This window comes from Macaca fascicularis, chromosome X (assembly GCF_037993035.2).
Source record: "Macaca fascicularis isolate 582-1 chromosome X, T2T-MFA8v1.1".
NCBI classification, from domain to species: domain Eukaryota; kingdom Metazoa; phylum Chordata; class Mammalia; order Primates; family Cercopithecidae; genus Macaca; species Macaca fascicularis.
This window is the reverse complement of record NC_088395.1, coordinates 160,078,978-160,210,997: the sequence shown is the minus strand read 5'-3', so window position 1 is coordinate 160,210,997 and position 132,020 is coordinate 160,078,978. Positions and strand designations below refer to the sequence as shown.

The 132,020-nt window shown below is 47.3% G+C and overlaps 2 protein-coding genes across 19 annotated transcripts; both read left to right on the top strand.

Annotated features, from left to right (window-relative positions):
* The first annotated feature begins 42,649 nt into the window (after positions 1 to 42,649).
* On the top strand, positions 42,650 to 119,250 carry MECP2 (methyl-CpG binding protein 2). 13 transcript variants are annotated; one of them, XM_065537830.2, is made up of 8 exons: positions 42,650 to 42,744; positions 45,849 to 45,959; positions 48,046 to 48,169; positions 82,714 to 82,837; positions 83,394 to 83,493; positions 83,987 to 84,295; positions 108,727 to 109,077; positions 109,621 to 119,250. In XM_065537830.2, exons 7-8 carry the CDS (start codon positions 108,980 to 108,982, stop codon positions 110,702 to 110,704), a joined length of 1,182 nt encoding a protein of 393 aa, XP_065393902.1. In that variant the 5' UTR covers positions 42,650 to 42,744; positions 45,849 to 45,959; positions 48,046 to 48,169; positions 82,714 to 82,837; positions 83,394 to 83,493; positions 83,987 to 84,295; positions 108,727 to 108,979; the 3' UTR covers positions 110,705 to 119,250. The 13 variants fall into 13 exon arrangements, with proteins under 13 accessions (XP_065393902.1, XP_045239697.1, XP_065393903.1 ...); XM_045383762.3 differs by having other exon boundaries at positions 83,982 to 84,295; XM_065537831.2 differs by lacking the exon at positions 45,849 to 45,959 and having other exon boundaries at positions 84,057 to 84,295.
* Positions 119,251 to 121,137: 1,887 nt separating this feature from the next.
* On the top strand, positions 121,138 to 131,357 carry IRAK1 (interleukin 1 receptor associated kinase 1). Of its 6 annotated transcripts, XM_045383759.2 has the most exons (14): positions 121,138 to 121,375; positions 121,468 to 121,635; positions 121,738 to 121,869; positions 121,988 to 122,091; positions 122,279 to 122,467; positions 122,712 to 122,776; positions 122,947 to 123,061; positions 124,014 to 124,132; positions 124,434 to 124,641; positions 124,981 to 125,046; positions 127,654 to 127,878; positions 128,463 to 128,853; positions 129,219 to 129,368; positions 129,968 to 131,357. In XM_045383759.2, exons 1-14 carry the CDS (start codon positions 121,240 to 121,242, stop codon positions 130,024 to 130,026), a joined length of 2,127 nt encoding a protein of 708 aa, XP_045239694.1. In that variant the 5' UTR covers positions 121,138 to 121,239; the 3' UTR covers positions 130,027 to 131,357. The 6 variants fall into 6 exon arrangements, 2 of the variants coding, with proteins under 2 accessions (XP_045239694.1, XP_073885757.1); XR_012430053.1 differs by lacking the exon at positions 124,434 to 124,641; XM_074029656.1 differs by lacking the exon at positions 129,219 to 129,368.
* Positions 131,358 to 132,020: the final 663 nt, after the last annotated feature.

Here is a 132,020-nt window from a genome sequence, read left to right as displayed (position 1 = left end):
AAATAAACATTTAAAGTTCATCCTAAGAAGTTATGAATTACCAAAATATATTGTGTTTTTGTTGTTGTTTGAGACAGAGTCTCACTCTGTTGCCCAGGGTGGAGTGCAGTGGCGCGATCTCCAATCACTGCAGCCTCTGCCTCCTGGTCTCAGGCGACCCACGACAGCCTCCCAAGTAGCTGGGACTACAGATGTATGCCACCATACATGGCTAATTTTTTGTGTATTTTTTTGTAGAGATGGGGGTTTCGCCATGTTGGCCAGGCCGGTCTCGAACTCCTGGGCTCAAATGATACTCCTGCCTTGGCCTCCCAAAGTGCTGGGGTTATAGTTGTGAACCACCATGCCTGGCTAATATTGTAGTTAGTGCATTTACTTAGTGACATTTAGTGCATTTACTAATGCACGTTGTGCCACCATCACCACTATGTTCTTTCAGAATATTTCATCATCCCATACAGAAACCCCGTATCCATTACATGGCCACTCCCCATGCCCTAATCCCTCAGCCCCTGACAACCCCTAATCTGCTGTCTGTATCTATGAATTCTTCTATTCTGGATATTTCACATAAAGTGAATCATCTGATATGTGACTTTTTGTGTGTGGCTTCTTTCACTGAGCATAATGTTTTTGAGATCGATCTCAGTTTTAGCATGTATCAGGACTTCATTCCTTTTTACTGAAACACATTGAAATTAGTGACATTTTTGTACATTTACAGGATACTTTTTTTTTTTTCCGAGACAGGATCTTGTTCTGTGACCCAGGCTGCAGTAGTAGCACGATCACAACTCACTGCAGTCTCGACCTCCTGGGCTCAAGTGATCCTCCTGCCTCAGCCTTTCGAGGTACCTGGGACTATAGTAGCCACACACCACCATGCCCAGCTAATTTTTGTATTTTTTTCTGCAGAGACAGGGTCTCGTTATATAGCCCAGGCTGGTCTCCAACTCCTAGCTTCAAGCGACTCTCCTGCCTTGGCCTCCCAAAGCACTGGGATTACAGGTGTGAACCACTGCTCCCAGCCTGCAGGGTAGATTTTATAATCCAATTGAGTCACTTTTCATAACTACAAGCCTCATTCTTCTCGGCATCGGCCTTTATTCGTGTGCACCATACAGTGGGTTACCCAAGCCAGGCAAAGGGGCAAACCTGGATGGTCCCAAGCAGCCGGCTACCAAACACGGTGGTCCGAAGCCCATTGTCAGTGTTGTTATTAATTTGAGGACTGATCTTGGAGAAGGCGGTACCAAAGAGAGTTGCCCGGGGAGATGGGTCAGTTGCTTAAGAGAGGAGCACAGCTGCCCTAGAACAAGAAAGGCCCATGGCCTCGGCAGTGTAACCAGAGTCCCAATATTTGATAACAACACACAGGAGAAAGTAACGTGAGAAGCAGTGGGAATTTTAGCTCTTCCACAAGGGAAGAGCCTTTGCTGTCTGTTCTGTTTGATTGCTTATTCTCTTACAATTGGCTGCAGTTATGAAATAACCATGCCAAGGGGCAGCATGAAAGCACCTCTGTTAACAGATTTGCAGTGCTGTGAGCTCCTAGTAGGGTGAGAAAAAAAACCTCTGGCTCTAGATAGGATACTTGAGGTTGAAAATATATTGATTACTTAAAGACTCTTTTCTCCCTTGCGCCCAGGCCTCTGCACTCCATTATACAGAAACTTTTAAAAACATTCATGGATGTAATACACCTCTATGTATGTCTATGTAAACATACACTTACATGCAGTCACATTAAAAGATGTTCAGGGCCAGGCGTAGTGGCTCATGCCTATAATCCCAGCACTTTGGGAGGCTGAGGCGGGCAGATCACCTGAGGTCAGAAGTTCAAGGCCAGCCTGGTCAACATGGTGAAACCCCATCTCTACTAAAAATACAGAAATTAGCCAGGCATGGTGGTGCATGCCTGTAATCCCAGCTACTCGGGAGGCTGAAGCAGAAGAATTGCTTGAACCTGGGAGACGGAGGTTGCAGGGAGCCGAGATCGCACCGCTGCACTCCAGCCTGGGCAACAGAGTGAGACTCCATCACACACACACACACACACACACACACACACACACACACACACACATAGAGATGTTCAGGTAGTGGTATTATTTATTGCTTTAAGAGTTTACGTTTTATAGCAAAAATTTAAAAATCAGGCATAGGTTGGGCGCAGTGGCTCATGCCTGTAATCCCAGCACTTTGGGAGGCCAAGGTGGAAGGATTGCTTGGAGGCCAGGTGTTCAAGACTAGCCCGGGCAACACAGCAAGGCCCCATCTCTACAAAAAGTAAAAATACAAGAATTAGCCAGGCGTAGTGGCACCCGCATGTGATCCCAGCTGCTTGGGAGGCTGAGATGGGAGGATCACTTGAGCTCAGGAGTTTGAGGCCACAGTGAGCTAGGATTGCACCAGTACACTCCAGCCTGGGTGACAGAGTGAGACTCTGTCTCTAAAAAAATAAATAAGTAAGTAAAAATCCAGGCATAGCACAAAATAATGTTTAGACTACAGTGATTTTCTGATTTATGAGTGTTGTGTGGCACCATTGTGTTTATACATAGACTAGAATACACATATGTCAGAAATAACTGTGTGCATTTGCATTTTGTCTTCATGAATTTTCATTCCTTTGGAGATTATCCAGGTAAACATACTTGCTAATTACCTCAATTTATTGTCCACTCCAGGTCTCAAAGTCAGTAGATGAGGGAGTCTTAGAAATTGTAGTAGAATGGCCGGGCGTGGTGGCTCACACCTGTAATCCCAGCACTTTGGGACCCCGAGGTGGACGGATCATGAGGTCAGGAGTTCGAGACCAGCCTGGCCAACATGGTGAAACCCCGTCTCTACTAAAAATACAAAAATTATCTGGGCGTGGTGGTGAATGCCTGTAATCTCACCTACTCAGCAGGCTGAGGCAGGAGAATCGCTTGAACCTGGGAGGCGGAGGTTGCAGTGGAGCAAGATTGTGCCACTGCACTGCAGCCTGGCAACAAAGCGAGACTCTGTCTTAAAAAAAAAAAAAAAAAAGAAAAGAAAAGAAAACAAAAAGAAAGAAATTATAGTAGGGTGACATTGAAGCACAATATGATCACACTTGATGAATAAAATTTGACAAATATGACACTAAAATTTATTCCGTTTACAAGGTGGAGTAACTTTGTAGGGCTACAAAATTACAGCTATTGTTGGAAGTTTAAAAGGTTGATTAAAAAAATACAGATATTCATTATTATAACTCAGTTTAGCTCAGCTCATGTTTACATTTACAAAACCTTAGATATTTAGTGTAAGAAATGCTGACGTACGTGATCTGCAAGGTAAGTATTACGGGTTTAGAAAGGTCAACATAATACAATTTCTCAAGAGAAAATCATAATGGATACATCTCAAATCTTGCAAAAAACTAAAGCGCAGTGTTCCTATTGTCACTTTTACATACCTCATACTGTGATAAAACTGGAGAGAAGACATTGAGCTATTTTTTTTTTTTTTTTTTTTTTTGAGACGGAGTCTCACGCTGTTGCCCAGGCTGGAGTGCAGTGGCGCGATCTCGGCTCACTGCAAGCTCCGCCTCCCGGGTTCACGCCATTCTCCTGCCTCAGCCTCCTGAGTAGCTGGGACTACAGGCGCCCGCCACCGCGCCCGGCTAATTTTTTGTATTTTTAGTAGAGACGGGGTTTCACTGTGGTCTCGATCTCCTGACCTTGTGATCCGCCCGCCTCGGCCTCCCAAAGTGCTGGGATTACAGGCTTGAGCCACCGCGCCCGGCCGAGCTATCTTTTAAATGAAGAATAAAACTATGTAATCTATTCAAGGATTTTTCTTATAAAGAAATATTGAGGAAATCTGGAGTTTTAGATTATTTTCTTGGCTTTATTTGTTTTTTCTCAACACATTGTAATCATGCATATTTATGGTGGCACAATTTGATGTCAATTCATATCATGTTGCACAATGATCCAATCACGGTAGTGTATCTATCACCTCATGCAAGTATCATTTCTTTACAGTGCGAACCTGCAAATACCTATCTTCTAGCTATTTTATTTTTTATTTTATTTCTTTGAGATGGAGACTTGCTCTGTTGCCCCCAGGCTGGAGTGCAGTGGTGCGATCTTGGCTCACCGCAACCTCCGTCTCCCAGGTTCAAGTGATTCTCCTGCCTCAGCCTCCCGAGTAGCTGGGACTACAGGCATGCGCCACCACACCCGGCTAATTTTGTATTTTTAGTAGAGACGGGGTTTCACCATGTTTGCCAGGCTGGTCTTGAACTCCTGACCTCAGGTGATCTGCCCACCTCAGCCTCCCAAAGTGCTAGGATGACAAGCCTCTTCTAGCTATTTTAACGGTAATGTGCAATATCTTACTGTTAACCATCATCATCATCCCACTGTGCACAGAACACCAGAACTTATTCCTCCCATCTAATTGTTATTTTGTACTGTTGACAAACCTCTCCCCGTGCTCCCTTCCCCAGTCTGTTCTACTCTGTGCTTCTACAATATCAGCTTTTTTTGTTTTGTATACAGACAGGGTCTCACTCTGTCACTCAGGCTGGAGGGCAGTGGCATGATCCTAGCTCACTGCAGCCTTGAACTCCTGAGCTCAAATGATTCTCCCACCTCAGCCTCCTGAGTAGCTGGGACTACAGGTTCACACCACCATGCCCGGCTAATTAAAAAAAAAAAAAAAAAAAAAATTTGTAGAGACAGGGTCTCGCTAGGTTACCCAGGCTGGTTTCAAACTCCAGGCCTCAAGGGAGCTTCCTGCCTTGGCCTCCTAAAGCACTGGGATTACACTTGTGAGACACTGCACCTACCCTCACCTCTTTTAAAAAAAATTCCACATGTAAGATCACACAGTATTTGTCTTTCTGTGTCTGGCTTATTTCACTTAACATGATGTCTTCCAGATTTATTCGTGTTGTCGCAAATGACAGGATTTCATTCTTTTTATGGTTGAATGGGATTCCGTTGTGTATAGATACTACATTTTCTTTATCCATTCATCCATTAATGGACACTTGGGTTAATTCCATACTTGGCTACTGTGAATAATGCTGCAATAAGCATGAGGGGGCAAATCTCCTTGACACACCATTTCATTTCCTGTGGATATATACCCAGCAATGTGATTGCTAGATCAGATGGTAGTTAGCTCTATTTTTGATTTGTTTTTTCTTTTCTTTTCTTTTTTTTTTTTTTTTGAGACAGGGTCTCACTGTATCACCCAGGCTGGAGTGCGGTGGCACTGTCACGGCTCATGCAGCCTCAACCTTCTGGGCTCAAGCAATCTCCCACCTCAGCCTCCTGAGTAGTTGGGACTATATGTGTGCACCACCAAGCCTGGCTAAATTTTATTATGATTATGATTATTATTTTTTTGAGACGGAGTTTCACTCTTGTTGCCCATGCTGGAGTGAAATGGCATGATCTCAGCCCACCGCAACCTCCGCCTCCCGGGTTCTAGCGATTATCCTGCCTCAGCCTCCCTAGTAATTGGGATTACAGGCATGTGCCACCACACTCGGCTAATTTTGTATTTTTGGTAGAGACGGGGTTTCTCCATGTTGATCAGGCTGGTCTCGAACTCCCAACTTAAGGTGATTCGCCCACCTTGGCCTCCCAAAGTGCTGAGATTACAGGCATGAGCCACCGCGCCCGGCCTTAATTTTTTTTTTAATGTTTTGTAGAGATCGAGTCTTGTTATGTTGCCCAGGCTACTCTCAAACTCCTGGGCTCGAGTGATCCTCCTGCCTGGCCTCCCAAAGTGCTGGGATCACAGGTGTGAGCCACCGTACCTGGCCGATTATAAATTTCTTGAGCCTCCTATTGTTTTCCACCCACACCAACTGTTCCCTTTTCTCCACATCCTCATCAACACTTGTTTTCTTTTGTCTTTTGAAAAATAGCAGTTCTAATTAGAGTAAAATGGTTATCTCACGGTGGTTTTAATGTGCATTTTCCTGATGATTAGTGATGTTGAACATTTTTTCATATATCTGTTGTCCATTTCTGTGCCTTCTTTTAAGAAATGTCTACTAAGGTCTTTTGCTTTTTTTTTTTTTTCTTTTTTTTGAGACAAAGTCTCATTCTTGTCGCCCAGGCTGGAGTGCAGTGATGCGATCTTGGTTCACTACAACCTTGGCCTCCTGGGTTCAAGCAATTCTCTTGCCTCAGCCTCCAGAGCAGCTGGGATTACAGGTGTTTGCCACCACGCCCGGCTGATGTTTGCATTTTTAGTAGAGATGGGGTTTCGCCATGTTGGTCAGGCTGGTCTTGAACTCCTGACTTCAGATGATCCTCCTGACTCGGCCTCCCAAAGTGCTGGGATTACAGGTGTGAACCACCTCGCCAGGCCCCATTTTGTTCTGTTTTGTTTTTGAGACAGGATCTCATTCCATCACCCAAGCCGGAGCACAGGGGTACAAACATGGCTTACTGCAGCCTCAAACTCTTGGGCTCGACTGATCCTCCCACTTCAGCCTCCCAAGTAGCTGGGACTTTACATGCCGTAGTTACAGTGTTATAGTGTTTTGTGTTTTTCTGTGTACTTACTATTACCACTTAATTTTATACCTTCAAGTGATTTCTTATTGCTCATTAACATCCTTTTCTTTTAGATTGAACTGCTCCCATTAGCATTTAGTGTAGGACAGGTTTGGGACTCATGAAATCCATCAGCTTTTGTTTGTCTGGGAAAGTCTTTATTTCTCTTTTGTGTTTGAATAATATTTTTGCCAGTTATACTATTCTAGGGTAAGCTTTTTTTCCTTCAGCACTTTAAATATGTTATGCCACTCTCTCCTGGCCTGTCAGATTTCCACTGGGAAGTCAGCTGCCTCCATTGCATGTTATTTGTTTCTTTTCTCTTGCTGCTTTTGGGATCCTTTCTCTATCCTTGACCTTTGGGATCTAAGATACACTGCAGCTGTATCTGCTTTAGGGGGCACCCCAAGCTCAGTAACCCTGTGGTTCTTGCAGGTGGCAAAGTCGGCCCCGCCAGTGTCCTCCCCTCCAGGGTGACGAGTTCCCCCTAGTCCTGGGCGGATCCAGAGATACCATTTGGGAGCCAGTGCCTGGAGTTGAGAGCCTTAGGAATCTAGTTGGTGCTCTATTCTACTGCAGCTGAACTGGCACCCAAGCTGTGAGACACAGGCCTTCCCACTCTTCCCTCCCTTTTCCACAGGCAGAGAACCCTCACCCCACAGCCACCACCGCCCCAGGCCCACGGGGAGTACTGCCAGGCTCGTGTTCACTTGAGGACCAAGGGCCCTCAGTCAGCTTGTGGTGGTGCTGCCAGGCCTGAGCCTCCCCCTTCAGGGCAGTGGGATCCCCTCTGGCCGTAGGGCAGGTCCAGAAATGCTGCCCAGGAGCCCAGGCCTGAAACTGGGGATCCCAGGAGCCCACTCGGTGCCCTACTCTGCCGTGGTCGAGCTGGTACCCAAGCTGCGAGACAAAGTCCCCTTTACTCTTCCCTCTCCTTTCCTCAAACAGAAGGGGCCTCTGCCTGTGGCCACCGCAGCTGGGAGTGTGCTGGGCCCGCACAGCTCTGAGTGTCAGCCGAGGCCTGCAGCAAGCACGGCCTGGGTATTGCTGCTGGTTCCTCAGCGTCCAAGAGCCCTTCAGTCAGCAGGTGATGAGTCCCGCTAGGACTGGGTCCTTCTCTTCAAGGAACAGGGTTCCCTTCTGGCCCAGGGTGTATCTAGAAACGTCGTCTAGGAGCTGGGGCCTGGAATGGAGGTCTCACAACTCTGCCCTGTCTTACTGTGGCTGAGCTGGTATCCAAGACACAAGACAATGTCTTCCCCACTTTTCCCTCTCCTCTCCTCAAGCAGGAGGAAGGAGGGGCTCCTGGAGCTTTGAGCGGCACTGCCTGGCCTTGGGGGAGGGAGGTGTAAACATGGCCTGAGCCACTCCGGCTGCTAGCTCACTAAGTCACTTGTGCCCCAAGTCCACTGGTACCGAGCCCAGTCCAGCATCAGGACTTGCCCAGGAATTGCTGTCCTTGTGGCCTAGATTGCCTTTCAAGTTTATTTCGGGCCTCTGAATACTTTAGGCCGCAGTGGTGAGATTTTGCTGGAACTCAGACTCCGTCCGCTGAAGATGGACGATTCCTCTCTGGCTAGGCCTGGTCTAAATCCTCCCTCCGTGGGTGACCGCTGACTTCTGCCCCTTGTTGCTTTCTGCTGGGACAGGGCAGCAGCGCTGAGTTCCGACGCAAAACCCCACAGTCACTGTGCCCTCCCTTCCTCAAGCGTACAGCTTCTCTCTCTGCACCATGAGGCTGCTGCGGGGCAGGGGCTAGGGGCGGGGGCGGGTGTTGGGGGGTGGGGGCGCTGATTCAAGACTGTCCTTCCTACCCTTGTGAGGGCCTCTTTCGGTGATGTGAAGTTCAGCCAGGTCCTGTGATGGCTCACCTGATTTTTGGATCTTAAGAAAGTGCTTTTTTGTGTGGCTAGTTGTTCAATTTGGTGTTTCCGCAGTGGGGATGATCACTGGAGGCTTCTATTTGGCTGTGCTGTTCTGCCTCTCTATCTTCTATGTTGTTAAAGCCCTTTCAATATGAGTAAGTGTATTTAACACAGTAGAGATTCCTGAAGCTTCTTCATGACTGTTCAATTTGAGCCTGATAGCAATATGCATTTCCTTGTTTCTTATCCTGTGACTGAGCAAGCAGGACATTGTAACAGTGGAAGAAAAAATCCCCAGTTTTCCATGTTCTCTCATTCAAAAATTTTTTGAGAGAAAGAGTATATTTAGGAAGCAGGACGACCATTTAGATTTTTACTAGTAGCCCGGTTTAATATGATTGGTTTTATATGGTTATTTATACATGTTTTAATTTAACTTGTTAAAGTGTAATATCCCGAAATTCTATGATTTATTTTTCTCTTTTCCCATTTCAATATTTATTTGTTTATTTTGAGAAAGAGTCTCGCTCTGTCGCCCAGGCTGGAGTTCAGTGGCACCATCGCGGCTCACTGCAACCTTCGCCTCCCAGGTTCAAGCGATTCTCTTGCCTCAGCCTCCTGAGTAGCTGGGTCTACAGATGCACCCCACCACGCCCAGCTAACTTTTGTATCTTTGATAGAGACCCGGTTTTGCCACGTTGGCCAGGCTAGCCTCGAACTCCCAACCTCAGATGATCCACCTGCCTCGGCCTCCCAAAGTGCTGGGGTTACAGGCGTGAGGTACCATGCCTTGCCCCATTTCAGTATTTAAAAACTACTTTTGTGCACAGAAAAGAAATAACATGATTTGTTCCACACAACTTCAACTTTGTAATTTAATTAAAATTTCTAAACAGGTTACCATGTATATAGGAGGGAAAACCCACATTGTATAGAGACCAAAATTTATATAATTTAGGGTTCCTCTTCAAGAATACTAAATCACTTGCAAATGTGTCCATTTATTTAGAAAAAGATAAGAAATCACTACAAATTACAAATTTTAAAAAGCTGACAAATACAACAAAAGGCAGCAAAATACAATTTTTTGGTTCCTATTATTATACGTTGTACTGAAGCTACCTGTGTTATCTTTTTTCCCCACATTTTGGCTGCATAGTGTTCGATCGCATCTTCATCTGACAATGCTATTGTGACATAATTCTCGCTAGAGAGAACAGAAAGATAAAGCAGTCTCCTTCCACTCAGCTTGACTGAATGTTTTCTGATTGCTATCGCAGTCTCCGTTTGTTTCCTTATCAGTAAAGCTGCACCAGAAACTTCCTCTGTCATTTCCGCTCAGAGGCGCTCCCTGCCCCAGGACTAGCTCTTTGGGTGTGGCCTGTGGTGTGGCCTGTGGTGTGGCCCATCAGTCTGCCCAGGGGTCACTCGCCCTCTGTGTGGCCCTCTGTGTGTCCAGTTGCTGAGTTGCTGTTCCTGCAGCAGCTGTCCTACCCTGGCCAGGCCCTTACTGTCCCTGGTTCTCTCCATCCCAGGACCATCCTAATAACCGTTTTATCTTTTTTCTTTTCTTTCTTTCTTTTTTTTTTTTTTTTGAAACAGAGCCTCTCTCTGTCACCCAGGCTGGAGTGCAGTGGCGTGATCTCAGCTCACTGCAACCTCCACTTCCCAGGTTCAAGCGATTGTCTTGCCTCAGCCTCCTCAGCCTCCCAAGTAGCTGGGATTACAGGTGCTCACCACTATGCCCAGCTAATTTTTGTATTTTTAGTAGAGAAGCAGTTTCACCATGTTGGCCGGGCTCGTCTAGAACTCCCGACCTTAAGTGATCCATCCACCATGGCCTCCCAAAGTGCTGGGATAACAGGCGTGAGCCACCGCGCCCGGCCCATCCTAACGACCTTGAAGCCTGATTGTAGCCTCCCCTCTCCCACCTGTCCTCATCCGTGCAGGGAGTGGAGCAGTGCCTCACGGGGTTCCTCTTCCTGGAAGTCAAAGAAAAGTCAAGCTTTGGACGAGGTCCGCCAGCGCCTGTGCTACCACTGACCAGGGTGTGACGGTGACCTGGGCCTCTAGTGCCCAACTGGGGTAGCTGCCCGGTCCCCAACTGTGTGGAGAATTTCTCACTGTGGAGAAACTCTAACTTTGAGAGTTTCTCTTAAAAGGCCAGTACTTTTATAGTACCCGAAGTATGGCCTTACATTTTAAAATGTTTTTCTCTGGTGAGTCTTTGAAGTCAATCAATCAGAATAGTTGTTCCATCAGGTGAGAGAGCCTCAGCATCTTCATTCGTTCATTTCCTTTGCAAATGGGCAAAAGTATCCTTCGGGGGAAACTCCTCCCCTTTACTCTTGTTCTAGCTGTACAGAAAAAAAGCCACCATCACCCAGGAGCACCGTCTTTTTTGTTTTAATTAGAAAAAAAAATTTAAGGACAAGGTCTTGCTCTGTCACCCAGGCTGGAGTGTAGTGGCATGATTGTAGCTGACTCCAACCTCGAACTCCTGGGCTCAAGTGATCCTCCCACTTCAGCCTCCCAAAGGGTTGGAGTTTGCAGACATGAGCCACCACGCCCAGCCACCCAGCAGAAGAATCTTATCAAACCCTCCAGCATGCTGGAGAGTGTCAAGGAGGCCTACCCTGAGGACATGAGTCCTTCCCCTGTGACTGTGCCTGGACTGAGGGTCTTTGATGGCTACAGAGTTTCAGGGTGTCTCTACAGAGTTGGTCAGCTCAGGAACCCCCAGGTAAGTACTGGCAGGCAGAGGGGCTGCTCCCTACTGTGCACAGCACTACATAAACTGTGGATGGTGGGCTGAGGTTCCAAGATGGCCGAATAGGAACCGCTCCAGTCTACAGCTCCCAGCGTGAGTGACGCAGAAGATGGGTGATTTCTGCATTTCCAACTGAGGTACCGGGTTCATCTCACTGGGGCTTGTTGGACAGTAGGTGCAGGAGAGTGGGTGCAGCCCACTGCGTGTGAGCTGAAGCAGGGTGAGGCATCGCCTCACCCGGGAAGTGCAAGGGGTCAGGGAATTCCCTTTCCTAGCCAAGAAAAGCTGTGACACATGGCACCTGGAAAATCGGGTCACTCCCACCCTAATACTGCGCTTTTCCAACAGTATTAGCAAACGGCACACTAGGAGATTATATCCCACGCCTGGCTCAGAGGGTCCCATGCCCACGGAGCCTCCCTCATTGCTAGCACAGCAGTCTGAGATCAAACTGCAAGGCAGCAGTGAGGCTGGGAGAGGGGCACCCACCATTACTGAGGCTTGAGTAGGTAAACAAAGCGGCCTGGAATCTCGAACTGGGTGGAGCCCACCACAGCTCAAGGAGGCCTGCCTGCCTTTGTAGACTCCACCTCTGGGGGCAGGACATAGCCAAACAAAAGACAGCAGAAACCTCTGCAGACTTAAATGTCCCTGTCTGACAGCTTTGAAGAGAGTAGTGGTTCTCCCAGCACAGAGTTTGAGATATGAGAATGGACAGACTGCCTCCTCAAGTGGGTCCCTGACCCCCCAGTAGCCTAACTGGGAGGTACCCCCAAGTAGGGGCAGATGGACACAACACACCTCACATGGCCAGATACCCCTCTGAGACAAAGCTTCCAGAGGAATGATCAGGCAGCAACATTTGCTGTTCAGTAATATTCGCTGTTCTGCAGTCTCCACTGCTGATACCCAGGCAAACAGGGTCTGGAGTGGACCTCCCAGCAAACTCCAACAGACCTGCAGCGGAGAGTCCTGACTGTTAGAAGGAAAACTAACAAACAGAAAGGACATCCACACCAAAACCCCATCTGTACATCACCATCATCAAAGACCAAAGGTAGATAAAACCACAAAGATGGGGAAAAAACAGACCAGAAAAGCTGAAAATTCTGAAAGTCAGAGCACCTCTCCCCCTCCAAAGGAATGCAGCTCCTCACCAGCAACGGAACAAAGCTGGATGGAGAATGACTTTGACGAGTTGAGACAAGAAGGCTTCAGACAATCAAACTTCTCTGAGCTAAAGGAGGAAGTTCAAGCCCATCGCAAAAAAGCTAAAAACCTTGGAAAAAGATTAGACGAATGGTTAACTAGAATAACCAGTGTAGATCGAACTGCACTTAAATGACCTTAAATGACCTGATGAAGCTGAAAACCATGGCACGAAAACTACGTGATGAATGCACAAGCTTCAGTAGCTGATTCAATCAACTGGAAGAAAGGGTATCAGTGATTGAAGATCAAATGCATGAAATGAAGCGAGAAGAGAAGTTTGGAGAAAAAAGAGTAAAAAGAACAAACAAAGCCTCCAAGAAATATGGGACTATGTGAAAAGACCAAATCTACATCTGATTGGTATACCTGAAAGTGACGGGGAGAATGGAACCAAGTTGGAAAACACTCTGCAGGATATTATCCAGGAGACCTTCCCCAACCTAGCAAGGCAGGCCAACATTCAAATTCAGGAAATACAGAGAATGCTGCAAAGACACTCCTCGAGAAGAGCAACTCCAAGACACATAATTGTCAGATTCACCAAAGTTGAAATGAAGGAAAAAATGTTAAGGGCAGCCAGAGAGAAAGCCAGAGAGAAAGAGTTCACAGCCGAATTCTACCAGAGGTACAAGGAGGAGCTGGTACCATTCCTTCTGAAACTATTCCAATCAATAGAAAAAAAGGGAATCCTCCCTAACTGATTTTATGAGACCAGCATCATCCTGATACCAAAGCCTGGCAGAGACACAACAAAAAAATAGAATTTTAGACCAATATCCCTGATGAACATCGATGCAAAAATCCTCAATAAAATACTGGCAAACCAAATCCAGCAGCACATCAAAAAGCTTATCCACCATGACCAAGTGGGCTTCATCCCTGGGATGCAAGGCTGGTTCAACATATGCAAATCAATAAAAGTAATCCAGCATATAAACAGAACCAAAGACAAAAACCACATGATTATCTCAACAGATGCAGAAAAGTCCTTCGACAAAATTCAACATCCCTTCATGCTAAAAACTCTCAATAAATTCAGTGTTGATGGAACGTATCTCAAAATAATAAGAGCTATTTATGTCAAACCCACAGCCAATATCATACTGAATGGGCAAAGACTGGAAGCATTCCCTTTGAAAACTGGCACAAGACAGGGATGCCCTCTCTCACCACTCCTATTCAACATAGTGTTGGAAGTTCTGGCCAGGGCAATTAGGCAGGAGAAAGAAATAAAGGGTATTCAGTTAGGAAAAGAGGAAGTCAAATTGTCCCTGTTTGCAGATGACATGATTGTATATTTAGAAAACCCCATCATCTCAGCCCAAAGTCTCCTTAAGCTGATAAGCAACTTCAGCAAAGTCTCAGGATACAAAATCAATGTGCAAAAATCACAAGCATTCTTATACACCAATAACAGACAAACAGCCAAATCATAAATGAACTCCCATTCACAACTGCTCCAAAGAGAATAAAATATCTGGGACTCCAACTTACAAGGGATATGAAGGACCTCTTTAAGGAGAACTAGAAACCACTGCTCAATGAAATAAAAGAGGACACAAACAAATGGAAGAACATTCCATGCTCATGGATAGGAAGAATCAATATCGTGAAAATGGCCATACTGCCCAAGGTAATTTATAGATTCAATGCCATCCCCATCAAGCTACCAATGACTTTCTTCACAGAATTGGAAAAAACTACTTTAAAGTTAATATGGAACCAAAAAAGAGCCCGCATTGCCAAGACAATCCTAAGCCAAAAGAACAAAGCTGGAGGCATCACACTACCTGACTTCAAACTATACTACAAGGCTATGGTAACCAAAACAGCATGGTACTGGTACCAAAACAGAGATATAGACCAATGGAACAGAACAGAGCCCTCAGAAATAATACCACACATCTACAGCCATCTGATCTTTGACAAACCTGACAAAAACAAGAAATGGGGAAAGGATTCCCTATTTAATAAAATGGTGCTGGGAAAACTGACTAGCCATATGTAGAAAGCTGAAACTGGATCCCTTCCTTACACCTTATACAAAAATTAATTCAAGATGGATTAAAGACTTAAATGTTAAACCTAAAACCATAAAAACCTTAGAAGAAAACCTAGGCAATACCATTTATGACATAGACATGGGCAAGGACTTCATGTCTAAAACACCAAAAGCAATGGCAACAAAAGCCAAAATTGACAAATGGGATCTAATTAAACTAAAGAGCTTCTGCACAGCAAAAGAAACTACCATCAGAGTGAACAGGCAACCTACAGAATGGGAGAATATTTTTGCAATCTACTCATCTGACAAAGGGCTAATATCCAGAATCTACAGAGAACTCAAACAAACTTACAAGAAAAAAACAACCCCATCAAAAAGTGGGTGAAGGATATGAACAGACAATTCTCAAAAGAAGACATTTATGCAGCCAACAGACACACGAAAAACTGCTCATCATCACTGGCCATCAGAGAAATGCAAATCAAAACTACAATGAGATACCATCTCACCCCAGTTAGAATGGCGATCATTAAAAAGTCAGGAAACAACAAGTGCTAGAGAGGATGTGGAGAAATAGGAATATTTTTACACTGTTGGTGGGACTGTAAACTAATTCAACCATTGTGGAAGACAGTGTGGCAATTCCTCAAGGATTTAGAACTAGAAATACCATTTGACCCAGTCATCCCATCACTGGGTATATAGCCAAAGGATTATAAATCATACTGCTATAAAGACACATGCACACGTATGTTTATTGTGGCACTATTCACAATAGCAAAGACTTGGAACCAACCCGCATGTCCATCAATGATAGACTGGATTAAGAAAATGTGGCACAGGCCGGGTGCAGTGGCTCAAGCCTGTAATCCCAGCACTTTGGGAGGCCGAGACGGGCAGATCACGAGGTCAGGAGATCAAGACCATCCTGGCTAACATGGTGAAACCCCATCTCTACTAAAAAATACAAAAAACTAGCCGGGCGAAGTGGCAGGTGCCTGTAGTCCCAGCTACTCGGGAGGCTGAGGCAGGAGAATGGCGTGAACCCGAGAGGAGGAGCTTGCAGTGAGCTGAGATCTGGCCACTGCACTCCAGCCTGGGTGACAGAGCAAGACTCCGTCTCAAAAAAAAAAAAAAGAAAAAAAAAGAAAATGTGGCACATATACACCATGGACTACTACACAGCCATAAAAAAAGGATGAGTTCATGTCCTTTGTAGGGACATGGATGAAGCTGGAAACCATCCTTCTCAGCAAACGATTGCAAGGACAAAAAACCAAACACCACATGTTCTCACTCATAGGTGGGAATTGAACAATGAGAACACCTGGATACAGGATGGGGAACATCACACACCGGGGCCTGTCGTGGGGTGAGGGGAGGGGGGAGGGATAGCATTAGGAGATATACTTAATGTAAATGACGAGTTAATGGGTGCAGCACACCAACATGGCACATGTATACATATGTAACAAACCTGCACGTTGTGCACATGTACCCTAGAACTTAAAGTATAATAATAATAAAAAAGAAAGTGTGGATGGAGGATGAGCTGCTATTCAGTGCTGAAGCTTGAACCTCACACTAGCTCCCACAGCTTCTCCTGCCATGCTGTCACTTTATTCTACGCAATCCAATGTGTGTTATTTTCCTGGGATTTCTCTGGTTATTCGGAGCAGAAGGACCAGCCTCAAGGAGTTCAAGTAGAGGTCAGTCTCATGGGGGCCAGACAGGCTGAGCTGGCCTCCACTCACTCACTTCCCTCCCGGTACAAGACTCAGACCCCCATGACCATGACTGAGCTGTCTCGGGTGCCCTCGAGCCACCCCCAGGAGCCAAATTCTTGCCGAGAGTCCATTATCCCAGGGACAGCTGTCTTGTGATCCTGTTCCCTGGAGAACACAGGCACGGAACAAGCCCTGATCCCTTTTGGTGACAGCTCAGTAGTGTGCACAGCCAGGAAACCACAGAAGACAGGCAGAACCAGTTCTCCAGCCGTAGCTACAAGTTAACTATAAAAAGACCCCTGGGTCCACAGGGCAGGGCTACTCAGCTGGCTTTGGCCCAGGCTCTTCGGCACAATTCTGGCCACAGACGGGAAGCACAGAAAAGATAACCAGTGGTGTCACAAACAGGTTTTCCAAGATTTCAATCTGGGAGACAGGACACTTCATCCAGGCTTCCGTTTTCAAAATTAGAAAACAAATGTCCTAAGGGGTCTTGTCAGTTTTGTATGCTGGCACACAGCCATGATTTACAGAAACAGGACTTTTGGTCTCTCACCCTGGAAGACAAGAGGAACTAATCAAAACAGGCCAAAGGACCAGAAACTTCCAGTGGACATCGCACTTGGACAGATGAGAGCTAGGAAAGCAGCTCAATTGCTGTGACCAAAGTTCGGCTTCCCCCTCAGTGACAGTCCTCCTGGGAAGGAAGGTAAGAGGCTCAAGGAGACTCTGGGGTCCTGCTGGTACTTCCCAGGCCAGGGCTGTGCTCCAGTGGCAGCTATCCTGAGGCCAGGGACATTCGGGGGAACCTCTAAACAATGGCAACAGCCAAGGAGATGATGAGCGTAGGTCCAAGTGCAGCGAGGCAGCCCGAAAAGAGGAAGGGAAGGTGGAGTTCTCAGGGACGGGCTTCAGAGGAAGAAGAGGGTTTAGATGAGTCTCTTCAGTAGGGCCAAAGCAAGTTAATTTCCCAAGGGCTAAAAGTCTGCCATGTTTTTATGAGTTGTTTGGGTTAAACCTGGGTCATGTTGACCTAGATACATCTCCAAGAAACACCAGATATGGGAATCTTAATAAGAAAGAATGAGCAACATGGTTGTGATCTTCCAACAGAAATACAGTGCAAGAGGCCGGGTGCGGTGGCTCACGCCTGTAATCCCAGCACTTTGGGAGGCCGAGGCGGGTGGATCATGAGGTCAGGAGTTCAAGACCAGGTTGGCCAACATGGTGAAACCCTGTCTCTACTAAAAATACAAAAATTAGCCAGGCGTGATGGTGGGTGCCTGTAATCCCAGCTACTTGGGAGGCTGAGGCAGAGAACTGCTCAAACCCAGGAGGCGGAGGTTGCAGTGAGCCAAGATCGTGCTACTGCTCTCCAACCTGGGTGACAGAGCAAGACTCCATCCCTCCCTCTTCCCCCCCAAAAAAGAAATACATTGCAAGAAAGTCCAGTTTTTTCTGATAACAATGTTCTGCTTAAGTTTGGAGAAAATATGCTTTTTCTTAAGCTTGAAATAAAGTTTATCTACTTGTGGATGGGGTCTTTGTGCCATTTCCATGTCAGACGCCAATCTATACTACTGCCAGGAGGATGGCGACATGATTGATGGGAAAAGGAAAAACTTCACACAGATGACTCCTTAGAGCAGGGAGCAAAGCACTGATGCCTGTCAGAGGCAGAAGCTTCCCGGGCAGGACTAATGACATTTATAGTCCTCATTGAGAGAAACAAGAGAAAAGGCACATGGACACTATACTATGAATGGAAAATGGCATATAACCACGGATGCAGACAGGATTTTAAAGTAATGGCTATTGTGAATAACTTTATGCCAATACATTTGAAAATACAGTTGAAATGAACAAAGTCCTAGAAAAAGAAATTACCAGTATTGACTCAAGAAAAAGCAGAGACTCTAAATAGTCATATAATTATAAATTGTTTGTTAGTAATAAAATATCTTCCCTTCAAACCAAACTCTAGGCCTAGATGACTTCATCAGCAAGATCTATCAAATATTCTAGAAGCAATAGTTCTAATTTTATACAAACTCTTTCAGAGAATTAAGAAAAAGAGGCTCCACTCTTGTTAGAAGGCAAACATAACCTTGAAACCAAAACCTGTCAAGGACATTATGAGAAAGAAAATTATAAGCCAACTTCACTTGTAGGCAGAGATTCAGAAATCCCAAACAAAATACTAGCAATATATAAAAATGATAATACATGGTGACTGGACTGGGCACGATGGCTCACGCCTATAGTCCCAGCTTTTTGGGAGGCTGAGGCGGATGGATCACCTGAGGTCAGGAGTTCAAGACCAGCCTGGCCAACATGGTGAAACCCAGTCTCCACTGAAAATACAAAAAATTAGCTGGGCCTGGTGGCGTGTGCCTATAATCCCAGCTACTCGGGAGACTCAGGCAGAAGAATCGTTTGAACCCGGGAGGCAGAGGTTGCAGTGAGCCGAGATTGTGCCACTGCACTCCAGCCTGGGTGACAGAGCGAGACGCTGTCTCGAAAAAAACAAAAGCAAAGAAAAAAGCAAAGATAATACATGGTGACCAAGTTGTGTTTATCTCAGGAGTGCAAAGTTAGTTTAATAATGTAATATCATTTATTGTAATTAACCATAATAATGTTAAAGAAGAAAAATTACATGATCAGCAGGGCATGGTGGCTCATGCCCGTAAGCCTAGCACTTTGGGAGGCTAAGGCAGGCAGATCGCTTGAGCTCAGGAGTTTGAGACCAGCCTGGTAAACATGGTGAAACCTCATCTCTACAAATAATACACACACACACACACACACACACACACATACACATACACACAAATTGCCAGTGGTGGCACATGCCTGTCATCCCAGCTACTTGGGGGGCTGAGGCAAGAGGATCGCTTGAGCCCAGAAGGTTGAGGCTACAGTGAGCTGAGATCATGCCACTGCACTCCAGCCTGGGTGATAAAGCAAGACTCTGTCTCGAAAACATAAAAAATAAAATAAAAATTACATGATCACCACAATAAGCACAGAAAAAACACTGGATAAAATTCAATATCCATTCATGATTAAAAAGAAAAGTCAGAAACCTAGGAATTAAAATAAACTTCCTTAGCAAAGGATTTATTAAAATAGTTATAGCATCATCATATTTAATGACAAAAAGTTGAAAGCATCCCCTTGAGATCATAAACAAGAAAACGCTGGCACGGTGGCTCACGCCTGTAATCCCAGCACTTTGGGAGGCCGAGGTGGGTGGATCACTTGAGGCCAGGACTTTGAGACCAGCCTGGCCAACATGGTGAAACCCCGGCTCTACTAAAAATACAAAAATTAGCCAGACGTGGTGGCAGGCGCCTGTAATCCCAGCAACTTGGGAGGCTGAGGCAGGAGAATCACTTGAACCCCAGGGGTGGAGGTTGCAGTGAGCCGAGATCTCGCCACTGCACTCCATGCACTCCAGCCTAGGTGACAGATTGAGACTCTGAAAAAAAGAAAAGCAAGAAAAAGAAACTGTAAAAAAAGGAAAAGGAAGGAAGCTGTATCTCTACTTCATACCATCACAAAAATCAATTTTGCAGAGATTGAAAACCTAAATATGAAGGGCAAAATGATAAATCTTTAAGAATAAAATGAGAATCACTCCATTACTAGGAGTAAGCAAATGGTTGCATGGGCGTTCGATTTAGAATTGTTCTTTAAACTATACAATATATTTGATGCACTCTATTTCAACAGCCTTATCAAGGTATAGCCTACATAAAACAAAGTGTGTGTTGCTTAAAGTATACAGAGGCTGGGTGTGGTGGCTCACACCTGCAATCTCAGCACTTTGGGAGACCGAAGCAGGATGATTGCTTGAGGCCAGGAATTTGAGACCAGCCTGGGCAACGAACACAGTGAAGCCTAGTTGCTACAAAAAAATTTAAAAACTAGCCAGGCATTGTGGCATGCACCTGTGGTTCCAGCAACTTGGAAGGTCAAGGCAGGAGGGTCACTTGAGCCCAGGAGTTTGAGGTTATGGTAAACTATGATTGCCACTGTACTCCAGCCTGGGAAACAGAGTGAGACCTGTCTCTAAAATAATGATAATAATAAAGTATATAATTTTGCTGGGCACCATGGCATGTGCCTGTAGTCCCAGCTCCTCAGGAGGCTGAGGCAGGAGGATTGCTTGAGCCCAGGAGTTTGAGACCAGCCTGGGCAACATAGTGAGACCCCCATCTCTAATTTTCTCTAATTTAAAAAAATAAATAACATAAAATAAAAATAAAACATAAATAACATAAAGTATACCATTTGGTCCATTCTGACACAGGTATACACCCTTAAAACCACCACAATCAAGGTAATGAACACAGCCATCACCCCTAAAAGCTTCCTCCTGCATCTCTAAATCCTTCCTCCCAACACACCCCATATCCCAATCTCTGGGTAACCCCTGATCAGCTTTCTGTCACTATAGATCAGTTTGCATGTTCTAGAATTCCATATGATCATACAGTATATCCTCTCAATGTGGCCTCTTTCAGTGTAATTATTTTCACATGTGTTTAGGTCATTGCTTGAATATCGTATTCCTTTTGGTTGCTGAATAGTATTCCTTTGCATGGATGTACCACAATTTATCATTCACTCTCTCAAGGACATTTGAGTCGTTTCCAGTCAGAACTACTACAAATAAAGCTGCTATGAACATAAAAATTCACAAAGAGGTTAATTCCAGGTCAAGAATGCAGATTGAACATCTGCATCTCATTCCACACTCCAGTAAAGCTACAGTAAAGCAACTTTTGGGAGAGGAAAAGGGGCATAAATCGACATGAATGGGGAGGGCAGGGGATGACACAACAGGAACAAGGTTTGGGGAGCCGGACAAACAGCTCTCAGTACATCAGAGGGCAAGCTGCAGAGAGGGAGCCCAGGGCCCAGGAACTGGAGCTGGGGGCGAAGGGAGCACTAAAATAAAGAGGACTGGGTAAAGGTTGGCCTCAGTGACTCCCGCCTGTAATCTCAGCACTTTGGGAAGCTGAGGCAGGTGGATCACTTGACCCCAGGAGTTCCAGACCAGCTTGGGCAACATGGCAAAACCCCATCTCTACCAAAAATACAAAAATTAGCCAGGCGTGGTGGCTCATGCCTATAATCTCAGCTACTTCGGAGACTGAGGCAGAAGAATTGCTTGAACTGGGGAGGCGGAGGTTGCAATGAGCTGAGATCGCGCCACTGCACTCCAGCCTGGGAGACAGAGCAAGACCCTGGTTCGAAAAAAAAAAAAAGGAAAAGAAAAGAAAAAAGGACTGGGTGAAAGCTGGTTACTAATGGTTACTAAGCACTCTGAGCTCCGGGTGCTAGGGTAACCTATTGTTCCAGACACTTCCAGCACTGCCAGTCCTATGTCCTTTGAATGCCCTCAATCCCAGGCCAACCTCTCTGCCTGTGTGCCCCTGGGCAACTGTGCCTCCTCCATCCTGACAGAAATGGGGGACTTTATTCTCTGGAGAGGGCAAAGGAGTCAGTGAACTGTGGGACACCAGGTCCGATTGAAGGCAGTGAAATTCTACCCAGAGCAGAGTGACGCTGTGAGCCGGCGCTGCCTGCATGCGCAGAGCGACATCCCCTCCCCTGCTCTGCTCCCAGAACTCTGCAGCCAGGCCCCGGCCCTCCAGGCAGCTTGTTACAAGTGTCTTCTCTGGGGAATCTGATGTCCCCAGACCTTCTTGTCATTCTCCCAGACTGAAAGGCAGGAGCTGCCAAATGGAAAATGCCCACAGTATGCCCTGTGTGTGGCTGACAGCAGAGCCTCTCCCAGGCACATCACCATGACATCTCAGAGCACCAAGGATACGAGGAAGGTTCAGCGAGCTTCCAAGGAGAGTTTGGTGTAGAGGCAGGAAGCAGAATGGCGGGCCAGTCAAGTGAGCCACAGTACAGGCTCAGGAAAAAACAGTTGATTGTTCTCACGGGTCCTAGACGTGGGAGACACGGCCGGGCACACGAGGCCCCACAGGGAAGCACCAGGGGGTCGGGAGGTGGAATACAGGGGCGACAGGAAGACTGAGGCTAGAGCCTTTATTGGGGTTTCCACAGCAAAGGCAAGGCTGGGCAAGGCCAGCAGTTTAGGGAGCTTAAGGGCACAGGGCTGGTCCCTGGTTGCCTGGTGCCTGCCTCTGGGATGATGAAGGCAGAGCCATCTGGCCTCCGGGGGTGTACTGGCCAGAAGGAGGAGGAAAGGGCCTGGGCTGCTCAGTCTGCACACCAAAGGCCTGTTCAGGGCAGGGCCCTTCCTTCTCTCTAAGAATTGGCTGGCCCTTGGTAGACAGTCTCCCCAACCAGAAAGAGTTTTTTTGTTTTCGTTTTTTGGAGTTTTTAGAAAAGATGTCAAAACATCATAATGTACAGGTAATGTATGTGCACAGACACAGACACACACACACACACACACACACACACACACACACACACACACTGCAGTGGCAACACCTGGAGCTAATGGAGCAATTCCCTCCAAATGCTGGAGGAAAATAATTTCTAATCTAGAATTCCACATGTAGCCACATCATCAACGGCATCAGTGGACAGAAGTTTGTCAGACATGCACGCTCTCAAACATTTGTCTCCCATACACTCTTTCTCAGCGCACCAAACTCAGGGGGTAGACAAGAACAAGACGACAAGGGCTACAGGGACACTGGCACCAATAGACGTGAGATGCAAAGGAGACCCCGGGAGGAAGGTTCAGCCTGACCAGCTCCCAGGCTTGAGGGCAGCCAGCCTGGAAGGGTAAAATGTGACTTAGAGACAGGTGTGCAGTCTCTGGTTCCCATCCCAGCCCTGTCAGGTGCACGACTGCAGACCCCTGTTTCCCAGGAGTCGCTAACAACCTTGCCCACGGGCTTTCCCAGAAATGAACTGTCAGGGAAGCCAAGGCCAGACCACGACCCAGAAACTCTGTCCGGCTTCCTTCTCCTGGGAGCCTTCGCCTAGAGAAAGGGCAAGCAGGTTGCTCTTTCCTTACTCACCACTTGGTTTTCTATGCATCACCTTTCTTGTACATTTCTACAAAGAGAGACTTCCCTGTCACTCTGTCTAAATTCACAACCCTCCCACTGCCTGTCATGCTAGACTCTGGGGGTAGAACACTGAAGAAATCCGCAAAGATGTCATTTCCTCCTTGACACCAATAACAAAGGCAAGAGAGGTGCGAGTGTGTTTGCAGAAGTTATCCATTCAGTGAACTGGCATGTGGTGCCGATGCTGGGCCAGGCACTTCCAGACGCTTGAGCCCTGTTCCTGGGGCACACTCCTTTGAGCAGTGAAGACCAAAGTGAACATACCTCTAGAATCTGGAACATTCAGTAGCGATAGGTGCTTGGAAGGAGGGCAGAGCCAAGGCAGAGAGCAGGACCAGGTAGCAGTGGCAGTGGCAGCTCCTGTTCCAGATGTGCTGGGTGGAGAGGGTTTCTCAGCGGCTAACGCCATTTGAGTAATTGATTCTGATTTCCTTTGCAGCATGATATATTATCATCCTTTGTAAATTTGTCCTTGGAACTACATAGTGCACATTCTCTGTAGTGTGCACAGTTTGACACATAGTTTTAGCCAGCTTGTTTCCTTCTCTTGGTTTTGCCCCAAGAAAAAGACTGTGTCATACTTCTGCCCATTTCTTCTTCACCTACTTCCAGCAAACTGTGCTTTCTCTAATAAATGCTGCCTGGTTCATAAAGATTGATTACAGTTACCTCTTTATGGCAAAGTGGTCTCCTTATTGACATAAAATTATACTTTTTTGATACCATTTAATGTTCTTTGAGTTCTGCTTTGCCAGACACTATTACTACTTTTTTCAGTAATTTACATTTATTCACCCAAACTGAAAGAGGTTGCTGAGAGCAGATGGGTCTCTGAAGAGTTCAGACAGTTGTTCAATTAACTGGTACTTCTGAGGGACAAACAAGTGACCCTTTTCTTGGAATGGCAGGGCCATAGGGCCTAAGTAAGTCAGGAGCTGGTTCACAGGGAATCATCCCCATTTTTGAAATAAGTGGTTATCTGGAAGGAAACATTCTGGAACCAAGTCTAGCAAACTCAGATGCATGGAGCAACAGTGGTTTGAACAGTGGCGGCGAGCAGGAAACCCACGTAGATGGAGAACTGTGAGAAAGCCAAGCAGCTCAAGTGCTGCTATTCCAAAACAGCACGTAAAAGTCTAAAGCTGGTGGGTAACAACAAGTGAAAAGCTGAACAAATCAAAAAATCAACAGCTTTTCTTAGACCTATAAGAAAAGCTCACTTCCACTGCCCTGGAAGTTGGAGAGACACAGGTGGATACAGAGAATCACGACTGGGCAGAAACATCCATGGGAACCACTGCTGGAGGGGAGACCTGAACTGTAATTGATGAATTGCTGGAGGCTAGGTATGGACAAATTTCAGAGCTAAAAACTTCAGGGGTGGCCAGTGATGGGGTGAGCACGATATTATGAGTTTTACCTCCAGGAACTTGACCAGGTTCTCACAGTAAATACCAGAGAATAACTTCCTCATGCTTTTGGCAGGGGGAGGGAAAAGGAACCATTTTGAAATCATTACCTCCAACTTCTCAGAAACCCTGGAAGCAAGGAAGGAGCAGACTGAAATGTTTCCAGTGTTGAGAAACTCCACTGACCTAGAATTCTGTACTCCTGGAAGTTATTCTTCGAGAATAATGGAGAATAAAGACTTTCTCAGACAATAAATATTGAGAAAATGTGTTGCCAGTAGACCTGCATTGCAGGAAATGGTAAAAGAAGTCCTTTAGAGAGAAGGACGATGACATAGGGTAGAAACTTGGATCTATGTAAGGAAAGGACAGCATCAGAAAAGGAATAAATGAAAGTAAAAGGAAAACGTTTATTTTTCTTATTCCTAATTGATCTAACAGCTAACAGTTTCTTCAAAATAATAGTAGCAACAATGTATTTGATTATGTAGCCTAATACACAGGTGAAATGAATGACAGCATTGTCACAGGGATGAGAGGGAAGCATTAGGATTATTGTGTTATTATAAGGTACTCACACTACCTGGGAAGTGGTGCAGTGCTATTTGAAAGTGGGCTTGGATTAGTTGTAAATGTATATGGCAAACTCTAGGGCATCTGCTAAAAAAGGTATTAAAAAAGAAGTATAACTGATATGCTAAGAAAGAAGAGAAAATAGAATCATATGAAATGCTCATTTAAAACCACAAAAGGAAGAAAAAGAGCAGAAAACAAAAATAGAAACAAAAGCAAAAATCAGAAAACAGCACCAAATATCATTAAATGACAATAGTTTAAGTACACCAATTAAAAGACAGAGATTGGCTGGGCGTGGTTGCTCAGGCCTGTAATCCCAGCACTTTGGGAGGCCGAGGCGGGTGCATCACCTGAGATCAGGAGTTCAAGAGCAGCCTGGCAAAAATGCGGAAACCCCATCTCTACTAAAAATACAAAAATTAGCCAGGCGTGGCGGCAGGCACGTGTAATCCCAGCTACTTGGGAGGCTGAGGCAGGAGAATCACTTGAACACAGGAGGCAGAGGTTGCAGTGAGTGGAGACTGGGCCATTGCACTCCAGCCTGGGTGACAGAGTGAGACTCCATCTCAAGAAAGAAAGAAAGAAAGAAAGAAAGAAAGAAAGAAAGAAAGAAAGAAAGAAAGAAAGAAAGAAAGAAAGAAAGAAAGAAAGAAAGGAAGGAAGGAAGGAAGGAAGGAAGGAAGGAAGGAAGGAAGGAAGGAAGGAAGGAAGGAAGGAAGGAAGGAAGGAAGGAAGGAAGGAGAAAGAAAGAAAGAAAGAGAGAAAGAAGGGAGGGAGGGAGGGAAGGAATGAAGGAAGGAAGGAAGGAAGGAAGGAAGAATAAAAGACAGAGATTGTCAGAGTAAGTCGCAAAACATGACCCAATTGTATGTTGTCTACAGAAACCCGTTTGAAGTGTAGACACCTGTAGATTAAAGGTAAGTGGATGGAGAAAGATATATCATGCTAACAACTAATCAAAAGAAACCAAGGAGTAGCTATATTAATTTCAGACAGAGCAGACTTCAAAGCAAAGAAAGTTATCATGGATAAAGAAGGGCATTACAGGCTGGGAGCGGTGGCTCATGCCTGTAATCCCAACCCTTTGGGAGGCTGAGGAAGGTGGATCACCTGAGGTTGGGAGTTTGAGACCAGCCTGATCAACATGGAGAAACCCCGTCTCTACAAAAACACAAAAAATTAGCCGGGCATGGTGGCAGGTGCCTGTAGTCCCAGCTACTCGGGAGGCTGAGGCAGGAGAATTGCTTGAACCTGGGAGGTAGAGGTTGTGGTGAGCCGAGATCGTGCCATTGCACTCCACTCTGGGCAACAAGAGTGAAACTCCATCTCAAAAAAAAAAAAAAAGGCATTACGTAACAATAAAGGGCTCAATTCTCCAAGAATACATAACAATCCTCAATATGTAAGTGCCTAACAACAAAGTGTTCAAATATATGAGGCAAAAACTGGTAGAACAAGGAGAGATTGATGAGTCCATTGACAAAGTTAGAGACGTCAATACCCCTCTGTCAGAAATTAACAGATCCAGCAGGCAGAAAATCAGGAAGGACATAGTTGAACTCAACAACACCATCAATCAACCTAATGTAATTGACATCTATAGAATACTTTATCCAACAACAGTAGAGTACACATTCTTCTCAAGCTCCCATGGAGCATTCACCAAGATGGACTACATTCTGGGCCATAAAGCACACCTTAACAAATGTGAAAGAATAGAATTACAGTGTTTTCTCTCAGACCACATTGGAATTAAACAAGAAATGAATAACAGAAAGATAACTGGAAGTCCCCAAATACTTGAAGATTAAACAACATGTGTCTGAATAACACATGGGTAAAAGAAGAAATCTCAAGAGAAATTTATAATTATTTTGAACTAAATGCAAATGAAAACACAGCTTACTAAAATGTGTGGGATGCTGTGAATGCAGTGCTTAGAGGGAAATTTATAGCATTGACTGCATATATTAGAAAAGAAGAAAGATCTAAAATGAATGATCTAAGCTTCCACCTTAGGAAATTAGAAAAAGAAGAGCAAATTAAATTCAAAGTAAGCGGAAGAAAAGGGATAATAAAAATTATGGCAGGCCAGGCACTGTGGCTCATGCCTGTCATCTCAGTGCTTTGGGAGGCTGAGGCAGAAGGATTGCTTGAGCTCAGGAGTTTGAGAACAGCCTGGGCAACATAGTGAGACCTTATCTCTACAGAAAATAAAAATAAAATAAAATTTAAAGTAAAAATTATAGCAGAAATCAATAAAATTAAAAACAGTAAATTAATAGAGAAAATCAATGAAACCAAAAGCTGGTTCTTTGAAAAGAATAATACAATTTGTATGGCTCTCGCTAACTAGGAAAAAAAATAGAGAACACAAATTACTAATATCAGAAATGAAAGAGAGAACATCACTATAGAACCCATGAACATTAAAAGGATAATAAAGAAATCCTATGAACAACTCTATGCCCACAAATTTGGAATCTACATAAAATGAATCCATTCCTTGAAAGACACAATCTGCCAAAACTCACACAAGAAGAAATAAACAATCTGAATAGGCCTATATCTTTTTTTCTTTTTGAGACAGAGTCCCACTTTGTCACCTGGACTAGAGTGCAGTGGTGCAATCTCCTCTCACTGCAGCCGACGACGACGCCCGGGTTCAAGTGATTCTCTTGCCTCAGCCTCCCGAGGAGCTGGGATTGCAGATGCCCACCACCACACCTGGCTAATTTTTTTTTTTTTTTGTATTTTTAGTAGACACGGGGTTTCACCATGTTGGCCAGGCTAGTCTTGAACTCCTGACCTCAGTTGATCTGCCCACTTCGGCCTTCCAAAGTGCTGGGATAACAGGCGTGAGCCACTGCGCCCAGCCTAAATAGGCCTATACCTATTAAAGAAATTGAATCAATAATTAATAACCCTCCAAAAAAGGAAGCACCAGGCCCAGATGGGTTCATTGTTGAATTCTACCAAACATTTAAGGAAGAAATTACAGTCAAGTGGCACATCAGAGCCTTTCAGTCAATAACAGACTGCATATATGATGGGAATTACAATGCTTAGGATATGTTTAGATACACAAATACTTACCATTGTGTTACAATTGCCAACAAAATTAGTACACTAACATGCTGTACAGGTTTGTAGCCTGGGAGCAATAAGCTAATCCATATAGGCTACCATTTAAGTTTGTATAAGTACACTCTGTGATGTTCACGCAACAATGAAATTGCCTAATGATGCATTTTTCGGAACATATCCCCATCATTAAGCGATGCATAACTGTATACCAGCTCTTTATGATCTCTTTCAGAAGAAGCTGAGAGAATACTTCCCAATGCATTCTATGAGGTCAGCATCACCTTAATGCCAAAACCAGAAGAAGACATACCAAGAAAACTATAGACCAATATCCCTCATGAACATAGATGCAAAAATCTTCAACAAAGTATTAACGAATAGAATTCAACAATGTATACAAAGAATTATGACTATGACCAAGTAGGATTTATCCCAAGTAGGCAAGGGTGGCTCAACATTCAAAAATCAATTAACAAGGCCAGGTGTGGTGGCTCATGCCTGTAATCCCAGCACTTTGGGAGGACAAGGCAGGTGAATCACCTGAGGTCAGGAGTTTGAGACCAGCCTGACCAACCTGGTGAAACCCCGTCTCTACTAAAAATACAAAAATTAGCTGGGTGTGGTGGTAGGTGCCTGTAATCCAGCTACCTAGCTACTCGGGAGGCCAAGGCAGGAGAATTGCGGAGGCTGCAGTGAGCTGAGATTGCGCCATTGCACTCCAACCTGGGCAACAGGAGCGAAACTCTGTCTCAAAAAAAAAAAAAAAAAAAAGAAGAAAAAGCAAAGAAAAGAAATCTGTCCAAGCGTGGTGGTGTGCTCCTGTAATCCCAGCTACTCGGGAGCCTGAAGTAGGAGAATCGCTTGAACCTGGCAGGCGGAGGTTGCAGTGAGCCAAAATTGCACCATTGCACTCCAGCCTGGGTGACCGAGTGAGACTCTGTCTCAAAACAAACAAACAAACAAACAAGAAAATTGGGTCGAAAATCTTTAGAGAAACCTCCCCAAAGAAGATAGACAGATGGCAAATAAGCATATCAGAAGATGTTCCATATCATACATTATCAGGGAAATGCAAATTAAAGCAACAATGAGAAGCCACTACACACCTACTAGAATGGCCAAAATCCAGAACACTGATAACACCAAATGCTGGTGAGGATGTGGAGCAATGGAAACTCTCATTTCTTGCTGGTGGGAGAGTGAAATGATACAGCCACCCTAAAAGACAGTTTGATGGTTTCTTATAAAACTAAACCTACACTTGCCAGATGATCCAGCAATCACACTCCTTAGTATTTACCCAAAGGAGCTGATAAATTATGTATGTCCACACAAAAACCTGCACATGGATGTTTATAGCAGCTTTATTCATAATTGCTCAAACTTGGAAGCAACCAAGATGCCTTTCAGTAGGTTAAGGGATAAATAAACGGTGGTACATCCAGTTGATGGAATATCACTCAGTGCTAAAAAGAAATGAGCTCTCAAGCCATGAAAAAAACATTGAAAGAAGCTTAAATGCATATTACAAAGTGAAAGAAGGGAATCTGAAGAGGCTATAGACTGTAGGATTCCAACTCTTTGACATTCTGGAAAAGATAAAACTATGGGAACAGGGGGAATATGGGAATTCTTTGTACCTTCCTCTCAATTTTGCTGTGAACCTAATAGCGCTCTAAAATATAAAGTCTTAAAAATATCTGGCCTTCCCTCTCCCTCACCCTGCAGGGGCAGGTCCTGCTGCCTGCCTGTCCCATGATCCAGGCCTAGCTGGTTTCTGGCTGGATTTGGCTATAGGAGACCCGAGCCGGAGACTAGAGGGAAGAAGAAGCGGGAGGAGCAGCTTGGCGGCAGCTGCAGCTCCTACCAAAAGGCCCCTGTGGTTCTAGGCCTTCTCTCTGTGGCCCTCCAGCCTCGGGTGGGCTGTGCTGATCCCTTATCAACCTCCAAGTAGTCCTGGGTGCCCTTTTCCTGGTATTTAGTGCCCTCAGTGGAAGTGGTTTCTGTTTTCCTGGGACTACTCTAAACTGATGAAACAGTCACTTGGAGACTGATATGGTTTGGATCTGTGTCCCCACCCAAATCTCCTGTTGAATTGGAATCTCCACTGTTGGGGGTGGGGCCAAGTGGGAGGTGATTGGTTCACGGGGGTGGGTTTCTCATGAATGATTTAGCCCCATCCCCTTGGTGCTATCCCCACAACAGTGAGTGAATTCTCACCAGATCTGGTTGTTTAAGAGTGTGTGGCACCCTGGAGTCCCAGCTACTCAGGAGGCTGAGGCAGGAGAATCGCTTGAACCTGGGAGGCGTAGGCTGCAGTGAGCCAAGACAGCACCATCCATTGCACTCCAGCCTGGGCAACAGAGTGAAACTCTCTCTCAAAAAAAAAAGTGCGTGGCACCTCCCCTCTCTCTCTTGCTCCTGCTTTCACCACGTGATGTGCCTGCTCCCCGTTTGCCTTCTGCCATGATTGTAAGCTTGCTGAGGCCTCCCCAGAAGCCAAGCAGGTATCGGCACCATGCTTCCTGTACAGCCTGCAGAACTGTGAGCCAATTAAACCTCCTTTCTTCATAAATTACCCAGCCTCAGGTATTCCTTTATAGCAATGCGAGAATGAACTGATACACAGACCACAATAAAGAGCTGACTATGCTTAGCCTCGTGGCGGAAGGCAGTGTCTCGTCAGAAGAAGCACTGACCAGATATTAAGCAAAAGAAGATCTTCAAGAAATTTCAAAGACTAGAGAAGAAATAATAAAGAACACATTCTTGGAATGGAAAATTAACAACAAAAAATGCAAAAAAGCAAACAAACAAAATCCTTTGTTTAGAATTTAGAACTCCCTTTAAAAAAAACTTCAGTCAAGGCCAGGCACAGTGGCTCGCACCTCTAATCCCAGCACTTTGGGAGGCCAAGGTGGGTGGATCCACTTGAGGCCAGGAGTTCCAGACCAGCCTGGCCAACATGGTGAAACCCTGTCTCTACTAAAAATACAATAATTAACCAGGCATGGTGGTGCACACCTGTAATCCCAGTTACTCAGGAGGCTGAGGCAGGAGAACCGCTTGCACCTGGGAGGCAGAGGTTGCAGTGAGCTGAGATCACACCACTGCACTCTAGCCTGGGTGACGGAGTGAGACTCTGTCCCAAAAAACAAAACAAAACAAAACAAAACAAAACCCTTTAGTCAAAAAAATTCAAAGAAAAATTTGCAGAATATCTAGAAACCAGTAATGATGAAAACAAAGTACCAAGTCAGAATACAGAGATATCAGATCATTAATACATCAATCCCCAAACTGGTTCTTTGAGAATACTACAGCAAGACAAAAAGATAAAACAGTTGCCAACACAAGCAAGGGAAAAACAGAAGAAAACATAATGAAAAGCCCAAACTGGGAAATAATAGATACTGGTGAAGTCTCTAATCTCCTTAGACCTTACAGAAGTGGCCATAAACCTCTGATGCCTAGTTGAGCTTCTGCCACCATTCCATGTCACCTTCAGACCTAACCCTGTCCAGGAGAAGCAAATGGCTGCAGCTTCCAGAAGCCCCTTAGTAGACTTGTCTACCCTTCTCATTGGCCAGAACTAGGGCAGTGGTCACCACAGTTCACATTGGGAGTTCTTCCTGAATCACAGATGAAAAAGAGTGGGTGCCGGAATGTAACCACCCACCAATAAGGCAGAAGGGGATCTTACCCAGTGTGTTTGGTTCTCCTGAGGCTCGATCAATCCCATCGGTCTTCCATCTGTTTGGGCACTGAGAGGCACTATTTTCATCAGTGTCATTTCCTAGTATGTTCAGATATTAAAGCGTGTTTTCCCTTTGTCAACATTTTCTTCGCTGATCTTATGGGTGTATGCTAATGAAACTTAGACTCAAACAGCCAAGTTCTACTACACTCAGGTGGGGGAAAATGGATATAATTTCTTGGGGCCCTTCAAACCCCAATAGGCTTTTGTTCTCCTTCCACTTTCCCACCTCTCCCTTGGTGATTACTTTTCATCTTTATCAGGATGAGATGTAAATGTTAACCCTGACAATGTAAAATTAAAGTGTAGCTGATGCAAAATGGTCAAAGATAACTTTACTAGTGAAAGCTAATGGAACAAGAGGTTTAAATGTATTATTTAAACATACAAAGAACTAAAGATAACAGTGGATGGTGTTACATACATGGTCATATATCAGGTGTGGGGGTCCCCAACACCACCCTCAGGAACACTCAGGCCTGCTGGAGTTAACTCTTGCTACACATAACAAGGAGAGAAGTGTGTCCCATCCAGCAACAAAAACCTATCCCTCCATGTTTTGTGTATAGGTTGACGATAAAAGCTGAAAAGCAAAAACAAAAATTCACATTAGAAAGTCTATATAAATATTTTCAGTGCCAGGTCAACAAGAGGAATGCTAGGATTATATTTCCTTCTTATACATCTAATTCGATAGTCCCTGAGCCATTTGAAAAGAGAACTTTCTTAGCACCCAGGTCCCAGTGATTCTCTTCTTACCATCAATTAGGAAAATTATGATCTATTTTACTTTGCTTCTTTTTTCTTTTTTCTTTGTTTTATTTTTATTTTTTGAGATGGAGCCTCGTTCTATCACCCAGGCTGGAGTGCAGTGGTGCAATCTCAGCTCACTGCAACCTCCGCCTCCCAGGTTCAAGCGATTCTTATGCCTCAGCCTCTTGAGTAGCTGGGATCACAGGTGTGCACCACCACACCAAGCTAATTTTTGTATTTTTAGTAGGGACAGGGTTTCGCCATGTTGGCCAGGCTGGTCTTGTACTCCTGGCCTCATGTGATCTGCCCACCTCGGCCTCCCAAAGTGCTGGGATTACAGACTTGAGCCACCGCGCCTGGCCTGCTTCTCGTTTTGATCATAACTTTCTTTCTTTTTTTTTTTTTTGAAATGGCGTCTCGGTCTGTCTGTCACCCAGGCTGGAGTGCAGTGGCGCTATCTCGGCTCACTGCAAGCTCCACCTCCCGGGTTCATGCCATTCTCCTGCCTCAGCCTCCGAGTAGCCGGAACTACAGGCGTCCGCCACCACGCCTGGCTAATTGTTTGTATTTTTAGTAGAGACGGGGTTTCACTGTGTTAGCCAGGATGGTCTCGATCTCCTGACCTCATGATCCGCCCGACTTGGCCTCCCAAAGTACTGGGATTACAGGTGTGAGCGCCCCACAGATCATAACTTTCTTGTATAGTTCTTTCCTCCTGGTATTTCTAATTGCTTTTCCTTATTTTCTTGTACTATTTGCCATTATCGTATCCAACTTCAAACTCCCAATCACACCATCTAATATGTTGAATTCACAAATACACAGTATTTTTTTTTTTTTTTGGAGACGGAGTCTCACTCTGTCGTCCAGGCTGGAGTGCAGTGGTGTAAGCTCAGCTCACTGCAGCCTCTGCCTCCCAGGTTCAAGTGATTCTCCTGCCTCAGCCTCCTTAGTAGCCGGGATTACAGGCATGTGCCACCATGCCCGGTTAATTTTTGTATTTTTAGTAGAGACGGGGTTTCGCCATGTTGGCCAGGCTGGTCTTGAACTCCTGACCTCAGGTGATCTGCCCACCTTGGTCTCCCAAAGTGCTGGGATTACAGGCGTGAGCCACCACACCCGGATAAATATATATATATATATATATATATAATTATTGGAGTCCTCTCTCCCAGAGCCTACCATTCTCCTACTCCAACCTGGACTGATTGCCAACCAGGCTTTCTGCCCAGTTGGCATCCTTGGTATTTCCCATCACAGCTCTCCTGGATTAGATCCATTGTCTTATGGATCCCATGTTTTCCTTTTCTTTGGCTTGCACCCTTGATTTGCTGCAGAACATCCCCAAGTAGCTTCCTAAGAAAGTACATTTCAGAGGCAAATTTTCTTAGGTCTTGTGTATCTAAAAATATTTTTATTCCATTATCACACATAATGGATATTTTGGATAGTATATTTCTACGTGGAAAATCATTTTCCCATGGAATTTGGAAAGCATTGCCCTATTATCTTTTTCTTTTCTTGTTGTCCTATGATCTTTTATAATTTGGCGTTGTTTTGAACTCTGGTGCTACTCTGATTCCTGTTCCTTTTTCTTGATTTCATTTTTCAATAATTCTTGTTTGTTAGTTGCTTGCTGGACTTCTTAGATCACTCTTCAAAGTCCCTATATTTTCTCTCATATTTTTGTCCCTATTGTTTTGTTCTATTTTCTGGGAGACTTCTTCAGTTTTATTTTCCAGTATTTCTATCGAAATTTGAATTTCAGTAATCATATTTTAATTTCCAGTAATTCCTTCTTGTTCTCTGATTGCTCTTTTTACATAATATTCTGTTCTTGTTTTATGAATACAGTATTTTCTTTTAGTCTTGTAGATATGTTAAATAAATTAAAATTTTTTGGTACATTCCCTGAATTTTTTTGAATTCCAAGTTTATATTTTTTTTCTACAGGTTTATCTTGACTCTTTTTCTGTTGAAGGCTTTCATCAAATTTCTGATAATGTTTACTGGCTGGTTTATATGTAATAAGGAAGGACTGGATAAGTATTGTGGATTTAATCTGCTGTTGGGCAAATAGGTCTGTTTTCCTGCTGTGCCTCTTCTCTGTGTAGGGCAGGGAGGTGAGGAACAGAGTATCCCCCAGATGCTGGAATGAGGAAACAATTGTTCAGGGGTTGTCAGCATCCATGCTGGGAGCCTTAGCTCTCCACCAACATTTCAATCAATTTCTTTAGAGAACTGTCAGGTGTTTTCCCTGTAGGCCTGTGACAGCTCCCAACTCAGCTGTCTGGTGGGGAGAGGAGGTTCCAACTGGTATAGTCATTCTGTACTGGGGCCTTCAATTAATCCCCGTGTGTTCAATCCTATTTAATTCTATTGTTTTCTACCACATGCCTGCTGATTCTGATTGTCTGGTGTTATATCTAGCAAACTGGCTTCCACTTTCTCTGTGGCTCCCTTGTCAAATATTCTCACCCGGATTTTTACTGCCTATTTTATTCATCAATCAATTCCCATATGCTTGCTATACAGTTGTTGTCCTTTGATGATAACCTTCCATCCTCATCACATTCTCTTCAGTCTGGTGGGTTTATTCCTTTCCTTTTTTTTTTTTTTTTTCCTTTTTCTTTTTCTTTATGTTTTTTAGACGGAGTCTTGTTCTGTCGCCCAGGCTGGAGTGCAATGGCACGATCTCGGCTCATTGCAACCTCTGCCTACGGGGTTCAAGTGATTCTCCTGCCTCAGCCTCCCAAGTAGCTGGGATTACAGGTGCGTGCCACCACACCTGGCTAATTGTTTGTATTCTTAGTATAGGCGGGGGTTTCACCATGTTGGCCAAGCTGGTCTCGAACTCCTGACCTCAAGCAATCCACCCCGCCTTGGCCTCCCAAAGTGCTGGGATTACAGGCATGAGCCACCACGCCCTGCCTCCTTTCTGTTTCTTGACATTCTTCTTTTAGTGCACTTCTATGAGTAAAGAAGGAAAACTCTGTGTGTGTGTGTGTGTGTGTGTCTGTGTGTGTCTGTGTGTGTGGGTCTATGTGTCTCTGTGTGTGTGTGTGTCTGCATATCTGTGTGTCTGTGTGTGCGTGCACGTTCAGGCACATCTGAGCCTGCTCATGGTGTCTTATATCAGAATTTATTCATCTCTTATCTATTTTCTAACAAATATGGTTAAGGCTATTACTTTTTCTAGGTGACCTCTGTAGCCCTATCTCCTGGGTTTTAATATGTAGGGCTCTTAATGTTGGTCATTTCTTTTTTTTAGAGACAGGGTCTTGCTCTTTCTCCCAGGCTGGAGTGCAGTGGCACGATCCTCCCACCTCAGCCTGCTGAGTAGCTAGGACTACAGGCGTGCACGCGCCCAGCTAATTTATTTCATTTTTGGTAAAAAAGGGGTCTCACTTTGTTGCCCAGGCTGATCTCGAACTCCTGGGCTCAAGCAATCCTCCCACCTTGGCCTCCCAAAGTGCTGGGATTACAGGCGTGAGCCAGCGCTCCTGGTCTGGATTAGCTCTTCTGAAATATATATATTTTCTATCAGTTCAAGGGATTTTTAGACAAATGGAGTAAAAGTTTGTGTCGTTTGTCATATTGCGAAAATCCTTCTGGTTGTGGGCTTTCTGTCAATTACCATCTATACTAGATTTTCCTGGTTTTTATCTTCTACCGTCCTGTTTTTAAGGGGACCTTAAACTATTATAGTCCCATTTTTTAAATGACCGATTTTTAATTCTAATAGTAAATAATTTTGATTATAGTATATTTTTCTACTTTTCAATGGCAAGTGTGAAACTGTATAACTTAAGTCCCTTCTATTCAGTCTAAAGAATTTAGCAAGATTTTCATTATCTTTTAATATTTCAAAAACTTCTTGATTTCTAGTCTTGTACATTACTCTTTCCAATCTAGATTTAACCTGTTACAGCCCATGAAACTTCTTGACTTTTGATTGAGGCAAAGAGTTTCCGGAGTAATTGATGAAGAATGAACATTTCTATAATGTCAGTGCTTCCCTTCCAGGAATATGCTAGTGTCTGTTTTTGTCTTTGTTTTCTTCTTTTAGATTTTTCAGTAAAGTTTTGTAGCTTGTTGATACAGGTTTTGACATTTCTTATTAAGTTTATTCCAAGCTGCTTTATAATTTTTGTAGTGAGAGTGAGTTGAATCGTTTTTTCCCTCATTACATTTTCCAGATTTGTATTACCGGTCATGTTTATACGCCTGCATCCTAACACCGGGGAACTGACTTGAAATGGGCCTTTCTCCCCACAGCGACTCACCAAGAATGAGGTTTAAAAGAGAATGGAAGAAGGATGTATGTGGGGCTTTTTATTTTTGTTTTTTAATTGACACATATTTAGGAAGTACAATTTGATATTTCAGTATATATTTATGTTGCACAATGATCCAAGCAGGGTGGTTAATATATCCATCACCTCATGCATGTACCATTTCTTTGTTGTGGGAATTTCAAAAGTCTCTTTTCTAGGTATTTTGTAACATACAATATATTGCTGTCAACCATAGTCACCCTGCTGTGCAATAGAACAACATAATTTTTTTTTCTTGAGACAGAATCTCTCTCTATCACCCAGGCTGGAGTGGAGTGGTGTGATCTCAGCTCACTGCAACCTCTGCCTCCCGGGTTCGAGCAATTCTCCTGCCTCAGCCCCCTAAGTAGCTGGCACTATAGGTACCCGCCACCATACCCAGCTAATTTTTGTATTTTTAGTAGAGACAGGGTTTCACCATGTTGGCCAGACTGTACTCGAACTCCTGACCACAAGTGACCCAGCCACCTCGGCCTCCCAAAGTGTTGGGATTACAAGCATTTGCCACTGCACCTGGCCAGAACACCAGAATTTATTCATCTTATCCAATAAGAACTTTGTACCTGTTGACCAACCTCTCCCCATCCTCCTCTCCCCGATCCTCTCCCTAGTCTCTGGTAACTACTGTTCTACTCTCTGCTTCTATGATATCAATTCTTTTTTGTTTTTGAGATTCCACATATGACTGAGATCACGTGGTATTTGTCTTTCTGTTTCTGGTTTATTTCCCTTAGCATTATGTCCTCCAGGTTCATTCATGCTGTCTTAAGTGACAGGATTTCATTCTTTTTTATGGCCGAATAGTATTCCATTGCATATATGTACTACATTTTCTTTATCCATTTATCTGTTGGTGGACACCTAAGTTGATTCCATATCTGGCTATTGTGAATAGTCCTGCAATAAAAATGGGAGCGCAGATATCTCTTCCACATACTGATTTCATTTCCTTTGGATATATACCAGTAGTAGGATTGCTGGTAGTTCTATTTTCAATTTATTGAGAAACCTCCATACTGTTCTCCATAGTGACTATACTAATTTACTACCCCACCAACAGTATGAAAGTATTCCCTTTTCTCCACATCTTTGCCAACTTGTCTTCTTTTGTCTTGTTGATTAAAGCCATTCTGACTGAATTGAAGGGGTATCTCATTGTGCTTTTGATTTGAATTTCCCTGAGAATGAGTGATGTTGAGCTTTTTTTCTCCTTCCTTCCTTCCTTTCTTTCTTCCTTCTCTTTCTTTTTTCGAGACAGGGTCTCACTCTGTCACCCAGGCCAAAGTGCAATGGCACGATCCTAGCTTATTGTAGCCTCAACCTCCTGGGCTCAAGTGATCCTCCCACCCCAACCTCCCAAGTAGCTGAGATGACAAGTGTACACCACTATGACTGGCTAATTTTTCCTTTTTTTAGAGACAGCGGTCTTGCCACGTTAACCAGGCTGGTCTTGAACTCCAGGACTCAAGTGATCTTCCCACCTCGGCCTACCAAAGTGCTGGGATTACAGGTGTAAGCCAAGGTGCCTAGCGAGCTTTTTCCCATGCACCTGTTGGTCATTTGAATGTCTTCTTTTGAGAAATGTCTATTCAGGTCTTTTGCCTTCTCCTAACCTTTTATTTTATCTGTCTGTCTCTCTATCTAGCTATCTATTTATTTTGAGACGCAGTCTTGATCTGTTGCCCAGGCTAGAGTGCAGTGGCACGATCTCGGCTCACTGCAACCTCCACCTCCCAGGTTCAAGCAATTCTCCTGCCTCAGCCTCCCGAGTAGCTGGGACTACAGGTGCGTGCCACCATGCCCGGCTAATTTTTTTGTATTTTTAGTAGAGATGGGGTTTCACCATTTTAGCCAGGATGATCTCAATCTCCTGATCTCGTGACCCATGTGCTGAGATTACAGGCATGAGCCACCATGCCTGGTCAATTTTTTTTTTTTTTAAGAGACAGGGTCTTGCTTTGTTGCCCAGGCGAGAGTGCTGTGTGCAATCATAGCTCACTCCTGGGCTCAAGTGATCCTTCCACCTAAGCTTTCCAGGGAGCTGGGACTACAGGTGTGTGCCACTACGTCTGGCTAATATTTAAAATTTTTTATTTTGTAAAGACCAGGTCTTGCTTCTTGCTATGTTGCCCAGGCTTGTCTTGAACTCCAGTTCTCTGATTTTTTTTTTTTTTTTTTTTTTTTTTTTTTTTGAGACGGAGTCTCACGCTGTTGCCCAGGCTGGAGTGCAGTGGCGCGATCTCGGCTCACTGCAAGCTCCGCCTCCCGGGTTCCCGCCATTCTCCTGCCTCAGCCTCCTGAGTAGCTGGGACTACAGGCGCCCGCCACCGCGCCCGGCTAATTTTTTGTATTTTTAGTAGAGACGGGGTTTCACTGTGGTCTCGATCTCCTGACCTTGTGATCCGCCCGCCTCGGCCTCCCAAAGTGCTGGGATTACAGGCTTGAGCCACCGCGCCCGGCCTGATTTTTAAAAAAAATCATAAGTAGATGTTGAATTTTATCAAATGCTTTTTCTGCATCTATTGAAATAATTATGTGGTGTTTTTCCCCTTAAGTTTGTTAAGGTTGAGTTTCTAATTGTAAACCATATTTGCATTCTTAGGATAAAATTGAACTCGGTTGTGATAGATCATATACTGCAGGATTCAGTTTATTTGTCTAGAATTTTAAAACTTATTTCCACATCTTGTGTCATACTTTTCTTGGCTCATCATAGTAGATATATTAGTCTAGTAAAATAAGTTTGGAGACATTTATTTCTTTTCTGTGTATGATTGGCATTGCCTACTCATTAAAGATTTGGTAGAAGTCATCCGTAAAGCCCTCTTGGTCTGTTCTCTCTCTCTCTCTCTCTCTCTCTCTCTCTGTGTGTGTGTGTGTGTGTGTGTCTGTGTGTCTGTGTGTCTGTGTCTGTGCGTAGGGGGATGGGTAGGTTTTTAAATACATAGTCAATTTCATTGTGGTTACAGGGATTTTCTGTTTCTAGAGCTGGTTTTGGTAAGCTGTACTTTCCTAGGAATGTATTCCTTTTGCTTATGTTTTCAAATTTACTGACGCACGGTTCACAATAAAATCTTTCCATGAGTAATATAATTTACTTTTCTCTTTTCTTTTTATATCCAGCTTGTTAGAGGGTTGGCTCTTGTTTTTCAGCTTTTCAAAGAAGCAGGTTTAAAATTTTCTCAATCCTCTCCATCATTTGTTTCTATTTCATTAAGTTTTATTCATCCTTATTTTTCTTTCTTCTACTTTTGCAGGCTTACTCTGTCATTTTTTTATGGCTTCTTGAATTGGATGTTCAGCGTGATGACTTTTTGACTGCTTTAGCTGCATCTCTATACTTTAGCATCACACACCCAACGGCTTACTCAACATCTCCATTTTCACACCACTGGGCACCCCAAGCTTAATATAGCCAAAGCAGAACTCTTGATCTGCACCTCTGAAAATGTACTTTTCCTGTAGCTCTCCCCACCATGGTGAAAGGCACCCTTATTTCCCCAGTTGCTCAGGCCCCAATCTCAGGAATTATCCTTGTTTCTTTCCTTTCTCTGTGCCCTACATCCAGTCCTTTTGTTCAGTTTTGAAAACATATCTTGAATCTCACAACTTCTCAGAGCTGCACTGACTGCTACCACCCTAGTTAAAGCCACCATCATCTCTTTCTCCTAGACTGTTCTAGGGCCTCGCAACTAGCCTTGTGCTGTAGTTTTGTCCCATCATGTCCAGTTCTCCACTCTACACCTGCAACATACATCAGACAGCTCCTGGCTCAAAATCCTCTAAGGGCTTCTCATCTTAGAATAAACTCAGTTCTGGCCAGGTGCGGTGGCTCACACCTGTAGTCCCAGCACTTTGAGGTGGGCGGATCACCTGAACTCAGGAGTTTGAGACCAGTCTGGGCAACATGGTGAAACCCCATCTCTATCAAAAATACAAAAACTTAGCCAGGCGTGGTGAGCATCTGTGGTCCCAGCTACTTAGGACGCTGAGCAGGGAGGATCGCTTGAGCTCAGGGTGGAGGTTGCAGTGAGCCAAGATTGCACCACTGCACTGCAGCCTGGGCTACAGAATGAGACCCCATCCCCCACCCCCCCAAAAAAGAATGAACTCCCAGTTTTCATAGTGGCCCCGGCTGCCTTTCCAATCACATTCCCTACCACTCTCCAGCAACACTGACCTCCTTGTTAGTCCCCAACATGCCAGGCATAGTCTCTCCTCATGGCCTTTGAACTTGCCTGGAATGTTCTTTCCCCAGATATTCAAATGAGGGAGTAAAATGAGGATGAAAACCCATAGATACCTAAATAGCACCCCCTTTACTCTTACTCTATCTTTCTCAAAGCCCCTGTCACTATGTGAAATGATACATTATACTTATGTGTATGCTAGTATGAATCTTCCCGGCAAGAATCTTAGTATGCTGTCTGTTCAGTACCATGCATCCAGAGCCTGGAAGAGTGCCTGGCACATAGCAGGTAGTCAATAAATGAATGGGGGCAGGCAGCCAAATCAGAATCAGGTTTTCTTGCTAAGCATAGAACTAACAGAAGGATCACTGAATGGATTGGATAATGACTGGCATCAGGGTAAGGTCCCCTTAACAAACACTCCTGTCCTGAACACCTGGTTAGCTAACACTTTTCTCATATTTTCCCAAAACACAATTGCTGGATCTCAGCTCCAAATCCATTTTTCTAGGAAAGTGAACAATTGCTGGATCTCAGCTCCCAAATCACATCTTTCAGGCAGAGCTAACATTGCCCCTTATTCACACCTCCACCAAACCATCTGATCCAACAATGACAGGTGTCACGAGGCCTTGGCATGCACTCTCTTCCCCCGCCAGAGTTCTGCGAAGGCCAGGGTTGGGATTTGTTGTCAGTTTATTCCCCACCCCTACGAGAACGTGACCACCGGGCAGGCTCAGATGAAATAATGCATTGAGTAGGCCTCTGAAACCAAGGCCCCTCAGCTGGGGCAACGTCAGGCTCCAGGGCGGGTAACTTTGCTGCTTCTGCTGAAAATGGTGATATTGAGAAACTGCGGGTGCAGTGAAACGCTTATTGCAGCGCACTCGGTGCATCTGTGGACAGAGGGTCAATCGCCCCTCAGGGCCGCGCAAACAGGCGTCCCGAGCCTGGGCCTTCACTTGCCCCAGCATCCGCAAGGGTCCATTAATCCTTAACATTCAAATTCCGCCCACTAAACCAGCCCCTCCGCGCCCAAGCCGCCTCTTTTCCCCAAACGTCGGCCGAAAGCAGCCAATCAACAGCTGGAGGGGACCGCCTCCTTTTCCCTGGCCGAAATGGACAAGAAATCTCGCCAATTGACGGCATCGCCGCTGTGACCGCCCCCCCGCCCCAGCCCGGCCATCACAGCCAATGGCGGGCGGGCTCGCAGCGGCGCCGGGGGCGGGGCGCGGGCGCGCAGGTGCAGCAGCGCGCGGGCCGGCCGGGAGGGCGGGGCGCGACGTCGACCGTGCGGGGTCCCGGCGTCGGCGGCGCGCGCGCTCCCTCCTCTCGGAGAGAGGGCTGTGGTAAAAGCCGTCCGGAAAATGGCCGCCGCCGCCGCCGCCGCGCCGAGCGGAGGAGGAGGAGGAGGCGAGGAGGAGAGACTGTGAGTGGGACCGCCGTGGCCGCGGGCGGGGACCCTTGCCGGGGGGCGGGGGTCAGGGGCGGGACGTGGCGCGGGAGGGGCCCGCGGGGTCGGACGACACGGCTGGCGGATGGCGTCCCTCCTCTCTACCCTCCCCCTCCCGCCGCCGCCGGTGGCGACTCTCCCTTCGGCCCGTCACCCGTGCTCGCGGGTGACCGTCCTCGGCGCGGCCTCCCTGGAGCCGCCTTCGCCTGACGCCCCTCTTCCTTCCGCCCTCGGCGCGCATCCCGGCCCCCGGCCCCGCGGGCGCCCCTGTCGCCGGGGCTTCGCCTGTCGGGGCTGCGCGCGCTCCTGCCCTGCTCGGGGCTTTGGGCCGCGGCGCCGTCGCGCGCCCGCGGCCCCGGCCTCTCCCTGGATCGCGCTCTCCCCTCTCCTCCCTCGCGCGCCCCCTCTCCCGTTACTTGGCCCCCCCCACCGGCGCGCGTGCGCACTTCGCCTCCCGTCGGGAGAGTGCGCCACAAGGGCTCCTGAGCTCTCACCCCCATCTCTGGGCTTTGCCTCCCCCTCCTTCTCGCCCATTCCATGAATTTCTGCCCCCCCACCCCCACGCGAGCGAGTAGGTCCACCGGCTCCTTTCCCCATCTAGCAGGAACAAGGAGGTGGGGATTATTGTCCACAAAAGGACTAGACATTGTGTTCTGGGTCCCACAACTCATCATAAAGAGGTGGTTATAGTTCCCATCAGGAGCCGTGAGTAGGGGACTGTGCGTCCAGCAGCACCCGAGGCTCTTCGGCGCCTGAGGCTCTAAGGTGCGAGCGTGTCCCCAGGGTGCTCAGAGGTTCTTTGGAGTGCTGTGGCCTCGGAATGTGAGCACCCTCCCATCTTACCCTCCCCTTCGCCGGCGATCTTCCAGTTACATAAGTGGAGTGGGACATAGTAGGTAACGGGCTCTCATCGCCCTGGAGCGCTCGGGATCACCGGTACCAGATGGAGCAAGTTCATCGCGACGCTGTGGCTCCTGTTCATTGTGCCTGAAAGGTTATTCTCTGTTCAGTTTGGTTATGACCGAATCACCCAAACTGAAACTCAGATGACTTTTATATGGCAGTGGCAATGTTTCTGTGGTTTTGCACTAAAGACTTAAGGTCATTATGAAGAGTTTAAAAGGATTGCTCTCGCAGGGGAGACCGTTTATGACATTGCTAAGTATGGACCCCAAGGGGGAAAAAGCTCATTCTGGAATTGCTCTGTGGCGGTGACTTCTGTTGTGAGTGTGTTCGGGTGTGGGTTGGTCACAGCAGAAATGGGCTCCACCACAAAATTGATATTCCTGACTCATGGTCAGACAGATGTGTGCTTCTGGTTATTTTTCCAGGAACAGGAATGGGCTCTGCCGAGCCTTGCACACGTTGTGTCTCTGCTGTGCGGGATCAGTACCCCAAACTGAGATAACAGGATCGAATTCATGGGTTGGTTGGTGATCCAGGAACCATACCTACTTGGATGTGATACTGAGTGACTTAGACGTTGTAGGACTCTCATAAGTTTTAGGCATTTTGTTATACTGTAAAAAGCATATACGGCCTCGGTAGTAACGTTGCACTAATAGGTAATTATTACTCTAGAGAATTTTGGGTTCCGTGGCTGGAATGTTCATCTGTATCTCAGCAATTTCAGTTAATAACCAGATTAAGCTGACCTCTTGAGTCTTTTGAAATCTGCTGGGTCCCTATAATAAGATAGGGTCTGGATTTTTTAATCTTTTGGGAATTTCCACCAAGGATTTAGGGAAATAGGCTTATTTATGGGCTTTTCAGGATTTCTATTTTAAATCCCAGTCAGGAAGTGTAGGAAGCACTTGCTTTTATTTTCTTACGTGAATATGTCAGAACCTTAAATCACCCAATCAATCTAGAAGTAGTACAATTGATTAAAATAAGTCACCACAGGTCACCCATTCGTGGCAGGTCAGCTAGGTGGCTGATCACTGGAATACAGTCATATCCCCAGGCAGACACAGGAGCCTCACTTGACGATCCCAAAGTTTGTACATCTGAGCTTGAGACATGACAAGTTGAGGTCTCTGCTTTGTTCTTCATAGTTGGCAGTTTGTCTCCTCGGGTTCCCCTCCAGTTAGCTGTTTATCATACACCTAGCCCTTTCAACAGTGCAGGCAGCTTCCATAGTATAGTTTTCTCTTCAAAGTGCCGGGTGGAGGGGTACCCCCCTTTCCATTGTCCTAATGGCTCCATAGGGCTTCCATACCAGCCCTTTCCAGTGTCCTAACAGCTCAAAGAAACCATCTATGACTTTCTTGTTAGCACTGGCCTATCACACCTTCCTATTGCCTGTTACTAAAATTTAACCTGGAATGCTTTAAGCTTAGAGTACTGGGTCTTTGTTTTACCCGATTGATAGGAGAGTGTCATACAGTCAGCAGAACTCCGACTTTTGTGCTGTTTAATACTTAGGTAGGTCTGGGGCAAGGCACAAACCACTGTGTATTCAAAGGGTTATGGTGCTTACATTCTGTGTGTATATGTTTGTAATTTCCAACCAGAGTCATTTCCCGTGCCTGCCCTGCCTCTGTGCAATCTCATCTAGTGGAGTAGGGAGGCAAGCTGTGGAGTTTGAAAAAAAAATAAACAAAAAAACTGGCTAGATGAGTTTAATAGGCTGTTACCCCCTCTGGAACATTCCTCCCATGTGGAGATGAAATGAGAAGTTCGTTTCTTTAACCTAAAATAAAGAACAACAGAGATAAAATTGTTAGTTCCTTATTGGAGCCTGGTTTCCACTGCTTTGGACTCTGCATGATAAATGACGTGTCCTAGAACCTGAAATATTTTATAAAGGGTAATATCTGCAGAAATCTTTTAATTAGCTAAAAGCAGTTTGTTCTCAAGCTGCCCGAGTTATCTTGGAGGAGGAGAGAATCACAGAAAATGTTTGATATTTCTAGTAACCAGTGTTTTCAGTGCATGGGGTAAAGCACACTCCTAGACTGGCCAGTCCCGAAGAGTGTGGCAGGACACCTGCTTGTTTTCCCTGCCCTCTACTATGGTGACATCCTTGCAGACCAGTCTTGCGTGGCTGGCAGACACAATCTCTTTTTCTTGGGTAGAGCATTATCACCGCTGCGATGGAAGGACCTTGTCCTCAGTGCCTCCATACCAGCCCTTTCCAGTGAAACTACTGCTGTCCGGGCAAGCCCTGTGCATGTGCATCATTCCGGGTAGGACAAGACATGAACAGGTCCCTCTTCTTTGGGCTTAAGTAGAAGTTGAGCTCTTCTGCTTTTATCTGTTTTCTTCTGCCTTTCTATTTCAAGAAACCTTCTCCTGTCAAAAGCTTGGTTCACATGCCATTGCTTAAATACTTCGATGGTATGTATGGTGTGTGGGATAACTGAGTGGGAGCCGGAATTGGGGGGTGGGCAGGGCATCCCCACCCCCACATCAAAGGGAGAATGACCATTTCGTTAGAGAATAAAAAGCCTGAGTCTTTATAACTTCTTCAAGCACACATATGCTGGGTCTGGTGGCGTGTGAATGTGTCCCCGCTGTGGTGTGTGGCTGTTTTGCAGTTCCTGTAGACACTGTAGTCTGGGCTCTCATTATTGCCTCTGAAGCTGACAGGACTAAACCTTAGTAAGGATGCACTTGTCTTCCTTGCCTAAGAGCTAGGGGTGTTTTATATATATATGAACTTTTTTCTTTATTAGATTTCACAAACTGCTCTCATTTTCTGGCTTCTTTCTTTCTTTTTTCTTTTCTTTCTTTCTTTTTTTTTTTTTTTTTTTTTTTTTGAGACAGTCTTGCTTTGTCGCCCAGGCTGGAGTGCAGTGGCACAATCTCAGCTCACTGCAACCTCTGCCTCCTGGATTCAAGCAGTTCTCTGCCTCAGCCTCCCAAGTAGCTGGGATTACGGGCACCCGTCACCACGTCTGGCTAATTTTTTTTTTGTTTGGTTTGGTTTTTTTTTTTTTTGGTCGAGACAGGGTTTCGCCATCTTGGCCAGGCTGGTCTTGAACTCCTGACCTTGTGATCCACCTGCCTCGGCCTCCCAAAGTGCAGGGATTACAGACGTGAGCCACCGCACCCAGCCTCTGTCTCTTTTCTTTTTGACATGAAATCTTAAGTTAATTATCTTAAACTTTAAGAACTAGAAGGATCCTTAGTCCAGCACCATCAGTTTGCAAACAAAAAAAAAACCTGTGTCCCTGAGAAGTTGTGACTTTTCCAGGGCCTCCTAGCCAGGATACCAGTTTGGTTTTTATTAGATAGCTAACCGAGTAATACTATTAACTTGACTTCTGGGGTTTCAAAGTATTCTATGACTTGACTGTTTAAGGGAATTATGAGGCCTCACTGAACCTCAAAAGATAATTTTAGATACCATCCTGTTAGCTATAGAGCAGCAAAAGAGCAGTAAAAGACTTGGTTGGTGTTGCCCTTCTTCCGGGTTTGATTACATGAGTAATTGTGTGGATGGTCTCTAAGTTGTATGCTCTGAGCTTTTGTTTTTAGCTTATAAAAGTGCTACTTTTGGGCCAGCATAGTATCAGAAATTAGGTAATTAATATGGGGCAGTTTAGGCTTTAACAAGGAAATGATGGTTATCTTAATGACAGAAATGGTACTGACAAAAGTCCTTTTTTGAACATGTGTTCAAAAGCAAAAGAGAAACTATCAAACTGATAACTCAGTTTGTTAAATAGTGAGATTGACTGATCTGAGAGGCTTAAAACTGATTGCCCTGAAATAGACTTGCATGTTTTGGATGATGGCTTTGGGTCTCCCAGAGCACTTGGTTTCCCATGGTGCTGATTTTTTCTCTCAGGATTAAAGCCCCTTTATGTGATGTTGTTACAGCAGCTCATTGCAACTTCATTCAGCTGCTTGCAAAAGAAGGGAGACTGCCTCTAGGTTCCATGTGTTCTTTCAGGGATGGTATTTTGATGTTGCATATTCTCTTGAATATGTATTCTTCCCTGAGAATTTCTGTGTGACGTGGTGGAAGAAATACTGGCCAGAAATCACCATTCATGGTATGCTTTTGTACTGTCGAAGTGTCCCCTAGAGGTGACAAGACTTGTGATAGTGTTGATTCTAACAAGCATGAGTCTTTCCTCTATTTTAGCACTGTGTGTTACTTACGTGCCAGTAATTTGCAGTTTATCCTTTGTTTCTAGCTAGGTAAGCTGGGAAATAGCATAGTACTTTGTCTGTGTGTTTATCTTCAAAATGTCCCAAATAGCCCTGGGAAAAAGGTCGTGCAGCTCAATGGGGGCTTTCAACTTACAATTTTCTTTGTTTTAGGCTCCATAAAAATACAGACTCACCAGTTCCTGCTTTGATGTGACATGTGACTCCCCAGAATACACCTTGCTTCTGTAGACCAGCTCCAACAGGATTCCATGGTAGCTGGGATGTTAGGGCTCAGGTAAGTAACCTTCCTTTTTTTTTTTTTAGTATATGTCCTGGTTTGGCCATCTGTTTTTTTTTTTTAAAAAAAAAAAAAAAAAAAGGAAAAAAGGAAAAAAATATACTACTCTTGGACAGTATAAAAGTACCCCAAAGACTAAAGACATAACTGTGCCAAACTGTGCCATATAATAAAAAAAAGTCACTTCCCTGAGCCCTGAAAGGTCAGTGTGGGTAGGGTTACCTGGTCGCTACAGCGAGATCTGGGGGCGGGCGTCAGATTAGAGCCGGAACTGGTGATCTGCAACTTCAGTTCACCTTGAAGCAGGTCAGCTGAGCTGAGAGCGCTTGCACTGAGCCCTTCTGCGCTGCTGCTGTTGCCTTAGCGGTCTTCAGCATGTGTTTACTTCGGTTTGGAGTAAATGCTTTAGTGGTCAGCGTTAGTGAGCAGTGGTAATGCATTTTCAGATATGGGAACTGGTATATGGTTGGTTCCCTAGAAGGACACCCTCCTGAAAGCTGTCTCAGAACACCGGGGGCCATGACTAATAAATATCATGTGCTTGCCACACTCCTCCCATGGTAACTAAAGAGAGTACCCAGATATACATCTGTTCTTGAGACTCTAGAGGAGGATGAGTAATTTGTAAAAAGCTGGGGGCCCAAGTCATTCTAGGTCTGACACTCAGGTGCTGTATCAGCTGCAGTTTGAACTAGTTGGCACCATTGTGTGGACTTTAGTTTTGTAAAAATGAATGGTTCCTTCAGGCTCAACATCTCAAGCTGTTTGTTGTTGTTGTTGTTTGTTTGTTTTTGTTTTTGTTTTTTGATTAGTGGTCACTCCACATTTGATGTTTTGACGTGTGGATTTCAGAACTTCTGTGTGGTAAAGCCGAATGTTCCAATTGAATTTTCCCTTTCTTTTCCCCCTAAGCAAAAATGTGGGTTTTCACATATACAGCCATTGTGATTCCAACTGAGACCCTAAGTCATACTTTGTTGTGTCTCTCTTGTGGTTTCTGACACCTCAGTGTGAAGCTGTTGTAGACATCCATAAGAAATAGCCTGCTTAGGAATTATGTGAGGGCAAGGTTTGGCTGAAGGAGAATAGAAGGTGTGGAAGGAAGGAAGAGCATCACACTCCTCAAGTCCCAAATTTGATTCTGCTCCTGATCCTGTGACTCAAATTGTCATTCTCCTTTACTGCTGTGGGGTGTGCTCTGGGCCCGACTGACAGGACATTCTTTGTACTCCACGTATTTATGCTGGTGGGAGTTGTATGGCTAGTGCTTTGTGCTTTGTCTCAGAAATTGTGTGGACTAAATGTAATATGGGCAGTGAATGGGTTTCTTCTGGAAGATGTTAGGCCTGTAGGGTGGTTTGGGTTTTTAAGAGTCTTTTTCTCAGATCACACGAATGGATGTTATAAAACAGGCAATGTTGACACCATACAGTTTCTCCTAAGAAATGTACAGAGAGTTCAACCCGAGGAAGCTAATTGAAAGTAAACTTTTAAAAAGAAATATAGAAAGAGGAGATTTTTAAAATATCTTATTACCTATGAATGGGAAAGATGTAGCCATTTGAGCTTCAAAGAACTTTTGAGGGAATTCTCAAAGGACAGTACCTGCCTTTAGTAGATAAATGCTTGGTATCTATTTTTCTTCTTTTACTTTTTAAAGAATTACTAAAATAACACATGGATTTATAGAAAAATCAAACCACTTAAGAATTTATGAGGTGGCTGGGCGAGGTGGCTCATGCCTGTAATCCCAGCACTTTGGGCGGCCTAGGCAGGTGGATCACCTGAGGTCAGGAGTTCGAGACCAGCCTGGCCAACATGGCAAAACCCCATCTCTATTAAAAATACAAAAATTAGCTGGCTGTGGTGGCTCGCACGTGTAGTCCCAGCTACTCAGAAGGCTGAGGCAGGAGAATCACTTGAACCTGGGAGGCGGAGGTTGCAGGGAGCCAAGATCATGCTACTGCACTCCTGCCTGGGTGACAGTGTGAGACTCTGTCTCAAAAAAAAAAAAAAGTATCAGGTAAAAAAATGAAGGCTCCCTGCTTAGTCTCTGCTCCCACTACCTGGAATAACCACTGTTAATAGCTTAATGTAGATCCTTCTAAGACTAAACTATGTACTTTTTGTGTTATACAGGAGGGTGTTTTTGTTTTTGTTTTTGTTTTTTTCTTTTTTTGAGATGGAGTCTTGCTCTGTCACCCAGGCTGGAGTGCAGTGGCACAATCTCGGCTCACTGCAACCTCCACCTCCCGTGTTCAAGTGATTCTCCTGCCTCAGCCTCCTAAGTAGCTAGGATTACAGGCACCTGCCACCACACCCAGCTAATTTTTGTATTTTTTAGTAGAGACTGGGTTTCACCATGTTGGCCAGGCTGGTGTCGAACTCTTAACCTCAGGCGATCCACCCGCCTCCGCCTCCCAAAGTGCTGGGATTACAGGCGTGAGCCACCACGCCCGGCCTCAGGATGGTGTTATATATACATATTCTGCATTTATCCCTCTCATATATTTATCTCTGCCTCATTTCTTTTAAGTAGCAGTGTAGTCCAGGGCTGACTTACCATCATGCATTTCATTGTCTCTCTGTTGGATTTCCCAGTGGTTTGTTATTAAAAATACTACAGGATTGAAATTCCTCATGTGCCAGTGATTTTGAAGAATGACTGCCTAGACTTGGAATTTCTGGTTGGTACCACCACATCACTGTCCAAGATGGCTATCCCAGTTCCCACAATAGTCTGAGAAAGTGCCATTTTCCCATACCCTCCCAGAATTGGACATACATCTTTTAAATTGGTGCTACTTGGATTATTACTGAGGCTAAACCTCAATAATCATTGTCATAGCTCTTAGTGTATTAAAGATGTTAACTCTTTGTCATGCAAATATTTTCCTATTTTGTCTTATGTCTTGATTCTTGTTTTTCTGATATATAATACTTCTGTTATGATTTCTTCTTTTGCTTTTATACTTAGGAAATCCTTTCTTACTCTTTTTTGAGAGGAGTCTCGCTCTGTCACCTAGGCTGGAGTGCAGTGGCGTGATCTTAGCTCACTGCAAGCTCCGCCTCCCAGGTTCACGCCGTTCTCCTGCCTCAGCCTCCCGCGTAGCTGGGAATACAGGATCCCGCCACCACACCTGGCTAATTTTTTTTGTATTTTTGGTAGAGACAGGGTTTCACCCTGTTAGCCAGGCTGGTCTCGATCTCCTGACCTCATGATCTGCCCGCCTCAGCCCCGCAAAGTGCTGGGATTACAGGCGTGAGCCACCGCGCCCCGCCAGGAAATCCTTTCCTACTCGTAACAACAGATCAGTAGTCATCTGTATTTTCTTCCTAAAAAACCTGATGATGTATTATATTCATACATACGTATTTAATACATACAAAAGGGCCAGATGTGGTGGTTCATTCCTGTAATCCCAGCACTTTGGGAGGCTGAGGTGAGTGGATCACCTGACGTCAAGAGACCAGCCTGGCCAAGATGGTGAAACCCCGTCTCTACTAAAAATGCAAAAATTAGCCAGGCATGGTGGCAGGCGCCTCCAATCTCAGCTACTGGGGTGGCTGAGGCAGAAGAATCGCTTGAACCCAGGAGGCAGAAGTTTTGGTGAGCCGAGATCGCACCACTGCACTCCAGCCTGGGTGACAGAGTGAGACTCTGTCTCAAAAATAAATAAATAAATAAAAATAATGTTATAGTTAAGTTGTCCTGTGTTTTTCCTATGATTTAAAAAAATATCTGTTTTGTATTTAACTTTGGGGTGGGATAAGGTATAGCCCACTTAGTCAGTTGTGTCTAAGCCACTTGGTGAACCAGTCAGTCCAGTCTTCACCTTTAACAAATGCTGATTTCTTGAAGTGAGCAAAATATCTCTTAAACTTTTTCCTATTTTCTCTATAAGGTTGCTTTTTTCTGAATTTTTTCTTTATGAGGTTTGATGGCAGCCCTATCAGCAGACAATTGTTCATTCACCCAACAAATATTTGAGCATCTGCTTCAAGCCTGGGGCAGTGCTAAGCCCTAGAAGTGATACCTTCTCCTTATCCGGAGTGGGCTACAGTGCTCATTCCAGAAGACTCAAGAAAATAGCAGATCATCACAAAAGCAGGTTTTACATAAATGAGGAGGAATCCACAGGGTTGTGTATATGTGTGTGTGTTTTAAATTCTGATGTAAGTTGGAGCTTTAGGATAGACTGTGACATTAGAGTAGTTTGTTTTGCAACTCATGTAATTGCAGGCTGATTTTTGTCTTGAATTATGATAATGGTAACTTTTTTCTGCTGAAACAATTCTGTATTCATCTTAGCTTGGTTGGGATGCAATAAAAGTTTTATACTGGTAAAAATGATAATTTTCTTCTATGAAGATTTTGAAGCTTTTCTGTAACAGCTGATAAAAATAAAGAGAGGGGCCAGGCTTGGTGGCTCATGCCTATAGCCCCAGCTGCTCGGGAGGATGAGGCGGGAGGATCCTATGAGCCCAGGAGTTTAGGCTGCAGTGAACCATCATCACACCACTGTACTCCAGCCTGGGCAGCCTCGTTCTTTAGAGTAAGACACTGTCTCTTTAAAAAAAAAAAAAAAAAAGGCTTTTAGTGAATATATTCTTAGGGTAGCAAGTGTAATTTTTGTCAATTACATTATTTGAATCTAATAAATACCCTCAAAGCTGAAGTTGAATTCTGATTTGGATTGAAAATACTTTTTATTTGAAGGAAGAAGGATAGAATAAATGATATGATTAAGGAAAAGGCTTCTTGTATAAGGCCAGCGTTTTTTAAATGATTTTTTGAATAGTTAGATAGACAATATGGAATTAAAAAGGTGATATAAAAAATTATATGGGGCCGGGCACAGTGGCTCATGCCTGTAATCCCAGTACTTTGGGAGGCTGAGGTGGGTGGATCACCTGAGGTCAGGAGTTTGAGACCAGCATGGCCAACATGGCGAAACACCATCTCTACTAAAAATATAAAAATTAGCCAGGCGTGGTGGTGCACACCTGTAATCCCAGCTACTCAGGAGACTGGGGCAGAAGAATCGTTTGAGGCCGGGCGCAGTGACTCAAGCCTGTAATCCCAGCACTTTGGGAGGCCGAGACCGGAGAATCACGAGGTCGGGAGATCGAGACCATCCCGGCTAACATGGTGAAACCCCGTCTCTACTAAAAAAAAATACAAAAAACTAGCCGGGCGTGGTGGCAGGCACCTGTAGTCCCAGCTACTCGGGAGGCTGAGGCAGGAGAATGGTGTAAACCCGGGAGGCGGAGTTTGCAGTGAACTGAGATCCAGCCACTGCGCTCCAGCCTGGGTGACAGAGCGAGACTCCATCTCAAAAAAAAATAAAAAAAAAAAAAGAATCGTTTGAACCCAGGAGGCAGAGGTTGCAGTGAGCCAAGATTGTGCCACTGCATTCCAGCCTGGGTGACAGAGTGAGAGTCCATCTCAAAAAAACTAATAATAGAAAAAAGTTATATGGGGCTGGGAATGGTGGCTCACACCCGTAATCCCAGCACTTTGGGAGGCCGAGGCGGGTGGATCACTTGAGGTCAGGAGTTTGAGACTGGCCTTGCCAACATGGCGAAACCCCATCTCTACTAAAAATACAAAAATTAGCTGGGTGTGGTGGTGTGCGCCTGTAGTCTCAGCTACTTGGGAAAATGAGGCAGGAGAATCGCCTGAACCCAGGAGGCGGAGGTTGCAGTGAGCCAAGATCATGCCATTGCCCTCCAGGCTGGGCGACAAGAGTGGAACCTCGTCTCAAAAATAAAGAAAAAAGAGTTATATTGTAAAGTCTCTCTGCTACCCTCTTCCCAAACATTCATTTCTTTCACTGGAGACAGCCACTATTACCAGTTTCTTTAAAAAAAAAAAATATATGTGACTGGGCGCAGTGGCCCACACCTGTAATCCCAGCACTTTGGGAGGTGGAGGTGGGTGGATCATGAGACCAAGAGATGGAGACCATCTTGGCCAACATGGTGAAACCCCATCTCTACTAAAAATACAAAAAAATTAGCCAGGCACAGTGGCAGACGCCTGTAGTTCCAGCTTCTCGGGAGGCTGAGGCAGGAGAATAGCTTGAACCCAGGAGGCGGAGGTTGCAGTGAGCTGAGATCACGCCACTGCACTCCAGCCTGGTGACAGAATGAGACTCCATCTCAAAAAAAAAAAAAAAAAAGTGTGTGCGCACACATGTATTAAATTTTTTTATAAAATATATATATAACAATTTACAGTTTTAATTTTAACTGTACAATTCAGTGGCACTGAGTACATTCACATTGTTGTACAGCCATTGCTACCATCCATCTCTGCAACCTTTCGTCTTGCAAAACTGAAATTTCATACCCATTAAACACTAACTCCCACTTCTCCCCTTTCCCCTTCCCCCTGCCCACCCTCTGGCAACTACTGTTCTACTCTTTGTCTCTATTGGACGTATTTTTGTGTGTTTAGGTTTGTGTATATATTTTACATGTGTATACATACACAAGGGTATGTGGGCGTTGTGTTTTTATACGTACTGTAAAATATTGTGTACATTTGTTTGTTTTAGTTAATGTATCCTAGAGATTATTTAGAATTAGTTCATATAGAACCATATCATTCTTTTTAAGGGTTGGGTTTAAATAGTCTATTATGGATGTACCACAATTTATTTAACCAGTTTTTAAATTTTTTACTTATTGTTTGAAATTTTTTTTTTTAGAGACGGAATCTCACTTCTTTACTCAGGCTAGAGTGCAACAGCATGATCATAGCTTACTGCAGCCTTGAACTCTGGGGCTCATGTGATCCTCCCACCTCAGGCTGTCTTGTAGCTGGGACTACAGGGATGTGCCACCATACCTGGCTAAATTTTTTATTTTTATTTTTGGTAGACACGGGGTTTCACTGTATTGCCCAGGCTGGTCTTGAACTCCTTGGGCTTGAGTAATCCTCCTGCCTTGGCCTCCCAAAGTGCTGGGATTGCAACCATGAGCCATGGAGCTTGACAAGAGTGGCCTTTTAATTGCACACTATTAAATAAAAAGCTGCGTCTGAGTAAATAAGCATACAAATATACCACTGCAATACTATTTGTAGAGATCAGATAGCTATTAGGCTAGGAAGAAGCTTTTAGCAGTTAGCACTAGAAAGCAAAACTTTGGAAACTTCCATTTCATCAAAAGTGACCTCATCTGAATAGGGCGTGTGAGGGAGGACCTTTTTACTTGACAAGGGGAACTTCAGCCAGTTCTTGTTTGTGAACCTTGAAGAAAGTGGAGCATTTTTATTTTGGGAGCATTCTAGGTTGTGGTAGCTCCTTGGTACTTGGGGTTGGAGAATCTCCCTCTGCTGCTGGACCTTCTGCCTCCTTCGTGCTGTAATATGCATAAGAGGTATCCAATTCAGGAACAGGCTGTGGTTGCTTCGTTCTGTGACTGTTGAACTCTTTATATAGCAGTACTTTATTTAAGCTGTACTAATTGAACACTTATTATGTGTCAGTTACTGTGCTAGCTGCTGGAAACTATCCTACCCTCAGCAGTCTTCTGGTCTAATGGGAGGTACACAGACGGGCAAATGGGCTATGACTTTACAAGAGGCTAACTTCTGTGATGGAGAGAAGTTCCAGCCACTAAGGGAGCACATAAAAAAATCAGAGGAGATCCTACCAAGAATTGGGAGGTGGGTCAGGGAGGAGACTTCTTTGAAAAATGGCATCTAAGACCTGAACAATAAGGAAACATAACTAGGTCAAGAAGAAAGCATCAGTGGGGAGAGATGCATGAGTCTTTTGGAAGGACCAGCATGTGTAGAGGCTCTGACAGGAGAGAATCTCTCAGGCCCATTCAAAGAGTCCAGTATGTGAAGACGAGGCGGGAACAACCAGCCAGGACATGTGGAGAGGAGCATTTTTGTTTTCAGATTGTGCAGTTAACAGGTGTTCAGGCACCACTGCCCCAGGTGTGTCAAATAGGCTCAACTTGCTTTTTTTTTTTTTTTTTTTTTTTTGAGATAGAGTCTTGCTCTGTTACCCAGGCTGGAGTGCAATGGCGGGATCTCGGCTCACTGCAATCCCACCTCCAGGGTTCAAGCGATTCTCCTGCCTTAGCCTCCCAAGTAGCTGGGATTACAGGTGCCCGCTGCCACGCCCAGTTAATTTTTGTATTTTTAGTAGAGACGGAGTTTCACCATGTTGGTGAGGCTGGTCTCGAACTCCTGACCTCAGGTGATCCATCCATCTCGGCCTCCCAAAGTGCTGGGATTACAGGTGTGAGCCCCCGCGCCCGGCCAGGCTCAGCTTTCTTTCCAGGCCCCATCACACTCTGAGATGTTCCCTGGGCCCCAGAAGGCAGCGTGAGGTGCTCCACCCGTCTATGCTGTCCCTTTCGACCCCACCCTATCCACTGGGCCCCTGGGGCTCCCACTCCACTCCAGGTCTCTTCATGGAACCTTCTTTCCCTTCACTTCTGTCCCAGGAGACCTGGGAGACTCATGGGGACAGGGCATCATCTTCTCCAGCATGGTTTATTGTCTAATGCACGAAAGTGCCAGGCTGTGAGAAGGTCAGGAGCTTGCATGGAATGGGAGTCAGCTATGGTACAAAGTGCGCTGCTTAGTTCTATTTTTTTATTTTTTATATTTACCTAAGACTTTGATGGTAAAGGAAGCAGTGTGTGAGCAAGCTGACTCCTGTCTTGTCAAGTACCAAGTCCACTCTGATGAGCCCCTGTGGACAGCACTGCTGTAACTCCCCAAGCCTGGGCTCAGGAAGTGGGCCCTAAGCCCTGTTGCCAGCTCTTCCTCCATGCTGTCAGCTCTTCCACCATTCCTGGCGTCATTCTAAGGTCCTGTCTTCCCATAGTCTTCCCCCACCCTCTTCCTTCGTGGCCTCTACACTCAGCTCAAGTAGTAGCTATTTGGGTACTTTTCACCCAGACTTAGGAAATGTTAGCAGTTGGTCGTATTCCTGTCAGCCCTCTTACTATGGAACTCAAATAGGACAGATTCAGCTGAATTCCCAGCCCTGTAGTTGCACTCTGTCTGCCCTGCTTCCCCAAGGTAGCCTGTCCCCTAAAGGTCACCAGGATACTCCCCACGCAAGGTTTTTGTTGTATTACACATGACAACATGGAATAAAGTGTTTTGCAAATTTACTGGATGATATCCTACTATATGAAACATCCTACAACTTACCCTTCGCTGAACATTTGACTTTTGAACCTGGTCCGTGTTGCTCCATGCAGACCAGTGTTCATTCATTTGATATGTCTCCTTGTGCCATAGAAATAGTTTTACAATAGAAGCCTGTCCAGAGCCACGGGGGAGAAGGGGATTGTAGAGAAACAAGGATTGGCATCTGGTTTATGTTTACATCCTTTAGTCCTGTTAACCGAGAAGAAGATATTTTTATTTCCATGTTTGTGAAAGCTTTCCACAAAAAAATGGCATGCATTTTCTAGACTTATTAATAGGGCAGTCCAAAGGTTTTATTTTTAGATTTGAAAGAAAACAAAGTAGGCTTCTGAGATATGCACATTTCCCTGTGTCCCTGTCTCTTTTGCAACATTCCACATTGCTGCTAAAACTTGAGCACTTTCAAGCATGTGCTTACTTTCTATGTATGAATCATTTTTTAAAACATTAAAGCATTTTCGGCCGGGTGTGGTGGCTCACGCATATATTCCTAGAACTTTAGAAGGCCGAGGCGGGTGGATCGCTTGAGGTCAGGAGTTCAAGACCAGCCTAGCCAATATAGTGAAACCTCATTTCTACTAAAAATACAAAAAGTGGCCGGGCGCCTGTAATCCCAGATACTCGGGAGGCTGAGGCAGGAGAATCACTTGAACCCAGGAGGTGGAGGTTGCAGTGAGCAGAGATCGAGCCACTGCACTCTAGCCTAGGCGACAGAGCGAGACTCTGTCTCAAAAAAATAAAAAAAAATTAAAGCACTTTGTCTGGTGGTATGTAAGTTTGGCATTACTTTGATAAGTTGTATTTTAAGTCTTTCTACACATAATAACTTATTTTTAAAATATAAGTTTCCGTGTGCTTCTGGGTTTTGTGTTTTTGTAAACAGCAGAAGGTATTAGTCCATATTAAGTACTAATTTGTTCTAATATTTTCAGCTGTTTTTGGTATTACACTTGGCAAAAAAATAGACAAATGTCTGCAGTTGTGACAGTTTGTCTTTTTGTTCTTTTTAACTCCGGAATAAATAATTCTAGTGAGTTTTTTTCTTAGCTTGTAAGAACATGGGAATGATTAGAGTCATCATAACACTTAAGTAGTTATGGAAGATTGAATGTCTGTAATCAGTTGTATAAAATTTCCTAGTCATCCTTCCAGGTTGTTTAAGACAAAGAAATACATGTGTTTATTAAGCTCTTATAAAATTTAATTGTAAAACATCATTGTAGAAAACTTTGAAAATGCATATAGGTACAAAAATAAAAAATTAGCCAGGCATGCCGTGGCTCACGCCTGTAATCCCAGCACTTTGGGAGGCCAGGGTGGGAGGATCTTTTGAGCCCAGGAGTTCAAACATATTGAGACTCTATCTCTACAAAAATATTATAAAACAAAATAGAATCACTCTGGCGATTCCACTATCCAAAAAAAAAAAAAAAAAAAAAAAACTGCTGTTAATGTTTGGTGTGTATCTTTCTAGACCAAGGTCTCCAGCTTGGGTTGAGAATTCAGCGGGGTCTGTGATCTTGGATGGGAAAAACATTCAGTCTTTATTTTCACTAATCTCTCTGAAAGTCCAGAGTTTTAGCCGGGCATGGTGGCTCATGCCTGTAATCCCAGTGCTTTGGTAGACTGTGGAGGGCAGATCACTTGAGCCCAGGAGTTTGAGGCCAGCCTGGGCAACATAGCAAGACCCTGTCTTTAACAAAAAAAATCCAGCTGGTTGTGGTGGCTCGTGCCTGTAATCCCAGCACTTTGAGAGGCTGAGTCAGGCAGATCACCTAAGGTCAGGAGTTTGAGACCAGCTTGACCAACATGGTGAAATCCCGTCTCTACTAAAAATACAAAAATCAGCCGGGCGTGGTGGTGGCTGCCTGTAATCCCAGCTACTCTGGAGGCTGAAGCAGGAGACTCACTTGAACCCGGAAGGCAGAGGTTGCAGTGAGCCGAGATCCCGCCATTGCACTCCAGCCTGGGTGACAGAGCGAGACTCCGTCTCAAAAAAAAAAATCCACATTTTTCTTCAATGACAGTTGTAAGCAACAGACCATGGTAGTGTTAGAATAGCAGTGACTCACCAGTAGAGATCAAAGATACTTTCATATCATATTATAGTTGTTACAGATATTTTGAAATATCATATATGCTCATCACTGCTTCAAACTTAGGGGAATTACTGAACCCATCTCTAGATCTGGTTATTTTATGATTTACTGAAGAAGCACATATTTGAGCACCAACTCTTGAAATATGTTGTTAATCAATTTCTGTGCATTTTACACATTTCAAAACATTCTTCTGAGGAGGGGTCCAGAAGGCCAGAAGGGTCCATGGCAGAAAAAGGTTAAGAACGCCTGTTCTGTACTTCATACCATGTGGCTACAAATATAAAAACAGACCTTAAGCCAGGTGTGGTGGTGTGGTGGTGCACACCTGTAGTTCCACCTACGTGGGAGGCTGAGGTGGGAAAATCACTGGAGCCCAGGAGTTTGAGGCCAGCCTGGGCAGCATAGCAAGACCCTGTCTCTTAAAAACCAATCAGGACTTGACTAGTCAGTTAGTGGGGGAAAACACAGGTATAGTAAAAGCAGTCAAAATTACACTTAAACTTAGATCATCTTATTATATTAAACATTTATTAACATGTCTAGTGTTTTGTGTATATTATGCAAAGTGTAATGCAACTAAAACTGTTTAACGCTTCTCAGTATCGCATAAATTGGTTGGTACATAATAGCCTAAAAGTTACTTTTGCTGTTGGCATTTTATTTTATTTTATTACTTACTTATTTATTTATTTTTGAGACAGAATCTCACTCTGTTGCCAAGCTGGAGTGCTGTGGTGTGATCTCAGCTCACTGCAATCTCTGCCTCCCTGGTTCAAGCAATTCTCCTGCCTCAGCCTCCCAAGTAGCTGGGACTACAGGCCCGTGCCACCATGCCCAGCTAATTTTTGTATTTTTAGTAGAGATGGGGTTTCACCATGTTGACCAGGATGGTCTCCATCTCTTGACTTCGTGATCCGCCTGCCTCAGCCTCCCAAAGTGCTGGGATTACAGGCATGAGCCACTGCGCCCGGCCTGCTGTTGGCATTTTAAACATCCTTCCAGAGTCTTTCTTATCTGCTTGTAAGCATGTACACATGTTGTTGTTTTGAGTCAAGGTCTGCCGCCCAAGCTGGAGTGCAGTGGTGCAATCACAGCTCACTACAGCTTCGACCTCTTGGGTGCAAGTGATCCTCCCACTCAGCCTCCCAAGTAGGTGGGACTACAGGTGCCCGCTACCATGCCCAGCTAATTTTTCTGTTTTTTTTGTAGAGACGGAGTTTCACCACGTTGCCCAGAATGGTCTCAAACTCCTTTGCTCAAACGATCCTTCCGCCTCAGCCTCCCAAAGTGCCGGGATTACAAGTGTGCACCTCTGTGCGTGGCCCACATAGTGTTTTAGATGAATGAGATCATGTGTACTTTTGTAACTTGCTGCCTTTTCTCAACAAAATGTTGTAAATATCCGTGTCCATAAAAATAGACATATATCTTCACTTTTCCCTAAAATGAAAATAACTTACTTGCATTTTCTTTCTTTGTTTTTGTTTTTGTTTTGAGACAGGCTCTTGCTCTGTTGCTCAGGCTGGAGTGCAGTGATGTAGTCACAGCTCACTATAGCCTCCACCTCCAGTTTCAAGTATTCCTCCTACCTTAGCCTCCCAGATAGCTAAGACTACAGGCACATGCCACCACACCTGGCTATTTTTAAAAAATTTTTTGTAGAAATGGGATTTCGCTATGTTACCCAGACTGGCCTCAAACTGCTGGCCTCAAGTGATCCTCCTGCCTTGGCCTCCCAAAGTGCTGGGATTACAGTCATGAGCCACTGTGCCCAGCCTGCATTTTCTTATTATAAAAGTAATAGATGTTCAATGGACAAAAAGTTTTCAGAAAATATACAAAGATGAAAATTAAAAACCGTCCGTAAATCTGTCATCTACAGATAAAGATAACGTCTAGATAATGTTTTTCTATCATCATTTTTAGTAACCACATAACATTTCGTTGTATGGCTATGCCTTAATTTAATGAAGAGGCATTTCCATTATTTCTGCATTTTCATGACTGAATGATGATGTGTCTGCCGGCTGATGGCTTCAACTCTGTTTTTGCATTTCAAACCTCTCTCTTGAGCTCCAAATTTGATGGCCTCGTTAGCATTTACTTGAGTTGCTCATAAGTATCTCAAATTTAACAAGTCCCAGTCTTGATTCTTTTCCCCCTTCAAACCTATTCCTCCTGTTGTCTCTATTTCAGTAAACAACATCAATATCCACCCAATTACTCAGTCCAAAATTCTAGGAGTCATCCTTGATTCTGCTTTTTTTTTTTTTTTTTTTTTTTGATACGGAGTCTCATTCCCGTCACCCAGGCTGGAGTGCAGTGGTGCAATCTTGGCTCACTGCAACCTCTGCCTCCTGGGTTCAAGCAATTCTTCTGCCCCAGCCTCCTGAGTAGCTGGGATTACAGGCACCCACCACCACGCCTGGATAATTTTTTGTATTTTTAGTAGAGACGGGATTTCACCATGTTGGCCAAGCTGGTCCCGAACTCCTGACCTTGTGATCCGCCCACCTCAGCCTCCCAAAGTGCTGGGATTACAGGCGTGAGCCACAATGCCTGCCCTGATTCTGCTCTTTCTCTCATCATCCCTGAATCTGTCAGCAAGTCCTGTTAGGCCAACCACTTCTCAGCATCTGCACTGCCAGTATGCTAGTCCAAGCCACAAAACACCTCTCAGAGGTATGCAACAGGACTTTGTTCTTGTGTGTGTGTGTGTGTGTGTGTGTTTTATGGTAGAATTATTTTATAACTTCAAGTGTAGGGATGACCTTTCTTTTAAAATTTTATTTATTTTCTTAATGTTTTATTTCCATAGGTTTTGGGGGAAGCGGTGGTATTTGGTTACATGAATAAGTTCTTGTGGTGATTTCTGAGATTTTGGTGCACCCATCACCGGAGCAGTATACACTGAACCCAATTTGTAGTCTTTTATCCCTCACCCCCTCCCACCCTTTCCCTCAAGTCCCCAAAGTCCATTGTATCATTCTTATGTCTTTGCATCCTCATAGCTTAGCTCCCACTTGTGAGTGAGAACATGCGGTGTTTGGTTTTCCATTCCTGAGTTACTTCACTTAGAATAATAGTCTCCGGTTCCATCCAGGTTGCTGTGAATGCCATTAAGTCACTCCTTTTTATGGCTGAGTAATATTCCTTTGTGTGTGTGTGTGTGTGTGTGTGTGTATATATATATATAAAACCACAGTTTCTCTATTCACTTTCTGATTGATGGACATTTGGGCTGGTTCTATATTTTTGTAATTGTGAATTGTGCTGCAGTAAACATGCATGTGCAAGTATCACTATGCAATGAGGAATAACTTCCTCACTGATATCCTCGTGAAACGCTACGTATTTCATGGGTCTGTTTGTTATACCAACACTCAATTCTAAATGATGGAATTATTTCACATTTGGTCTCTTTTTCATCTGGCCATTATAGTTCAGTTTAAACACTGAGTTCCATTCCTGCCCCATGCTGAAGGATTTGCAGTACATCAGGCTGTAGTCCATTGATTCATTCCAGAATTGAGTAAGTAAGGTATCTATAGTACCTCAGGCCCTGTGTTGGGCAGGGATGGGGTATCCTAGACAGATTTGGTACAGCTTGAGTTCAGTGGCAGAGACAGATCTTAGATAATTATACAAGTACTTAAGTATTCAGAAGGACAAGTATGGAGGTGGGACCCCGCTACACTCCTCTACAGTCACGTGCTGCACAACGACGTTTCAGTCAGCAGCAGAGCACACATACAGTGGTGGTCCCATAAGATTAGAATGCCATGTTTTTACTGTACCTTTTCTATGTTTAGATATACAAATACTTACCATTGTGTTCCAGTGATCTGCAGTATTCAGTATAGTACCATGCTGTACATTTTTATAGCCCAGGAGCAATGGGCTATATACCGTATAGCCTAGGTGTGTAGTAGGCTACACCATCTAGGTTTGTGTAAGAACACTCTCTGATGTTAGCACAAGTAAATCACCCAATGACACATTTCTCAGAACATATCCCTGTCGTTGAGTGACTCATGACTGTACAATGGGGGAACCACTCAGCCTTGGGAGGGTTAAGGAAGTCTTCCCCAAGGAGGCAACACCGACAACAGGGAACCAAGGGTTGAACATAAGTGGGCAAGGTGCAGAGTGGAAGAAGGCCTTCCAGATGGAGAAGAGCATGTGTGAAGGCCCTCAGTCTGTCAAGAGCTTAGTCCTGTGTGGCAGGAGCTGAATGAGGGGTTAAGGGAGAGTGGCAAAGGGGCCGGGCCGTCAGAGAGGTCAACAGGGGCTGGATAATACAGGATTTTGGATGTTAACATCAGAGCAATAGAAAACATGAAGGGTAAGGTTGTTTGGGTTTTGAATTTTTATCAAAATATTGCAACTACTCAGTAACAAGTTAGATGTAACAAAAGAGGTTATTGTAAAAACAGCAGTCTACCCCTTCCCCTTCCCTTCCCTGACCCAGACATGTCGACTTTTAACTGTTTCTGATTTTAGGTCCTTTGATGGTTACCTTCAAAATTGAATCATATGCTTATACATCTTTCTTGATTTGCCAACTTTAGGGAACTGTATTAACTCCCTGAAATGAAAGAGAATGACTTAGCTTACGTTACCTCCCCATGTTGAAATTCATATTCACATTTCTCTGTTATTTTATTTTATTTTATTTTTTAGTTTTTATTTGTTTTGAGATGGAGTCTCACTCTATCGCCCAGGCTGGAGTGCAGTGATGCGATCTCTGCTCACTGAAACCTCTGTCTCCTGGGTTCAAGCAGTTCTCATGCCTCAGCTTCCCAAGCACCCGGGACTACAGGCACACACCAGTGCACTGGGCTAATTTTTCTATTTTTAGTAGAGGCGAGGTTTCACCATGTTGGCCAGGCTGGTCTTGAACTCCTAACATCAGGTGATCTGCCTGCCTCGGCCTCCCAAAGTGCTGGGATTACAGGTCTGAGCCACCGTGCCTGGCCCACATTTCTCTGTAAATTTTAAGCAGTATTTTAGTCCATATGTCAGTTCCCCTCTGTGTAAGATAAGGATATTAATAACCCTACTTTTCCTTCCACTTTCCCTCCTCAACTTCTGCCTCCTAAAAGCTATACTTGACAATACCCATTCTTGCAATTGTTAACATTTATGTTTTGCCCTGCAACCGCAGCCAAGTTGTAGGTTAATTCTAAAGTTGAAAATAACATTATTTACATTATTACACATGTAACTATTGTTCTTGGCAAAACCAAATAATGAATGTTCCAGGATTACATTTCCTTCTTCACAGGTCTGGACCACTCAAAGGAGAACGACCAAGCAAGGTCAAATGGATTCCCTTTTCTTAGACTCTGTCACCTGCTTAAAATCCTTGCTGGGATTTAATCTGCTTCATATTCAAACCTTGGCTTGCTTAAATAGCTCTTTGTTTTGCTCACTGTTTCCAGTTGCCTTTTTATTTTGTTTACTATTCCTCCTCAATTATGTTGTAAAATGCTCTTAGCAGTGCTGTTTATTTCGTATGATTCTGCTTTTTCTCCACTGAAGACCTTTCTCTTGAAAGGCCTCTGCCCTTTTGCAATCTGGGCAAGTATTTGCTCTTTAAGGTTGCATACAGCTATACCTGGATCTTCCCTTCACTGGGCTCTTGGGTTGGAGCCCCTGTGTCTTAGAACCCATATCTTCCTTTTACATGGTTTGCTTCCTCGTTTTCTGAACTGCATCCTTAAATAATGTGCTCAGATAGAGTGCATGGGGAGTAAACTGTAGTGGATACCGTTGTCACTTACCCCATATACATTTCTTCTTTGCCCATTCCTACCAGAATCCTGATATTATTCACCTTTCTACCTTATTCCCAACTTCAGAAAGGATCCTTAAGTCATTCCACACATTGTGTTCCTTTGGCAACTGTTACTGGTCAAGTATGGACATAGGATCTAAGTTGTTTCACTCAGACTGAAGGGAAGGGCTTCGATGGCACGGTTCAGGGAAGACTTTCTCTTTTTTCTCTCTCTGGAGTAAATGAGAAAGGTGTCGCTGGGGGCCCTTTTGTAACCTCAGACTTAGGGACAAAGCCTGAGAATAAAGCCTACTCACCAAGGAAGGCGGAACAGAGAAACAGGAAGAGCCTGGGTCTTGATGCCGTTGCTCAGCTGGTGATTGCACTGTAGCTGGGGCCTGCCCTACCTGAGCTAGGGACTCAGGTAGGATGGACTTTCTTACTGGATGAGCCAGCTTTAGTTTTATTTTCTGTTACTTGTAGCCAAAAGCATTGTAACAGATAGGTCTTCTGAGTCACTGCATGTCTGAAATACCTTTCTTCTACTCTTATACTTGGTTGACTGAGTATAGGGTTCCAAGTTGAAAATCATTTTTTTTCTCCTAACTTTGGAGGCGTCTCTTCTAGTATGCAGAGTAACAAATGCAACAAATGCCTGATGCCAATCTGATTATGGTTCTTTTGTAGGTGCCCTTCTTTTCTCTTCCTTCCCTGGAAGTTTTCAGGATTTTGTCTCTTTATTTTTAGTGTCCTGAAATCTCATGAGAATGTGTCTAGAGTTGTGTCTTGTTCACTCGTTGTACTGTGGTCATTCAATCTGAATACTTTGTCAATTCTTTTTTTTTTTTTTTTTAAATTACTAATTTACATCCTTTCATTTTCTCTATGGGGACTACTGTTTAACTTTGGACCTCTTATATTGGTCCTCTGTCTTCTCTCATATTTTTCATTTATTGGGCGGTGGGGGGTGCTCTGAATTTTGGAAGATCTCCTGCATTTATTTTCTTTTTCTTTTTTCTTTTTTCTTTGAGGCAGAGTCTTGCTTTGTCACCCAGGCTAGAGTACAGTAGCCTCATCTTGGCTCACTGCAACCTCTGCCTTCCAGGTTCAAGCGATTCTCCTGCCTCTACCTCCTAAGTAGCTGGGATTACAGGTGTGTACCACCACGCTTGGCTAATTTTTGTATTTTTAGTAGAGATGGGGTTTCACCATATTGGCCAGGCTGGTCTCAAACTCCTGACCTCAAGTGATCCACCCGCCTCAGCCTCCCAAAGTGTGTGAGCCACTGCACTCAACTTCCTGACTTTATTTTCTATCCCTTCTGTTAAATTTTTGATTTCAGCCAAACCTTTTTTTTTTTTTTTAACTTACTGTGAAGCCTGTGTGCCCACTGCTTAGACAGTTGTTAACATTTTGGCATATTTTCCTGGTCTGTGTAGATAGGGTGCATTTTTATTCCATTTTGCTCACCATTTAAAAGGAACTCACAGATGTCATGACATTTCACCCCTAAGTATTTCAGTATACATCTCCTAAAAATAAGGACATTTTCCAGTATAAGCACAATACCCCGATCACATCTTTAAAAGTTAACAATGATTCTCTAATGTTATCAGGCACCCACTTTAAATTCAGATTTCCTCTAAATGTCTCTTATCACTGTTGGGGGGCTCCAAAGCAATTAGGATTTATACATTTAATTTGAATATGCTTCCTTTGTCTCTTATTTATTTATTTTATTTTGAGACAGAGTCTCGCTCTGTCTCCCAGGCTGGAGTGCAGTGGTGTGATCTCCGCTCACTGCAACCTCCACCTTCCAGGTTCAAGCAATTCTCCTGCCTCAGCCTCCCAAATAGCTGGAATTACAGGTGCCCACCACCACGTCCAGCTAACTTTTTTGTATTTTTAGTAGAGACAGGGTTTCTACTAAACCATGTTGACCAGGCTAGTTTTGAACTCCTGACCTCAAGTGATCCGGCCACCTCGGCCTCCCAAAGTGCTAGGATTATAGGCATGCACCACCGTGCCCAGCGCCTTTGTCTCTTTCAACAAGAACAGCCTACCCACCTCTCCTTCACTTGTGATACTTTTTGAAGCAGTCTGCTCAATTGTCATATAGAAGGGCTCACATTTTAAGATACACATATATTTTTAGAGATGGCATGTCACTATGTTGCCTAGGCTAGCCTTGAACTCCTGGCCTCAAGTAATCCTCCTGCCTCAGCCTCCCAAGTAGCTGGGACTACAGGCTTGTGCCACCACGACTAGCTGGCCCACATTTTAGATGTCTCTCTTTTCTTGTGATATAATTTAATTTGTTTGTCCATATATATTACTTGTAAATGAGAAGTTAGGTCTACAGGCATGTTCAGGTTAAACATTTTGGGCAAGAATATTTCATAGGCAGTACTGTGTACTTCATATAGCATCAGCTTACCAGGCACTTAATGGCTCGTTACCCTGTGGTTTGTGATGCTACGTTTTACAGTTGATTAAAGGAGAAGGAGGTCGGGTGTGGTGGCTCAAGCCTGTAATCCCAGCACTTTGGGAGGCCGAGACAGGCGGATCACGAGGTCAGGAGATCGAGACCATCCTGGCTAACACGGTGAAACCCCGTCTCTACTAAAAAAATACAAAAAACTAGCCGGGCGTGGTGGCGGGTGCCTGTAGTCCCAGCTACTCAGGAGGCTGAGGCAGGAGAATGGTATAAACCTGGGAGGCGGAGCTTGCAGTGAACAGAGATCCGGCCACTGCACTACAGCCTGGGCGACAGAGTGAGACTCTGTCTCAAAAAAAAAAAAAAAAAAAAAGAAGGAGGTGACTGCCAAATCTCCCCATTGTAGATGTACAGTTTTCCTGTGGTAATTGATATATAATCTGTGATGTCATGCTTTGGCACCAACAAATATCCTGTTGCCCAACAGCCATTTGCATAATGATTTTAGCATTCATTGATCCTTGCCTGAAACCATTATTACATTGGGGGTTGCAAAATGATAGTTTTTTTAATTATCACCTCTTCTACATTTAGTACTGTCATTTCTCTATAATGAATTTTCCCTCATCAAATAAGGAGGCATTATATTTCCCCCTAAAAAGACAGTATCGGTGCTTAATCTTTGCCTTTAATTATTACATTTCAGAGTAAGGAGTTGGTATAATCACCTCAAATGGTGGCAAAATATTTGCTGTTGTGTTTCCTTTTCTCTTTCATGTCAATGTGGACTCAGAGATTTATTTATTAAATGTTTTACAATTCAAATTGGGTCAACGAGAGTCCCTTCATGTTGGTGTCTATATTCTCCTGGCATACCCTCATTAATTAGTCTTTGAGCAATTTCTTGTTTTCTGGCACAAGATATTCCATCCCAACATGTGCTTTTCCTGTCCTAGAACTGGTTCCAGGGAGAGCTCTGGTTCTTTTTAGTGGCAACGGCATTTAGAATCCAACATGTGGGGGCTAAATGTGCTGATTCTTACTGGGGTAGCGTTATATCTAGGCACTTTCAGAGGACACAGCTAGAAAATATATTCAGTTTTTATTTTTTATTTTTTTGTAGAGACGAGGTCTGTGTTGCCCAAGCTGGTTTCGAACTGAGCTCAAGCAGTCCTCCCACCTGAACCTCCCAAAGTGCTGTTAAAAAAAATTAAAAAATGAAAGTGCTGGGATTACAGATGTGAGCCACTGTGCCCTCAATTTTTTTTTTAAGTCATGAATGCATAATGATGTCTTCTATGGCAATTTAACATTACAGGGTTCTTTTTTAACGTTATTTATTTATTTATTTTGAGGCAGGGTCTCACTCTATTGCCCAGGCTGGAGTGGTGCAGTGGTGTAATCCTAATTCACTGCAGCTTCAAATGCCTGAGCTTCAAACAGTCCTCCTCCCTCAGCCTCCCGAGTAGCTAGGACTACAGGTGCACATCACCAGGCCCGGCTAATTTTTAAAAATTTTTTGTGGAGATGGGGGGGGGTCTCGTTTTGTTGCCCAGGCTGGTCTCGAACTCTTGGCCTCAAGTGGTCCTCCCATCTCAGCTTCCCAAAGTGCTGGGATTACAGGTGTGAGCCACCACGCCTGGCTAACTTTTATTGGATCTGTATATATATTTTCCTTACACTGAAAATGTTGGGTCTTACTAATACTAATATAGTTACTTATTTGCTTTATCTTGTAATAGACAAAGTTACAAAATTATAATACCAATATTACGGTTAATAGCCGGGCATGGCGGTGCACGCCTGTAGTCCCAGCTACTCAGGAAGCTGAGATGGAAGGATTAGCTTGAGCCTAAGAGTTTGAAGCTGCAGTGAGCCGTGATTGTGCCACTGTACTCCTACCTGGACAACAGAGTTGGGTGGGGGTGGGGAGTAATAATAATGGTAAGACCCAGAGAAAGCCCCAAATATTTGAAAATTAAACAGTACACTTTGTAGCTTCCTCACCTCTCTCAGCCTTCATAGAATTGAAGAGAATTAGGGCCTTGCACTAGATTAGGCTTTGCCTTAAGGAAATGTTGGGTTTGGTTTGATCTTTTATCCAGACCATTAAAACTTCCTTGATGTTTTTTAGTAATAAGGCTGTTTCGCTTTCATGTCATTTGTGTTTTCACTGGAGTAGCACTTTTAGTTTCCTTTAAGAACTTATACTTTGATTCACAACTTGGCTAACTTTGGTACAAGAGGCCTACCTTTTGGCCTCTCGGCTTTCAACATGCCTTCCTCACTAAGCCTGATCATTTGGTTTTTGGTTTAAAGAGAAAGACATACAACTCTTGAATACTTAGAGGCCATTGTAGGGTTGTTAATTGACCTGATTTCAGTATTGTGTCCAAGGGAATAGGAAGGCCCAAGGAGAGAGAGAGAGAGATGGGGGAACAGCTGATTGGTGGAGTAGTCAAAATATACACATTTATCCCTTAAGTTTGCCATCTTTTTTTTTTTTCTTTTTTTTTTTGAGACAGAGTCTCAGTCTGTCACCCAGGCTGGTGTGCAGTGGCGCAATCTCAGTTCACTGCAACCTCTACCTCCCGGGTTCAAGCAGTTCTCCTGCCTCAGCCTCTCGAGTAGCTGGTATTACAAGCATGCACCACCACACCCGGCCAATTTTTATATTTTTTAGTAGAGACAGGGTTTGCCATGTTGGCCAAGCTGGTCTCGAATTCTTGACCTCAAGTGATCCACCCGCCTCGGCCTTCCAAAGTGCAGGGATTACAGGTGTAAGCCACTGCACCTGGCCAACTTTGCCACCTTTTTTTTTTTTTTCTTTTTGAGACGGAGTCTCACTCTGTCACCCAGGCTGGAGTGCAGTGACGCAATCTCAGCTCACTGCAATGTCCGCCTCCTGGATTCAAGCGGTTCTCCTGCCTCAACCTCTCGAGTAGCTGGGACTACAGGCATGTGCCACCATGCCCAGCTTGTTTTTTGTGTTTTTAGTAGAGACAGGGTTTCACCATGTTGGCCAGGCTGGTCTTCAACTCCTGACCTCAGGTGATCTGCCTAACTCAGCCTCCCAAAGTGCTGGGATTATAGGCATGAGCCACTGCGCCTGGCCAAGTTTGCCATCTTTTATGGGTGCACTTTGTGGTGCCTCAAAATGATGATAGTACTAACATCAGAGAGCATTGATCACAGATCACCATAACAAATATAATAATGAGAAATTTGAAACATTGTGAGAATCACCAAAATGTGACAGAGACATGGAATGAGCACATGCTATTCAACATTATACTAGAGGTCATAGCCAGTATAATGATGCAAGAAAAAAAGATAAGAGGCATTGATATTTAAAGGAAGTAAAACTGTTTCTATTTGTAGGTAATGTAGAAAATGTGAAAGAAACTATCAAAAAGAAAGAACCTACTAGAACTAAAAAGTGAATTCAGCAAGGTCTCAGGGTACAAGATCGTTATTCAAAATTTTCCTGATTTTCAGGGTAACATGTTCAATATTTCACAGTTAAGTATAATCTTTTTCTGCGAAAAGCCTCTTGGTTGCAGATAGTGAGTTTTTAAGAAATTAAAGGTGTGTGGCAGCCCTGCATCAAAAAAAACCTCACTATCTGCAAAGTACAGTGAAGCGAAGCACAATCAAATAAGGTGTGCCTGCATATTACTACCAAGAGGCTTTTCGTGGAAACACGAGTGTGCTTCAACATTCAAAAATCAGTTAGTGTAATTCACCTCGTTAAGATAATAAAGGAGGCCCGGTGCGGTGGCTCACGCCTGTAATCGCAGCACTTTGGGAAGCCGAGGTGGACAGATCACTTGAGGCCAGGAGTTTGAGACCAGCCTGGCCAACGTGGTGAAACACTGTCTCTACTAAAAATAGAAAAATTAGCTGGGCATGGTGGCATGCACTTTTACTCCCAGCTATTTGGGAGGCTGAGGCAAGAGAATCCTTGAACCCGAGAGGCGGAGGTTGCAGTGAGCTGAGATCACACCAATGCATTCCAGCCTGGGCAATAGTGAGACCCAGTCTGCAAAAAAAAAAAAAAAAAAAGATAATAAAGGAGAAAAACCATATAGTCTATTCAATAAATACAGAAAAAGCATCTGACAAAATTAAGTGCCCTTTCATGATAAAAACTCAGCAGATTAGAAATAGAGGAAGTGCATGTATGAAAGAGCTATAGATATAGATTGTACTTAACTGTGAAATATTGAACATGTTACCCCGAAAATCAGGAAAAAGGCAAAGATGTCCACTCTAACCACTTCTATTCAACATTATACTAGAGGTCATAGCCAGTATAATGAGGCAAGAAAAAAGATAAGAGGCATTAATATTTAAAGGAAGTAAAACTATTTCTATTTGTAGGTAATGTGAAAATGTGAAAGAAACTATCAAGAAGAAAGAACCGCTAGAACTAAAAAGTGAATTCAGCAGGATCTCAGGGTACAAGATCATTATTCAAAAATTAATCAGAAATGAAATTTCAAATGCAGTACCATTAGGAATAATTTAATAAGTGTACAAGATTTACACACTGAAACTGAAAATGTTGCTGAAAGAAATTAAAGACCTAAATAAATGGAATGATGTACCATGTTCATCAGCTGAAAGACTAAGTGTCTTTACAATGTCAGTTCTCCCTTCATTGAACTGTAGATTCATAACCCCAGTCATAACTGCAAAGTTTTTTTTGTAGAAATGGATAAGCTGATTGTAAAATGTATATGGAGGCTGGGCACGGTGGCTTATGCCTGTAAACCAGCACTTTGGGAGGCTGAGGCAGTCAGATCACTTGAGGTCAGGAATTCGAGACCAGCCTGGCCAACATGGCGAAACCCCGTCTTTACAAAAAATACAAAAATTAGCCAGACAGGGTGGCACACACCTGTAATCCTAGCTACTTGGGAGGCTGAGGCATGAGAATCACTTGAACCTTGAGGTGGAGGTTGCAGTGAGCCGAGATCGTGCCACTGCATGCCAGCCTGGGCGACAGAGTGAGACTTTGCCTCAAATAAATAAATAAATAAATAAATAAATAAATAAATAAATAAATAAAATGTATATGGAAATGCAAAGAACCTAGAACATCCAAAGTAATCTTGAAAGAGAACAAAATTAAGGGGCTTATGTTATGTGACTTTATAGTCATTTGATTTTTAACAGAGGCACCAGAACAGTCCAGTGTGGGAAAGGAAAGTCTTTTTAGCACATGGTGCTGGATGATAGCAAATGACATCCATACCAGAAAAATGAACCTTGACCTTACCCTAAATATTAGTTTCCTAGAGTTGCCACAAACTAGGTGGCTTAAAACCACAGAAATTTGGCTGGGCGTAGTGGCTGACACCTGTAATCCCAGTCTTTGGGTGGCCGAGTCAGGCAGATCACCTGAGGTCAGGAGTTCAAGACTAGCCTGGCCAACATGGTGAAACTTTGTCTCTACTAAAAATACAAAAAACTTAGGTGTGGTGGTACACACCTGTAATCCCAGCTAGCCGAGAGGCTGAGGCAGGAGAATTGCTTGAACCTGGGAGGCAAAGGTTGTACTGAGCCAAGATTGCACCACTGCACTCCAGCCTGGGTGACAGAGTGAGACTCTGTCTCAAAAACAAAACCACAGAAATTTACTGTCTCGTAATTACAGAGTCTAGAAGTCCAAAATCAACTGTCAGCAGGGCCATGGTCTCTGTGAAACCTGTGGGGGAGTCCTTCCTTGCCTCTTCCTAGCTTCCAGTGGTTGGCAGCCTTTGGCAGTCTTTGATTTGCAGCTGCATTACTTCAGTATCTGTCTGCCTCATCACACAGCATTCTCCATGTATGTCTCTGTTTTTACATGGCCTACTTCTTGTAAGAACAACAGTAATATTGGATTGGTGCCCACCCTACTCCAGTGTGACCTCATCTTAACTACACCTGCAACAACCCTGTTTCCAACTAAGGTCTCAGTGTGAGGTACTGAGGGTTAGGACTTCAGCATATCTTTTTTGGGGGACATAGTCCAACCCATAACACTACCTCGCACCGTACATAAAAATTAATTCATGAGAGATTATAGGCCTAAATGTTTTAAAAGCTAAAGATATAAAGCTTCTGCAAGAAAACATAGGAAAATATCTTTGCAGTCCAAAGAAAAAGGTGTGGCACACACCTGTGTTTTTTTTGTTTTTTTTTTTTTTTTTTGAGACGGAGTCTCGCTCTGTCGCCCAGGCTGGAGTGCAGTGGCCGGGTCTCAGCTCACTGCAAGCTCCGCCTCCCGGGTTCACGCCATTCTCCTGCCTCAGCCTCCGGAGTAGCTGGGACTACAGGCGCCCGCCACCTCGCCCGGCTAGTTTTTTGTATTTTTAGTAGAGACGGGGTTTCACCATGTTAGCCAGGATGGTCTCGATCTCCTGACCTTGTGATCCGCCCGTCTCGGCCTCCCAAAGTGCTGGGATTACAGGCTTGAGCCACCGCGCCCGGCCCTGTGTTTTTTTTTTTTTTAAGCACAGTTTCATTCTGTTGCCCAGGCTGGAGTGCAGTGGTGCGATCTCAGCTCACTGCAACCTCTGCCTCCCGGGTTCAAGTGATTCCCATGCCTCAGCCTTCCAAGTAGCTGGCATTACAGGTGTGCGCCACCATGCCTGGCTAATTTTTGTATTTTTAGTAGAGGCAGGGTTTTGCCATGTTGGCCAGGCTGGTCTCAAACTCCTGACCTCAAGTGATCTGCCTGCCTCGGCCTCCCAAAGTGCTGCCACCGTGCCAGGCCAAAAAAAGATTTATTAGGATACATGAAGCAATAACTATTAGAAGAAAAAATAAATTGGACTTCATTAAAATTCAAAACTTTTGGTCCTCAAAAGATATCATTAAGAAAATGAAAAGACAGAGCTGGGCGTGGTGAGGCTTGCCTGTAGTCACTACTGGGTACTTGGGAGGCTGAGGCAGGAGGACCACTTGAGCCCAGGAGTTCTAGGCCAACATAGGCAATATAGTGAGACACTGTCTCTTAAAAAAGAAAAAGAAGGCCGGGCGCGGTGGCTCAAGCCTGTAATCCCAGCACTTTGGGAGGCCGAGACGGGCGGATCACGAGGTCAGGAGATCGAGACCATCCTGGCTAACACAGTGAAACCCCGTCTCTACTAAAAATACAAAAACTTAGCCGGGCGAGGTGGCAGGCGCCTGTAGTCCCAGCTACTCGGGAGGCTGAGGCAGGAGAATGGCGTGAACCCGGGAGGCGGAGCTTGCAGTGAGCTGAGATCCGGCCACTGCACTCCAGCCTGGGCGACAGAGCGAGACTCCGTCTCAAAAAAAAAAAAAAAAAAAAGAAAAAGAAAAGAAAATAGGCTGGGAGCTGTGGCTCATGCTTGTATTCCCAGCACTTTGGGAGTACAAGGCAGGTGGATTGCTTGAGCCCAGGAGTTCAAGACCAGGCTGGGCAACATAGCAAAATCCCATCTCTACAAAAGATACAAAATATTAGCCAACCATGGTGTCATGCACCCATAGTTCATAGTCCCAACTACTCAGGAAGCAGAGGCAGGAGGATTGCTTGATCCTAAGGAGGTCAAGGCTGCAGTGAGCCGAGGTCACACCACCGCACCCCAGCCTGGGTGACTGAGTGAGACCCTGTCTCAAAGAAAATGAAAAGATAAGCCCACCAAGAAAATAGTTGAGGCCAGTCATAGAAAAAATAGAAAGTCATATATCTGACAAAGGATTTGTATTCAGGAGAAGAATTCCTACAACTCAGTAATAAAAAGACAACCTGATTTTTAAAGGGTAAAAATACTTTAATAGATACTTTTTTTTTTTTTTTTTTTTGAGACAGAGTTTCACTGTGTCACCTAGGCTGGAGTGTGGTGGTGCCATCATACATAGGTCACTGCAGCCTTGAACTCCTGGACTCAAGTGGTCTTCCTGCCTCAGCCTCCTGAGTAGCTAGGACTACAAGCACGTGCCACTATGCCTGGCTAATTTTTAAATTATTTTTGTAGACATGGGCTGGTGTCTCTGTGTTGTCTAGGCTGGTCTCGAACTCCTGGGCTCAAGCAATCCTCCCACCTCTGCCTCCCAAAGTGCTGCGCCACCACGCCTGGTATGGTGTCACCAGACATGAGCCACCACGCCCTGCCTGATACCTTTCTTTTGTTGTCTGTTTATTTCTTGTTTATGGGTGTTTCTGTTCTGATTTTATGACTATTCTATATTCTAGGATTTCTCTGAGAATATTATTTGTTTCCTCTAAGGACAGACTTGGTCTCTCTTCCATGGGGCTGGCTCTTGAGCCACCGGGGATGGGGAGAGGAACTGGGTAGCTGCCGCACTGCCGCTTCTCTGCTGTGGTGGAGTGGCCTGTTGCCTGCGGGGTCTGTCTCTGAAGGGTGGTTTGGAGAAGTTCTGTAGAGGCGAGGCAGGGGTCAGCTCTTGCCCCCATGGACCCTTAGAGGCTGGGAAAAGGTAGGCATCACCTGGGCTGCTGCCAGCCACTTCAAGAGCCTTTGGGTGGGTGGGGGAGGCCGGGAAGGGAAGGTTCTAGCTATTGATTTAGAAAGGACCCTTTGATTTCTTGCCTGAGGGAAGAAGTGGCACCTTGCCACTCCAAGTTTGCTCTGCTCACCAGCCCCAACAGCATCAGCCTCACCTGGGAGCTTATTGAAGGTGCCCTGCCCCAAAGCTTGTGGGTCGAGATCTGGCAGTCAGCAGCCCCCAGGTGTTACACACATGAAAGCACTGCTTGCCCCTCCTCTGGTCTGGTCTGGTCTGGTCTGAGAGCTTCTTTGGGGCCCTGACAGGTATACAGGCTCTCATCTGCTCTATCTCTCTTGTAGTACATTCCTCTCTGTTCCGTTAAGGCAACATGTTCCTGCCTACTTTCAGCGTCTAGAAATTTGCTGAGCATATCTTATCCGTTCAGAGGTCCTCTCCTGTTATTGCCTCTGTTAGAAATTTCTTCCTTTTCATATGTCTGTACTTCTGTTTCTTTGAGGTTTGAAGGGTCAAGTGGCAAATAAAGGTACGCAGTTGGCCATCCTCTGGTGAAGGCTTTTAAGCCAGGAATAACAAGATCCATTGTGTCTAAAACTAGCAAAAACCCTACCTGTCACATGGTGAACTGAATTAGAGGTGATGGGGACAGAAGCCAGATTGGAGTGATGGAAGGTGAGGGAGTGGAGGTTGGGTATAGACAACTCTTTTTAAGAAGTTTTGTTGTGATGGTGACCAGAAAAATAGGAGTGGGCTAAAGGGGGATGAGGGTGTTTTTCAGGTGGGTGAATATGAGAGCATGTTTGCATCCTTCTGGGAATGGCCCAGGAGAGAGGGGAGCATGAGGAGGAGAAAATGGGGACCTGCAGGAGCAGACTCCTTGTGTGGAGGGGGGAAGCGGCATCTAGAGCTGTTGCAGAAGGTGGGCTTTGAGTAAATGCTTCCTCTAGAAGTTGCACAGACTTTGTTAAAGCTCAGAAGCTGAGAGAGAATTAGAGCTCAAGTTTACGGAGTAGTCAGAATAAAGTACCCCTAACTGTATTCTCACAGAGTGCAGGAAGCCTGGGGTCTGAAATCAAGATGTTGCGGGGCTCCACTCCCCCCAGAGCCTCTAGCATGGGATCCTTCCTTGCCTCTTCCAGCTTTTGGTGGCTGCCTGGCAGTTCTGGACTTTCCTTGGCTTGCAGTTGCGTTGCCCCATTCTCTGCTTGTGTCTTCACATGGCCTTCTCTGTGTCCCCGTATTCTTCTCTGGATGCTTGTCACTGTATTAGGCCCACCCTAAATCCAGGATGATCTCATATCAAGATCCTTCATTTAATTACAGCAGCAAAGACCTTCCAAATAAGGTCAGAACCACAGGGTCTGAGGATTAAGATGTACACCTAACTATTCAGGGCTACCATTGAACCCCTGTAGAAGCCTGTCCATTTCCAGGATAGCAGAGCCCAAGGAAGGACCAGAAGTCCCCCCAAAACAGTTGTTTGCATTCACCAGACTCTAAGGTGTAAGCAGATGGGCAGTGGCAGTCAGTCCTAATCCATATACCATTGGCAACAATAGTTTAGCCTAAAGGAGTTCACTGTAGACATACGAGATGCTTATCTTCTGCTGAGTAGTCCTCATGGTAACATCCATATCATTCCTGGCTTTGAGTGACGGCGCTGTACTCTTGTCTGGTGCCCATACTTCAGCAGATGTAAACAAGACAGTGCTCGTTAGTCACCAGAAAGTTTCTGTAGTTAAAAATCAAGTGATCCCTTGAGTCCATTCTAATATTTGTCTGTACCATGTTCTGTGACGAGACATGGAAACAAAACATTAAGAAGTGAAAGTATCTTTGATTATGCTCTTGAAGACAACTTTTTTTTTTTTTGAAACGGAGTTTCGCTCTTGTTGCCCAGGCTGGAGTGCAGTGGTGTGATCTCGGCTCACCGCAACCTCTGCGTTCCCGGGTTCAAGCAGTTCTCCTGTCTCAGCCTCCCAAGTAGCCGGGATTACAGGCATGCACCACCACGCCTGGCTAATTTTTTGTTTTTAGTAGAGATGGGGTTGCACCGTGCTAGTCAGACTGGTCTCGAACTCCTGACCTCAGGTGATCCACTCGCCTTGGCCTCCCAAAGTGCTGGGATTACAGGCGTGAGCCACTGCGCCTGGCCAAAGACAACTTTTTAAAGATGCATATGCTCCAAGCCAGGTGCGGTGGCTCACACCTGTAATCCCAGCACTTCGGGAGGCTGAGGCGGGCGGAACACCTGAGGTCAGGGGTTGAAGACCAGCCTGGCCAACATGGTGAAACACTGTCTCTACTAAAAGTATAAAAATTATCCGGGTGTGGTGGTGGGTGCGTGTAATCCCAGCTACTCGGGAGGCTGAGGCAGGGGAATAGCTTGAACCCCAGAGGCGGAGGTTGCAGTGAGTTGAGATTGTACTGCACTCCAGCCTAGGCGACAGAGTGAGACTCGGTCTCAATAAATAAAAATAAAATAAAATAAAGATGCGTATGTTCTGAAGGCTAACTACGTTTTGTTCTTTCTCAAACAACTTTTACAGTGGATAGTGCTGTAAAGGTTGTTTAGCTCTGGTCGTTTTTTTTGTGATCTGCAAAAGGAGAGATCCTTTTCCTGTTCACTGCCTCTAATACCCAACTCTAATACTCCTTTGACCTCACAGGCACTTAGAATCCATCAGTGGCTCCATCTTTTCTCAGACTTCACCTCCTTTGTATCCTTATTCCTTTCCTTCATAGCTTCAGTGCCAGTCAGAGACGTCGTTACTCCCTGGCACACTACCTCAGCACTTCAGCACTTCCTTGCTTGGTTATATTCAGTCGACAAAGCCCCAGCCTCGTGAAATTCAGTCATGTCTGCCCCATGCCTGCTCCATCTTGAAGCTGAATGTGACTCCTTCATTGATCTCCCTTTAAGTTTATGTCCACCCCAGGTAAACTTCTTGCCGCCAAGCCCACCTGCATACTGCAGTTCCCGGGTCTCTCCTAGCCCCTCCCACCCTCCTCATCAGCTGTCACACCTCCTTGCAGCTGATGTCTTAGTTCCCAGAGAGCACAGAAGCAAGCTCAAGATAATGTCTACAGCGTCTGCTCCTTTGCTCTGCCTCCCTTGTGCTGTCATGGAACGCCTGTCCCAGGCCCTCGCTGCTGTTCTAAGGCATCTCTCCAGTCCTCTACTGCACTCTCCTGCATCAGAGATTCCTCCCTCGCCTGCCCTAGAAACTTGTTGCTACTTCTCCCACCTTGATGAAAGCTGCTCCCAACCCCCCTCCTGTCTAGCATCTCTGCTTTCCTTTACCAGCAAGACTCCAGTCCCTGTCCCCACCCTCTCTTCAACCTTCTCCAATGTTCCTTTGCTGCCACAGCTCTGCCAAGCTGCTCCATGAGGTCTCCAGTGATGACCTTCATGTTGTTAAATCTGGGAGCTGCTTGTCACTTCTTGTCCTGGAGCTGTTGTCATCAGTTAACCCCAATACCCATACGAGGCAATCCTTTCCCTCCCTTGAGTCTCTGCACTGATGTGCACCTTCTCAGTGCAAACCACAGCTTTTGTCTCTTTCTAGCTGAATACGTGACTGACTGTGCTTATCTTAGCTGTCACCCCTGCCGGAGCAGAAGCTCCACAGGACAGGATTGTCTCCTTGATTCACAGATGTAGCCCAAGCTCCTAGAACAGTGCCTGGCATCTGTGGGTCCTCAGGAAGTCCTGGGAGAGTGTGTGAATGTCTGTCCTCCTCAAGTCTTTTCTGTTTCGCATGTGATGTTGGAAGGCCTCAGGCTCAGGCTTTTCTTCTCCACCCTCACTCCCGAAGTGATTCCGTCCAGCCTCATGGCTCCTAAATTTATGTCTCCAGGCTGACTGGGTCACGGGAACTCCTTATCCTCCCCAGATCTTCTCTTTCCCTGGTCTTCTCCTTTCCAGTAAACAGCAACTCCAACTCCCTGCTCCTCAGGCCAGAAACCTGGCGCTGGTTATCTCGTTTGTCCACAAATACTGTGACTCCACTTGCAAGATGGATGCAAAATCTGATGAGTTCCCCTGCCTCCACTGCTCCCACCCTGGTCCAGGTGTCCGGCTTCCCTGCCTCTGCCCTTGCCCCCTGGTTCTTGGTTTAGTTCTGCAATATTGTGTGCCACACCAGGGTGCTCTTCTGTTCAGAACCCTCCAGTGGGTCCCTGCTCACTCAGAATCACAGCCCAACAGGATCACCTCTCTTGCCACTCTCCCACCACTCATGCACTGCGGCCTCACTGGCCTCCTGGCTCCTCCCTGGACCCTCGAAGTATACCCCTGCCTCAAGGCCTTGACCTCTCCTCTGCCCTCTGTCCCAGGTATCACGCATGTCTGCTCAAGTGTTACCTTCTCAGTGTGACCCTCCCTGAGCACACCCCTGTCTGTAAATCAGGCAGCCTGCCTCTGCCCCACCAGTTCCCCCTGACAAGCATAGGACTTGTCACCATCTGCCACAAGCTGTGTTACTGCTTGGTTTTGTTTGTGCTCTCCCACTCCCTTCCCTCCCTTTCCCCACTCCTGTAGAATCTGAGTCCCATGAGGACAGAGGTTTTTTTTTTTTGCCTCTTCCTCGATATGTCCTCAGTGCCTAGAATCATGCATATTTTAATTTATTGAGTGAATTAACAAATAAATTCTGTAGTGGGACATTGCCCTAAGGTTTTGTCTTATAAGAGGGATGGAAGAACATGCAGCCTGCTCTGCTGTTGGCTCCTTAGCTTCTCCATGGCTAACAGGAACAGTATTGTTTATGGGTTAATCAAAGCCGTAGTCATGAGTTAGAAGGTATACATAAAGGCAAATATGTGGAGATTGAGTTACTTTGGCGGGGGAGGGGTGGAGTGCAGTTATCTGAAAACATGGAACAAATCAGTGAGAGTCTAAATAGCACCCACATATTTGCCCCTCTTTTAAAACATACTTCCTTTATGAGCATATAATTTAACAGCACAGTTTCCCAGTGCAGCTTTGCGAAACAAGAGAAATGAATTTTGAGGGCTATCGGGTGCCTTTGCAATCTGTGGCTTAGTATTTGTGTGGCAGCATTTGTGTTTTGCCAACAGATGCACTGCTTAAAGTACCCATGAGAATGGCCTCTGTGGTTTCCTGCTTGCTCAGATGGAACCTTAGGAACTGATTATTGAGAAGAGGTTGACACTACCCACCTCAGCTCCCAGGCTTCAGGGCCTTGGTTACTACTCCTTTGGGCCCTCACTGACCCTTGCAGATGTCTTTTGCAACCTCTGTAGCCAGAAGTGACAACCGCTTTCTAGCATTTTGCTCTTTCCCTAATGGCTTATGAGCTTCTTGAGCACCGAAGCATGTGTGACTCCCTCACGCCTTCCCCTGTATAGTATAGCACCACTAACTGTAAGTATAAGGAGAAGGAGTGAGCAATTGATGGTGTCCCCCTGGATCGCCAAGGGAATGGGAAGGGGCAGGGTTTCTGGATTCAATCACGTGGAATCTAGTCGTTGGTGACTAAATGTGCCTGTTACTTGGGGCCAATGTCCAGGTTCACTCAGGAGGTTTAGCCTGCTCGTTTCCCTGCTAGGTATCTATACTTTGGGAGAGCATTTTTTATGCTCTAATTGAACTTTCTGGGTCTCAGCAATTTGAACAATGCTTTGTTTTGCTTCTGGTGAGGTTACAAAGGAAGGAAAAGGAATCTGGTGTTGTAGGAGGTGGTGTGTTGTGTAATTGGGTTTTTTTTTTAAGTTTTTTTATATTTTTGCAACGAGGCAAGTTTTCTTTGAATAAATAATGCTGGGAGCTTATGACATAGAAGGCATATGTGTTGTACTCAGTACATTCTGAATTATCTGGGTTTATTTTTGTCTCTTGAATTCACTTATAAACAATTCAAAGGCTGCTTTTTTAGCTAACAGAAATAGGAAGAGAATCTCAGAATCTATTTTGTCATTTTTTCAATGGGTTGAGTTATAGTGATTGTGATAACTCGGTGGAAAAGCAGTGTAGTGAGTAAACCTCACTATGGCATATCATGAACATTTTGTTGCTTTTTTAGCTTCTGACCATCTTCATACCTTTTTTTGTGTTAAAAGTCTCCCCATTGTGTATATCTTAGTAGGAGGCAGGTGGACCCTAGTTTCTACCTGAGAAAACCTGAAGATGGGGTTAGGGGCCTGTGGTGTACTTCCTTCTCATGCTGTCCATGACCACTGCAGTGGCTTTGTAAGGATCCAGGACCCTGGGCCCCTCAGTGGGTGTCTTCCATTTCTCGAGATTGCCTCTTGGTTGTGAGATGATGGTTGCTGCTCTAGTCATTGCATCCACTCCTCCAGGTAGGAAGAAAGAGGTCATAGGGGAAAGGCAAAATGGCACTTGACATCTTAACTTCTAGGCCCATTCAGTATTTCCATTTCCATCTTCACACCCATCATCTTGTCCCAGGGAACACACAGCACCAGCAGCTCAGTAGGTATAACAGCAATTATTTATTTCTCACACATGGGTCTGGGTCAGCTGCAAGATGGGATTCAGATCTGTTCTCAAGCCTGTCGTTCCAGGACCCAGGAGGGAGAAGCAACTGCCAGGGGAAGTCTCTTCGTAGGCGGAGGTCAGGAGTCCAAGAGGAGTGAGCAGAGTCACAGAAGCCTCTTAAAGCCTCTTCTTCCCCCATCCCATCAACACGTGAGCAAGCCCAGAGTCAGTGGGTGGGAGGTGTGCTCCGCCCATAGTCAGTAGAACAAGAGCAAGCTTGAAAGAGAATGATGAACAGGAGTGCGCTCAGCCACTGTCTCCTTCGCCGTAACGTGATCCCATGGTCTACTGGGAAGCGGGAAATAACTCTCCTTAGCTGAGCACAGGGTCTCATTAGTAAGGCAGATGGAGAACATGGATGTTGGGGGACAGCTGGCAGTGCCTGCCACAGGGGAATGGATATATTCCCTCCCCTTGCTCTCTGGAAACTAGGGGATGGTGATGAAGCCTAGGCTTGGCCAAACCCATTCTGCCTTCATGGATTTTGACTCTTGAGGGACAGTAAAGGATTAGTCATGGTGGTGGCACCTAAGCCACAAAACCAACAATCGTGGCTAATGTCTACTGATGATGTGCAGCAGTGCCCAGGGTGGGTGTCCCAACCAGCAGGTCCCTACACTGTAACCTTGGCTGTATTTGCAGTGGTGCAGCCTCTATTCCTGCAACTTTTCTGAGCCTAGTTCTCTAGTTCTCTCTCCATTTCCAGATCTGCTGCCCAAGAACTCCTTTGTGATTGAATTTAACCAGAGTTGATTTCTGTTGCTTGAAACTCAGGACCTTGATGCAGTGTGCAGGGTCTGGGCAAGGTAAAAACACACTTTCATGATTTTGCCTCAAGTATAGTAGATGAGGTTAGGCTTTTTGAGCCAGGTAGCCTTGGGATTAATTCTCAGCTCTTGAACCTAGCAGGTGACCTCGGCAATCAAGTCACTTGCCCTCTTTGAGCCTCAGTGTTGCCCTCAGTTAAACATTGCTTACATGTGTTGCTGAGCATTCAATGAGATTGTATATAAAGTGATCATTGTGAAGGTATTGGAAGATAATTTGGGAAAGTGTTCTGGTCTAAGCTTTTGATTGGCTCTCCATCATTTGGGTAATGGGATAGTAATTTAGGAGTACCATAGCAGTTCAAGGGGCCCTTCTGGAAAGGGTATGAGGAAGGTCAGGGACAAGTCTGAAGTGAATCATCCTGGGCTTAATGCCTCTAACTGGGCAGTGGGTACAATTATCTCAGGCTAGTCAGTAGTCATTTATTGTGAGAATACATGGGCAGATTTTTTAATTTCCTTCTCAGTCTAGACTTGAATGCAAACAGTTCTTATTGCTAACTTACCACTAGTCACCACTAATGAACAAAGACTATGAACAGGAAATTCATAAAAGAAGAGATACAGATGGCCAATGAAGATAGGAAAAGAGTTCTGCCTGCTGGTAATCAAAGTGATGCAAACGAAAACAAAAATGATGCCTTTTCACCTACCAAATTTGTCAAGATTAAAAAGAAAGCAAAGAGCCAGCGTCAGCTGATGTTCATACCTGCACCTGCTCAGTAGCTTGCTAATGTTCTGCCTGCTCCACACGCCAGGCCAGCCTCCACGGCGCAGCCAGGTGAGGCCTTTCCTTGTATACAGGCACGTTTGGATTCACTGTTGCATAAGTGACACATGTGCATGCTTCACAATTCAGGAAGTGCAAACTCCAGAGTGATGCAAGGTCTGAGTGTCCCTGCTGCCCTGGTCTCCCAGCTGCCTATGCCTCTCTTCAGGGAACAGCTGCATCCAGGGTCTTGTCTGTGTCTTTTGAGGTGTTCTGTGCACACACAGACACATCTAAACCTATTTTTATTTTCCCTGCACCTGCTTGGGCTACTGTAAGCTGTTAAATTTTTTTTTTCTAAGAATTTGTCCATTTTGTCTGACTAGCGTAAAGTTGTTCATGTTATAGTTTTTTGTACCTTTGCAACATCTGTAATTATATCTGCTTTTTCATTCCTAGTATTTGTTGTTTACTTGTACCTTCTCCCATTTTTCCTTGTCTTGGTAAAAGTTCATTAGATTCATTGGTCTTACAAGAAGCAGACACGTAGGCATTATTGCCCTGTATTACTCTGTGTCTCTTTTCTAGTTCATTAAATTCTGCTTTTGCTTTTATCTTTATTATTTTTTCTATGGTCTTAGAGTACATTCTCTGTTTTTTTTTTTTGTTTGCTTAGAGAATCTTGCTCTGTCGCCCAGGCTGGAGTGTAGTAGCGCGATCTCAGCTCACTGTAACCTCCACCTCCCAGGTTCAAGTGATTCTCGTGCCTCAACCTCCTGAGTAGCTGGGATTTACAGGCATTTGCCCCACACCCGGCTAATTTTTTGTATTTTTAGTAGAGATGGGGTTTTGGCATGTTGACCAGGCTGGTCTCAAACTCCTGACCTCAGGTGATCCACCAGCCTCGGCCTCCCAAAGTGCTGGGATTACAGGCATGAGCCACCACGCCCGGCCCTAACTTCTTAAATTATAAATGTGGTTCATTGATTTTTCTACCCTTTTTTCAAATGTAAGCATTTAAGGCTAACCCTCTGGAACTACTTCAGCTGTATCTAGCAAGTTCTGATAGTATTGTCACTTGAAGTTAGCCCAAGGATTTTTAAAATTTTCTTTGTTTCTTCCTTCGACTCACAAATTACTTTAAAATGTTTTTTTCAATTTCCAAGCACATGGCTTTGGGTTTTTTTTTTTTTCCCCCCAGTTGCTCTAGAAAAAAAAATTGACCACACAAGGCGGCTCATGCCTGTAATCCCAGCACTTTGGGAGGCCGAAGCGGGCAGATCACCTGAGGTCAGGAGTTCGAGACCAGCCTGGCCAACGTGGTGAAACCTCGTCTCTACTAAAAACACAAAATTAGCCAGGCATGGTGGCACACACCTGTAGTTCCAGCTACTCGGGAGGCTGAGGCAGGAGAATCACTTGAACCGGGAGGCGGTGGTCACAGTGAGCTGAGATCACACCAATGTACTCCAGCCTGGGCAACAAGAGCGAGAGACTGTCTCAAAAAAAAAAAAAAAGAAAAAAATCAACTTATGACTAAATGGCACTGTGGTCAAAGAACTTGGTCTGTGTGACACCAGTTCTTGCAGTTGGACAGAATATGTCACTGCCAAGCATGGGTGCAGGATTCTACATATATTCATTACCTCTGTCTTATCCTTTTATTGTGAAAGTATTTTCTCTTACTGTCATTTTGTTTACTTGATTTGTCAACTGATGGGATATGTGTTAAAATCTACTGTAGTGATGGACACATCAGTTTCTCCACAGAGTTTGGTAATTTTCATTTTATTATTTATTTTTAGGCCACGTTTTCAATTTTAGATACAGTTTCACATTCCTGGTGTATTGAACCCTTTGGTATTATGAAGTGACCATACTAATATTTTATTTTTTAATTATTATTTATTTATTTTATTTATTTTACTTTTTTTTTTTTTTTTTTTGAGACAGGGTCTCCCTCTGTCACCCAGTCTGGAGTGCAGTGGTGCAATCGCAGCTCACTGCAACCTCTGCCTCCTGGGCTCAAGTGGTCCTCCTACCTCAGCCTCCTGAGTAGCTGAGAGTACAAGCTTACACCAGCACGCCTGGCCAGGTTTTTGTATTTTTAGTAGAGACAGGGTTTTGCCGTGTTGCCCAGGCTGTCTCAAACTCCTGGGCTCAAGCAGTTCACCAGCCTTGGCCTCCAAGTGTTGGGATAACAGGTGTGAGCCACCACGCCCGCCTATCCCAGTTTTTTCTTTTCTTCCTTTCTGTGTCTTTGGTATGTAGAGCTTTTGAAAATATCAGATAGCTAGATTTTTTTTTTTTTTTTTTTTTTTTTGAGACGGAGTTTTGCTCTTGTCTCCCAGGCTGCAGTGCAATGGCGTGATCTCAGCTCACTGCAACCTCCACCTCCTGGATTCAAAACAATTCTCTTGCCGCAGCCTCCTGAGTAGCTGGGACTACAGGCATGCGCCACCACACCCGGCTAATTTTGTATTTTTAGTAGAGATGTGGTTTCACCATGTTGGCCAGGCTGGTCTCAAACTCCTCACCTCAGGTGATCCACCCACCTTAGCCTCCCAAAATTTTGGAATTGTAGACGTGAGCCACCATGCCTGGCCAATAGCTAGATTTTTTTTTTTTTTTTTTTTTTTTTTCTGAGATGGAGCCTTGCTCTGTGGCCCGGGCTGGAGTGCAATGGCCGGATCTCAACTCACTGCAAGCTCCGCCTCCCAGGTTTACGCCATTCTCCTGCCTCAGCCTCCCGAGTAGCTGGGACTACAGGCGCCCGCCACCTCAGCCGGCTAGTTTTTTGTATTTTTTAATAGAGACGGGGTTTCACCGTGTTAGCCAGGATGGTCTCGATCTCCTGACCTTGTGATCCGCCCGTCTTGGCCTCCTAAAGTGCTGGGATTACAGGCTTGAGCCACCGCGCCCAGCCTAATAGCTAGATTTTTTTTAAAAATCCATTCTGTCTGTTTTGTCCTTTAACATCTATTTGATTTCTGATACATTTAGATTTGTTTATAGCATATTATTTTGTGCATTCTATTTTTCCATATTTTCTGTTCTTTTAAATTTTTCTTCTCCTTTCTTGCCTTCTCTTAGACTTTTAAAAAAACTGTGGTAAAATACACATCACCTAAAATTTACCATTTTTAAATATACAGTTCAGTGGCATTAAATACAAATTGGAGGCCAGGCATGGTGGCTCATGCCTATAATCCCAGCACTTTGGGAGGCTGAGGTGGGAGGATTGCTTGAACCTGGAGGTTGAGGTTGCAGTGAGGTGTGATCACGCCACTGCAGTATAGCCCAGGCAACAGAGTGAGACCCTATCTAAAAAAAAAAATAGATCGGCATCACACGGTGTGTGTGCTGCTGTGCCGTGCTTTATCATTTAACATTAAAACATAAACATCAGCACTGTTATGGATTGAATGTTTGTGTCCCCCATAATTCCAGTGTTGAAGCTCAAACCTCCAATGTGATGTTATTTGGAGATGGGGTCTTTGGGAGGTGATTAGGTTTAGATGAAATCAGGAGGGAGGGTGGGTCTCCTTATGACAAGAGACAGCAGAGAGCTTGCTTTCTCCACTATGTGAGTACGCAATGAGAAGGTAGCCGTTTCCAAGCCAGGAAGAGAGCCCTCACCATGGGCTAAATGTGTTGACACCTTGATCTTAGACTTCTAGCCTCCAGAGCTGTGAGAAATTTCAGTTGAGTAGGCCCCCCAGTCTATACTATTTTGTTACAGCCTGAGCAGACTAATACACCCATGTTATGAAAAGCTATAAACGGCCGGGCGCGGTGGCTCAAGCCTGTAATCCCAGCACTTTGGGAGGCCGAGACGGGTGGATCACGAGGTCAGAAGATCAAGACCATCCTGGCTAACACGGTGAAACCCCGTCTCTACTAAAAAACACAAAAAACTAGCCGGGCGAGGTGGCGGGCGTCTGTACTCCCAGCTACACAGGAGGCTGAGGCAGGAGAATGGCGTAAACCCGGGATGCGGAGCTTGCAGTGAGCCAAGATCCGGCCACTGCACTCCAGCCCGGGCGACAGAGCGAGACTCCGTCTCAAAAAAAAAAAAAAAAAAAAAAAAGAAAAGCTATAAACATCCCTTTAAAGGCCACCTAACATTCCATCGTATTACCTCATGCATCTTCTCTGCTGAGCTTTCCAAAAGAGTGGCTTAGGCTGGGCATGGTGGCTCATGCCTGTAATCCCAGCACTTTGGGAGGCCAAGGTGGGCGGATCCCCTGAGGTCGGGAGTTCGAGACCAGCCTGACCAACATAGAGAAACCCCATCTCTACAAAAATACAAAATTAGCTGTGCATGGTGGCGCCTGCCTGTAATCCCAGCTCCTCGGGAGGCTGAGCCAGGAGAATCACTTGAACCTAGGAGACAGAGGTTGCAGTGAGCCAAGATCGTGTCATTGCACTCCAGCCTGGGCAACAAGAGCGAAACTCCATCTCAAAAAAAAGAGTGGCTGGCCGGGTGCAGTGGCTCATGCCTGTAATCCCCACATTTTGGGAGGCCTTGGCGGGTGGATCATGAGGTCAGGAGTTCAAGACCAGCCTGGCCAAGATGGTGACACCCCCGTCTCTACTAAAAATAGAAAAATTAGCCGGGTGCAGTGGCAGGTGCTTGTAATCCCAGCTACTCGGGAGACTGAGGCAGGAGAATCGCTTGAACCTGGGGGGCAGAGGTTGCAGTGAGCCGAGATGGTGCCACTGCACTCCAGCCTGGGTGATACAGCGACACCCCGTCTCAAAAAAAAAAGGCGTATGTTCCCGATCTCCACCTCTCATTCATCAGCCCCTGTGATCAAACCTCTGGGATTAGATCTCCATTGGGTCCCTCCCCTCACCCTAACCCAACAAGGCAGGCTTGTCCTTACCCACACTCTTCAGGTGAAAACTTAATCAGATGCAAGTGTTTATCTTAGTGGCCTCTCGTGGAGTGTGGTTTCCTTCTTGCAGCTCTTTACTGGCTAAAACTCTTCTGGGAGTTAAACCAGGTGTGGTCCTTGACCCTCATGATTTTGTCCCGTCTCCTATGCTGGGCTCTGTATCCTTGTCTCCAAGCAGTCTCGTGTGACAGGAAAGTTACCTATTATTGCATGTTCCCCTCTTGTCACCTGTGGTGTGACACTTGTTCAGTGAATGAGATTTGTGAATGTGTCACATCTGTGGGAGGAAGGCAGTTTGCAGCAAGAGTTGTAGTTCCCTTGCTTTGCCCTGAGGGCCAGGACTTTACACTAGATTTTTTTGTTGCATTCCTGCACTCATAAAGTACACGTAAACTTAGAGGTGGTGTGTTAAATGCTAGAACTTGAAACTGAGTTCAGCTAGGCTTAAGTGCCCCATAATTTTTGTCCCACCAAACAATTTCATGAATATCTACAGATTGTTCCCTCAATATGCCTCAATATTATACCCGATTTGGGGAGCGCAGACCAGTCAAGGTTGATGTGCATCTGCTGAACACGATCTTAAGTTGTTGAAGTAGGTATTATTAATGAATGGACGTCTGTTTTAGCTCCAAGAGCCCCTGGTCTTCCAGAAGAGACTCCCGATGATCTTCCAGAAGCAGCTGGGCCTCTTTTGGTCCTCCCCCACCCAGGTGCATGGGTGAGTTTGATTCCTCTGCCGTTGAGTAGGCTAGGCTGCTGCCTCTTGAGCCTCTTCCACCAGGCCGTCCGTTAGGTGGCGACAGAGAGCACTAAAAGGAACTACTATGGAAATAAAACTTGTTTTGCTTCTTGGAGGGGAAAAAAAAAAGAAAAAGGCTTGTGGGGCGTGTGTGCCTTTTAGTCAGATTTTACCGTGCAAACATTTGAGAGATGTCTGCCCTCTTTCTCCCTTCCGTTCTTTTCAACTCACTGCCCGCCCTACCACCCCCATCTCCTTCAAGATAAGGTGGATAGATCAGAAGACCAAATAGACAAATGCCATGTCCACTGTTTTCTGTCACAGTTGATAGCCATACCAGTCACCCAAGCTGGAAACCCAACAGGCCCCTGCCCTTCACTGCCCACATCCAGGGGAGCCACCAAGTCCCACAAATTGTTCCTTTAACTGTTTGTCCCTTTTCTGTCTTCTTTCATCCCTTCTACCGCTGTCCTGGTTCAATTCCCTCATCTCGCCCTAGGACTCCCGTGATAACTTAGGATCTTTCCTCTACCTCTCTATCTTCCACACAATCCCTATCGTCAATCTCATTCTCCTGCTTTAAACCCAAGAGTGGCACCCTGTGTTCAAGTGACATCAGGGCCCCTCATGTGGCTCCTGCCTCTCTTTGTGGTCCCTTCTGTTGCTGCCGCTTTTCTCATGGACATAGCCCTCAGAAGTCCAGGACTGCTTGTAGTTCCTCCCAGGTACCATGTTTCTTGCACTCCTGGCCTTTGTCATTGGCTCCCCTGTGCAAGTCACCTTCTCTTCTCCTTTCCCTCCCCTGTGGCCTCGCCTTGTCCTGCTTATCCTTGAAGACCCAATCAGGTATCTCTTCCCCCAAAGAGCCCTTCCTAACCACCACCACCCCCTCCCTGCCACGTCACACACACACCTGGGTTAGGCCCTGCTTCTCCACGCCTGTGCCTCCTGCCAAGTCCTCAGCAGTCTCTGATCCCATGTACCTCCAGGCTTGGCATAGGGGGGCTGTGACACTCAGCCTTTTGGCCCACAGACCACTGTTGTGGGCTTGCTCACTGCCCCAGTCAGTCCTTTGTTATTGAGGATTCCATGCCAGTTCCTGACTCCAGCACACATATGCATGTAGACAGCCCTCCTGGTGCCTGGTTCCCTCTGTGTCTTCTGCCACTCATTCCCATGGTTGTAGCCTGGAGTTGGTCATCACTGGAAACCCCTCCACCCACAGAGTTCTAACTTAGACAGCTCTGCCTATAATGAGGACTTACTGTCTTCATAGTTTTCAGTGTCAACCACTGTTTGACGCCCCTGGGACTCCGTCGGTCTTCCCTCCTCTTGTGAACTGTGCCCATCACCAGACGAACTTGTTTTAGAATTTACCGTCGTAACTGAGCTCCCTTCAGCTCATACCTTCTCGGCTCCTGCTCAGTCTCTCTTTCTCCTTTTACCCAAACTCTCTAAGAGTTCTCTCCACTCATGGGCCCTCATCCTTGCCTGCTGCTCCTTGCTCAGCTTGCTCCATGAACGCTTGCTTTCCCACATTCCGTGAAATAATCTTATCAGTCATTGGTGGCTGTCACTCCTTCTCAGCCCTTTCCTTATGTCTCTTCTGGTACCTCATACTCTCCAGGGGGCCATCTCCCCTCCCATCTTGAACCCCCTCTGGGTCTGGGAGAATTCTCACCTCACGAGTTTGATAGGAGCCCAGGCGACCTCTGATTGTAGTCACTGCAAATGTCAGACGCTTATTTGCCTAGCTTCCCTTTCGGTCAGGGCAGCAGTTGGCAAACGGTATTTCCAGGGCCAAGTCCAGCCCACTGCCTATTTTCGTAAATGAAGCTTTACCAGGACCCAGTTCCACCTCGTCCTTTGTGCATTGCCCAAGACTGCTCTCCTGTACAACAGCAGGTAGGCTGGTTGTGACAGATACTGTCTGGCCCACAAGGTGGAAAATGCTATCTGGCCCTTTACAGAAAGAAATTACCTGAGTTCTACATGAGGGTGTAGGTATGTACCTTGGCCTCTGCCAATCAGACTCACATGCTAGGAGGAGCAGGGCCAGGCAGGAGAGCCTTGTCTCCTGGCATTGGGGCTGCAGGAAAGACGAGCTCCTAGGGCACAGTGCCAGTGGCCAGTGCTGCTGCCTTGCAGGGTCGAAAAGGCAGTACTGGCTGCTTGGACTGGCTTGGCAGAAGGATTTGGAGTATTGTTCCTGGCCAAATGGACTCAAACCTGTTCCTCCAACACTCTAGGGATTCTCTCATCACCCAGTAGCCTTTTCCCCCTAGTTTTAAAAATTGCAGTAAAATACACAAAAGATAAAATGTACTGCCTTAACCATTTTAAGTGTACAGTTCTGTGGTATTGAGCACATTTATATTGTGCAACCATCACCACATGCATCTTCAGTAGCTTTTCATCAGTCCTTGTCTGCATAAATCAGCTAGAGTTGGTTTCTGTTGAGTGCCACCAATAATATTGACAGATATGTCTGATCTTCCTTCTCTGCACTGTCCTCTTTCTCTGTTTCCTCTGTTGATTCTTTCTCCTCATCACAACTCCAAATAGCAAGGGGAGGGTTGTTTACACTTATATTCAGCATGCCCTCACCCACTTGCCTGGCTCTTCAGACCTCTTCCCTGAACTCCAGACTCATATATCCAGCTGCCCTTTAGGCCTCTAGAAAACTAAATACCTCAGTATCAAAAACATGAGATACGGAAGTCAGAGTCCTGGATCTGTCGCCCTTTCCCTGTCCCAGTGCACATGCCCTTCAGGGATGGCACCTAGACCAGCCCCCTGCATCCCTGCCTAGACTCTATGGTAGTCTCACGTGGCAGACCCGGAGGCCACTCTCCTCTCCGGATCCCCTGCGGACACTCCAGTTATCAGGCACTGTCCGCTGTTCCTTCAGCTGGCCTCAGCTGCAAGAGCCTCCTTACCTAAGGTCTCTCTCTTTGACTTCTTCCCACCTCCCTTTATGGATGTCAGTTCCTGATGAACATCTTACACCCCAAACCGTGACCCAACATCTGCTTCTGCAGAGCCCCTCTGTGGCATCTTGCACCCTCCTGCCCCGCTCCTTCTACTCTACATCTTCCCATAGTTAGAATGGATCTTTTCCTTTTTTTTTTTTTTTTTTTTTTTTTGTGAGATAAGGTCTCCCTTTGTCACCCAGGCTGGAATGCAATGGCACAATCACGGCTCACTGCAGCGTCAACCTCCTGGGCTCAAGCAGGCCTCCCACCTTAGCCTCTCAAGTAACTGAGACTACGGGTATGCACCACCACACCTGGCTAAGTTTTATATTTTTTGTAGAGACTGGGATCTCCCTGTGTTGCCCTGGCTGGTCTCGAACTCCTGGGCTCAAGCAATCCTCCTGCCTTGGCCTCCCAAAATACAGGATTACAGGCACACACCTCTGTGCCCAGCCTCAGATGGGCTCTTTGAAGAATGTTCATTAGATCAGGTTACTCCCTTGAGAAAAACCCTCTCAGAATAAAACCCAAAGTCCATTACTTGAAAGCAGAGCCAGCTTCATGGTCCTGTGTAACTGCCCAGAGTTTCCTGAAACCCAGGCTTGGTTTATTACTCTACTGTCACCATCTCAAAATTCTTAATTTTTGAACTAGAGGCCCTGCATTTTCATTTTGTACCAGGCTCCACAAATTGTGTAACCGGGCCTGCCTCAGCAGCCACATGGAACGTGATCTCTCCCTGCCTATTTGAGCTCATTCTCTACCATTCTCTCCCTTGCTCACCTGGCTCCCACTGCTCTTGCTCTTCCTGGAACTTGCCAGAATGTTGCTAGAGTCAGAGCCTTGGCTCTTACTGCTCCCTATTGGCTGGACCCCTCTTTACCTGACCTGTTCCCTCACCACACACTTCCTTCAGATCTGTGTTCAGATTTCATCTCAGAGAGGCTTTGGCCCCTGTCCATCTCTCTGAATTTACCTCTGACCTCTCCCCCACTACCACTGCGCTAAGCTGCCTCAGAACTTTGTAGACATTGTGTCTGGTCTTCTGATGTTTCCCCCTTGGAAGAATCCCAAGGTGCTTGAAGAATGCTTTCTTTATCCTTAAAGTTGAGTAGGTTGACTAGAGTCTGTCTTGCTATTGAGCATTCTTTATCAAATTGTCCTGGGAACATGGTGTATTCTTTCAAGCTGCAGATGTAGTCGTTGCTGTTTCAGGTCAGCTCTCTTATGGATCTTTGACAGCATCTTCTGTTCCATTTGTTGAGTTCTGTACTTCAGGGACACAAATTCCTTATGTGGGATTGTCTTTGTCTCTCTTCCAATGCTATTAGCTTTGCCCTAATTGTTTTAACTTTTGTCTTTTTCATCTGCATTTACTTTGTCTAATTTGATTTTCAGCTATGTATATTCTGTTTCTGGCTGTTTTTCAATGTATTAGTTTCATAATGATGTGTTTTGGTCTGCAGTTTGTTTCTCTAGGTTAGAAATTTGTCTTTTCATCTTATTCTGTTTTATCATCCCATCTTTGAACTCTTTTACTAGGAACATGTTCTTATGAAGTTGTGGGGAATTTTTTTCCCTTCCTTGTGTGTTCTCTTCTTAGTGGGAGACTTTGCCTTTCTCGTGCCATCTCCCTCCCTGGGCCTCTTTTTTTTCTTTTGGCCATAATATGTTTGCATAGTTACATGTCGCTTCTTTTCATCTTGGCTCAGGCTTGGATGGCTCTGCATAGTCGTTCTGTTTGCTTTGAGACAGTGGAGGAATTCTTGGCTCTCTCTTCCCGGTTTCTTGGCATCCTCCCTCGCTGTTTTCCCCTCTGAGCTATCGTGTGCAGGCTTGTTATCTTGTATTCGGAGAGAATTTGCACGCTGGAGGGAGCTGCAGCCATGTAGTCTTCAGCCCTATCTGGATTCTTCTCTTTGTTCTAAGAACTGTGTTGGATGTCTTATACTAAGGCTCACTCTAGCTGCATGAGGGATGTGTGTGCCATTTCCATGGGGATAGGGGCACCTCAGTCTCTGGGTGGTTCCATAATCTGTGTATACCTAAGAGCAGTTGCTTCCCACAGAGCTGGGCTGGCTCACTGGGCACTTCGCCATTTCTCCTGCACCTCCCAGATGGAGTTTCTGGGTCTAAAAGGAAAAAGTGAAGGACTCCCACTTGGTTGCTTCTCTCCAGCTTACTGGCTGCAAATTCCCAGGGTGTTGCCTGCTCCCTAGGGTGGTTTCTGGGGACGGGGCAGGAGCCTGGCTTTGCTACTGCATTGTCCTCTGGAGTCTTTTCTCAGACTGCTTTGAATTACACCCCTTTCCTTTGTTTGCTGAAGTCTTCCCTTCACACTCCCCTTCCCCGCCTTTCTTTTGTGTCTTATCTTACTAGGATTGGAAGAGGGCAGTTGTGCAGGAGGTCTGCATCTAATTCCCTAATCCATGTGAGAGTGCTCCTGTTGTGTGCTATGTGACACGATGGTGAGAAATACTCCCTAGAGCAGTGGCTACCAGAAGGAAGCCATCCCCCCCACTCCTCACACACACAGACTCCTTCTGACTGTCCTCAGATACATATTCTAGGTAAATGTCAGATTCCAAAGAAAATCCAGTTGGGATCTTTTTTCTTTCTTTCTTTTTTTTTTTTTGAGATAGAGTCTCACTGTGTTGCCCATGCTGGAGTGCAGTGGCGCAATCTCGGCTCACTGCAACTGCAGCTTCCTGGGTTCCAGTGATTCTCCTGTCTCAGCCTCCCAAGTAGCTGGGACTACAGGCACCCACCACCACACTTGGGTAAAATTTTTTTGTAGTTTTAGTAGAGACGGGGTTTCACTATGTTGGTCAGTCTGGTCTCGAACTCTTGACCTCATGATCTGCCCGCCTCAGCCTCCCAAAGTGCTGGGATTACAGGTGTGACCCACCGCGCCCGGCCTCCAGTTGGGATCTTGACTGAAATGACTGGTGTTCAATCATTATGGTTTCCACCTAATTTGTATTTGTACACAGGACAGTTACTAATTTGTTGATACTTGTTTGATCTCCAGTCCCGAGAGTTGTTTATGGGATGGAGCTTCAGTCCCTGCTGCTTCCCCTTTGGCAGCTGGAATCAGGGTGGGGACCCAGGGTGCTGCTGGCAGGTTCTTAAGACAAGTAGAATCTCCTCTATATCAGTGTCTCTCTCTTTCCCAGCAGTGCCCAGGAAAACCTGGCCAGCCTGTCACTGACCTCTCCACCTAGGGCACTGGTGGTTCAGGTCCTTCTTTTTGCCACCGGCAAACTGCACTTCTGCCAGTCTGGCTCTTAGGCCCAGTTTCTCTGATCTTGCAGATTTTCTCTGGCTCTGCTACGGAATCCTCATACCTCCCAGCAGGTCCTCCTTTGCCCATGTGTTTAACTGTGGTGGAATCATGTGAGCGCTGCTTCTCTCACATGGATCCCAGCCGCACCACATTCTACAGCAGTTCCTCTGAAGGCATTGATGGAGATGTTTCCTCCTGTTTTGCATTTCGTTGGTCGTTTCAGTAGAATCAAGGTGAAATAAACACGGGGGCTCAGATGTCAGCATTACGAACCAAGTATATCAGGCAGGCTGATGTGGACTGACCTACACTAGTGAGACGCAAGATGACGAAAACAAGGGCACTCACTCCAAGTTACTGATGAGATGTTTGGATCAAATGAGCCAGTCCTTAAGCAGAGTTCTCTAGTAAAAGAGATCTCCTTTCTGCCCTTTTTTGTTCCCTAAAATGTGTTGCCTTCATGATGAAAATTTATTTTGGCAGATTTTCTCTTCTTCAATAAAAGCAGCCAACACTTTGTTAAAAGTCTGTGAAACTTGTTTACATGAAGTATGCAAAGGTAAGAAAAAAAACATTGTGGGAACATGTCGCTGAGGACAGAAAAGTCATGCACAGTGTCAGTGTCTATGGAAACAGGCCACTTGGACCTTAAGGACTAGGTACTTGGAATTGGAGGTGAGTTTGGCCTGGTGAATCTCTAACCACTGTGTGTAGGATCAGCGTGAGAACCCTGCTAGAATATAGAGGCAAAGTTGTGAGGGGAAATCATTGGAGAAGTTACCAGGGAATGGTGAAATCTGAAAAAATGCATGCTTCTAAGTTGGGCATGGTGGCGCATCTGTAGTTCCAGCTACTTGAGAGCCTGAGGCAGGAGGATCGCTTGAGCCCAACCTGGGCAGCATAGCAAGACCCTGTCTCCCTAAAAAACCTTTTTTATTGTTTTGTTTTGGGATTTTTTTTTTTTTTTGGTCTTTTTTCCTCCTCTTTGTGAGTAACGGGGTCTCACTGTGTTGCCCAGGCAGATCTTGAACTCCTGAGCCCAAGCAGTCCTTCTGCCTCTGCCTTCCTAAGATTACAGGTATGAGCCACTGTGCTAAGCAGGGGGAAAAAAAAAAAAAAAAAAAAAGCCTTTTTAAATGAAAATCATTTTCTAAAAGACAGGCTTTCTGGGGGAGGGGTATTATTCCACTTATATGAAGTGTCAACAATAGGCAGATTTGTGGAGACAAATAGATTAGTGGTTACCAGGGGCTGAGAGGAGTGGGAGTGGGGAGCAACTGCTTAATGAGTAAAGGGTTGTCTTTGGAAGCTACGAAAATGTTCTGGAAGTAGATAGTGGTGATGTTTGCATGACATTGTGAATGTACTAAATGCTATTAATGGTAAATTTTATGTTATATGTGTTTTACCACGATTTTTAAAAAAATGATCAAATGCCCTCAGAATAGCCAACAGCCTTCCACTTGGCTAAATGCCTACTCATTAAACTTCTTGAACTAAATTCCTTTCTGATTGTCATGGTTACTGTGTCCTGGGCTTCAGAGTTTCACATTCAGGTTGGATTGGTCCAGTCTGGTATGTATCACTATAGGTCCCCACATTGGCCTCTTCCTCAGATGGACAGCCCATCTATCTACTGGGGCCCTGTGCCACAGCCAGATACACTTGCTCTGAGACAGCTGTGTGGGCTCTGAGCACTGGCCAGGCATCACAAAATGTATCTTTATGCTTTAGAGTAATTGGTGGTCAGCTGCTGTTTTAATTTTTTTTTTTTTAATTTAGATATTCACATACCATGAAATTTACTCATTTAAAGTGTGCAATTCATTCTTCAATATAATTCATAGGCTCACAGAAAAAACTGTTTAAAAATAAAGTGTGCGATTCAGTGACTTTTAGTACATTCACAGAGTTGTGCAACCATTGCCTCTATGTCATTCCAGAACATTTTCAACACCCAAAAGAAACCCCAGACACAGTAGCAGTCACCTGTTATTACCTGCAGCCCCTGGCAACAACTAATCCACTTCCTGTCTCTATGGATTTGCCTATTCTGGACATTTCCTATAAATGGAATTATGCACTATGTGGCCTTTTGTGTCTGGCCTCTTTCACTGAGCATAATGTCCTCAAGGTTCATCTGCACTGTAGCATGAGTCAGAATTTCTTTCCTTTTTGAGACTGAATAATATTACATCCTATAGATAATGAGGTTTTGATTATCCATCCATCCCTTGAGAATGTATATTTGGGTTGCCCCTACCATTTGGCTATTGTAAACTGTGCGGCCATGAACATTGGTGTACGGATATCTGTTTGGTTACTGGTTTTGGTTTTTTTTGTTTGTTCGTTTTGTTTTTTTGAGACCAGGTCTCGCTTGTCACCCAGCTGGATTACAGTGGCGCGATCTCTGCTCACTGCAACCTCCACCTCCCAGGTTCAAGCAGTTCTCCTGCCTCAGCCTCCCGAGTAGCTGGGACTACAGGCACTCAACCACCATGCCCGGCTAATTTTTTTTTTTTTTTTGTATTTTTAGTAGAGACGTGGTTTCACCATATCGGCCAGGCTGGTCTCAAACTCCTGACCTCAGGTGATCCACCTACCTCAGCCTCTCAAAGTGCTGGGATTACAGACGTGAGCCACCACGCCTGGCCTAGTTTTGGTTTTTTGAGTGTGTGGCTAGGAGTAAAATTGCTGGGTCATATGGTAACTCCATGTTTAACATTTGAGAAACTGCTCTCCACAGCAGGAATTTTTTAACCTGTATATGGTGGGCTTGTGTTTAGGTTTTCATTTTACACATCTATAAAGATGAGATTTGCCGTATGGTTGCCTGCATTTGGGAAGGGTTCTGCTTTTGGTTGGCAAGAACTGCATTTTATTTAAGCTTTGCAAAACATAAGTGGTTTCTCGCATCTTCTCAAAACTGGAGGATTAAGAAATGGACGGTGAATTCAGAGCAGGGCAGCTGAACCTCAGGCTCTACCATTGTAGCCTTCAAGCTGAACCTCATTCTGTCTTGCTCCCTGGAGACCACTGAGACACTCTGCCTGTGCCAGTTTGATTTCTCACATTTTTAAAGGGCTGAAGCTTGTGTCTCAAAGTGCTGTAGCCTTTATTCATTCATGCAGAGAAGCCTCCTTGATTCCGCAACTCTGCACCTAATACTGGAAGTAGAAAGAATTGGAAGCACCATCTGGATGACACTTTAGGATGGAAGCAGCCAGTACAAGGCGGGGCTAATTATTTCCTCTGGTCCCAGACCGTTCACCTGGAGCCTTAGCCACCACCCTGCCCTTAGGTTAACTGCCTCGAGTGGTAGTTTAGCTCTTTTTGCCAGGGATAACTGGAAGCGAAAGGTGCTGAGAAATGCTGTCTCCAGAAAGTGGAGAGCACGAGTGAATTTATGAAAGGTTGGGATATTGCTGGGGTTCTGGAATTTTCTTTGGAGCTCACTCCAGGGGACAGAGAGGGGGCTGGATTCCAATTCAAGTGAGAAATACCTTTCATCTGCCTTGTTCACCTGGCTTTTTTTTGCCTTTTTGTAAATTCTGAAAACCTCAGGGATTGAGTAGTCTTTCCTCAACTGCAGTTGCCTGGCTGGTCACACCTGCCAGCTGTTGCTTGCATCCCTGTAATGTGCAGGGCCTTCCGGACCTTTCTCACAAGATCACTGCAGTCACATTCATGAGGAAAATGCAGGCAGTTCCTGCCATCAGACCCCTTGGGATGTCATGGTTTGGCCTGAAAACAAGATTCCTGCAACTCTAATTTTCCTTTGCTAGATCAAATAAAGGATTTGATCTAATGTTTGCATTCTAGCAGCAAAATCACTGAATATTTTATTTCTTAAGAGCCTTACTTCATATTTTGTAGGTATTTAAGATTTTGTAAAGGCCTTTCTGCTTCAACGTGTGATGTGTGCATTCTTAGAAAAAATTTTGTGTTCTGTAAATCACACAATAAAAACATGATTTTGTGCAGGAAAACCTGGGGTGGGGTGGGTCACTCCAAACTTGGGTTGTGTGGTAACTGGAGCTCACTGATGAAATCATGAACAGTTCTGGCTGAAAGAACCCCACAGTACACTGAGGTCTGTTGGCATTGCCACCAGCCCCGCCATGGTCCCTTTGTGCACGCCACCACACCTGGGTAATTTTTTATTTTTAGTAGAGATGGGGTTTCACCATGTTGGTCAAGATGGCCTCGAACTGACCTCGTGATCCACCCACCTCAGCCTCCCAAAGTGCTGGGATTATAGGCATGAGCCTCTGTGCCCAGCCTCCAGCTTTTTTTCTTAATGTCTTTGTGTAATATGAAGGCATTCTCTTTAATTGTTAAAAGCTTGCCTGCGACTGCTTCAAAATATTACTGTCAGTTGGCACAGCTTCTGATTATATTGATGTCATCTCCCTCCTTTTAAACATGTTACCATATTGGCACTGTATGTCCCCCAGCCCATTGATCACTTGAGAGTTAGTCATAGTCCTCGTGCTGTTTCACTCCTAAACGTTTAAGCATGCCTTTCCTCAGAGCAGACAGTACAGTTAAGACGCTCAGGAAGTTTAGCAATGAGCTAACACAGAACCTTACATTTTTCCACATACCCCATAAATGCCTTTTTTAGAGCCTTTGAACCTGGAATGCAGAGTCTAGGACCATGTGTTGTATTCCATTGTGTCATCCCTTCAGTCTCCTTTATCAGAAATGTTCCCCCATCCCCTTGTTTTCTCTCATCGTCTTGAGGAGTCCAGGCCGTGGTTGCGTGGCATGCCCTCTCTGGACTCTTCCTGCTGTCTCCTCATGGTAAGCTTCAGTCTCCCACTCGTGATGCTGGTTCATCTCAGCAGCACTGAGGGGCCTGAGCTCAGTTTGGTCGTTTGTTAAGGTGGTGCCTGCCAGATTTCTCCATAGAAAAGGGCCCCATGCTTTCCTTTGCTCTTCAGCCTGTGTATTCCTTCTTTCCTTGCCAGCTTGTGGGTGGCTTCTTTAGCAGCTTCTGTAAGATACTCAGTTCGGCAGTTGTAGTTGTTTCAGCAGAAGAGGTGTCTGCATACCTGACCACCACATGGCTGGAAGTCAATCCATCCTCCTGGTGTAACCATCCTCCATGCTACTGTCCCTGGGGCACTGAGGCCCTCCTCAGTGACTTCCTCCACCTCATCTTCTGCCATCTCCAAGCCACCAGTGTCCAGTGGACTACTGATACTTCCCAAACTCATCATTTGTTTATCCACCACTTCAGAGCCCACCTTGTTTTCAGCACTGAGCTAGCCTCTCCTTGCTAGAAGCTTATGGTTGAAGGTCTCCAGCCATCAGAAGAAGCATGTGGAGCGCTGCATCCGTGTTGTGGTTATTCATCCAGCATGCGTTGAGTGAGGGTTGCACCTGTGCCTGGCATTATGCATTGAGCCGAGAGATGGGGGTTGGCATGCACAGTGGGGTGTTCTAAGTACACTGAGGGCTCGGATGCCCTGGCTTACAGAGCAGGGAAGGAGGCAGGAGACGCAGGAGCAGGGAAGGTGTCTCAGAAATGCCTTTTTTTTTTTTTTTGGAAATGGAATCTTGTTCTATCGCCTGGTCTGGAGTGCAGTGGCGTGATCTCAGCTCACTGCAGCCTCTGCCTCCCAGGTTCAAGTGATTCTCATGCCTCAGTCCCCGAGTAGCGGGGACCACAGGCGCACACCACCATGCCCAGCAAATGTTTTGTACTTTTAGTAGAGGTGAAGTTTTGCCATGTTGGCCAGGCTGGTCTTAAACTCCTGGCCTCAAGTGATCTGCCCACCTCGGCCTCCTGAAGTGTTGGGATTACAGGCATAAGCCACTGCGCCCGGTCTAGAAGTGCCATCTTAACTGAACCTGAAAGATGAAAGTTCTCCAGATGAACCAGAAAGTTCTCCAAATGAAAAGGTGGGAGGGGGCGACAGGGTTAGGCCCAGAGCTTCTGATGACACAGGGTGGGCATCACTGGTCACTTTTTCCTCTAGGGAGGGGTGTCACACTGGTGATAGGGTAGGAGCTATAACTATGTTGATAGTGCCACCTCTGCACATCTGGCCTGGCATGCCCTGAGCCCTCCATCCCGCCTGTGGAATTCATAAGCCCTGACAGCCCACCCACTCCTGATTCATTATCCACACCCCTGTGCTTCCACTGTGCCTGGAACAAGCTTTCTTCAGGGGGAAGGGAAACTGGAACTATGTTGTTGTTACCTATTTGTCCTCCCTTCCAAACTGTGAGCTCTTGGAGGTGGAAGGATGCTGCAGGATCTACCTCAGAGCCAAGGCAGTTGGTGAACAGACGTGTGTTTGTGACTCACGGTGATCTCAGACAAGTTCCTCTGTCTAGTCGAACTTCCTTTTTTCCATCTGTAACACTCAAGAGTTGAATAGGTGGTTTTTCTGAGGATAGTTCAACTCTAAAATATATAAACTTGTGAACTAGATATTTAGTTCTCCTCGTAATCAAAATTGTGTGGGTGCGGGGTTCTGATTAGAGGGAGGATGAAGAGTGGTGTATGGTTTTTTTTGTTTGTTTTTTGTTTGTTTGTTTGTTTTTGAGATGGAGTCTCACTCTGTCACCCAGGCTGGAGTGCAGTGGCGTGATTTCAGCTCACTGCAACCTCCGCCTCCTGGGTTCAAATGATTCTCCTGCGTCAGCCTCCCGAGTAGCTGGGATTACAGGCTTGCACCACCATGCCCAGCTAATTTTTGTATTTTTAATAGAGATGGGGTTTCACCATGTTGGCCAGGAGGGTCTTGAACTCCTGATCTCAGGTGATCCGCCTACGTCGGCCTCCCAAAGTGCTGAGATTATAGGCATGAGCCACCATACCTGGCAGGTTTCTTTGAAAAAGTTTGTGTTTCAGCAAACACCATAAACTCCCTGGGGGACAGCCTTGGGGAGTCACCTGGCACCCTAGCCCAGCCTCCCTCCCTTGGGTCCTGCAGTGAAGGCCCAGTGAGGGTGTGCAAATGCCCAGGTCACCCTGGGACTGGGCAGGCCCTCTGGGCTAGGGTAAACTCATCTGGAGTGCCTGTTTTCTATCATTGTTTTTTATTTGTTAAATTTAAGGGATACAAATGCAGTTTTGTTGCATATTGTGTAGTGGTGAAGTCTGGGCTTTCAGTGTAGCCATCACCTGAATAGTGGACATTGTACCCATTAAGTAATTTCTCATCCTTCACCACCTCCCACCTTTCCCATTTCCCAGTCTCCAGTGTCTGCCATTCCTCACTCTGTCCATGTGCACATGCTATTCAGCTCCTGCTTCTAAGTGAGAACGTACGGTATTTGACTTTCTGTGTCTGAGCTGTGTCACTGAAGACGATGGACTCCAGCTCCATCCACATTTTTAATCATTTTTACCTGCACTCCACACCCGGCAGAATCCAGGCTGCTTTGTGGGTTTTTTGAAATTTGTCTTTAATTATAAAAGTAGCAGCCAGCAAATTAACAAACACCCATGTGCCTTTCCACAGAATATATTTGCTTCAGGTAATTTCAGTTAGAAAGAACTAGAATATTACAGTAGAGTTAAAGACCCTTTATTTCCCATCTTCAGTGCTATTAAAAGTTCATTTAGGGCCGGGCATGGTGGCTCACGCCTGTAATCCCAACACTTTGGGAGGCCGAGGCAGGCAGATCACCTGAGGAGCTCAAGCCCAGCCTGGCCAACATGGCGAAACCTTGTCTCTACTAAAAATACAAAAACTAGCTGGACGTGGTGGCACGCATCTGTAATCTTAGCTATTCAGGAGGCTGAGGCAGGAGAATCACTTGAACCCCGGAGGCAGAGTCTGCATGCAGTAAGCCGAGATTGCACCACTGCACTCCGACAGAACAAGACTCCATCTCAAAAAAAAAAAAAAGTTCATTCATTGTACACTTAGAAATAGTTAAAAAGGTGAACTTTGTTTTGTGTATATATATATACATGTATACACACACACACACACACACACATATGTATAGTTGAGACATATATATGTGTCTATATGTGTCTGGTTAATTCGCCCAGGCTGGAGTGCAGTGGCATGATCAGCAGCTAACTGCAGCCTCAACTTCCTAGGCTCAAGTGATCCTCCTGCCTCAGCCTCCCGAGTAGCTAGGATTACAGGCACACACCACCACGCCCAGCTAATTTTTGTGGGTTTTTTGGTTTTGTTTTTGTTTTTGTTTTTTTGTAGAGACAGGGTTTTGCTATGTTGCCCAGGCTGGTCTCAAACTCCTGAGCTCAAGCGATCCACCTGCCACGCCTCCCAAAGTGCTGGGATTACAAGTGTAAGCCACTACACCCGACCCGTTTTGTATATTTTACCACAATAAAAAGCCTTTAAAACCCCCAAGCAAACAGTTCATTCAGGCCCAACTCTGAATCTGATCACAGCTGGGTTTCCCCCCTTTATAGTGAATAGCTGAAGAATTGTTTTCTCTCCTTGATGGTATAACTCGCTGTGGGTGTTGCTCCCCTGCCGCTCCAGTGGTTTTTTTTTGTTTGTTTTGTTTTGCCTTTTTTCAGACGGAGTCTCACTCTGTTGTCTAGGCTGGAGTGCAGTGGCGCGATCTCAGTTCACTGCGACCTCTGCCTCCTGGGTTCAGGTGATTCTCCTCCCTCAGCCTTCCGCATAGCTGGGACTACAGGCACCTGCCACCAGGCCTGGCTCATTTTTGTATTTTTAGTAGAGACAGAGTTTCACCATGTTGGCCAGGTTGGGCTTGAACTCCAGACCTCAGGTGATCCACCTGCCTCAGCCTCCCAAAGTGCTGGGATTACAGGCGGGAGCCCCCGCGCCCGGCTGGCCCCTCAATCTTTTCCTTCTCAGTCAGTGGCACCACCATCTTCCCAGGCTTTGGACAGGTGGTCCCTGACTCATCCCTGCCCCTCACCCCCACACTAATCCACCAGCGAGCTCTGTTGCTTCACCACGTAGACCAGCCCCAAATCCTCAACTGCCCCCACCCTGGACCACACCTGGACCACTGCTAGAGGCCTCTCACAGGCCCTCCCTGTTTTTCTCTTGCACTCCCCAGGCTTTCTGGCACAAGATGCCCCAGAAGCAGAATCACATATCTCTCCTGGGAGCCAATCCAATGTGTTTACTGCCCCTGGAGTGTTATTGTTGGCCTTAGAATATGTCCCACTGCAGGTTTTCAGAGCACTGTAGTCAAAAGTTATTTGAAATAAATCTTTTCTCTGTGGTATATTGTCAGCTTGGTGTAGAATTAAATTTGTTTCTTTTTTTTTTTTTTTTTAAAGAGACAGGGTCTCAGCCAGGCATGGTGGCTCATGCCTGTAATCCCAGCACTTTGGGAAGCCAAGGCGGGTGGATCGTCTGAGGTTGGGAGTTCAAGACCAGCCTGGCCAGCATGGTGAAACCCCATCTCTGCTAAAAATACAAAAATTAGCCGGGCATGGTGGCAGGCACCCATAATCCCAGCTACTCGGGAAGCTGAGGCAGGAGGATCACTTGAACTCGGGAGTCAGAGGTTGCAGTGAGCCAAGATCACGCCTGCCATTGCACTCTAGCAAGACTGTCTCAAAAAAAAAAAAAGAGAGAGAGAGAGAGATGGGGTCTCGCTCTGTTGCTCAGGCTGGCGTGCAGTGATATAGTAGTCATGGCTCACTGCGGCCTCAGACTCCTGGGCTCAAGTAATCCTCCCACCTCAGCCTCCCAAAGTGCTGGGTTTGTAGGCTGAAGCCACCATGCCTGGCCCAAACTTATTTGTTTCTATTTGCATTAAGTGTAATAAGGTTTTGTTACTTTTAGTTTGAATTTTATTTTGGGTAATATAAACATTTACATGATTCAGAACTCAGAATTACACTGAGGCATGTTCAGCTAGGTCTCACTCCTGTGCCTGTACCTTCACCTTGTTCCCCCTACCCCATGCAGGGAATCAATTTCATTAGTTCATGGTGTGTCCTTCCTTAATACCCCGCCCTTCTTTCTTACCTAGGTAACGTGCAGTAGATATGTTTGCACTTTGCTCCTTTTGCTTCACAGTGGATCCTGGAAATCACTCCATCGTAGTTCTTAGAGCTCTTGTTTAGTCCCTTTGGAGCTGCACAGTACTCCAGTGTGTGGGTGCACCATAAGTTTATTTAACAAGTGCCCTGGTGATAGGGATCTGAGGTATTGGATTATCATTTTTACTTTGACTAGTAAAAATAATGCTGTGGCAAATAACATCATGCATATATTCTTTGAGATTTCTGGAGGTGTCTATATAGATTTCTAGAAGGCATTCCTTAGGTCATGTTTAGGTTTATAGTTTGACCTCATGGTGATTAAGGTATTTGGGAAATGTACATGAGAGTTTCGAAGAAGCCAGATCTTTCCCATTAGTTCAGTGTTTTTCTCTGACATCAGGACTGTCCAAGTTCCAGGAAGCAGCCCTGGCATTAGGCAGCACCATGATGGATTGTGTAGAAGTAGCGATTCCCATCTATCTGCTTTCTTGGCCCACTCTGCTGGTGGCTCCCCTTCTCTCCCTCCTTTATGGGGAGCTGCCTAGGGGTCCATTCTCAAAGGCTGATCTTGGGTGGGCCACAGGCCACACCTAGCTTCCCAGCGTTCTTCATCATTTCCCATTGAGAGCCATAAGACTCAGAGACTTGAAAAGCAAGCTCTGGCTGGGCGTGGTGGCTCATGTCTGTAATCCCAGCACTTTGGGAGGCTGAGGCAGGTCGATCACCTGAGGTCAGGAGTTCGAGACCAGCCTGCCCAACATGGTGAAACCCTGTCTCTACTAAACATACAAAAATTAGCCCAGCGTGGTAGCGCGCACCTGTAATCCCAGCTACTCAGGAGGCTGAGGCAGGAGAATAACTTGAACCCAGCAGGCAGAGGTTGTGATGAGCTGAGATTGCGCCATTGCACTCCAGCCTGGGTGACAGGGCGAGACTCCATCTCAAAAAAAAAAAAGAAAAGCGAGCTCTGTGCCGGGACAGAATAGGGACCCCATTTTACAACAAGAAAGACTGCCCTGTGGGTTGTAGGATGGCTCTATGTATGCAATGGCTCTAGGCGACTCTGGCAGCCACACTCTGGGCCCTAAACTGTTGGTGGAAGATACAGGATAGGGAGGAACTCAGGGGTGAATCATAGTGGGGACAAGACATTCCCTCACTCTAAGATCTTGTCACTAGATTGGAACATCTCTTGCCTCCCTACACCTGACCTGATGGTTCTGGAGAGATACATCCTTGTAGCTTCCGAGTCCCAGCACTAACCGCCTTTGGTAACTTCCCTACATCATTTGAGTCCTGGTTTCCCAAGGATGCTTGCCACTGAGTGCCATGATGCCCTCATTGCACAGTCTGTGCAGTGTAGACAAGAGGAGAAGTCTCTTGGGGTAGACCAGCCACAAGGCAGTGACCAGCACTGATGTGAACCACATGGGACAGGGGAGTTGTGGGGCTGAGAACATGGAGGGCAGGAGTAGTCATGCTCTTTTCCAGAATGAACTGCTAACGAAGGGACTCGCAGGTGGCTGCTGCTTCTTTCCAAGCTGCCCCTGTTGTTGCTGAGGCTCTGGAGTCCTAGGAGGTCTCACAGTGGCATACTAGACAGATTACTAGAACATCATGGCCAGACACTGATCCTGGGGCGTGGGGCCTCATGGTGGCCATGTCTGATGAGACCCCACCAGGCCAAAGTGATGAGTAGAGAAGGAGCTGCTTCTGTCACCAGAAAAGAATGGGGAAGCCTCCCACACTAGAATAGGTAGGGTGCTCTTCTGCACCAGCAGGAAGGGGACATATGGCTCTGCCTGGACCACACCTTGCTCTTCTTGCCGCGTCTGCTGTGGCCGAGGCCATTCCTCATCAGGGAACATTTTGTGTTAAAGGCTCACTGCACCTGGGACTACCTCTCTTATCACTCCAGAAACCTAGGCGGCAGTTTCCTGTGGCCTGAGTTAGCTGATATTTATATAGTGCCATTGTGCCTTTTTTCCTGTGATGCTCACAGTAAGGATGTCTAGATGGGGTTACCTGTTGTCAAGATAAGGAAACTGAAGCCCAGAATGCTGAGGTCATTTGCTGGGTTCATGTTTGGAAAGCGGCAAAGGATTTGAGTGCAGGTTGGCTGGCTCCAAACCTGTGTGTGCTTTCCATGACACTACTGTGTGCCTCATTGAGCATTCATTCTAGAAAACTGAAAAGACACCCAAGCCCTGGCTTTCACAAAGGAGACCCCCTCCCCCATTTGACTCCGTTTCCAGCAGTCGAAGGCCTCTTGTCAGCCATTGAGCCCAGAGGCCCTTGAGGTTCGACTCATGCTGGGGCGGTATGCTCAGGAGCCACGATGTTTCCGCTCAGAGGAAAGGGCTCTGATTCTCCTGCAGTGCTAGGAGACTTGCAGGTGGCCACAGTGCAGGTCAGGCACACCGGCCAGTACCACCCGTAGCCCAATTCCTAAAGAAATATTTGGGTCCCAACTCAAGGCTCTGTTGTCCTGGGGAAGGACATCAAGATCTGAGTGTATGATGGTGTGGGGCCTTGCATGTGGTGGGGATCCAAGCCTGCCTCTGCCCACTTGTTCTGCAGACTGGCATGTTCTCTGTGATACTTACATACTTGTTTAACACTTCAGGGAAGAAAAGTCAGAAGACCAGGATCTCCAGGGCCTCAAGGACAAACCCCTCAAGTTTAAAAAGGTGAAGAAAGATAAGAAAGAAGACAAAGAGGGCAAGCATGAGCCAGTGCAGCCATCAGCCCACCACTCTGCTGAGCCCGCAGAGGCAGGCAAAGCGGAGACATCAGAAGGGTCGGGGTCTGCCCCGGCTGTGCCGGAAGCTTCTGCCTCCCCCAAACAGCGGCGCTCCATCATCCGTGACCGGGGACCCATGTATGATGACCCCACCCTGCCTGAAGGCTGGACACGGAAGCTTAAGCAAAGGAAATCTGGCCGCTCTGCTGGGAAGTATGATGTGTATTTGATCAAGTAAGTAAGAGCAACTCCTGCCTCTATAGGGCAGGGAGGGCAGGGACAGGGGTTCAGAGGAGTGAAGAAGCATGTTTCAGTTCTGCCCCTTAAATGATCCCAAAAAGGTTAGCAGTTTTCAGATGACATTTGCAGACAGCATCATTTAATTCCATAACCCTGAGAAGGGTGAGCAAAGGATTATCTTATTGAAACTGATTCCTGGAGAGACTGACCACCATACCTGAGTTCAAAATTGGGTATGTTCTAGATGGTGACTCAGGCCCAGGCACCAACCGGCAGAATGGGCCTCAGCCCAACAGCCCTTCTGTACCAGACCTGACTCTTTGGTTGCTGGACTTTGGAGAGGCCTGGGGGGGTCAGCGGCAGGCAGACGAGTGAGTGGCTTTGGTGACAGGTCCTCAGGGGCAGCCAGGCAGTGTAACTCTTGTTCAGTAGTAACGTTTATCAGAGTGTTGTCACCAGCATCCGCTCTGCCCTATCTCTGACATTGCCATGGAGAGCCTCTAATTGTTTCTTGTGTCTTTCCATTTGTCCCCACAGTCCCCAGGGAAAAGCCTTTCGCTCTAAAGTGGAGTTGATTGCGTACTTCGAAAAGGTAGGCGACACATCCCTGGACCCTAATGATTTTGACTTCACGGTAACTGGGAGAGGGAGCCCCTCCCGGCGAGAGCAGAAACCACCTAAGAAGCCCAAATCTCCCAAAGCTCCAGGAACTGGCAGAGGCCGGGGACGCCCCAAAGGGAGCGGCACCACGAGACCCAAGGCGGCCACGTCAGAGGGTGTGCAGGTGAAAAGGGTCCTGGAGAAAAGTCCTGGGAAGCTCCTTGTCAAGATGCCTTTTCAAACTTCGCCAGGGGGCAAGGCTGAGGGGGGTGGGGCCACCACATCCACCCAGGTCATGGTGATCAAACGCCCTGGCAGGAAGCGAAAAGCTGAGGCCGACCCTCAGGCCATTCCCAAGAAACGGGGCCGAAAGCCAGGGAGTGTGGTGGCAGCCGCTGCCGCCGAGGCCAAAAAGAAAGCCGTGAAGGAGTCTTCTATCCGATCTGTGCAGGAGACCGTACTCCCCATCAAGAAGCGCAAGACCCGGGAGACGGTCAGCATCGAGGTCAAGGAAGTGGTGAAGCCCCTGCTGGTGTCCACCCTCGGTGAGAAGAGCGGGAAGGGACTGAAGACCTGTAAGAGCCCTGGGCGGAAAAGCAAGGAGAGCAGCCCCAAGGGGCGCAGCAGCAGCGCCTCCTCGCCCCCCAAGAAGGAGCACCACCACCATCACCACCACTCAGAGTCCCCAAAGGCCCCCGTGCCGCTGCTCCCACCCCTGCCCCCACCTCCACCCGAGCCCGAGAGCTCCGAGGACCCCACCAGCCCCCCTGAGCCCCAGGACTTGAGCAGCAGCGTCTGCAAAGAGGAGAAGATGCCCAGAGGAGGCTCACTGGAGAGCGACGGCTGCCCCAAGGAGCCAGCTAAGACTCAGCCCGCGGTCGCCACCGCCGCCACGGCCGCAGAAAAGTACAAACACCGAGGGGAGGGAGAGCGCAAAGACATTGTTTCATCCTCCATGCCAAGGCCAAACAGAGAGGAGCCTGTGGACAGCCGGACGCCCGTGACCGAGAGAGTTAGCTGACTTTACACAGAGCGGATTGCAAAGCAAACCAACAAGAATAAAGGCAGCTGTTGTCTCTTCTCCTTATGGGTAGGGCTCTGACAAAGCTTCCCGATTAACTGAAATAAAAAATATTTTTTTTTCTTTCAGTAAACTTAGAGTTTCGTGGCTTCAGGGTGGGAGTAGTTGGAGCATTGGGGATGTTTTTCTTACCGACAAGCACAGTCAGGTTGAAGACCTAACCAGGGCCAGAAGTAGCTTTGCACTTTTCTAAACTAGGCTCCTTCAACAAGGCTTGCTGCAGATACTACTGACCAGACAAGCTGTTGACCAGGCACCTCCCCTCCCGCCCAAACCTTTCCCCCATGTGGTCGTTAGAGACAGAGCAGTTGAGAGGACACTCCCGTTTTCGGTGCCATCAGTGCCCCGTCTACCACTCCCCCAGCTCCCCCCACCTCCCCCACTCCCAACCACGTTGGGACAGGGAGGTGTGAGGCAGGAGAGACAGTTGGATTCTTTAGAGATGGATGTGACCAGTGGCTATGGCCCGTGCGATCCCACCCGTGGCGGCTCAAATCTGGCCCCACCCCAGCCCCAATCCAAAACTGGCAAGGACGCTTCACAGGACAGGAAAGTGGCACCTGTCTGTTCCGGCATGGCTAGGAGGGAGTTGTCCCTTGAACTACTGGGTGTAGACTGGCCTGAATCACAGGAGAGGATGGCCCAGGGTGAGGTGGCATGGTCCATTCTCAAGGGACGTCCTCCAGTTGGTGGCACTAGAGAGGCCATGGAGGCAGTAGGACAAGGCACAGGCAGGCTGGCCCAGGGTCAGGCCGGGCCGAACACAGCGGGGTGAGAGGGATTCCTCGTCTCAGAGCAGTCTGTGACCGGTAGTTAGGGACTTAGTGGACAGGGAAGGGGCAAAGGGGGAGGAGAAGAAAATGTTCTTCCAGTTACTTTCCAATTCTACTCCTTTAGGGACAGCTTAGAATTATTTGCACTATTGAGTCTTCATGTTCCCACTTCAAAACAAACAGATGCTCTGAGAGCAAACTGGCTTGAATTGGTGACGTTTAGTCCCTCAGGCCACCAGATGTGATGGTGTTGAGAACTACCTGGATATGTATATATACCTGCGCTTGTTTTAAAGTGGGCTCAGCACATAGGGTTCCCACGAAGCTCCGAAACTCTAAGTGTTTGCTGCAATTTTATAAGGACTTCCTGATTGGTTTCTCTTCTCTGCTTCCATTTCTGCCTTTTGTTCATTTCATTCTTTCAGTTCTTTCCCTTCCTCTGTCCTCCTTCCTAGTTCATCCCTTCTCTTCCAGGCAGCCGCAGTGCCCAACCACACGTGTCGGCTCCAGTCCCTAGAACTCTGCCTGCCCTTTGTCCTCCTGCTGCCAGTACCAGCCCCACCCTGTTTTGAGCCCTGAGGAGGCCTTGGGCTCTTCTGAGTCCTACCTGGCCTGTCTGTGAAGAGCAAGAGAGCAGCAAGGTCTTGCTCTCCTAGGTAGCCCCCTCTTCCTTGGCAAGAAAAAGCAAAAGGCATTTCCCACCCTGAACAACGAGCCTTTTCACCCTTCTATTCTAGAGAAGTGGCCTGGAGGAGCTGGGCCCCATTTGGTAGCTGAGGAAAGCACAGAGGCCCCCTGTGGCCTGCCAGTCATTGAGTGGCGCAACAGGGGCTCCATGCCACCCGACCTTGAGCTCACTCAGAAGTCCGGAGTCTAGCGTAGTGCAGCAGGGCAGCAGCGGTACTGATGCAGAACTCCCGAGACCCGAGCCGGGACCGGCACCTAGGTCCCCAGCCCTTCCTCGGCTCCTCCTTTTCCCTTGGAGTTCTTCTATAATGGAAATGTTTTGCTTTTGCTCGATGCAGACAGTGGGACCAGAATACCACACATTTCACTATCTGGTCCATAGCTGTGGTGTAGGGGCTTCAAGGCATGGGCCTGCTGTGGGTTTTTAATTGATCAGTTTTCATTTGGGATCCCATCTTTTTAACCTCTGTTCAGGAAGTCCTTATCTAGCTGCATATCTTCATCATATTGGTATATCCTTTTCTGTGTTTACAGAGATGTCTCTTATATCTAAATCTGTCCAACTGAGAAGTACCTTATCAAAGTAGCAAATGAGACAGCAGTCTTATGCTTCCAGAAACACCCACAGGCATGTCCCACGTGAGCTGCTGCCATGAACTGTCAAGTGCGTGTTGTCTTGTGTATTTCAGTTATTGTCCCTGGCTTCCTTACTGCGGTGTAGTCATGAAGGAGTGAAACATCATAGAAACTGTCTAGCACTCTTCCTTTGCCAGTCTAGTGATCAGGAACCATAGTTGACAGTTGCAGTCAGTAGCTTAAGAAAAAAACGTGTTTGTCTCTTCTGGAATGGTTAGAAGTGAGGGAGTTTGCCCCATTCTGTTTGTAGAGTCTCATAGTTGGACTTTCTAGCATATATGTATCCATTTTCTTATGCTGTAAAAGCAAGTCCTGCAACCAAACTCCCATCAGCCCAATCCCTGATCCCTGATCCCTTCCACCTGCTCTGCTGTTGACCCCCCCGCCCAGCTTCACTTCTGACTCTTCCCCAGGAAGAGAAGGGGAGTCAGAGGAGAGGGTGAGTCCTCCAGAACTCTTCCTCCAAGGACAAAAGGCTCCTGCCCCCATAGTGGCCTCGTACTCCTGGCACCACCAAAGGACACTTAATCCACAAGAGCACAGCATCCGACCAGGTTGTCACTGAGAAGATGTTTATTTTGGTCAGTTGGGTTTTTATGCATTATACTTAGTCAAATGAAATGTGGCTTCTGCACTCATTGTCCGGAGCTGCTTCCCCATCACCTGGGTGTCATCTGGTCCTGGTAAGAGGAGTGCGTGGCCCACCAGGCCCCCCTGTCACCCATGACAGTTCATTCAGGGCCAATTGGGCAGTCGTGGTTGGGAACACAGCATTTCAAGTGTCACTTTATTTCATTCGGGCCCCACCTGCAGCTCCCTTGTTCCCCAGCCTCTTTCCTTTCGAGTTTATTCCAGAGCTGCCAGTGGGGCCTGAGGCTCCTTAGGGTTTTCTCTCTGTTTCCCTCTTTCTTCCTCATTCCCTCTTCTTTCCCAAAGGCATCACAAGTCAGTCGCCAGCAGACAGCTTTGGCGGTTTATTGCCCTGGCAGGCAGGGGCCCTGCAGCTCCCATGCTGCCCCTGCCTTGGGGTCAGGTTGACAGGAGGTTGGAGGGAAAGCCTTAAGCTGCAGGATTCTCACCAGCTGTGTCCGGCCCAGTTTTGGGGTGTGACCTCAATTTTGTCTGTACTTGAACACTATGAAGATGGGGGCCTCTTTCAGTGAATTCGTGAACAGTAGAAGACCAACAGCTTTCCAGTACCTGTGGGGCTAGGTCATTAAGGTCACATCCACAGTCTCCCCGACCCTTGTTCCAGTTATTAGTTACTACCTCCTCTCCTGACAATACTGTAGGTCGTCGAGCTCCCCCCAGGTCTACCCCTCCCAGCCCTGCCTGGTGGTGGGCTTGTCATAGCCAGTGGAATCGCCGGCCTTGACAGCTCAGTGAGCTGGAGATACTTGGTCACAGCCAGGCGCTAGCACAGCTCCCGTCTGCTGATGCTGTATTCCCATGTCAAAAGGCACAGGGGACACCCAGAAACGCTACATCCCCCAATCCATCAGTGCCAAACTAGCCAAGGGCCCCAGCATCCAGCTCACTGGATGGCAGAAGCTGCTACTCGTGAGTGCCGACGCGGGTGCAGACAATCTTCTGTTGGGTGGCATCATTCCAGGTCTAAAGCATGAACAGTGCACCTGGGATAGGGAGCAGCCCCAGATTGTCACCTGCTTCTCTGCCTAGCTTTTCATTGCTGTGACAGTGATGGCGAAAGAGGGTAATAACCAGACACAAACTGCCAAGTTTGGTGGAGAAAGGAGTTTCTTTAGCTGACAGAACCTCTGAATTTTAAATCACTTAATAAGCAGCTCAAGCCCAGGAGGGAGCAGAGGGATATGAGCGGAGTCCCCTGGGCGGGACCATCTGGATTTGGTTTAGCCCAAGTGGAGCCTGACAGCTAGAACTCTGTATCCCCCTCTAACCACAGCTCCTTTTCCAGAGCATTCCAGTCAGGCTCTCTGGGCTGACTGGGCTAGGGGAGGTTACAGGTACCAGTTCTTGAAGAAGACCTTTGGGCATCCATTTTTAGCCTGTGTCATTGCCCCAAATGGATTCCTGTTTCAAGTTCATACCTGCAGATTCTAGGACCTATGTCCTAGACTTTAGGAATGAGCTGTTTCTAGAGCCCCTACCATGGAGCAGGTCTGGAGGACCTGCCCAGTTGGGGGCAGAACCCTTCCCTCCAGGTCTTCCTGCTCTTCTCGCTGTTCTGAAATGATTTGTTGATTCTCTCCATTTTGGTGTCTTTCTCTTTTAGCTATTGTATCAATCTTTAGAAAAGGCATAGTCTACTTGTTATAAATCACTAGGATACTGCCTCCCACAGGGTCTAAAATTACATATTAGAGGGGAAAAGCTGAACCCTGAAGTCAGTTCTCAACAATCTAGAAGGAAAACCTAGAAAACATTTGGCAGAAAATTACATATTGATGTTTTTGAATGAATAAGAGCAAGCTTTTACAAAAATGCTGTTCTAAAAATACTTAGCACTTGGCCTGAGATGCCTGGTGAGCATTACAGGCAAGGGGAATCTGTGGAGGTAGCCGACCTGAGGACATGGCTTCTGACCCTGTCTTTTGGGATTGGTATGGAAGGTGGAGCGTTCACCAGTGACCTGGAAGGCCCAACACCACCCTACTTCCCACTCTTCTCATCTTGACAGAGCCTGCCCCAGCGCTGATGTGTCGGGAAAACACCCAGGGAACTAGGAAGGCACTTCTGCCTGAGGGGCAGCCTGCCTTGCCCACTCCTGCTCTGCTCGCCTTGGATCAGCAGGCCGCCTGAGCTGGTCTCTCACTGCCTCCTGAAGGCCCCCTGCCTGCCCTGTCAGGAGGCAGAAGGAGGCAGGTGTGAGGGCAGTGCAAGGAGGGAGCACAACTCCCCGCTACCACTCCGGGCCCCGACTTTGCACAGGCAGAATCCAGAACCTGGAGGAAATCCAACCTTTGAATTCAAGAACATTTGGGGAATTTGGAAATCTCTTTGCCCCCCAAACCGCCATTCTGTCCTACCTTTAATCAGGTCCTGCTCAGCAGTGAGAGCAGATAAGGTGAAAAGGCTAAGAGGTTTGGCTCCTGCCCACTGATAGCCCCTCTCCCTGCAGTGTTTGTGTGTCAAGTGGCAAAGCTGTTCTTCCTGGTGACCCTGATTATATCCAGTAATGCATAGACTGTGCGCATAGGCCTGCTTTGTCTCCTCTATCCTGGGCTTTTGTTTTGCTTTTTAGTTTTGCTTTTAGTTTTTCTGTCCCTGTTATTTAACGCACTGACTAGACACACAAAGCAGTTGAATTTTTATATATATATCTGTATATTGCACAATTATAAACTCATTTTGCTTGTGGCTCCACACACAAAAAAAGACCTGTTAAAATTATACCTGTTGCTTAATTACAATATTTCTGATAACCATAGCATAGGACAAGGGAAAATAAAAAAAGAAAAAAAAGAAAAAAAACGACAAATCTGTCTGCTGGTCACTTCTTCTGTCCAAGCAGATTCGTGGTCTTTTCCTCGCTTCTTTCAAGGGCTTTCCTGTGCCAGGTGAAGGAGGCTCCAGGCAGCACCCAGGTTTTGCACTCTTGTTTCTCCCATACTTGTGAAAGAGGTCCCAAGGTTCTGGGTGCAGGAGCGCTCCCTTGACCTGCTGAAGTCCGGAATGTAGTCGGCACAGCCTGGTCCCCTTCCACCTCTGGGAGCTGGAGTCCACTGGGGTGGCCTGACTCCCCCAATCCCCTTACCGTGACCTGGTCACGGTGAGCCCATGTAGAGAGTCAGCCTCGCAGGCCTCCCTGCCAGTAGGGTTCGAGTGTGTTTCATCCTTCCCACTCTGTCGAGCCTGTGGGCTGGAGTGGAGACGGGAGGCCTGGCCTGTCTCGGAACCTGTGAGCTGCACCAGGGAGAATGCCAGGGACCCCAGAGTCATGTGCATCAGTCCAGTGGGTCCCATCCAGGAAGTAGTGAAGACTCCAGAAATGTCCCTTCCTTCTCCCCCATCCTATGAGTAATTGCATTTGCTTTTGTAATTCTTAATGAGCAATATCTGCTAGAGAGTTTAGCTGTAACAGTTCTTTTTGATCATCTTTTTTTAATAATTAGAAACACCAAAAAAATCCAGAAACTTGTTCTTCCAAAGCAGAGAGCATTATAATCACCAGGGCCAAAAGCTTCCCTCCCTGCTGTCATTGCTTCTTCTGAGGCCTGAATCCAAAACAAAAACAGCCATACGCTCTTTCAGTGGCCGGGCTATCCGCGAGCCCCTCGGAGGACCAGGGCTGGGGCAGCCTCTGGGCCCACATCCGGGGCCTGCTCCGGCATGTGTTCAGTGTTAGCAGTGGGTCACGATGCTCTCTCCCCACCCAGCCTGGGATGGGGGCAGAGGCGGCGAGGAGGCCGTTGCCGCTGATGTTTGGCCATGAACAGGTGGGTGTCTGCGTGCGTCCACGTGCGTGTTTTCTGACTGACATGAAATCGACGCCCGAGTTAGCCTCACCCGGTGACCTCTAGCCCTGCCCGGATGGAGCAGGGCCCACCCGGTTCAGTGTTTCTGGGGAGCTGGACAGTGGAGTGCAAAAGGCTTGCAGAACTTGAAGCCTGCTCCTTCCCTTGCTACCACGGCCTCCTTTCCGTTTGATTTGTCACTGCTTCAATCAATAACAGCCGCTCCAGAGTCAGTAGTCGATGAATATATGACCAAATATCACCAGGACTGTTACTCAATGTGTGCCGAGCCCTTGCCCGTGCTGGGCTCCCATGTATCTGGACACTGTAACGTGTGCTGTGTTTGCTCTCCTTCCCCTTCCTTCTTTGCCCTTTACTTGTCTTTCTGGGGTTTTTCTGTTTGGGTTTGGTTTGGTTTTTATTTCTCCTTTTGTGTTCCAAACATGAGGTTCTCTCTACTGGTCCTCTTAACTGTGGTGTTGAGGCTTATATTTGTGTAATTTTTGGTGGGTGAAAGGAATTTTGCTAAGTAAATCTCTTCTGTGTTTGAACTGAAGTCTGTATTGTAACTATGTTTAAAGTAATTGTTCCAGAGACAAATATTTCTAGACACTTTTTCTTTACAAACAAAAGCATTCGGAGGGAGGGGGATGCTGACTGAGATGACAGGGGAGAGCTGCACAGATCACCCCTGCCCAGATCAGCCAGAAGCCACCCAAAGCAGTGGAGCCCGGGAGTCCCACTCCAGGCCAGCAAGCCGAATAGCTGATGTGTTGCCACTTTCCAAGTCACAGCAAAACCAGGTTTTGTTCTGCCCAGTGGATTCTTGTTTTGCTTCCCCTCCCCCTGAGATTATTACCAACACTCCGTACTTTTAAGGAAAGACAAGATTGATGTTTCCTTGAGGGGAACCAGGAGGGGATGTGTGTGCGCAGAGCTGAAGAGCTGGGGAGAATGGGGCTGGGCCCACCCAAGCAGGAGGCTGGGATGCTCTGCCGTGGGCACAGGTCAGGCTAATGTTGGCAGATGCATTTGGCCACTCCCCCCGATGCAGCTCTTCCTGGACAGGCCAGGCGGTGGGCATTCTCTCTCCAAGGTGTGCCCCATGGGCATTACTGTTTAAGACACTTCTGTCACATCCCACCCCATCCTCCAGGGCTCAAGACTGTGACATCTCTATTTCCCACCCTCCCCTTCCCAGGGCAATAAAATGACCATGGAGGGGGCTTGCTCTCTCTTGGCTGTCATCCGATCGCCAGCAAAATTTAGATGTGAGAAACCCCCTTCCCATTCCATGGCAAAAACATCTTAGAAAAGCCATTACCCTCATTAGACATAGTTTTGGGCTCACAAAACACCTGACAGCCCCTCCCTCCTCTGAGAGGCGGAGATAGTGCTGACTGTAGTGACCATTGCGGGGTGCAGCATCTGGAAGAGCCAGGCAGGGTGTCTGCCCCCTCCTGAGTTGAAGTCATACTCCCCTGTGCCAGCTCAGAGGCCGAGAGCTGTGGACAGCATTGCCAGTAACAGGCCACCCTGTGCAGAAGGGAGCTGGCTCCAGCCTGGAAACCCGTCTGAGGTTGGGAGAGGTGCACTTGGGGCACGGGGAGAGGACAGGACACACTTAGCTGGAGATGTCTCTAAAAGCCCTGCATCGTATTCACCTTCAGTTTTTGTGTTTTGGGACAATTACTTTAGAAAATAAGTAGGTCGTTTTAAAAACAAAAATTATCGATTGCTTTTTTGTAGTGTTCAGAAAAAAGGTTCTTTGTGTATAGCCAAATGACTGAAAGCACTGATATATTTAAAAACAAAAGGCAATTTATTAAGGAAATTTGTACCATTTCAGTAAACCTGTCTGAATGTACCTGTATACGTTTCAACCCCCCCCCCCACTGAATCCCTGTAACCTATTTATTATATAAAGAGTTTGCCTTATAAATTTACATAAAAATGTCCGTTTGTGTCTTTTGTTGTAAAATCAAGTGATTTTTTCATAAGGTTCTTTTACTATTGGAAAAGATGGGCAGCACGCAGTTTTATTTTATTTTTGTAAGTTTTTTAATACATGTGAAAGCAAAGAATACTCAGCATGCCTTTCTAAGTGACGCGTTTGCACCTTTTGTTGGGAAGTACTGTATCCTGTGCTGTTAGCATTCTCGATAAATCTCTCTGTGAAAGTGACTCAAGGTCTGGGCTTTCATTATAAGACAGAAGTCCCCCTCCAGCTCACATGACAGCATGGTGCTGCGTTTCCTCATTGGATCTGGCTGTCCCTGGACACAGATAGCTGCCTTCAGGCCTGCCACGAGAGGCCAAGGGAAGCTTCCTTCATATGCTGGCCTCGCCGGCCCCCTCAACTTGTTCCAAGCCAGTGCTTTCCAGGCACACTGCTCAGCGTGTGACAGGAAAGGCCTGGCATGAGTCAGCCCGCAGCACAACCTCCCTGCTCCTGACCCGTATGGTAGGGGCACTCCCTAGGTCTGGATGTGCTGTGGTGCTTTTGGACACCCCAACCCCTGCAGGCTGTGGCTCCTCCTGTGTCTCATTCTGGCCAGGACCCTCACATGCCCTCTGCTGACTGTTAACCTGGTTCTCTGACCAGACAAGGGCAGGCTGAGGGGTTTGCCCAAAGGGGGCCCCCTTGTTACTTAGACTTCCTTGGCTCTCAGGAGCAGCCTCACCAGGTTGGTAAGGAGCTGGAGGAGACAACTGCTCAAAGGAGTCCAGCTTCACATGCACATACTAGAAGGTACCCTCTAAAGGCCGGGCCTTGAAAGGTAGATCCCAGGATTGAAAAGTCAACTTGTATGCATTGAGCATCTCGTGCACCAGCCCTGTTCCAGAAGCTGTTGGGCCTTTGTGTGTAAGCAGGACAAGTCCCCCCGTGGAGGTTAGCATGGGTGTGCATAGTCATTTCACATTCTTGAGTTGGTACATCTCAGTAAAGTCTATCCCGTGAGAAGCCATGGGTTTCATGGTATGGTTGGCATCTTCCTTAGGAGTGGCCACAGTGGTGGTGGCTTCTGGGAAGAGACTCCAACAGGGGCCAGCTGTGGGCCTTGGCAGATCTCGTTTCTAGGAAAAGTTCTAAGTCTGTAGGGCTAGGGGTGGGGAACCCCTTCCCTGTCAGGATCAAGAGGGCAAGGGGAACTGTCGCTGGGAGACATCCAGCTGGAGAAACTTTAAAAAGAGTAAGTCTGCGTTGCTGCTTGTGGGGTCTTCCCCATCTCAGGGCGGGGACCGGGGGTGGCGGTCCAGACAAGTGCTCAAGGACGATGCCCAGGAGGGGACAGGAGCTCTGCCGGCGGGCTCAGGAAGCCTTCACAACTGCTTGAGCTCACCCTTGCCAAACGAGGGCTGGGGCAGCAGCAACGCGTACACTCACGGCTGTGGGGGCCAGCGTTCTTGGCACATTTCAGGACACCCAAGGAGTCTGAATGGCTCAAGGCTGCTGCTCTGTGCAGGGGGCTAGACGTGGGGCGGACGGGCAGGGCTCCTGGTAACAGCCCTGTAGGCCGCAGTGGAGAGCAGGGCTCCCGCCGGGCCGCCCAGGAGCTTTCGGCAGGCCCGGCCCCGGCCCCTTTCCGAGCAGCCCGGGCCTCCGCCCTGCCCTCGGTCCCCAACGCCGGGAGCTGCCGTTCGTCCTCCAGAGCCCCGCCCGGGCGAGCCCGGGAGGCCGACTGCCGCGCGCGAAACGCGCCGGGACCCGCACCCTCCCCGACGCGGGGCGCCCCCGTGTGGCCGAGCGCGCGGCCGCGGCGCGCAAGATGGCGGCGAGCCCGGGCACCGCCCCTTCCGCCCCGCCGGGTGTCGCACGAGGCCGGCTCGAAGGGGAAGTGAGTCAGTGTCCGCGGACCCGGCCGGCCCAGGCCCGTGCCCGCCGCGGCCTTGAGAGGCCCCGACAGGCCCTGGCCCGGCGGCGGCGGCGGCGGCGGCGGCCATGGCCGGGGGGCCGGGCCCGGGAGAGCCCGCAGCCCCCGGCGCCCAGCACTTCTTGTACGAGGTGCCGCCCTGGGTCATGTGCCGCTTCTACAAAGTGATGGACGCCCTGGAGCCCGCCGACTGGTGCCAGTTCGGTGGGTGGCGGGTGGCGGCTGGCGGCCGGGGGGCGGAGGGCGGGGGGCGCGCGGGCTCCCGGCGCCGACGCCTGACGCCCCCTGCTCCGCAGCCGCCCTGATCGTGCGCGACCAGACTGAGCTGCGGCTGTGCGAGCGCTCCGGGCAGCGCACGGCCAGCGTTCTGTGGCCCTGGATCAACCGCAACGCCCGTGTGGCCGACCTGGTGCACATCCTCACGCACCTGCAGCTGCTCCGCGCGCGGGACATCATCACAGCCTGTGAGCGCGGGACTCCGGGCACCCCACGGCCGGGAGGCCGGCGGGCCCCACGGGGCTCCCCGACCCGGGCCTCAACCTTCCTTTCCTTCCTTGACGTCCCAGGGCACCCTCCCGCCCCGCTTCCGTCCCCAAGCACCACTGCCCCGAGGCCCAGCAGCATCCCTGCACCCGCCGAGGCCGAGGCCTGGAGCCCCCGGAAGTTGCCATCCTCAGCCTCCACCCTCCTCTCCCCAGGTAAGAGGGCCCGGTTGTTGGGCTCGGTGGACCCAAAGAAGGGCCCACCTTGACCATGGCCACGGCTGTAGACCCTGCTGCTGGTCTCTGCCTGCCTCTCACTGGTGTCTTTATGAAGCTTTTCCAGGCTCCCAGACCCATTCAGGGCCTGAGCTCGGCCTGGTCCCAAGCCCTGCTTCCCTGCGGCCTCCACCGCCATCTCCAGCCCTTTCCTCTACCAAGGTAGGTGTCTCCTGCCCCCTAGGGAAGATTCGAGACAAGGAGGAAGGAATTCAGCCTTTGGTGTACCACAGAGCCGCAGTCAGCCAAGCTGGGTCAGCTGGGAGGCAGCTGTGGTGGGGACAGCCTGGAGCCTTCGGCAGAAGGGAGGAGACAGGGACCCCACCTGATCCAGGCTCTCTTTCCACAGCCAGGCCCAGAGAGCTCGGTGTCCCTCCTGCAGGGAGCCCACCCCTCTCCATTTTGCTGGCCCCTCTGTGAGATTTCCCAGGGCACCCACAACTTCTCAGAGGAGCTCAAGATCGGGGAGGGTGGCTTTGGGTGCGTGTACCGGGCAGTGATGAGGAACACGGTGTATGCTGTGAAGAGGCTGAAGGAGGTGAGTGTCGCACCCTGGCAGGGACCCTGGAAGGCCATCAGACAACCCTCACTCACTTCTCCAGCCTTTCCCCCTCGCTTCCCCACACAACTCCTTCAGCCCTCATTCCGGCGCAGGGTCCCTGGCCCCTTGGTTGTTCTGGGCCTCAGGCACGTGGCACTGGTGGCCCGAAGGCCTTCGCTTGGAGAGCCTCACCCTGCCCGTCTTCCCTGCCCCTTCCCCCACCGCACCCTGGGGGCTGCAGGACGCTGACCTGGAGTGGACTGCAGTGAAGCAGAGCTTCCTGACCGAGGTGGAGCAGCTGTCCAGGTGAGGCCAGATGGGGAGCCACACCAGGTCCCGTGGGGCTTCAGACCACACACTACACGACCTGGCTCCCTTGGGCACCTGAGGCCTGCCAGGCCCAGGCAAGCTGAGGCCCCAGCCAGGGCTGCCCACCCAGTCTGGCCTGATGGAAAGTGCTCCCCTTTTTCAAACAGGTTTCGTCACCCAAACATTGTGGACTTTGCTGGCTACTGTGCTCAGAACGGCTTCTACTGCCTCGTGTACGGCTTCCTGCCCAACGGCTCCCTGGAGGACCGGCTCCACTGCCAGGTAGGCTCACCTGGCCCGGCACGCTTCCGAGGACCCAAAGCACTCCTGACACCTGGCTGGAGCCGGTCGCGGGGCCTGGGGCTTTTAGCCTGTGTGAGCGGGTCCTGCTAGCAGGCCAGGCCTGCACTTCCAGCTCCCCAGCAGCACCCCGCTCAGGATTTGGCCCATGGTGGGGTCACTTTTTTTTGAGGTGGAGTCTTTCTCTGTCACCCAGGCTGCAGTGCAGTGGTGTGATCTCAGCTCACCACAACCTCCACCCTCCGGGTTCAAGCAATCTTCCTGCCTCAGCCTCCCGAGTAGCTGGGACCACAGGCACACGCCACCATACTTGCCTAATTTTTGTATTTTTAGTAGAGATGAGGTTTTGCCATGTTAGCCAGGCTGGTCTCAAACTCCTGACCTCAAGTGGTCTGCCCACCTCAGCCTCCCAAAGTGCTGGAATTACAGGTGTGAGCTACCGTGCCTGGCCTGGCCCACTGTTTTCTATAGAGCTCTTCCCCAGGCCCCTCCCCTTTGCAAGCGGAGTAGCTGGAGGGTCTCATCAGCAAGCCCCGGAGGCAAGGGGGTCTGGGGCTACCAGCTGGACCAGCCAGCGCTGACAGAGGACCCCCTTGCCTCCTCCGGCATACTGTGTTTGGGGAGAGTGGGAAGAATGCCTTCAAGGACTTCCCGACCACCCAGGGACAAAGGGATGAGCCCTGGGAGCCTATGCCCAGCAGATTCTATTGAACATGTCCCCAACCACTGCCCAGCCTTGAATGCTTTGACAAGCAGCCAGAGTAGCTTAACAAGTGCAGGTCACGGAGACTTTGCTCCTCGTTTTCCAGAAGGGGGAAACTGAAGCCTAGAGAGTGAAGTGGCTGTTCCAGGCTGCACGGTGACAGATAGAAGGTTGGTTGGGATCAAGGAACGGCCACCCAGCAACCTCCCCTGTCCCCATTTGCCACCCCAGACCCAGGCCTGCCCACCTCTCTCCTGGCCTCAGCGACTGGACATCCTTCTGGGTACAGCCCGGGCAATTCAGTTTCTACATCAGGACAGCCCCAGCCTCATCCATGGAGACATCAAGAGGTGAGGAGGGGCCCATGAGAACTGCAGGGGCAGGGCCTGCAGCAAGGGGGGCCCCGTCCTGTCAATGTGGGGATCAGGCATGGCCTAGGACCTCAACACCCGGTATGGCACAGGTGTGGAAACAGGCCAAGGATGGGCCCCACTGATGAGCAGAGGCCCCCAGGCGGCTGGAGTACTCAGGGCAGTGCCAGCACTTTCTGTGGGCAAGGCACTGGGCTGGCAGCCTCAAGTCCAGCCTTACCTAAGCCGGGCAGGTGTAGGAGCTAGGACTGGGCTGACGCCACTGTCTTCCCTCCCCAAGTTCCAATGTCCTTCTGGATGAGAGGCTGACACCCAAGCTGGGAGACTTTGGCCTGGCCCGGTTCAGCCGCTTTGCCGGGTCCAGCCCCAGCCAGAGCAGCACGGTGGCCCGGACGCGGACAGTGCGGGGCACTCTGGCCTACCTGCCCGAGGAGTACATCAAGACAGGAAGGCTGGCTGTGGACACGGACACCTTCAGCTTTGGGGTGGTGAGCCACTGACCCCTCTGCTGGCTCAGAGGAGGAGAAGCCACAGGCAGGCAGAGGTGGGGGCCGCAGAGTGCACTGCGGGCCAGGGGCCATCTGCCAGGACCCCAAGAGGCTGCAGCTCCAGGGCCCCCCTCCCTCCGAGGCTCTCCTCCTCACCCTGCACCTAACTGTGTGTTTGTAATTTGTCTTCGAATGGGCCCTCCAAGTCGCCTGAGCTTCAGTCCCATAACATCTGGCTCTGCCTTTGTCCACACCTTTGTCAGGCCCGATCCATGTCCACACCAGAGGCCTCTTCCCTGCCAAGGCCACTGCCATGCTCTCCCTCTTCCCTCTCTCCAGGTGGTGCTCGAGACCCTGGCTGCTCAGAGGGCTGTGAAGACGCACGGTGCCAGGATCAAGTATCTGGTGAGCCCCCTGAGGCGGGGCCAGGTGGGGACACACAGCTGCTGGCAGCCAACAGGCACAGCCCCAGCGGTGGGGATGATTGGGGCGCAGTGCCCATGGATGCCTCTGTTGCCACAGTGGCCGCATTTGTGAAAGTTGGCAGGGCCTCAAACAACTCCGTTTACCTTGCTGAGAACAAACCTGTTTGCCTGCAGACACTATGAGCCTTGTACAGACCCCATCTGGGCTGGGGGCAGGGGGAGGGGCGGTCCCAGGGCGCTGGGTAGAAAAGCAGGCCCCGAGGAACCTCCTGGGCCCTAGCAGGCTGCAGCTGAGCTCTCCACGCCGTGCAGGGCAGCCTGAGCTGCCTCATGCTCTCACTCCACTCTGTCTGCCTCACCATGGACTGTGGTGGGGCCAGGAGACTGGAGACCTGGGTTTTAGCCCCAGCCTGATAGTGGCCTTCCAGCAAATTCCTGCTCCCCTCTGGGCCTGTTTTCCCATATGCAAAACAGACTTCACAGAATGTGTTCAGCCAGTAATTGCTTCACTGCTTCTCCTCCTGTTTGGGGCTGTTCCTGTGTGCTGTGGGGTCTCCATCAGGATTCAGCCCCGCTGAGAACCCAGGAGCCGGGCTCAAGCCCTCCTTCCTTTCCCCTCCGCATCCATCCATCCATGCATCCTGCTGAAGAAGCGCAGCAGGCTCCTTGGGGGTCCTTGGACTTTCCCACTTGCTCCCCACCCTGCAGCCAAAGTGCTCTTTTCAAAGGCCCCTTTGCATTTTCTCTGCTCTTGGGGTGAAGGCCCAATCCCTTATGTGGTTGACCCCACAATGCCCCAGGTCCCCAGGACTTGGGGCGCTCCCTGCCACCTGCTTCACAGCCTTAGTATGTGCTGTTCCCTCTGCGAGAAAAGCCACCGCCCACCCTGGCTGTTCCTCCTGGTCTGTCTGATCTCAGAACTGGAGATGGCCTCTGGTCCTGTTTCCACCCCCAGGGTGCCTCTCTCTGCGGGGTGCCTCTCTGTGGAGCATCTCTCTGCGGGGTGCCTCTCTCTGTGGAGCATCTCTCTGCGGGGTGCCTCTCTCTGTGGAGCATCTCTCTGCGGGGTACCTCTCTCTGTGGGGCATCTCTCTGCGGGGTACCTCTCTCTGTGGGGCATCTCTCTGCGGGGTGCCTCTCTCTGTGGGGCATCTCTCTGCGGGGTACCTCTCTCTGTGGAGCCTCTCTCTGCGGGGTGCCTCTCTGTGGGGCATCTCTCTGTGGGGTACCTCTCTCTGTGGAGCCTCTCTCTGTGGGGTGCCTCTCTCTGTGGAGCCTCTCTCTGTGGAGCCTCTCTCTGTGGGGTACCTCTCTCTGTGGGGTGCCTCTCTCTGTGGAGCCTCTCTCTGTGGAGCATCTCTCTGTGGGGTACCTCTCTCTGTGGAGCATCTCTCTGTGGGGTACCTCTCTCTGTGGGGTGCCTCTCTCTGTGGAGCCTCTCTCTGTGGAGCCTCTCTCTGCGGGGTGCCTCTCTGTGGGGCATCTCTCTGTGGGGTACCTCTCTCTGTGGGGTGCCTCTCTCTGTGGGGTGCCTCTCTCTGCGGGGTGCCTCTCTCTGTGGGGTGCCTCTCTCTGTGGGGTGCCTCTCTCTGCGGGGTGCCTCTCTCTGTGGGGTGCCTCTCTCTGTGGGGTGCCTCTCTGTGGAGCCTCTCTCTGTGGAGCCTCTCTCTGTGGGGTACCTCTCTCTGTGGGGTACCTCTCTCTGTGGGGTACCTCTCTCTGTGGGGTACCTCTCTCTGTGGGGTGCCTCTCTGTGGAGCCTCTCTCTGTGGAGCATCTCTCTGTGGAGCCTCTCTCTGTGGGGTGCCTCTCTCTGTGGGGTACCTCTCTCTGTGGGGTACCTCTCTCTCTAGGATACCTCTCTCTCTAGGATACCTCTCTCTCTGTGGGGCACTTTTCTTCTCGGCTCTGCCCTCTCAGGCTACTTCATGCCTCAGACCCCGGCTCCTGGGTCACTTCCTCAGGTCCTGGTAGAATGCTCCATGGGCCTCTCCCCCACCAGGAAGTCAGATCTGTCAAACCAGGGCCCAGGGTTCTGTTTGTTCCTGTATGCCTAGAGCCCAGAGCACCACTGGTCCACAGTAGGTGTTTAATAAATCTCTAGAAGCTACTCAGGAGTCTGAGGCAGGAGGATCACTTGAGCCTGGGAGTTGGAGACCAGCCTGGGCAACATAGCAAGATAGGCATGGTAGTACACACCTGTAATCCCAGCTGCTTGGGAGACTGAGGTGGGAGGATCACTTGAGCCTGAGAGGTTGAGGATGCAGTGAGCCACGATTGCACCACTGCACTCTAGCCTGGGTGACAGAATGAGTCCCTGTCTCAAAAAAAAAAAAAATAAGTTGTAGAAAGACCAAGAGCTGTGGCACAGTGTCTCACACCTGTAACCCCAGCATTTTGGGAGGCTGAGGCAGGAAGATCACTTGAGCCTAGTTGGAGACCAGCCAGGCCAACATAGCGAGACCCCATCTCTTTTTTTTTAATCAAAAAAACAAAAAAACACCATAGGATTGAGTGACAAGGACTTGAGGATTGCAGCTGTAGGTGTGGCCACCTGGTAGCCATATTCACATGATCTATCCCACAGAAAGACCTGGTGGAAGAGGAGGCTGAGGAGGCTGGAGTGGCTTTGAGAAGCACCCAGAGCACACTGGCTGCAGATTCCTGGGCTGCTCCCGTCGCCATGCAGATCTGCAAGAAGCACCTGGACCCCAGGCCCGGGCCCTGCCCACCTGAGCTGGGCCTGGGCCTGGGCCGGCTGGCCTGCTGCTGCCTGCACCGCCGGGCCAAAAGGAGGCCTCCTATGACTCAGGTAGCCAGCTGCCCACTGGGATGGGGTGGCCAGCAAGAAAGCCCGCATTCCAGGCCCTGCTCTGTATTGACCCCATCTCAGCACCTGCTAGGTCTCTCTGGAGTCTCCACGCATTTCTTACTTGCCCTTTGGTTCTGTTTGGGGCAGGGCCTCTCTGAACTGAGGGTCCCGGGCAGTCCTGCTTTGCGGAGCCCAGCTCTGACCCCACTTCACAGAGAAAGAAGGAAAGAGCTTCTGCAGTGCCCCCTGCTGGGCGCACTGCACCACTGCATCTGCCTTTTTCTGTCCCCTCCCTAGTACCCCACCTCTTCTCTGGCCCCGTTTGAGGGCAGTGGGGCAGTGAGATTCACTTTGTAGAAGAGAAAGAGGTCATTCTCAGTCCTTGCCTTTGGCAGCCGCGGTTCTTAGCACTCCCTGTGACGGGAACAGAGGGGCGAGGGGCAGAGCGTTCCCAACTGCAGGGTATACCGTTTTAGAGCCCCAAGGCAGGTCACGGATGGCCTGGAGCATCCCTGTGGTTTGCCCACGGGGTGACCGGCCGGGGCTGCCATCTCACCCTGAGAGTCCCTCTTTTCCACTTGCAGGTGTACGAGAGGCTAGAGAAGCTGCAGGCAGTAGTGGCGGGGGTGCCTGGGCATTTGGAGGCCGCCAGCTGCATCCCCCCTTCCCCACAGGAGAATTCCTATGTGTCCAGCACTGGTGGTGCCCACAGTGGGGCTGCCCCATGGCAGCCCCTGGCAGCACCATCAGGAGCCAGTGCGCAGGCAGCGGAGCAGCTCCAGAGAGGCCTCAACCAGCCTGTGGAGAGTGACGAGAGCTTAGGTGGCCTCTCTGCTGCCCTGCGCTCATGGCACTTGACTCCGAGCTGCCCTCTGGGCCCAGCACCCCTCGGGGAGGCCAGCTGTCCTCAGGGGGACACCGCAGGAGAATCGAGCTGGGGGAGTGGCCCAGGGTTCCGGCCCACAGCTGTGGAAGGTAGCTGGGGAGATGGGTTCCCAGGAGAGGGACCAGGGCCTCCTTGGGCCAAAGCCTCTGTAGTCCCCACCCCAGCCTTCTAGAAGAGAACCAGGGCCGGGTGTTCAGCTCGCTGTGTCCTTAGCAAGCCTGGTTTCCCCTCCCCAGGCCACGTCCTCCCCAGGTGGAGCTTGCTCTCCAGCCCTCTCCCAACCCCATTCCTGAAGGCTAGGAACAAGGAGTGCTCTGTCCCGGGTAGCCTGAGAGCTGGGCCCTGCCCTTGGACTTCTCTGAGGAATTCAGGCCTGAGGCCAGGGAGGCAGGGTGCTAGGCTGGGGGTTGGGGAGACGCAGCATGAAGCTAAGGGAGTGCTATCTCCACCCCAGGACTGGTCCTGGGCAGCTCTGCATCGTCATCATCAGAGCCACCGCAGATTATCATCAACCCTGCCCGACAGAAGATGGTCCAGAAGCTGGCCCTGTACGAGGATGGGGCCCTGGACAGCCTGCAGCTGCTGTCCTCCAGCTCCCTTCCAGGTGCTGCCGCCCGGGCTGGCCTCTGGGGTGCTCAGGCGCATCTGTGCCAGCCCCAAAGAGCAGAGTGTCTGTCCCAGTTGCGCTGAGGGCGTGGGGCAGCCGGGCAGGCCACTGGCTCTGGCGACCTCTGGAAGCCCAGCTGGCCCCACATGCCTCCCTTAGCAAGACCCTGGCCCACTCCCTCCCTCCTGACAGTATCCCCTCCTTTAGCCTGAGGGCGCTTGCCCCACTCTGCTTTCAGGAAATTAGGAAGCCCCAGCAGGCATTTTCCATCCCGGGTACTATTTGAAGAACCACTGCTTAGGAACCCTCAGCTGGGTGAGGTGGCTCATGCCTGTAATACCAGCACTTTTGGAGGCCGAGGTGGGAGGATCACTTGAGCCCAGGAGGTAGAGGCTACAGTGAGCCGTGATCAAGCCACTGCACTCCAGCCTGGGAGACAGAGCCAGACCCTGTCTCAAAAACAAACAAACAAAACCCCTCAATTCCCACGAACGCCCCAGGAGATGAGGGAGTATGGCCCAGCCCTTGAGCCAGGGCTTCTGGCAGTGGGGGAGCCTCCCCGATTTGCTAAGCAGACTTTCCTCTTCCTTCTGTAGGCTTGGGCCTGGAACAGGACAGGCAGGGGCCCGAAGAAAGTGATGAATTTCAGAGCTGATTTGTTCACCTGGGCAGATCCCCCAAATCCGGAAGTCAAAGTTCTCATGGTCAGAAGTTCTCATGGTGCACGAGTCCTCAGCATTCTGCAGGCAGTGGGGGCGGGGGCCTATACCCGCGGGGGAGAGAAGGCGGTGGCCCTGCTGTTCTAGGCTCTGTGGGCACAGGCAGGCCGAGTGGAACCCTGCCTCCATGCCAGCATTTGGGGACAAGGAAGGCTGGCATCCAGTGAGGAGGCTGGCGCATGTTGGGAGGCTGCTGGCTGTACAGACCCGCGAGGGGAGGAGAGGGGCTGCTGCGTAGGGGTGTGGAGCAGGGAGCTGGCTCCCCTGAGAGCTAGGCAGGGCGTCCGCAGCCTAGGCCTCTGGCAGCAGCTCTTTGCCCATCTCTTTGGACAGTGGCCACCCTGCACAATGGAGCCGATGAGGCCCAGGGCCCTCCTAGCTGCTTACAATTTGGAAAAGTGTGGCCGGGCACGGTGGCTCACGCCTGTAATCCCAGCACTTTGGGAGGCCAAGGCAGGAGGATCACTTGAGCCCAGTAGGTCAAGACCAGCCAGGGCAACATGATGAGACCCTGTCTCTACAAAAAATTGTTTTAAACAATTAGCCTGGCGTGGTAGCGCACGCCTGTGGTCCCAGCTACTTGGGAGGATCATTTATGCTTGGGAGATTAAGGCTGCAGTGAGTCCTGATTGTATCACTGTACTCCAGCCTGGGCGACAGAGCAAGACCGTGTTTTGAAAAGAAAAACCCTGGGAAAAGTATGGCTATAAGTCCTGCGATTCAGTCCTAGCAAGAAGCAAGAATTCTGAGATCCTCCAGAGAGTCGAGCAGCACCCACCCTCCACCTCAGGCCAGTGTGTTCAGGCTTTACCAGGGACCTGTAAGCTGGCCTAATGTGATGGCCTGCAAGTCAGGCTGTCCGTGGGCGCCACAGACGAGCTCCAAGCCAGGTCAGGCTTTGGAGGCCACAAGCACAGCCTCAGGCCCAGGCACTGATTGTGGCAGAGGGGCCACTACCCAAGGTCCAGCTAGGCCCAAGACCTAGTTACCCAGACAGTGAGAAGCCCCAGGAAGGCAGAAAAGTTGGGAGCATGGCAGACAGGGAAGGGAAACATTTTCAGGGAAAAAACATGTATCACATGTCTTTAGAAGCAAGTCAGGTTTCATGTAACTTAGTGTCCTCTTGCGTGTCCAAAAGTAGCCCAGGGCTGTAGCACAGGCTTCACAGTGATTCTGTGCTCAGCCGTGAGTCACACTACATGCCCCCATGAAGCTGGGCATCGGTGAAGTCCAGGTTGTCCTTGAGTAATAAAAACATATGTTGCAATCTCGGGCTGTACTTGTGGACTTTGTTGCACTGAAAGCCTTGAGCTTTCCCAATGCCTTACACCTCAGGGTTCTTGAGTATCCCAGGTCTTGTTACTACTCTGGGCTGGCCACACCCAGTACTTCCGCGTCAGGTTTTTCCTGATGTAGTCCATGTTTTTTATGCTATTCTAAATGGTATCTTTGATTTTCTAATTCATCATGATATTATACAGAAATGCAATTGATGCTGGGTGTGGTGGTTCACGCCTGTAATCCTAGCACTTTGGGAAGCTAAGGTGGGCAGATCACTTTCGCCCAGGAGTTTGAGACCAGCCTGGGCAACATGGCGAAACCCCGTCTCTACAAAAAGTACAAAAATTAGCTAGGCATGGTGGTGCATGCCTGTAGTTCCAGCTACTCAGCAGGCTGAGGCGGGAGGATCGATTGAGCCCAGGACGTTGAGGCTGCAGTGAGCCATGAGTCCACCACTGCACTCCAGCCTGGTCAACAGAGGGAGACCCTGCCTCAAAAAAAAAAAAATGCGGTTGAGTTTTGTATATGAACCTTATATTCTGTGACCTTGTTTAAATTCTTTTTTGTTTTTCCTTTTTTGAGATGGAGTTTTGCTCTTGTTGCCCAGGCTGCAGTGAATGGCGCTATCTCAGCTCACTGCAACCTCTGC

Excerpts from the sequence above, each read along its gene's own strand:
- MECP2 (XM_065537828.2), top strand. The coding sequence starts at position 42,683 with ATGGCCGCCGCCGCCGCCGCCGCGCCGAGCGGAGGAGGAGGAGGAGGC. Across the intron at positions 42,745-45,848 it reads GGAGGCGAGGAGGAGAGACT|AGCATTATCACCGCTGCGAT; the intron begins GTGAGTGGGACC and ends TTTCTTGGGTAG. Across the intron at positions 45,960-108,726 it reads GTGCATGTGCATCATTCCGG|GGAAGAAAAGTCAGAAGACC; the intron begins GTAGGACAAGAC and ends TTAACACTTCAG.
- IRAK1 (XM_045383759.2), top strand. The coding sequence starts at position 121,240 with ATGGCCGGGGGGCCGGGCCCGGGAGAGCCCGCAGCCCCCGGCGCCCAG. Across the intron at positions 122,777-122,946 it reads GAGGTGGAGCAGCTGTCCAG|GTTTCGTCACCCAAACATTG; the intron begins GTGAGGCCAGAT and ends TTTTTCAAACAG. Across the intron at positions 129,369-129,967 it reads GTCCTCCAGCTCCCTTCCAG|GCTTGGGCCTGGAACAGGAC; the intron begins GTGCTGCCGCCC and ends TTCCTTCTGTAG.